At 53.6% G+C, this 140,892-nt stretch overlaps 17 protein-coding genes across 17 annotated transcripts; 9 read left to right on the forward strand and 8 right to left on the reverse strand.

Annotated features, from left to right (window-relative positions):
* Positions 1-34,540: 34,540 nt before the first annotated feature.
* IUM83_13202 (Testis-expressed sequence 10 protein) lies at positions 34,541-35,026 on the reverse strand (the record flags this gene model as incomplete). The annotated part of the gene is made up of 1 exon (XM_067937863.1): positions 34,541-35,026. One exon carries the CDS (start codon positions 35,024-35,026, stop codon positions 34,541-34,543), a length of 486 nt encoding a protein of 161 aa, XP_067786814.1.
* A 459-nt stretch (positions 35,027-35,485) lies between these two features.
* IUM83_13203 (putative secreted RxLR effector protein) lies at positions 35,486-36,499 on the reverse strand (the record flags this gene model as incomplete). Its single annotated transcript, XM_067937864.1, has 1 exon — positions 35,486-36,499. One exon carries the CDS (start codon positions 36,497-36,499, stop codon positions 35,486-35,488), a length of 1,014 nt encoding a protein of 337 aa, XP_067786815.1.
* Positions 36,500-36,640: 141 nt separating this feature from the next.
* IUM83_13204 (uncharacterized protein) lies at positions 36,641-37,554 on the forward strand (the record flags this gene model as incomplete). The annotated part of the gene is made up of 4 exons (XM_067937865.1): positions 36,641-37,043; positions 37,117-37,238; positions 37,320-37,436; positions 37,522-37,554. The coding sequence occupies 4 exons, from the start codon at positions 36,641-36,643 to the stop codon at positions 37,552-37,554; spliced, it is 675 nt and encodes a 224-aa protein (XP_067786816.1).
* Positions 37,555-37,655: 101 nt separating this feature from the next.
* On the reverse strand, positions 37,656-38,190 carry IUM83_13205 (D-2-hydroxyglutarate dehydrogenase, mitochondrial precursor; the record flags this gene model as incomplete). The annotated part of the gene is made up of 3 exons (XM_067937866.1): positions 37,656-37,733; positions 37,822-37,989; positions 38,104-38,190. The coding sequence occupies 3 exons, from the start codon at positions 38,188-38,190 to the stop codon at positions 37,656-37,658; spliced, it is 333 nt and encodes a 110-aa protein (XP_067786817.1).
* Positions 38,191-46,775: 8,585 nt separating this feature from the next.
* IUM83_13206 (putative lysosomal beta glucosidase) lies at positions 46,776-47,505 on the forward strand (the record flags this gene model as incomplete). Its single annotated transcript, XM_067937867.1, has 2 exons — positions 46,776-47,345; positions 47,422-47,505. 2 exons carry the CDS (start codon positions 46,776-46,778, stop codon positions 47,503-47,505), a joined length of 654 nt encoding a protein of 217 aa, XP_067786818.1.
* Positions 47,506-59,660: 12,155 nt separating this feature from the next.
* IUM83_13207 (GTP-dependent nucleic acid-binding protein engD) lies at positions 59,661-61,437 on the reverse strand (the record flags this gene model as incomplete). Its single annotated transcript, XM_067937868.1, has 4 exons — positions 59,661-60,064; positions 60,135-60,427; positions 60,506-61,012; positions 61,088-61,437. The coding sequence occupies 4 exons, from the start codon at positions 61,435-61,437 to the stop codon at positions 59,661-59,663; spliced, it is 1,554 nt and encodes a 517-aa protein (XP_067786819.1).
* Positions 61,438-67,459: 6,022 nt separating this feature from the next.
* On the forward strand, positions 67,460-68,938 carry IUM83_13208 (Dynein heavy chain 1; the record flags this gene model as incomplete). The annotated part of the gene is made up of 3 exons (XM_067937869.1): positions 67,460-68,020; positions 68,087-68,431; positions 68,507-68,938. 3 exons carry the CDS (start codon positions 67,460-67,462, stop codon positions 68,936-68,938), a joined length of 1,338 nt encoding a protein of 445 aa, XP_067786820.1.
* Positions 68,939-69,441: 503 nt separating this feature from the next.
* Positions 69,442-70,067, reverse strand: IUM83_13209 (Secreted RxLR effector peptide protein; the record flags this gene model as incomplete). Its single annotated transcript, XM_067937870.1, has 3 exons — positions 69,442-69,525; positions 69,606-69,743; positions 69,807-70,067. 3 exons carry the CDS (start codon positions 70,065-70,067, stop codon positions 69,442-69,444), a joined length of 483 nt encoding a protein of 160 aa, XP_067786821.1.
* Positions 70,068-74,768: 4,701 nt separating this feature from the next.
* Positions 74,769-75,668, forward strand: IUM83_13210 (ATP phosphoribosyltransferase; the record flags this gene model as incomplete). Its single annotated transcript, XM_067937871.1, has 1 exon — positions 74,769-75,668. One exon carries the CDS (start codon positions 74,769-74,771, stop codon positions 75,666-75,668), a length of 900 nt encoding a protein of 299 aa, XP_067786961.1.
* A 167-nt stretch (positions 75,669-75,835) lies between these two features.
* IUM83_13211 (uncharacterized protein) lies at positions 75,836-79,966 on the reverse strand (the record flags this gene model as incomplete). Its single annotated transcript, XM_067937872.1, has 2 exons — positions 75,836-77,404; positions 79,469-79,966. 2 exons carry the CDS (start codon positions 79,964-79,966, stop codon positions 75,836-75,838), a joined length of 2,067 nt encoding a protein of 688 aa, XP_067786900.1.
* Positions 79,967-81,117: 1,151 nt separating this feature from the next.
* IUM83_13212 (uncharacterized protein) lies at positions 81,118-81,702 on the forward strand (the record flags this gene model as incomplete). The annotated part of the gene is made up of 1 exon (XM_067937873.1): positions 81,118-81,702. One exon carries the CDS (start codon positions 81,118-81,120, stop codon positions 81,700-81,702), a length of 585 nt encoding a protein of 194 aa, XP_067786899.1.
* Positions 81,703-82,540: 838 nt separating this feature from the next.
* On the forward strand, positions 82,541-83,389 carry IUM83_13213 (GTP cyclohydrolase II; the record flags this gene model as incomplete). The annotated part of the gene is made up of 1 exon (XM_067937874.1): positions 82,541-83,389. One exon carries the CDS (start codon positions 82,541-82,543, stop codon positions 83,387-83,389), a length of 849 nt encoding a protein of 282 aa, XP_067786898.1.
* Positions 83,390-84,029: 640 nt separating this feature from the next.
* On the forward strand, positions 84,030-84,449 carry IUM83_13214 (Vesicle transporter GOT1B-like protein; the record flags this gene model as incomplete). The annotated part of the gene is made up of 1 exon (XM_067937875.1): positions 84,030-84,449. One exon carries the CDS (start codon positions 84,030-84,032, stop codon positions 84,447-84,449), a length of 420 nt encoding a protein of 139 aa, XP_067786904.1.
* A 9,956-nt stretch (positions 84,450-94,405) lies between these two features.
* IUM83_13215 (uncharacterized protein) lies at positions 94,406-94,987 on the forward strand (the record flags this gene model as incomplete). Its single annotated transcript, XM_067937876.1, has 1 exon — positions 94,406-94,987. The coding sequence occupies one exon, from the start codon at positions 94,406-94,408 to the stop codon at positions 94,985-94,987; it is 582 nt and encodes a 193-aa protein (XP_067786903.1).
* A 990-nt stretch (positions 94,988-95,977) lies between these two features.
* IUM83_13216 (Orotidine 5'-phosphate decarboxylase) lies at positions 95,978-97,619 on the reverse strand (the record flags this gene model as incomplete). Its single annotated transcript, XM_067937877.1, has 3 exons — positions 95,978-96,290; positions 96,364-96,548; positions 96,627-97,619. 3 exons carry the CDS (start codon positions 97,617-97,619, stop codon positions 95,978-95,980), a joined length of 1,491 nt encoding a protein of 496 aa, XP_067786902.1.
* A 1,923-nt stretch (positions 97,620-99,542) lies between these two features.
* IUM83_13217 (ATLS1-like light-inducible protein) lies at positions 99,543-99,972 on the reverse strand (the record flags this gene model as incomplete). The annotated part of the gene is made up of 2 exons (XM_067937878.1): positions 99,543-99,737; positions 99,805-99,972. The coding sequence occupies 2 exons, from the start codon at positions 99,970-99,972 to the stop codon at positions 99,543-99,545; spliced, it is 363 nt and encodes a 120-aa protein (XP_067786901.1).
* Positions 99,973-127,939: 27,967 nt separating this feature from the next.
* On the forward strand, positions 127,940-128,197 carry IUM83_13218 (uncharacterized protein; the record flags this gene model as incomplete). Its single annotated transcript, XM_067937879.1, has 1 exon — positions 127,940-128,197. One exon carries the CDS (start codon positions 127,940-127,942, stop codon positions 128,195-128,197), a length of 258 nt encoding a protein of 85 aa, XP_067787005.1.
* Positions 128,198-140,892: the final 12,695 nt, after the last annotated feature.

Consider the following 140,892-nt stretch of genomic DNA (forward strand, 5'->3'; position numbering starts at 1 on the left):
CTTGGGTGATGATTCGTCGAGCACGTATCCATCTTCGATAAAGAGCTTCAAGAAGGCCACAAGCTGCTTGGCGTCTGATTTTTTGTGCTTGTCGTTGCATCTCCAGCCGCGCGGATCTCCTGCATACCACGCAAACCAGGTGTCGGTTAGCGGTTGCAGCTTCGAACGGCGTCTGCGCTTCTGGGGTACGTTTGTTTCTTCTTCTCGCAGTCGCTTTGATCCTTGCTCACCTCGTCGTGCGATTATATCGTCTTTTTTACTGTCGTTTGCAGATTCTAACGAGTTTACGCGTGCTTCCAGTTGTCGATTTAGCTTGATTAATCGTTCAATCAAGGCCGTTTGATGATCGAATGCAGCTTTCGCTCCTTTACTTCCTTCGATCATGTCTTCAGTGACTCCGTTTGCTTGGTTTGATGATCTTGCGAGCTGTTGTGACCAAGTGAGTAGGTTGGTCGTCGTCACTCCGGATTCCTCGGCGCAGTGCTCAATCGTCGCGACTACTTTACCGCGTGGGTTAATCGTTAACAGCGACGGATAGTGAAGGATCAGCGTCGCAGTCAGCACTTCTCGCACAGCGGCGCTGATGTTGGAGGCCGGATTTCCAAGTGAGTGGCTTGCACTGAATATTTTATGGCTGACTTCATGGATCTGATCTTGCGTAGTCGAGTCGAAGGCTTCCAGCGACGGCAGTACAGAGGTTCCTTTGGTGCCACACCACTGAGCACCTTCGCAACTTGGTGATCCTCCTTCGGTGTATTGAAGACGTATGCAAATGCCTTGTTTGTCGTAGTCATGTTCCAGGCTCCGCGGTCGAAGATCCACTGCGCTGTCAAGTCCGAGCAAGCCTTTGCATGCTGAGCTCCTCCTCGGCGAAAGGAGTGCGAGCTCAGCGGTTCTTCCACTCCAGCTGGACCCGCAACTCGACCGAGGAGACGATTAACTTGAGCGTGGATCCCAAGAGGTGATGGTGCCCTGGATGAATTCGACTGAGCTGGTGCACTTGAAGGAGTTTGGTCGTCGCAGCCCTCAAGCATCTTCAGGAGGGGGACAGAGGCAGTCAGCTCAACTGTAACGGGGTTACACGCACAAGTGGCTACAAGTCACTTGTGATTTTAACAGATAAGATATCTGTTAAAAGGTTTTAGATACTTCCTCACCTTGGTGTAAGACACACCAATGGATACATTGGAGTGGGCCACCACAACGAGTGGTCCACACATACCCAAAGATCCTATTGGTAGAAAGCAGCATCTTTCTACCAATCAGAGACATGCATATTAGCGGGGCTCTGACAGCCAGCCGCTGTCAACCCCTTTCAGAGGTGATAAACAGATTTAGCAGATTTAGGAGGAAGATCAATTTACAAACAATACAGTTCTCATTTTACCTAATCTAAGTCACTTGGGATCCCTTCTTACTTAACTTATATTTGTGTATTCAAATATAATTAACCTAAGTAATTACTAAGTACTTACGCTTCCTCATACATGTGGCGCAACGTGTAAGCCAAAGCAGTGAGTCAAGTTAGACCCACTACATCTGGTAGCACTTTGTGGTCCGTCCAACGACCGACTGCTTGACGTTCGTACGAGGTGTACGAACGCGGAGCCGAGAACCACATGAGCACGGAGGTGCCCATGGAGCGCTCCAACACGCCTGCGACGCATGTTGCACGCGCTGACTGCCCCCACCTGTCTGGCCCAGAGTGGGAAGCCCTCCAACGACTGTCAACAGTCATTGGAGAAGCGGCGATAGCTACGATGCTGCGTACGCTATCGCCGACGGAGCAACATGGTGTTGCTCTAGGATTCATCATGAAGGGGCAACGTGATGCTGCTTCCTCAGTGACGGCGTCGTCAGGAACGACACCGCGTGCTCAATCATTGAAATTGAGCGTAAGCAATTACGTGGGAAGAGAGGGCGAGCCTCTCCTCCGATGGCTTGTCGAGCTCGACACAGCCATAGCGGCTCGACGCATCGTCGACCCGCTGTCGAAGGTTGCGTTCGCCATGTCCTGCCTTGGCGGACGCGCAAGGAGTTGGGCGCATGGACGCCGACTCTCCGATCCTACGTGCTTCAGCACGTACGAAGTGTTCAAAGAGGAGCTCAAACAAGCGTTTGAGTCCCCACAAAACGACTTCCGGTCGAGGGCGGAGTTCCTCGACCTTCAGCAGGGTAAGCATGACGTCCATGCTTACGCGCAGCGCGCACGATATTTGGTATCAAATATCGTGACTAACCCGATTGACGAGGCGACCAAGGTCGTCACGTTCATGAAGGGGCCTAGAGATGGGCCTGTGAAGACCTATCTCTTCCGAGAGTACCCGAGTACTCTCGAAGCTGCGATTACTCTTGCCATGCAAGAAGAGTTTAGCCTGCGGCAGGCTAAACTGCATGTGAACGTGCCGAGGCCGCAACCGCGCCCGGTAGCGAGGACGGGAGGTCCGGAACCAATGGACCTCTCGAACGCAACAACTGCTGGTTACCAGCAGCAGGGAGGTAACGTGCGATGCTTCCGTTGCGGAAGGATCGGTCACTTTGCACGGGAGTGTACAGCTCCCACGCCCCCTGGAGGTGGCCGTCGTGGCGATGCTAGGCATCGCCGCGGACCAACAAAAAACGCGAACATCCAGTAGGCGCGGGACGCCCTACTGGTAATGCAGTCGCGCGTGCCGACATTGGGCACGCGACACTGAGGACTGCAGCCCCCAGTGAGACTAGCTCTCGCTGCAAGAAGCAAGATGACAGGCCGAACCTAGTCATCTTGAAGGTTTACTCGAAGAGAGCGAGTGACTCTCTTCGAGCTTTGGTAGATTCAGGCGCGTCGAACGACTTTGTTCGACTACGGAGCCTGACGAGACTTGACTTCGAGGAGGTAAATGTACCTCGAAGTCTTCTGGAGGTACGACTGGCAACAGGTGCCATCGTGAAGACCGAGAAACGCGTCGTGAACGTGCGCTTCTCGTACAACCAACGAGTGTTTGTCGAACACTTTATCGTCCTGGACATGGACGATAAGTTCGACGTGGTAATGGGCATGCCTTGGCTTGCACGGCATGATGGTAATAGACTGGAAGAAGCGCACGCTCGTGCGCTTCGGACGCGACGGCGGAACAGAGAGCGATGGCCCTGTTACCGCAGCGCACGCACCAGCAGGTGCGCGCGGATCACCAGTCGAGACAGCGCTTAATGCTGCTGTCCCGGAGTGCCCAGGAAGTGCGCGAGGATGCGCACAAGTGAGATCCACGTCGGCAATGCTGCCGACGTCAGAAGAAAAGGATGTACTGGTCCCGGGAACCAACACCCACGTTCAAGCGTGTAAGGGACAGTCCCTGACCCGAAGCGGTCGGGTCGACAACGACGCGTCGACTCCGGGAGCCGACGCACCCTCGGTCATGAGGGGCTCCGCCAATGAATGGCGTCGAGGTGACGAAGGCGTGTCAACTCCGGGAGTTGACGCTGCAAACAGTGCGGGTGGTTGCAAACGTACCGCACTGACGCAATTTGCATGCTGTCGTGCAGCCGGGCTGCACGACGAAGGCAAATGCGGTCAAGCCGGGCTTGATACCGCGCGCCCGCGGACAGGGTGCGCCGGCGAACAACTGTCCACGGCCGGGCCTGGACCAGAAGAACAACTGTGCGAAGCCGGGCTCCGCACAACAAGAAGACGGCGCATGCGAAAAAACGCTGCGCAAGTCTCGGTCCGGGACCGAGACGCAACATGAGCAGTCAGCTGGGCAGACTGGGGCGGAAACGCCGGATGTCGAGACGCTAAGCGTCTTGACGCGCACCGATACTGGATTTCAGTATCGTGAGATGAAACTCGCTAGTCCTCCGACGACGGCGTCGGAGTTGACTTCGCTTCCAGCCATGAGCTGGAAGCGCTTCACGCGCGACTTGCACGATGGACGCATCGAGCAGGTCTGCGTTCTTTCGAACAGCGAAAGAACGGAGAGCGAGAGCGAAGACCTGAGACAGCTCTTCATGGGAAGTACCACTGAGAGTGAAGACACTCTCAGTGCGAAGACGAAGCGAGAGCTCTTCGAGGAACAAGGTTGGGACTCGTTAAAGTCGAGTCCCTATTACGAACTGTTGAGTGAGTACAACGACGTACTCCCGGAAGAGATTCCTGCGGAGCTTCCGCAGGATAAGGGCATTCAGCACGAGATTGATCTCGTACCGGGCACGAAGTACTGTGTCACGCGGCAGTGGCCACTGCCGCGAGAGCAAGTAAAAGCAATCGACGACTTCTTTGAAAGTCGTCGCAAAGCAGGACTAGTGCGGGAATCAAAGTCCCCGCACAGTGCTCCGACGTTCTGTGTCAAACGGCCACAGGGCGGATGGCGCATCGTTCATGCGTATAACAAGCTGAACGATGCGACGGTACCAGCGCAAACGCCGATACCACGAAAAGATGTTATCATCGATTCGATGGCCGGGAGCACCGTTTACAGTGCTCTCGACTTGCGAGATGGATTCTATCAGATCCTAATGCGCGAGAGCGATATCCCTCTCACGGCAGTGAGCACGCCAAGCGGCATGCTCTGGGAATGGCTAGTAATGCCACAGGGGCTTAAGAACGCCCCTGCGACTTTCAACAGGTGCGTGACGCACTTGTTGCGCTCGGTGCGCGACTTCGCACCGAGCTACTTCGATGATGTGTTCATCCACAACCGAGCTGTGGACGGGAAGACCGACGTAGAGATGCACAGGGTGCATCTCCGGAAGCTACTTGGGCTTATGCGAACGCATAAGCTCTACGCGAACCTGAAGAAGTGTATCTTCGGGGCGAGCGAGATACCCGTCCTCGGGTGTCTCGTAGGGAAGAATGGTGTTCGCCCTGACCCGGAAAAGGTCAGAGTGACAAATGAATGGCCAACGCCTTCAAGTGTCAAGGAACTGAGGCAGCTCCTTGGCTTGGCCACGTACTTGTGCAAGTACGTGGAGGATTACGCGGGCAAGATCCGCCCGCTGTCACAGCTTCTTAAGAAAGAAGCTGTGTGGATTTGGACAACCGATTGCCAAAAGGCATTCGATGCAGTCAAGCGGGGCTTGACTGAGGCGCCGATCTTGGCAGTGGCTGACCAAGATCGCCCATTTCACGTAGTGTGTGACGCATCCGATTTCGCGATCGGATGCGCGTTAATGCAGCACGATCACGAGGGCCGTGATCGTGTCGTCTACTACCAATCGCGTCAGCTGAAGCCAGCTGAGCGCAACTATCCGGTGCATGACAAGGAACTCCTTGCCATGAAGTATGCACTCGCAAAGTTCCGAGTGTACTTGCTTGGGAGTAGACCATTTGTGGTCTACACCGACCATGCTTCACTGCGCACCGCAGTGAAGTCGCCACACATTTCACAAAGAATGGCGAGATGGCTCTCATTCTTTGCGGAGTATAACTTCCGGTCGAATACAAACCCGGAAGATTGAACGTGGTGGCCGACGCGTTATCACGTCGGCCGGACTATGCAGAAGCTGTTGACGTCAATGCCATTGACGCCATACGATCGAGCAAACCCACATCATCTCTGTTGGATGATGTGAAGGCCGCGTACGCGCACGACGCGGACGCGAAGCTCTTGCTGGCCTATGGCACAGCGCCTTCTGACAAGTCCCGTCAGAAGCTGCCCAAGCACCTTCGAGCGCGTGCACACCGCTTTCGTGTACACGACGGACTCCTGCTTTACAATGCAGTCGACGACAACGCGGATCGCGTTGTCGAGCCGAATGACCATGACCTGCGACTCAGGATCATGTACGAATATCATGATGCCCCGACTGCGGGACATCTCGGACGTGAGAAGACATACGTCCTTCTCACGCGTGACTTCCACTGGCACCACCAGTACAAGTGGGTGCGCAAGTACAACCGTGCTTGCGAGGTATGCCAACGCGTAAAGCCTGCGCCATTCGCGCAGGCTCCTTTACAATCACTACTGACTCCGTCGGAGTGTTGGAAGTCCATGTCTTTGGACTTCATCTTTGGTCTTCCCCGGGAACACCGGCGTTGTGGTCTTCATCGACCGCTTCAGCAAGATGGTACATCTTGCTGCGGTGCTGGCAGAGGTGACCGCGAAGCAGACGGCCCGTGTGCTCGTCGACATGGTTTTCAAACACCATGGCATGCCGACCGACATCGTGTCGGACAGAGACCGGCGCTTCACAGCGCATCTGTGGCAAGAAGTGTTTACACTTCTTGGGAGCCAGCTTTCCATGTCGACTGCGGATCATCCGCAGACGGACGTCCAAACCGAGCGCGTGAATCGCGTGCTCGTCGACATTTTGAAGAGCTACGCTCACTCATTCCAATACTGGAGCGAGTGCTTATCGATGGCAGAGTTTGCCGTCAACAACTCAGTGCATGCCTCGACCGGGCATACACCGTTCTACGTGAATGCCATGCGGCATCCACGTCTACCGTGTTTACCCGGAGTGATGACCTCCACTTTAAGCGGGGGAGGATCTACGACTGCAATACAGCAGCCGCAAAAAACCGCTGCCACTTGCACAGTGTCAGCTGCAACAACGAACAAAACGCATGAGTCTGCCCAGGGCGCAGACTTCTCCAACAACAAGGACAAAGACCACGGGTCTGCGCAGGGCGCAGACACCGCAAAGAACCACGCAGAGGCCGGGCCTCTAGCGGAGAGCGAGCTGAATAGCTTCAGCTCGGATGCAATCAACTTCCTTACCAAAAGACGACCCGTAATCCGGTTTGTCCAGGATGCAATAGCAGCTTCTGTTGATCAACAGAAGCTGAACGCAGACAATGTGGGCAGAGGCAACACAAATGAATTCAAAGTTAGTTCATTGGTTTTGTTAGCTACTCAAACCCTGCCTAAACATGCAGTTTCGGACTTCGGAGCAAGTAAACTTGCTCCGCGCTTCATCGGGCCGTTCACTATGTTGGCACGGCACGGCAACGCTTACACGCTAGACATACCGTCTAGCATGCGCCTCCACCCGACATTTTACGTCGGACGGCTGAAGCCGTACCTGCAGCACGAGCCATCTAGCTCGGCTGACCCGAAGCCTCGGCAGAAGCGGAAGGCTTGGCCTCGGCGACGAGCAGCCTCTCCTCCAGCGCGCGGACGCGCTGGAGCAACCCCTTCATCTGGGTCCCCAACTCGACCTGGATATTCGAGGCGGTCTGCGAGACCGCCGCGACTTGGGCCTTCTGGTTCGCCAGCTCCTGTTTCAGGGCGGCGAACTCAGCGTCCTGCAGACGCTCCACGGCGGTCACCCGGTCGTGGAGAGACGCATACTGATCAGCCCGGGGCGTGTTCCCACCCCCGCCACCGCCGATCCGTGACGCCCGCGGCTCAACCCGCTGGATTGTTGAGCAGATTGTTGACCATAGTATCCCGAAAACGAACCCTCAAGGTGCTCATTTTCGTATTCGTTGGAGAGGATTTCCTCCCCTTCAAGATACATGGGAGCCGCGGAACGTCTTGCTGGAGGACGTTCCGGAAATGGTGAGGGCGTACGAAGAGCAGTACGCGCTGGCGCAGCGGAAGTAGTGCGAGCGCTGCGGTCATCGCTAGCGCCCGAACCCTCACGTGCTAAGAACTTAGCACGGAGCTCTTTGAGACTTTCGGGCACACGGAATCGCGTGTGCATGTTCAGGTCGTGGTCGCTCAAGCGGACCGCGCCTGGAAAGCACTTCGTGCACTGAAAGCCCTCGGGCACAGCGCACGGCACATTAGCCTCCTCCGCAGCAACGTGGAGTTGCTCCAACTTTCCACGCTTCGAGTACGTCTCGAAGCGATCACGCGCTTGCTTAATCCGATCACGGTAAGCACTCGGGTTCTTGTTGAAGTTCTCAACAATAGCATTCCAACTTTGACAAAGTGCCTGCCACTCGGGCACTTGCTGCGAGAAGACGTCTTCTTTCTTTGAAACCATCGGAGCTCATGGAAGAGTCAGATGTAATAATCGCGCCTTTGATGCGTCTCCGCATCAAAGTGCAGCTCGGCAGCCACGGCGTCATCTTTGATGGCGCATACGTACAGCGGCACCTCATTCGGAGGTACCGAGTTCCCGTACCGGTCCGAGGAATGTTCTTAGCGTGGGGTCGAGCGACTCGCTCGACACTGAGTCTCTGCGCTTTAAGGACGAGTCCTTCTCGTCCTCCATATCTTCATCGTCGTCGCCGAAGTCGACGACGTCGCCATACTTCGCGTTCTGGCGCTCGAAGTAGTCATCGATGGAGAGCTGACTCTCCACCGCCTTCGGGTTCCTCTTCTCTTGGGGCGCGCACATCGTTGAATAAGCGCGGGTTTCTTCTCCAAACGCGGAGAATTGACGAATGGTTAATTCGGAGATTGACGTGCGGGGACCCCGCGCGTCTAACCTTAAGGGGGGGATGGTGTAACGGGGTTACACGCACAAGTGGCTGCAAGCCACTTGAGAATTTAACAGATAGGTTATCTGTTAAAAGTTTTAGATACTTCCTCACCTTGGTGTAAGACACACCAATGGATACATTGGAGTGGGCCACCACAGTGAGTGGTCCACACATACCCAAAGATCCTATTGGTAGAAAGCAGCATCTTTCTACCAATCAGAGACATGCATATTAGCGGAGTGTGGTGTCGAGAAATGCAGCCGAGACAGGGTGCGCGGAAGACTCGAGGCGCCGACGCCGACTGGTAATTCACAACCCATCGCCAGTCATTGGACTAAACTCCCTGATCGCTGATTGGCCTAAATAGGCCGGTGACGATGCCTCGGCGACGGTCCCAAGTCAAGCGCTGGCGGTTACAGCCCGCTAAGTACAGTGTGAACCTACTGGCAAGATCCGAACTTATGAGTCATCGGCACCTGTCCCCAGTCGTCGGTGGCGTTTCAGCGGCCGTTTGAGTCGTCGGTAACGCCGCCACGTCGCAGAGAAAGCGCCGAAGAGTCGTGAGTTACAACTGGCGGTCCAAAACGGACGCGTTTATACTTGATATTTGTATTGATCGATAGGAAACTTAAGAGAAGACCAGATAAGCCTTCGGGCAACAATAACAGAACAGCTTTTCCTCCCAACCACGCAAAGGCGACACCGGTGCCTGCAGTGAACGACCTGCAGCTCAAGGTAAACCTGGTAGGTAGGATTATGACTGTCGGTGGGCACATCTACTAGTGTAGCGTGTGTTCATCCCTGGCAGGGCCAAGAGTTAGTGGCCGGTGTATTGGTAGCGACGAGTCGTCGCCAGGAACTGGAGGAGCGAGAGCGCACTCCATTTATTTCTTCCCGCCGGAGTATAGCTCCGGCACCCTCGTATCACGCCGTAAAATGCCGGGACCCTTCCTTCTGAGGGCCTGCGAGGTATATTTCGCGTGTGAGAGCGTGCTAGCCTTTGCTCGTGGCTAGTGACGCTGAGTCTTCCGTCGGTCGACTAGTGGAAGCTCGGTACACAGGGGAAACATCAACCCGGTGCGAGGGAAAGTTCTTGGGCCTTCAGGTCTAACCCTAACAAGCCCATTGAGTCTTCGGTGACTTGGTGGGTGTTGTTGGTGGGGAAAGTGTGCCATATATAATTTAGCGCGTGTTCCTACGCGACAACTGGTGCCGCGACCTGGGATTGGTGTGACCTTCTGTGTTTCGTGCAACGGCAGGTCGATCGACTTTACGAGCAGCAACCAAGAGAAGAAGCGAAGAAGAAGAAGAAAAAGAAGACGAGAAGAAGAATGGCGAAAGGATCACGTTCAGCGGTACCAGCAACCCCAATGAAGACTGGCGGAACGCGTGGCGACGACTCGACTGCGGCCCTGATTACGCCGCACCTCAACTCGATTGCTGAGCGGACCGTCAGCTTCGACGACTCGATGACTGGATCCGACGCCAAGGACGAAGAAATGGATGAAGATTACGAAAATTACCTGGAGGAGAAGGCGCCTGCGCCAGCGGTGGTGACACCCGAGACTCCGGAAGATGCAGTGCTGTCTGCGGGACGCAGTGCGGGCACGCGTTCGTTGTCGCGAAACCTCGCGGTTGAGCTTGACGATGACTCGCGCTCCGTGACGCGCAATCTCGCGGATGAACTGGATGATGTGGATGGCCCAGGGCCAGCGTATGACGACTTGGAAGACTTTGAAGACGCCACCGACGACTCGAGGTCACCGGTCCTGACGACTCAAGTGACCGAGCAAACCTCCGGTAACCGGCCGCCACTCAACGGTGACACGCCGGCGGTCAACAAGGTTCTCGGTCGACTTTATGAAGAGATGAAGAAGAGCGACTGGGGTGAGCTATTCGAGCCAACGATGACTCGCCGAGCGGTCTGGGCCGATTTGTGTCACGAGTTGGCTCGCCCAGTGAGTTCCGTGACAATCGAACAAGTGGTGAAGGAAACCGAGTGATTTCTGAAAGCATTGGGGCTTCGGTCTCTGGAGCACCCTTCGCCGTCGACTCTGGAGTGCTGGGTGCCGGCCGAAGCGGGCGCGGAGCTCTGGAAATGGACGAAGCGACTCCGCACAGCCTTTGGCGTGAACTCGTTCACTCTGGACGACTCGTGGAACACTTGTGCGACCCGCGAAGTGGTCAACCCGGCTAGCGTACCGCTGCCGACGACTCAAAAAAGGACAAAGCACGAAAACCCAAGCCAAAACCCCACTGGGAGGGTGTTTAGTGCGTCTGGGGAGCGATCCCCGTACGTTCAAGACCCCCACATGGTGACTCCACCACCTACGGGCAACTCGGACCGCGCTAGTGTGACGAGGTCCGAGCCAATTCTTGGCCAGGACCCATCAGTCAGAGGCCCAAACCCTACCACGTACCGGCCACATGTCACTTGGAACGTGGATATTTCTTGATCCAAGTCTGGTTTTTGTACATACTTCAAGTTGTGCTGGCTACATCTGGAAACTGAGCTCTGCGAACGTTGAGTTGCGGCGACCCCAGATCCCCAGGTCTGAGATTTGAATTCGGTCTGGAGTCTGAGGTCTGAGAATCGCTCTAGAGGCCACAGATCTGAGGTTCCAGGCCTTGGATCGGGATCTGGGTGACGAATTGAGCCCTGGCCTTCTGGGTCTGTGATTTGAAGTCCCATGGTTGCTTAAGTCTCAGACCTCAGGTCTCAGATTGGTGATCTCACAGTTTGGAATGCCCGGAGTTCTGAGACCTGAGAGTGGTGGCAAAAGTCTGAGACTTGGTGATTTGGAGTTCGGTCTGAGGTTTGCCTGTGGACCAGACCATGAGATGTGCAGTCTGGGGTCTGGGAAGAAGGCGTGGCGTGCGGCGTCTGATTTCATCTCGGCTTTGGGGTGCCACGACTGAGATATGGAGTCAACATCGTAATTTTGCCCCCAGCTCAGATTCCCAGACTCAGAGTCCCAGAAGTTGAACCAAAACTGAGACTCGTCAAATTGGTTGGACAGCCGGGGTATGGAATCAACATCGTAATTTTGCCCCAGCTCAGATTCCCGGCCTCAGAGTCCCAGAATTCGAGCCAGAATTGAGACATGTCAAATCGGTTGGACAGCCGGGGTATGGAATCAACATCGTATTTTGCCCCCAGCTCAGGTTTTCAGCCCGGCAGTCCCTCAACTTGTGCCAAAAACTGAGACACGGTGATTGTGGGCGCAAGTTGGTGTCTGGATGCACGATGTTCGTGAGGATAAGTGGCAACTGGTGAAAGACAGCTGACGCTCCAAGCCTAGGACGTGACTAAAAGCCTACGGCGTGCCTGCAGGGCCTGAAGTGCGACTTCGTGGTCTCGCCTATGAAGTGGGTACACAGCGATGGCTACATTGCCGGTCTGGGAGCTGCGGTAGTTGCTCTTTGGAGTTGGCGGTTGCCGCTTGGAAGGTCACTCTGAAGGGTCGCCCCGTTGTGGCTTTTCGGCCCCTGGTGTCGGGCACACAAGATTCGGCCTGACCAGTCGCCTATGGATTTGGGCCAACGGGAGCCGCAGAATCTTGGCGTCATCCTGATTACACACTGATTTGTACCCAGAGTAATCAGTGTAATCAGGTGATGACAGACCAAGTCCGCCCAATCCCGGCCACAAGATCCTGGCGTAATCAGGATATCACTGATTTGCACCCAGGTGTAATCAGTGTAATCAAGTGATGACTGACACAGACAGGCCAATGGAAGGGCCGACGCGCATTCACGGGCGCCGCCAAATAATAGCTTAGTGGGTGTCTCACCCTTGTTCAAGGTGTACCCAGGAGATGTTTGCACCCTTACTTGATAGGCCCTTTGTATGTGCATGTGCATGATAATAATCAGAGTTTGTTTTGCCCCGAAGACCGCAAGCTGCGGAGTTCGTCTTGCGCCGACGGGCGTGTTACTACACAGGGACCAAGTCCCTGCCCCCAGCGGCGCGCGCAAGGTCAAGTGGAGTCGCTACGAGTGTTCTACGGTCAAGCTCAGCTAACTCCAAATAAATTCAAGTTCAACAACCAAGCCTTTTTCGTGTTTCGGCCCGGTTTGCCTTCGTTGTTGTATTTCCACACGCGGGACATTGGTTTTGCTGGTTTTCGTGCTGGTTGGCTGGTTTCCTGGCGGTGCTTCATATTTTCGGGCGGAAGGTGCTCCGCTCTGAGGTTTCGGCAGAGCAACACCTGGGATAGTGGTTTCTGGGGTTGCTGGTGGTATCCGTGTGGCGCGAATAGTCTGGGATAGTGGTTCCCAGCTTCGCTGTGTCGCCTACATCAAGGCGTGGTGCGCGGAAGTCCCAGGGTGCAGAGCGAGAACCCTGGATCAAGGCAGGCTCAGACCGAGCCAACTCTCGGGGCCACTCTGGTCTGAGGGGCGAGTGAAGACCGTTGTGCGGCTCTCAGTCTGAGCCGCCGGAGGAAGTGTTGTGACTGGAAGCGACTCGAAGCCGGAGTCGCTGAGCAAGGAGGAGGCTGTTAAGGCCCAGAGTCCAAGGGCCTGAGAAGAGAAGTGGACTAAGTGTGTGTGGAGTGAACGTGTTTATATTCAAGAAAACGGGGCACAGCGGACTCAGCACGTGCGTACAAGGGCCTTCCAAGCAAGGAGCAAGCTTTCGTGGGAACTGTCGAGTTCGGAGGCAGCTGGTGTGGCCGACGCAAGTCTGGGCCCACAGCGTAGCCTTAGGAAGAACCAAGTCAAGGGATTGCAAGAGTGAGGAACACACGCCTCACCCAGCTTGGGATCTGAGATCTAATCTCAGATTCTGAGTTGAGTGGTCTGAGATCGAGGTCTAGCCGCGAGGCTATTCCCTGATTTTGGAGCCCGCATCGCCACAGCTGGTGCGCGTGCCCGGATCAGGAAACGACTTTGGTGACGGACGTGTGCAAGTCATGTCGACTGCTCCCGACTCGAAAGTTTCCAAGACAAGTGGTGAGATGCCTGAGTCTTCGCTTCGGCGAAGTCTCAGAGTTGCTGGTTTGCCGGCTGAAGTAATGACGGAAAATGCTGGGACGCCCAGATCCAGGAAGTCGGAAAGGGTCCCAGAAAGTGATGATCTGAGCGTATCTGCTGAGGAAGAAGCTGAGATGAGTGCTGAACCTGAAGCTGCGCCCAAAACTGAGGATGCCGAGCCGCCGCCCAGCTCGCCTGTGAAGAAGCAAGCTGAGACTGGTCGAGATTCGGATCCAAGACAAGATGTTCCGAGAAATGATGGTCCGAGTCTGGGATTACCACCAGCGAGTCACAGTTCGACACATCGAGGAAGTTTCTCAGCTGAGATGACCACTGCTCAAGCGCCGAGTCTCAGCCCAGAGCCAACTACTGAGAGTAATCCCAGTATCCAAGCCGAGGGTGGTGCGCTCAGCCTTTTGGGTAAGCGCGAGCTACATCTGAGAACGAAAAGTGTTTCTGGGGCTGGGACGACCCCTACAAGGCTGAGTTATGCGCCTGGTGTCACACTTCCTAGCTATGCAAGTGGTGGCGGCGCTTGGTCAAGTACTCTGTGGCCTGAGCAGAGAACCACTCGCAGATTGCAAGGTGTGCCTGAGGGAGAAGCTGAGACTTGGGCTCTAGCCCCACTCCCAGAGATGACCGACGAAGAAATGCTGAGCTATGCACGATCCCAGTTTGAAATGTGGATGGGAGTCCCAGCTGAGACTGTTCACCCGGTCGACATCGCGTACAACCCGTGTCACGGTGGTTACGACCTGTGGGGATTCATTAAAGCTGCTGAGTCGACCGGTCGACACTTGTTTTCTGTGACCCGGTCGCCTGCCGCTAGGTGGTTGAACGTGTTTCGAGCTGAGCGACGTCGACTCCCGGTCATCTCAGACCTGAGAGCTGTGAAAGTTTCGCTGAAATTGCTTCTACCGATTGCCTGCGTGGCGCTGTTGCAGACTATGCTCTGGGAAGCTGGGTATGAATTTGTGAACCGAGTCCCAGCTTGGTCCAGCTTGAATGAAGTGTCTGGGGTCCCAGATTCTCGGGTCCGAGTTGAGATCGAGCGAATCGCTCATTTCCTCGGCATTGAGCTGGCAACTTGGAAATCTGTGGTTGGTACTACAGCATACTATGTTCGACAAACCTCAGATTCTCTTCAGACCCAGTCTGCCGCTCAGAGATCTGAGACCCAACTCGGATTTCCAGTTGATCGAGATGGAGATGTGGCTATGGGTGAGGATGCCCAGCTTTTCCTTGGCCCAGAAGTGGTAATGCGTCTTCAGCTGACTGGTCTTCGGCCGAGAAGCCCAGCTTCGAGCTTGGATGAAGAACCAATTCGCAAGAAACCCCAGCTGAGCCATGAACCGGCTGAGATTCCGCTGCCCTCGTTACGCTCAGATCCTTCGATCCCCTCAACATCTCTGCTATCCTGGCACGGGTCTGGGAGTGATTCGGATGCTATGCGAAGTGCAAGATCGGGCACAGTTCCAAGTGTGGTTGGTGCAAAAGCTGGTTCTGATGCCTCCATGGCTGGGAATGACCAAGGGACGGACCTGTCTGGATTAAGTTCCTCGGGATCGTCTCTGATGTCTTTCTCAGATTATGGTGTTGGAGCTGGAACGTTTGGACCCACTTCAGGTGCAACGGTGATGATGGGATCTGTGACCTCAGCCGCGCGGAGTAATTTCCCAGCTGTAATGGTCTCAGTTACACCCCAGACTACTTCAGCCTCAGCTCGGTCTGAGACTGGGACGGCCAGGGACGTGAACCCCTCGCAAGTGCCATTGCCTGGCACACCAGAATCTGAGAAGGACGCTCTCAGCGGCATGAATGATGCGGAACCTCAGAGAACTGTGACCCCATCTGTGAAGCCGACCTGGGAAATTCGTCAGACCCCGCAATATGTTTTTCCGAAAATTTCTCAGCCTCCTGTGACTGACACTGAACTGGAGAGTGTGTATCAACGCGAGATAGCCCGAGTCCGAGCTGAGGCGGAAGCCAGAATTGCTGCGGCTCAGGCAAGACGAGCTGAGCTCGAGGCTGAGCTGAGAACTTTACTTGTGGAGCAAGGAGCCGAGACGATTGATCACCGCTCTCAGCAGTACATTCCCCAAACAAGTTTAAACTCAGCTCCCAGATCTCAGAAGTCAGAGCAACAACTTCAGTTGGAAGCACTCGAGCGGTTGGCCAAGCAGAGGGCTGAGGAGGAGTCTCAGAAACGCAAGGAAGACGAAACCCGAGCTCGGTATCTCTTGGGTGTGCAACAAAGTCTCAGAGAAGCTGAGGATCGAGCTCGGCAGGCTGAGCGGAAGAGAGCTGAGGAAGCTGAAGCGAGCCGCATTCGAGCCGAATACGAATCTGAGCTGAGAATGATGAATGAGAAATATGCCCAAGCTCAGATCGACCACAAGAAGGCAGTGGCGATCCAAGAAGAGAAAATCCGCCGCTTCCAAGCGGCTCAAGACCAACTTCGCCAAACTGCTGTTTCTCGATCTCAGCCTGAGACCCCAGCTCAGATTATCCCAGCCATCCCGGTTACATCTCAGACTCGTGGAGACTCTGTGACGGCCCAGCTTGCTCAGCTGACGAGTATTGTGCAACAATTGGTAAAAGCCAGTCAAAGCAAGCCAAGTTCAGCTGGGAAAGCCCAGGCTTCAACCAGGACCAAGACTTCTGAGACCAAATCTGAGACCAGGTCTGAGATGAAGTCAGGCTCAGCGTCTCGCCGAAGTCAGAAATCTCGGACGTCGCCGCCAGAAGGCCCAGATGATAGCGGATCTGAGTCAGACGATTCCAGCTCAAGTGACTCTTCTCAGGATGAGCTCGAAAATCAGTTTGGAGCTGTGGCCCAGTCCAAGAGTGCTGATCCCAGCTCTGGGACTCGAGTGGTAGTCCAAGCGATGATTCCCCATGATGCTCTGGAAAAGTTCAATGAATATGCACCCCTGGAGGACCGAGTCAACTGGTGGGAGCGTTTCATGTACTATGCTACCATGGCACCCTGGGATGAACGAACTCGGATTGTCCAGCTTCGTATGAGACTCTCAGGTTCTCTGAAAGACTGGTGTACTCAGCTCTCAGATGATGTCCGCTCAGACTGGAAACAGCTTTCACACGTTTTCAAGAAGGAATGGTGCCGAAGCATTGGTTCCAAGGCTGAGCGGTACTACGAGATGAGGATCCGAGACCGAGAGACCCCCAGAATGTTCTTCTACCGCCTCAACCGTGCTGCAAAGAAGGCCAACATCGCTTATCTGAAGCCAACCCCAGACCGTGAAGCGCATATTAGGCGCTTCATCAAAGCTGTGGGTGATTCTCGGCTGAGAACCACTCTGCAAGGTCAGAAGTTTGACACGCTGAGCGAGTTGGAGGAGACTTTGAAACGTATTGAAGCTCTGCAGCGAGATGAAAGCCGGGATGCTCAGCAAAAGCGAAGCCCATCCCAGACTGTGCAGTTTGGCAGGTTTAAGCCTCAGCAACGACGAGCTGAGGGCCGGGCGTTCTTGGCTGATGGAGGAAATTTCGACTCAGATCTGAGACGACATGTCCATTTCAAGGATGACTCGGAGATTCCCTCAGATAATAAAGCTGAGACCGAAACTGAGACCGGAGCTGAGAATCTAAGCCCCAAAGAGGCACAGATGTCCGGGAAGGAGATCACAGAACCATCTGAGCTAAGCTGTACAACAGCCCTGCTGGATGAGGAGATTTACCGAGTTGCTGAGAAATTGGCTTGGAAGCCCAGATCCCAGCCCAGAAGCGATGAGTACCAGCATGCTGAGACTTGTGGAGAATGCGGCAGCAGTCGCCATACTACGGAGAAATGCTGGAGCAAGCTCATCTGTGGACGTTGTCACGAAGAGGGTCACCCGACTCAGTTCTGTCGACGCCAACCATGTTCCAAGTGCGGCGAATACCATCGCCGGGGTTTATGCGACATGTGGTCGGCTCTAAAAGCAGTACAGGATGTCATCCGTGCTGGGGGTTCCATCGAGGGCCTCGCTCCTGAGGTAGTCCAAGCTCTATTGGATGGCCCGGAGTCTGGGATGCCGTTAAACCACTAGGCTCGCTGGTCTGGGAACCAGTGCGTGACGAGCCGAAGTCCCAGGCATGCTGCGCATATGCATATGTGGGCTCTGCCCTTCCATGTTGGCGCAGTAATAACCCCAAATGTATGTCTTCATCTGAGCAAGGATGTGTCTATTCCGTTGGAGCTGACCTCGAAGACCCAGACTCTGAGGCTGAGCTTGAGAACCATCTCGAGTTCGCCCTAGTCCCAGGTCAGAGATATGGCTGGTGGAGCAATCACACTTTACTTGGTGAAAAACGGGCGGTGGCAAAGGTGCATGGAGCGATTTTCGATCACAGATTACAGATTATGTTGGATTCTGGGGCTACTACGAGTTTTATGAGCTTAGACCTTGCACGCAGGTTAAGGCTCAAGCTCAGACGTGGTTACAGACTCAAAGTAACTGGGGTCGGGGACGTTCCCACCTATGTTTCAGCTCAAGCTAAGATCAAGTTGACGCTCGGAACTCGGGTTGTTTACATCATGGATATCTGGGTTGGTAATGTTGGAGAAGGTGTCAACTGTCTTCTGGGAATGGACTTCATGATTGCTGCTGGGGTTCGCCTCTGTGCACGCGAAGGCATGGTTCAACTCCCAGATGAGGAAAGTCTTTTCTTAGTTGGAGGACCTGAGGTGGATCATATTGGTTTGGAAATCGGAGTCAGAATGTTGGAGACCGCCTGGCTACAACCAGGAGAATCTGTGATTCGCCCTGTGAAGTATGACCGTGCCGACCCTCAGAAAGTCCAGGAATGGGCTGGGAGGGGCAAGCAATGGGTGACACAATTCATCTATGGAGCTGGGCGGAAACCGAAAGCAGTCAAGATTGTCAATATCTCAGACCGGTTGACCCCAGTATATCAACACACTGTGGTTGCTTGTTTGGTGGAGAAGGATTACCTGCCACATGGAGACTTTTTTGTGCGGCCGCGATCTCGGAAGTATCGAGAATGGGCACAGTTGATTTTTGAAGCTGAGCCCTCTGAGGATTTTCTGAGGCGAGAAGAGGAAGCTGAGAAACTTCGGGAGTTGAACGAACCCCCCTGCCGTTGAGAAGCATTCTTATCCTTGGCCTCAGAAGATCCTAACGAACCCGAGATTTGCGCGAAAATCTGAGCCAGAGACCTCTGAGAATGCTGATCAGGAACTGAAGAGAGTTTTTTCGAGACAATCGGAGACTTTTGTGAGCAACTCCAGATCTCAGTTGGACGAGACGTTTTCTCGATGTCTGAGAATGGAGGCTGAAATAGATGAAGAAGCTACGGTGTTTTATCACGAAGGAAGCGCGCTGCTGAGCGATCTCCGAGATCAACTAGCGGCTCTCCCTGAACTGAAGGACTTGAACCCCAAAGCGGACCTGAACTCAGCTGACATCGGCGAAGTTGGTGAAACTACACCTGAGATGGACTCCCAGATCCGGGAGATCTTGGAAAGACATCACGCAAGTTTTCTGGGAGATGGGAATGCAGTCCCAGCCCCTGCGCGAGGTGTTGTCTGTGACTTAGATGTTGGTGACGCCAAGCCTATAGCTCAGCGCTCGAGATCGATTCCTCCGCATCTGTTGCCGAAGGTGTACGATCTGCTCAAGAAGTTACTGGAAACTGGACTGATCGAGACTTCACACTCAGATTGGGCATCACCCATTGTCATTGTGATGAAGAAGAATGGAGTTGATATTCGACTTTGCATTGACTACAGACTGGTGAACCAGCTGATCAAGCTAATGCATTACCCTCTGCCTTTGATCGATGACTTATTGATCGGGTTTGAGAGTGCGATGTGGTTTCTCAGCTTGGACATGGCTAGTGGATTCTGGGCTGTGCCTATGACGATCAGAGCTAAGCTCATATCAGCTTTTATTTGCCCGTTAGGCCATTACCAGTGGACCCGCATGCCGTTTGGCTTGAAAAATGCCCCGCTGATCTACCAACAAATGTTGGACAATTGTCTGTGGGGATTTGTCCGCCTTCCAGCCTCGGAAGAGGCTCAGGTGGACCCAGATGTGCTGAGGTTTCTGGGGATTAAGCCAAAGGGCTCAGATGGAGTTGAGAATGAATTGCCGGTGTTGTGTGCAGAGCTGACGGTGTTTCGGAGAAACATACCAGCCCCTCCTCAGCTGAACCCAGTTCTGGGACGAAGTTCATACATCGATGACATCGCTTATGGAGCTGAGACCTGGGATCAACTGTGTGTCGACCTGAATCGATTGTTGTACCGACTGCGATACTGGGGAATTTCTGTGAGCCTACCCAAGAGTGAATTCGGTAAAAAGACGATCTCGTACTTGTCCCACGAAATTGGGGCCGAGGGGATCCGAGCTAAGCCGAAAATCGCCAAGGGAGTCCGAGATTTGCCGTTCCCGTCGACTTTGAAGGGAGTTCAGTCTTTTCTGGGAAGTCTCAATTACTACAACAAGTTTATTGAAGACCTCCCAGTTGTAGCCTCTGTCCTCTACGAGTTGACCGACGATCAAGTCCGGGAAGGCCGAGATCTCAGTCGAGCTAAGGAGGCGTTTGGGATCCTGAAAGAGAAAATTGTTTCGACGCCGTTGCTCAGACACCCAGACAGGGAAAAGCCGTTTGTGATCATAGTTCACGCTAATCCCTGGGCTGTCTGTGCCGTGCTGGGACAAGAGTACGATGGAGTAATTCATCCGGTGCGTTACACCGGAAGGGTGCTTCACGATCAGGAGCTCAGATACCACCCAGCTGAGAAAGAGGTCGTGGCCCTACTCAGGGTTCTCAGAGTTTTCTACACAATGCTGGTTGGATGCAAATTGCTGAAAGTCTACACCCGGTATTCAGTTCTGAAGTGGTTGTTCAGGTCTCAGTCCCTGGAAGGTCGCTGTGAGCAGTGGGCTGCTCGCTTGGCTCCATGGCCCTTGGAGGTTCACAGAGTACAGCGTGATGAAGACGGACTCGCTGCAATTCTAGGAGCTGGGATTACCCCCCGGGAGCAGCTTGATAAAATCGCTGAGAACCTGATCCCGGCTAAGGGACGTGTAGTCCGAGCTCCACCCATCAGTCTGGAGATGCTTGAAGCTGATTACGAGGGATGGCTGCTTAGTTTTGACGGAGCAGCTAAACTTTCAGATCGGCAAGGCAGTTCTGGGTGCATCCTGTGGAAGTTGCCGTCCTGGGACGTTGTAGAAGCTCGAGGTTTTCATTTCGAAGGTGTCACGGTGAATGAAGCCGAGTATCATGGTCTAATCGAGGGCACTCGCATGGCTTTGGAACGTGGAATCTCAGATTTGGTTGTAGTTGGAGATTCTCGAATTGCTATTCAGCAGGCACAGGGTTTGATTCAATGTTTGAACCCTGGGCTTCAATTATTGCTGGCTCAGTTCGAGTCTACCCGCCTCAAGTTTAAATCGCTGAGACTAGTACATGTCAAGCGAGAATTCAATGCTGCCGCAGATTATTTGACCTCAAAGACACTCCTTGCTAAGTGTCCAGTAGTGGTTGATGACCCGGTGGAGCTGAGTCAGCTCAGACAGATGAATCGGATCCCTGAGAAATTGGTGAAATCTGAGGCACCTGAACCTGCTAACACCTCGGCAGAACACTCAGTTGTCACAAAAACTGCGCCTGGACCCAAGACAGAACCAACTTCTCTCGAAGCTGCGGCTGAACCATTGACTCCCGACGCAAAGATTTTTGTGGTCACTCGTCATCAAGCCCGGCGCCAAGAAGCGGGCGCTGATGCAGACAAGGAACCCCCAACGGAGACTTCAGAAATCCAGGCTGAGGCAGAACCCAGGTATGTACCTGAGACGACGACACCCGCCGCATCAATAGCCGAAAGGTGGCGACGAATCCTCGTGCAGCAAGAAGCTGAGCCCTGGACAAAACAGCTCAGAGCTTATCTTAAAGGTGAACTTGAAGACATGTCCGCGGCCGAAGCTGAAGATGTGGCGAAGGTTGTGGATCGTTACGTGCTAGACTCTCGGGATATCCTGTATTATCTGAGCCGTCCTACCCCAGGTCGACCCAGGGACGCTGCTGGGAATCTGAGATTGGTAGTACCTTCCGCTCTCAGGGACGATCTGTTGCAGCTGAGCCATGAAGATTATCAAGGCGGCCATCAGGGAATTAGAGAGACTTCGCCAAGAATACTATTGGCCTGGGATGTATGCAGATGTGGAACGCTATGTCAAGGAATGTGTGGATTGTGTCACTGCTAAAGGAGCTCCGCCCAACCCAGGGCCTTCACCCGGAAATATTCTGGCGTCCCGGCCCTTTGAGGTGGTCTCAATGGACTTTGTGACACATCTTCCTAAGTCAGACCGTGGCAATGTATTTCTGCTGCTTTTCCAGTGTGCTTTCTCAGGGTATGTTATTGGGCGGCCTATGAGTTCTACTACAGCTCAGGATGTGGCTGAGGTTTACATGGAATATGTCTTTCAGAGGTTTGGAGCGAGTGAAATGCTGCGTCATGACCGAGATCCTCGGTTTATGAGTGAGGTTTTCACCAAGTTCCGGGAAATGCTGGGAAGTCGACAGCGTGCGACCCTAGCCTACCGCCCTCAGGCCAATGGCCAGCAAGAACGCTCTGTGCAAACCGTAGTCCGAGCTATCCGAGCTTACGTCTCCGAGCCTGACCAAAGCGACTGGGACGACCAAGTGGAGAAGTTGATGTGGGCTCTGAACACGTCCTTCGACGCTACTCGTCTCGACACTCCATTTTATTTGGTTCACGGTTGGGACCCGAAAAGCACAGTCTCAGCCATGCTGGGATCTCCCCCAACTGGGCTGGATCAAAGGACCGCTTATGAGTGGCGACGGAACGTGCAGAGGCAATATGAGTACGCCCAAGCTTGGGCTAAGGACCTCCAAGCTAAAGCCAAAGAGAAACGTTCGAAAGCTCAGACTAAGGTCTGGGCTGAACTCTCTGAGAGGCTGAAGTCAGGGTTTGCTGTCGGTGATGCTGTTTGGTTATACCTGGCCCGAGTGCAACCTGGACTGAGCAAGAAATTTGCTCATCTCTGGCATGGGCCGTTCCGGATCTTGGAAGTCTCAGATGACTATCGGTGCAAGCTGAAAATCGAGGGGACTGGGTACAAGCTCTACCCGTGGGTCCACGTGAGTCGACTCAAGCCACGAGCGCTGTTCCCAGACCGACCCACAGCTGAGATTGAAGTTTCTGAGGAAGATGATCTAGATTCAGCCTTACTGCCCGAGGATATTGACGAGCCCGATGAAACTCAGGATGTTTATGAGGTTGAGGCCATCCGAGATGTCCGCTGGGTCAAGAGAACCCGGACGGCGAGAAGAGTCCGAGAGTATTTGGTAAAGTGGAAGGGTTATTCGGAGTTGGAGTGGCTGCCGATGTCGCAGCTGAATTGTGGAGCTTTACTTTACGAATTCAACAAGAGCACGCGAGCGCAGGCACGGTTTAAAGCTATGCAGGCTGGCGATGAACCTCCTGAGCCTGAGGCTCAGTAGAGGTATTCAGCCTAAACCGTGCATGTGTTAGTGTTGCTTCGTGTTTGAAATTTGTTGAAGTTTTACATGTTTACCCTATTCTGAAGATGCCTGGAGTGAGCCGAAGCGGTTCCTAGCTGAGGAAGTGAAAACAAGCTGAGATGCATAAGAACTCAAGTGACACACGCAATGCAAAATTGTGAGGACGTCATATTAAGTTAAAAACGCTACATCTCTGTGAACTACTCATCCTCCTCTCCTCGGTGGCGCCGAAGGCTCTCCAAAACTCTCTCCAACTCAGCTTGATCGTAAATGATGCTTGGGTCGAGCGGATTCTGGGCTCGCTCTTCATCGTCCAGTAGGTCTCTTTGGAGCTCGGCCGGGGCCAGGTCCAGAAACGCGTCGTCCGAGCTGCGAGTGGCGAATTGTGTGCGAGCCGGCTCAGCATCGTCCAAAGTCTCGAGCTGATCCGGGAGCGAGATCTGGCGACTTGGGTCGCGAAGGATCCAATGACAAGGATCGTGAGGGACGACCCAGAGTCCAGGCTCGTACCAGATATCATCCGTGTAGCCTTTGACGCGTCCCAGATCATCCATGAGCTCCCGACGTCGAACCTCGAACTCGGCACTGCGCTCCTTGCGGTCACGGTAGAGATCCACAAGCTCAGGAATGCCCAAAAGTGCAGCCATGGCTTCATAATCAAAACGTGTATCCATCGTGACCCAGTGCAAGCGTTCCCAGTAAGCTCGCCGCCAGAGGCTCATGAAGTTGACCACGCGCTTCAGAGCGCGAACCATAACCGGGCCCAAGTCGCGACATCGAAAGAATACCAGAGTCTGGATTCGCTGATTCCACATGGCATCCCAGGGCTTTGTCTTGAGAAGTTCCAAGTACTCGACCGGTTCCCAGCGCTGGTGCAGGTGCTGAATATGGCTCTTGCACGGCGCGTATCTGGGGAAGCCAAACGTCTGCCGGGGAAGGTCTTGGACTCTGATGCCATAATGCAGCCAGCTACCTTGGCCCGGTTGCGGTTCTTCGATAACTCCATCATCTGGGCGCGCTGCGAGTCCTGCCTTAGAGCGTCCACTCGAGCGAGCTGAGATCTGCTGCGGAGCCAATGTACGAGCTGGGTCAATCGCTTGGTCAGACACTGGAACCTGCAGATCAACAGGACTGGACCTACCATGCGAAGTTGTACGGGACGAAGTCTTGCCGCGCTTGGAAGTTGAGCCACCGGCGGATGAAGTTGGGTCGCGTATCCTTTTGCCCCCACTGGAGCTTCTCCCTGAAGCGGCACCTGACTTGGAGCTCTTGACTTGGTAGTGCCCGCCACTGCCCAGCTCATCATCATCGTCATCGGCATCGTCGTCGACATCTGAGAAGTCAGTGTCGATTGAAGAGTCGTCGTCCTCGTCCTCCGGGCTGGGCTTCTCAGGCAAGGGATCCCAGTTGGGCGGCCGTTGACTCAAGTGCACGTCGCGGACCCGCTTGATCGCTGCCTCGTAGTACGCTGACGGCACGTACGCCAGCCAAGGCGTGGAGTCCAATTGCTCCCAGTAGATCGCCGAGACCAGCATGCTCACGAGGGCCTTCTTCCCAAATTGGTCATGCAGGAGTTGTGACTTCCCGGCTTGGTCCACGGCGTCCCAGAAGTCGACGCCGGCGCGCATCAACTCCCTGACGTCGCCACGGACATGCTCCCACGGCAGATGTCGGGGGAGTTTGAGCGCTGCCAGACGATCTGAGACCCGGGACGGAGATTCCTTGGAGGCGCGAACCTTCTGGGGCGAATGGGACGAAGGGTAGCCGGGCAGACTCATCCGATCGTTGATACGCTTGATCCTGAGGTGCTTGGATGGACTTGTGCTGGAAGCGGCGAGAAGACCTGAAGACTTGCTTGGCTGGGCTGGAGTTTTGGCTACCTTGCCACCAGCCTTTCGAGCGCTGCTCAGCGAAGGAGTCCGGGCGGAGCTTGGCTTCTTGTTCTTCTTCTTGCTCGGCTTTGCTGTCGACGTGGCCTTGGGCTGAGCTAACGTGCTGCTGGGCTGAGCTGAGGCTTGAGTTTGGATCGGGACCGAAGTGGTAACCTGAGCCGATGTCGCTGACGCCGCCGGAGGCACTGCCGAACCCAGGAGAGACGTCAACGTCGAAGCCGCAGCGCTGAGAACGATCGCGGACGCTGGGCTTGGAACTGGGTCGGCGGTGTTGAGCGGAACGTAGGGCCCACAGTCATCCGAAGTCTGGTCCCGCGCCGAGATTTGGAGCGTCGTCCTGAAGCTGGCTGGGACGTCTGTCTGGCTCTGGAAACGCTGAAGCAGCTCATACAGGCGCGCCCAGTGCCCCGAAGCGCTGCAGTTCGCCATCAGGAAGTTCATCAGCGCCTCAGCTGAGAACGGGACCGCGCTCAGTAGCTGGTGCTTGAGTTGCGTGGTGTAGACGTCGCTGGCGTGCAGGGTGCTCTGGCAGGCGGCGAGGTCGCTGCCGCACTTCTTCAGCTGCCCGCAAAGCGCTTGGTTCTCAGCCTGCACGTCGTCCAGCCTCTTGGTTAGCGCTTGAACTTCAGCTCGAAGTAGCCGATCCGGACTGCTGGCCGGAGGTGGGGCTGGTGACTGTGCCCTGAGCTGAGCCCGAAGCTTCTTGTTCTCGGACAGCTGGAAATTGAGCTGAGCCTCAGCGGCCTGGAGCTCACCACGGACCACCTGTTCTCGCCCGGCTGCGGCAGCGTCGTACTGGTGAGAGCCTTGATAGTCGCGCATCTCCTGAGCGTGGCGCTCGCGCTCGCGCTTCAGCTCCACGGTCAGCCGATTGATCTCGGCCGAGAGCTGCCCGACTTGAATGTGGGCCGCACCACCGGGACTGGGACGCTCGAGTGCTTGAGCGTAGTTCAGCACGCGCTGCAAGCACTGGGCCGTACCGACAACGCGGCGCGCGAAGTGCTCCACGCCGAAACATTGCACCAGAGGGACGGTCTCTCGCTCGAAGCGGATACGCGATCTTGGATCCGAGAAGTTCAGCGGCACGGAAGCGACTGGCTGGATCACGTCCTACGAAGCGGTGACGTGTGCCATCCTGCTCAACCACGCCAACTCGGTGCTCGAGAAGCGCGTAACATCTTCGATGCGCGCGACCCCATCCAACCCATCAACGAGGTTTGCGCGGTTCTCCACGTCGTCAAGCGTCGCGGGGACCCGAATGGTGGACGGCACGGGCGACGGGTGGCGTTGCGAGGGACTGAAGAGCGTGAACGACCGCCGTGGACCCGCCGGAGACGTCGCCGAAGGCGTTTGCAACGCTGGCGGTGGCGTCAAAGCTGCCGTGCTCACTGATGCGAGCGTCGTGGATGCGGATGGCGGTGTGATCGACGTGCAGGAGCTCGTGGTGCTGCCGGACGGTGGCTGCGAAGCCGGCAGTGCCGGTGCAGAGCGCGGGACCGTCGAGGCGGATACTGGAGTCACTGGAGACATGCTGGAAGCTGCCGAAGACGTCGTGGAGCCCGTGTGCGCCCTCGTGGAGGTCGCCGACGACGCAAACGCGCTTGTGGAGGTCGCCGTCGCCGTGAACACGGAGGCGGAAGCCGTGGGAGTGCTGCCAGAGGCCGTGAACGTGCTGCTTGTGGACGTGGACACGCTGCCGGAGGTTGTGGGAGCCGCAGGAGCGCCCCGCGACCCCGCGTCTTGTCCGCCGCCACCTTGCGATGGCACGGGGAGCCGCTGGTCGTCCGCGTGGTCGTCGGCCATCCGAAAAATGTGCTGCGCGTGCCAGCGCTGCAATATGAAGTTTTGTGACTCCGGACTGTTCACGAAATGGCTGGGCCCGAGACCCGGGAGCCGCGGCAAGAGATTTCGCGGCCGGGACGGGGCGAGTGTGGGCATCTTCCGGTTATGTGCGCCGGGGCCAACTCGAGAATGATCTCTTTGGACCCAGCGCACATAAGGGACGGTTGTGACGAGGTCCGAGCCAATTCTTGGCCAGGACCCATCAGTCAGAGGCCCAAACCCTACCACGTACCGGCCACATGTCACTTGGAACGTGGATATTTCTTGATCCAAGTCTGGTTTTTGTACATACTTCAAGTTGTGCTGGCTACATCTGGAAACTGAGCTCTGCGAACGTTGAGTTGCGGCGACCCCAGATCCCCAGGTCTGAGATTTGAATTCGGTCTGGAGTCTGAGGTCTGAGAATCGCTCTAGAGGCCACAGATCTGAGGTTCCAGGCCTTGGATCGGGATCTGGGTGACGAATTGAGCCCTGGCCTTCTGGGTCTGTGATTTGAAGTCCCATGGTTGCTTAAGTCTCAGACCTCAGGTCTCAGATTGGTGATCTCACAGTTTGGAATGCCCGGAGTTCTGAGACCTGAGAGTGGTGGCAAAAGTCTGAGACTTGGTGATTTGGAGTTCGGTCTGAGGTTTGCCTGTGGACCAGACCATGAGATGTGCAGTCTGGGGTCTGGGAAGAAGGCGTGGCGTGCGGCGTCTGATTTCATCTCGGCTTTGGGGTGCCACGACTGAGATATGGAGTCAACATCGTAATTTTGCCCCCAGCTCAGATTCCCAGACTCAGAGTCCCAGAAGTTGAACCAAAACTGAGACTCGTCAAATTGGTTGGACAGCCGGGGTATGGAATCAACATCGTAATTTTGCCCCCAGCTCAGATTCCCGGCCTCAGAGTCCCAGAATTCGAGCCAGAATTGAGACATGTCAAATCGGTTGGACAGCCGGGGTATGGAATCAACATCGTATTTTTGCCCCCAGCTCAGGTTTTCAGCCCGGCAGTCCCTCAACTTGTGCCAAAACTGAGACACGGTGATTGTGGGCGCAAGTTGGTGTCTGGATGCACGATGTTCGTGAGGATAAGTGGCAACTGGTGAAAGACAGCTGACGCTCCAAGCCTAGGACGTGACTAAAAGCCTACGGCGTGCCTGCAGGGCCTGAAGTGCGACTTCGTGGTCTCGCCTATGAAGTGGGTACACAGCGATGGCTACATTGCCGGTCTGGGAGCTGCGGTAGTTGCTCTTTGGAGTTGGCGGTTGCCGCTTGGAAGGTCACTCTGAAGGGTCGCCCCGTTGTGGCTTTTCGGCCCCTGGTGTCGGGCACACAAGATTCGGCCTGACCAGTCGCCTATGGATTTGGGCCAACGGGAGCCGCAGAATCTTGGCGTCATCCTGATTACACACTGATTTGTACCCAGAGTAATCAGTGTAATCAGGTGATGACAGACCAAGTCCGCCCAATCCCGGCCACAAGATCCTGGCGTAATCAGGATATCACTGATTTGCACCCAGGTGTAATCAGTGTAATCAAGTGATGACTGACACAGACAGGCCAATGGAAGGGCCGACGCGCATTCACGGGCGCCGCCAAGCCAATAGCTTAGTGGGTGTCTCACCCTTGTTCAAGGTGTACCCAGGAGATGTTTGCACCCTTACTTGATAGGCCCTTTGTATGTGCATGTGCATGATAATAATCAGAGTTTGTTTTGCCCCGAAGACCGCAAGCTGCGGAGTTCGTCTTGCGCCGACGGGCGTGTTGCTACACAGGGACCAAGTCCCTGCCCCCGGCGGCGCGCGCAAGGTCAAGTGGAGTTGCTACGAGTGTTCTACGGTCAAGCTCAGCTAACTCCAAATAAATTCAAGTTCAACAACCAAGCCTTTTTCGTGTTTCGGCCCGGTTTGCCTTCGTTGTTGTATTTCCACACGCGGGACATTGGTTTTGCTGGTTTTTCGTGCTGGTTGGCTGGTTTCCTGGCGGTGCTTCATATTTTCGGGCGGAAGGTGCTCCGCTCTGAGGTTTCGGCAGAGCAACACCTGGGATAGTGGTTTCTGGGGTTGCTGGTGGTATCCGTGTGGCGCGAATAGTCTGGGATAGTGGTTCCCAGCTTCGCTGTGTCGCCTACATCAAGGCGTGGTGCGCGGAAGTCCCAGGGTGCAGAGCGAGAACCCTGGATCAAGGCAGGCTCAGACCGAGCCAACTCTCGGGGCCACTCTGGTCTGAGGGGCGAGTGAAGACCGTTGTGCGGCTCTCAGTCTGAGCCGCCGGAGGAAGTGTTGTGACTGGAAGCGACTCGAAGCCGGAGTCGCTGAGCAAGGAGGAGGCTGTTAAGGCCCAGAGTCCAAGGGCCTGAGAAGAGAAGTGGACTAAGTGTGTGTGGAGTGAACGTGTTTATATTCAAGAAAACGGGGCACAGCGGACTCAGCACGTGCGTACAAGGGCCTTCCAAGCAAGGAGCAAGCTTCGTCTGGGGGCATCTGGGAACTGTCGAGTTCGGAGGCAGCTGGTGTGGCCGACGCAAGTCTGGGCCCACAGCGTAGCCTTAGGAAGAACCAAGTCAAGGGATTGCAAGAGTGAGGAACACACGCCTCACCCAGCTTGGGATCTGAGATCTAATCTCAGATTCTGAGTTGAGTGGTCTGAGATCGAGGTCTAGCCGCGAGGCTATTCCCTGATTTTGGAGCCCGCATCGCCACACTAGACGCACCACCGATGACTCAAAACCGTACAGAAGCACGCGAAGCAGTTCCGGACGGAGCAAGAGTCGTCGCTACCAGTCCACCGACGACTCGTCAGACGAAGAAGCAGTCTTCACCGGTGATGGAAGGGCGCAGACGAACGAATACCTGCGTCAAATCCGTGAGGTGACCGAATTCGAGTTGCTGAACGCAACCCCAAGGATCGAAGTGGCAACACATCGATCACTGGGGCAGATCAAAGCATTCTCGGGCACCAGGAACGAGAGCGACAAGTCGATGCAATGGCTTCGCGCCTTTGTCTACGAGATGAAAGGGACGCGAGCATCACCCAATGAATGGTGCCTGCCTTTCGAGCTGAGTCTTCGGGACGGCGCTCTACATTGGTACCGACAACTGCCCAAGAGGACCAAGCGAACGTGGAGCCTTCAAAGCGAAGCCTTCATCAAATACTATTGCTCCCAGTTCAGCCAGTCAGCGGAGACTCGCTACTACTCAGCCAAGCGCGAAGACAAGGAACATGTTTGCGACTACCTAAACCGGCTCAATGGCTATGCCAGGAACGCCGGAATCCGGTTTGAGAGCAACGGCCGCAAAGCACGCGACCACGTCAAGCGGTTCCTCGAGACCTGCGGCGACCGAGAACTCGAACGGCGTTTGTGCCATCTGCGTATCTCGGGTATCCATGAGTTGGAGGAAATGATCCAAGAGATATTGAAGATTGACGAGCGCAATTCGTCCCGCGAGTAGTCACTGCCACACTCCCGAGCTCGGGATTCCTCTCGACAACGTGATGACAGGCGTCGCGACGACTCGCGCCGCCACGAACGCTCGGAAGACACTCGCCGACGTGATGACCGCCGCCGCGACGACTCGCGAGATGCCTACAACCGTCGTGACCGACGCGAACGAGGTTATGAGCGTCGTCGCGAAGACTCACGCAATATGCCTCGGGTGAGCCTAGCTGAAGCATCTGTCGCCGACATAATCGCCGAACTTCATGGACGGAACATGCGGGACGCTCGGAGCGATCTGCAGCACCCGCGCCACCGATATAATGGCGTCAGCAACAGCGACGATGAAAGTGAACACGGCTCCGACGACTCACAGTGCTCTGGCGAAGACTGGGGTGACAGCTACTCGTCAGACGGCAGCGACGACTACCTCGCAGCAGCCAACGACAAGGGGCGGCGAGTCGCCGCTGAAGGTACCTGCGCGCGGTCAGACGACCGACAACTCAGGAGTGACCCAGCTGGCCGCAGCCAAGGCCGGGACAATCGGCTCCAGAGCCGTGGCTACCGTGACGAGAAATCTCGCCAGTACGGACCGTGTGCAGCCTGCGGAGGCTTACATCACTTAGCGCACTACTGCCGACACCGTTGCAAGCTGTGCAAGCAGGTCCACGATGTTGACTAGTGCGAGGTCTTTCAACAACGCACAAAAATCGTCAAGTCCAAGGTGGACAAGAAAGACCTCACACCCGAGCTCCAAGAACTCATGTTTTCGGACCATTTAAACTAGGCAGCCCGCCAACTACGACTTGGTTGGTCCCAATCGGGCTGCCACAGTTAGCCGAGCCTGCGATTGAAGCGGAGTGTATCTACGCTTTCGTGGGCAAGAGCGAATGGACGAAAAATGAGCAAGGCAACGATGTGATAACGACGGTGCTTGAAGAGGAGAGAGGCAGAAGCCTCGGTGAAGGTGTTACAGGTGGAGAAGATGACGATAAAGTGATTGGAGATACTGCCGATGACTCGCTGATAAGTGCAGTGCACGGAGACATGCCCCGACGACTCGCTACTGCAGTGCGATTATTACCCGGCGAGCGTATGGGATGGTGGTCGGTGCAGAAGTCGGACAAGAAAGCGCGTGATGAGACCCTGCTGAAGTGGGAGGCTGAACGCTATCAACAGTGGTTAGTCAAACCACAACCGATAGTGGATCGACCGAGCTACCCCACGCCCAGGGGCATCCTACAACGTCCAGAAGCGGTCGCTAAAGGGCAAGAAGGCGGAAATGTCGATGCTGACGGCGGAAGTGACAACCCCGATGACTCGCCGGTGGAAGACGACTCGAAATCAGCAGTGCAAGAGCACTACCGGAACCTCCTTGCCACCGCCGACGACTCAGCGGAGGTGACCGACGCCGAAAAAGATGTTGCCATATCTTCGGAAGCACTTGAGGAAGACTCGAGTACTAGTGAGTCGACGGCGCATGGTGGCGAGGAAGTACAGAAGGCAAACGGAGCGCCGGGACATGTCTCGAAGACTCAAACGATACCTGCCCGTGCCCCCGACGACTCATTGGCGGTACCCGAACAGACATTTATCGCGACGATGTGTGACAAGCCCAATGTTCCCGACTCTGTTTTTATGTATACGGAAGCTCTCGCCACCATGCCGACGACTCACGCACAAGCTGAGGTGAAAAAGAAGCAGACCAGACCTCGCAGCAAGCCACCGAAGGCAAAGCCACCGTGGCCGACGACTTAACACAACAAGTCGTCCGCCCACTGGTTGATTTACTCATACAAAGGACAAGAACACCGCGTTCCAGAAGCTCTCATTGTACCAGGCAACCGCATCTGGCAGTACATGGAGCGGGGCAAATCACTGCCCACCAAGAGACAGGAGCATCCACACAACCATATGTCCCCAGCCGTGACCAAGTTCGAATGCGAGCTCAAGTCATCAGGTCACGACTGTCAATTGAAGCGGACGTGCAATTATAGTATTCAACTAACGTCCCGAGCCGCTCCAAGCGTCGCCGAAGACTCGCGACTTGGATTTGATGTTGGGCGTGATGCAATTGATGACTCAAGCTCTCTTTCTCGAGTATGGGTGCCTAAAATCGTTTTGGACGACCGATCCTGGAGCCACTAGCAGTCAGCACCCGCAAATGGTCCTGGTTGTTGAAGCGGAATAGGTGCCGAAGACTCGTCGCCACCATGACTTGTACTTGGGGCAATGCAGCCCAAGCCACAGACGAAGATGACTACTGCAGTATTGCATGACTACATGGAGACCGAACGCGGCCAATTTGGATGGAAATCACAAAATCGATGGATTATTACAGACTACGACAGCCTGAAGACGACACTGATGGCAGCGATTACTTTTACAAGCTGCCCCGGGAGTGCGCAGGCGGCTCCCGACGACTCGGATGCCGGAACCAACACGATGTTCACGGGTTCAACAAACTCATCCGCGTAATCAGCAGGTGTCAATCAAGTGATCAGCATATGCTTCTGGATAACCAGCTGGGTGACCAGAGACAGTTCGTGCTGTCACTGGGTGTCACGTTGTCAGCGTCAGCTGGAGCTCGCGGCTCTGAACCTTCAAGACGTGCAATCGGCTAGTAGGGCACGTGCACCCTCAGATTCAACAAGCAGCAGAAGGAACTGAAGCTGCCGGAGTCGGTGCGGTGTTAGGTGCCATGGCGCTGTAGCAGAAAACCGCACCGATGACTCAGCTGCCGATGACTCAGCTGCCGCCGAAGACTCAGCAGCCGATGACCCAGGCTGCGGCGTGACTTTGCGAGTCGTCGGGAGTGATAGCTACAGCTTTAGTACGAGCTGCTGCACCGACAGCAGCGACTCTCGAAGACACACCTGCTTCGCGGATGCCTACTGTGGCATATTCCTGTGCTACCAAGTCAGAGACGGGTACATTCGTTGAGCCAAGGCAGGCAAAGCTCGCGAGACCTGTACGAGAGCGCTGGACACCACGAGCGTTGAAGCAGACACAAGGAGCACCACGACGCTCGCCAGACAATGGATCGCATAGTGGTGGGGGCAGTTGTGGTGTCGAGAAATGCAGCTGAGACAGGGTGCGCAGAAGACTCGAGGCGCCGGCGCCAACTGGCAAGTCACAACCCATCGCCAGTCATTGGACTAAACTCCCTGATCGCTGATTGGCCTAAATAGGCCGGTGACGATGCCTCGGCGACGGTCCCAAGTCAAGCGCTGGCGGTTGCAGCCCGCTAAGTACAGTGTGAACCTACTGGCAAGATCCGAACTTATGAGTCATCGGCACCTGTCCCCAGTCGTCGGTGGCGTTTCAGCGGCCGTTTGAGTCGTCGGTAACGCCGCCACGTCGCAGAGAAAGCGCCGAAGAGTCGTGAGTTACAACTGGCGGTCCAAAACGGACGCGTTTATACTTGATATTTGTATTGATCGATAGGAAACTTAAGAGAAGACCAGATAAGCCTTCGGGCAACAATAACAGAACAGCTTTTCCTCCCAACCACGCAAAGGCGACACCGGTGCCTGCAGTGAACGACCTGCAGCTCAAGGTAAACCTGGTAGGTAGGATTATGACTGTCGGTGGGCACATCTACTAGTGTAGCGTGTGTTCATCCCTGGCAGGGCCAAGAGTTAGTGGCCGGTGTATTGGTAGCGACGAGTCGTCGCCAGGAACTGGAGGAGCGAGAGCGCACTCCATTTATTTCTTCCCGCCGGAGTATAGCTCCGGCACCCTCGTATCACGCCGTAAAATGCCGGGACCCTTCCTTCTGAGGGCCTGCGAGGTATATTTCGCGTGTGAGAGCGTGCTAGCCTTTGCTCGTGGCTAGTGACGCTGAGTCTTCCGTCGGTCGACTAGTGGAAGCTCGGTACACAGGGGAAACATCAACCCGGTGCGAGGGAAAGTTCCTGGGCCTTCAGGTTCTAACCCTAACAAGCCCATTGAGTCTTCGGTGACTTGGTGGGTGTTGTTGGTGGGGAAAGTGTGCCATATATAATTTAGCGCGTGTTCCTACGGGACAGGGGTTCTGACAGCCAGCCGCTGTCAACCCCTTTCAGAGGTGATAAACAGATTTAGTAGATTTAGGAGGAAGATCAATTTACAAACAATACAGTTCTCATTTTACCTAATCTAAGTCACTTGGGATCCTTTCTTACTTAACTTATATTTGTGTATTCAAATATAATTAACCTAAGTAATTACTAAGTACTTACGCTTCCTCATACACGTGGCGCAACGAGTTAGCTAAAGTAGTGAGTCAAGTTAGACCCACTACACCAACTGGCACGTGGGCCGTTAGCGCTGGTAGATAGCTCAACAGCGCAGTCAATGGAGCTTTCTGAGATGCCAGAGCAAGCGCAAGAGCCAGCAGCGGACACGACCGGAAGTCAGCGTCGGGGAAAAGCGACAGCGCTTGCTCATCAGACGTCTTCATCCGAATGAAGCGGATGAAGAAAACCCCTCCAGCACCGATGGAGAGCTGCTGTTTGCGGACGAAGGTCAAATCCGAAGTGCGGCCAAACAGGTATCAGAGCAAGCATAGCAATGCAGCATCTTGGTAGTCCTCTGCGCAGCTAGCTGTTGAGTACAGGTATTCCACCATCTTTTGCAAGTCGGTCTTGGTGCATGCCACCGCCTTCTTCACGAAACCACCGCTTTCGCGCTTAATACAGTGCTGCTCCAGAGTGCGACCCATACTTAGCAGCTGCCTTGCAACAGCACCACCTGGGACGGGATATTCATCGAGCAGCCAGCACTTCACCTGTCGGTAGTACTGTGCCACGAAGTGCCGTGACAGATACTGCCCCTTCGAGCCAGCGTGGAAAGCAAGATAAACGCCAAACTTGTCCATTATCGCCAGGATGATGGCGCTTGCACGGCTCGGTTCGGCAAAGATCATGGCGCCAACGTGCTCGAGGCTGGTCCCTTCGCTCGAGAGGAAGCACTCGAACGCCTTTAGAGCGGTCGAGCGCGCGCGCTTGGTGTTGGCGGGCTTGAGATCGTTGAGGCTCATCGTAATGGGTCGGAGAGGGAGGTGATATCTAAATGATATGTGGCTGGGCGGCCTTCTCTATACAGATATACATATCTGAGGCTTGCTTCCGACCCGATACGTCGGAGTTAAGGGGGTTCCGACCTCTGTCTGATACTGAGCTTTTATTGGTAAAAAATACGTGCTATGTCTCGAGTGGATTGGTGGAAACAGAATCAATGCAAATCATTGGTCAATATTCACGATAAAACGCCATACAAAAGATCAGCGAGGTCGGAGAGATGATGTTATTCATCCTTATGGCGAAATACCGAACCGTGGCTGAACAGTGTATGTGCTCTTCAAATTGCATCATTCGGGCCGCTGGCTGTGGTGGCCAAGCGTAATTGCGAGATGCAAGCTCTATCAGCTTACTTTCGTGTTTCAGTTGTAGGTACATTAGCTCCGACACATCGCAGTTATCTCCCCCTTCTTTCTACTCTAAAGCTCGTCCTTCTGCGCCTGCAAGTCCAGTTTGTACTCCTTCACCTCCCTCAGCGTCTTCGCACTAGCCTGGGTGATGGGGTCGTTGTCCCCGTAAATCTTGACCGCAATCTTGTGCGCATGCTCCAGTAGGCCAATGGCGTCGTCCACCTTCTTCTGGCGCATCTTCACACCGGCCAACGCGTTCAAGCTGAACGCGTACGTCAAGGTGTCCTCGCCGTCTCTCTGCAAGAAAATGGCGCTGGCCATCTCCGCCGCCCTCAGCGCCTCGTCAATCTCATTCACCGCCACATGGGCAGTGGACAGCTCCATGTACAGCTCGGCGATGCCCGTCGTGAGCCCATTGATCTCGCCTCCCTGGGCCTTCACTGCGTCCTTGAGCACCTTGAGGTTCTTTTTCTTCTTGCCCAGCTTCTTGTACCCTTCCGCGATCCTCAACGAGGCCTCAATGTAGGCCTCGTGGGTCACGCCCAGGCCCTTTTTGACGTGTTTGCGCAGCGTCTTGTACTTGGAGATGGCCTTCTGGTACTTCTCCTTGGCCATGTAGGCGTCCGCCAGGCTGCGCAGCGACAGCCCCAGCGACGGATGGCTGTCCCCGTAGATGCGCTCCACCATGGCCACCGAGTCCTCCAGCACCTCGATGGCCTCGTCGTACTGCTTGGCGCGGATGAGCACGGCCCCGTAGTCGTTCAGGATCTGCGCGTACAGCGCCGCGTCCTGCGAGATGTCGGCGGGGTCGGTCACCGCGTGGCGGCCCTCGCCGAACACGCGCTCGTGCAGCAGCGTGATGGCCCCGCGCAGCTTGTCGATGGCGCCCTTGAAGTCCTTGGCGTCGTTGAGCTTCATGCCTGCGTTGCGCAGCCCGCGCACCTGCTGGATGGTGGGGTCGTTGTCGCGCGCGCTGGCGCTGGATGTGGGCTCCGGCGTCTTGGCGGCGCTGTCGCCGTCGTTCTGGGCGGCGCAGAGCAGCAGCGCCGCCAGCAGCAGCGCGCACAGGAAGAGCAGGCGCATGATGACGTCCAGAATTCCAGCTGAGCTCCTCGGGTGACACGTACGAGGGGCTTTCAGGTACAGTGTACCATGTCGAAAATGTCGAAAATGTCGAAAACAGCGGATGGGTTTTTGACAACAAAAGTGGCTACACTTTTTGTGATGGCCAAGAAGAAGAGCAAGAAGACGGCGAGTGCTGCGCGGGATGCCGGGCACAAGGAGGCGGTGGGTGTGAATGGCAATGCGGCGGATAGCGTTGCCAAGCTGTTCACTGCCTTGCAGGAGAAAGGGGCGGCCTGGTACGGCCGGGAGCGCGAGGGAATTGCGCTGATCGAAGGATTCCAGTCGGCGCTGCTGGCGGTTCGAGACGCTCAAGCTGCAGCGACAGTCGTTGCCGAGAGAGACGAGCAGAGTGGAGAGGTGGCGCTGGCTGGGCTGGCTGGCAATGCGGCGATGGACCCGTGGCTGGCGGAGGACCTGTATCAACAGGTGCAGGAGCTGTCGAGCGGCTTCGAGGAGCTCCTGGAGCACATGTACGCGCTGCTGGACCAGGCGAGGCAGATCGGTGCGTTGGACGTTGAACTGGATGGGATTTTGAGCTGGAGAGCTGATGTTGTCCTGGTAATTGATGGTGATAGTGTTGGGCGCTGCTGAGGATGGCCAGGAGCAGCAGGTCGAAGCTACGCAGCTGAGGCCGGTGGACTACCTGCAGATGATGAGTCAGGAGCTCGCGACGTTTGAAGCCGAGTACCAGCACATCGTACGTTGCGAGATGGTGGGGTGGCGTACTTGTGCCCAGCTAGTGATGGCTTTGCTGGTTGTGTTTGTTGCTGCTTGGAAGGAAGCATTGCTGCGACTTATTTCGTTCGAGACTTCGACGGACGAGCTGCGCACGCTGGTTATCTCCTGGAGCACGTCGCCCTTCCTGGACCCAGCTCAGTCTCGCAGCTTCCTCCAGGTACGCCATCCGTTTTCACATTGCAGTAACCCAGCCACGCACCTACACGTCGTCTAACTCTCAACTTCTTGTCCTTCCCGAGCAGCGTCACCAAATATCCCAGCAGCAGCACGCATAGGTGATCATCTCTACACAAGCCTCGTCAAAAAGAAGCGAACGTGCCTTGCCTACAGATAATATAGACTGTATTTCCCATCTGCAAGTAGTGCCTCCTTCGTGCTACTTGGTCGCCACGAACTGCGCGCACAGGTCGTTCACGTCCTCCAGATTCAAGCTCGAGACGAAATCCAGCTGAGCCTGCACCAATACCAAACAACAACAGCAATTGCAGCGTCTCCCATCAGCCAACAGCTCTGCAAGTCAACAGCAGCCAGGCACGCGGCACCTTCTCCAGCTGTCGCTGGATCTTGGCGGCCTCCTGCGACGAGAAGTAGGGCGTCAGGAACTTCTCCAGCGCATCCTCCGCCGAATCCGTGGGCTGAATGGCGCTCTCCTTCCCCGCAGGGATGAAGATGCCCGAGCTTGCGGTCTGCACCGCCGGCTCGTCGTCATACTAAAGGGCAATAACCACAGTGTTAAGTACTGTACTGCGAGGGGTGTATTGGCAGCTAGAGCGCCGCGGTGAAAGCGGTGAAAGCGGGAGGGTGGGGACAGGTCGCAGACGCACCATGTCGTTCCATTGCACGCGGCAGTGCGTCTTCTTGCGCACCACCGGGTAGCTCTCCAGCAGGCGGAGGAACTCGCCCTCGTCCATGATGTTTTGTAGTGCTCGCTTTGATTGGGCAGTCTGCATTGGAAAATTAGGCCACACATATTTTTTTACGTTTTTTTTCAACACGCGATAATTTTAGTCTAAACTGGAGCTAGGAACATCATATTTTAGAAGTCTAAAGAGATGGCAAAATGCATGCTAAGGAAAAATACAGAGTCTATAATGCATAATCTCCAACAAAAGCAACTTCACTATGGGAATTTCTAGGCCAGCGTAACCAGCTTGGTTTTCTAATTCTCAAAAAAAAATCATTGACTTTGAGGGAGCTCGAGCTTCTAATTCCGTGAGCACCACAAGCATAACTTTCGATCTCTCAAAACAAATGCGAGTCTCACGTTGACCCCCCCCCACCGCAATTGTAGCATCCGGATTCTAGCGATTTAACGCTTCATTTAGGTTTATAAACAGATTAAAGGTAGACATAGAATGAAACGGTACAAATGTATACGAGTATTACGAAGAGTCTGGTCCTTCAAGCGTACTTCTCTCAAGCGTACTTCTTCATGCCCTAGCTGTGTTGTGACTCTTCTCATAAACCAAGCTCCCGTCTGGCCTGATGAGTGAGCGATTAAATACACGCTCAACGTCGTCCAGATTTCCCAGAATCTCCAAGAGAGGCGCCAGTAGGTCGACATTGTTGTACAAGCTCACAACGCGACCGTTCTCGCTATCCCAGATTATGCGCACGGAACCACGCATAATAAGCTGCTTCCCGAGCAGTTTGGAACCCAGGGCAGCCCATAAATCCGGATCATTTACCAAGTGCGGGAACGCCAGTTGAAGCGTCTTCTCGAAAATCGTGGCTTTTACTTTGGTAGTGGCGACGAAGGTATCTCCAAAGCAGTTCTCCAAGTCCACGAGTTGGACATCGAGGTCTGGATGGTACAGGGAAACGCGTCTGTAGTCTTCCAGTAGTGTCTCCACGCCGCATCCTGACGCGGTGATCAGATCTGGGGCCATCATTGCCACCAAAAATGCCCGGTGCATTTGCAAGTGCTGGAAACGCAGTGCCGCCATGCTACTGGTGGGACCTTGGTTTATCGCTGGATCCTTGAGAGCGTAGCGGAAAAGACGGAAGTATTCCGACATAACATTCCAAGACGTTCTCGTTGTCGAGACCCCGAAGTCGAGAAGCTGTCGCTGTAGCTCAAGCTTGTAGGTTTCTTTTCGCAGCGACTGAATACTATCTGATCCGCCGGGATCCACCTCCCGGCTGTAGTTCAACGGTAGTTCAACCAGAAGGACGTTGACGAAACAAATACGCAGCCTAGCCTAGCCAGAGAGACCGCTAACCGAAAAAAGTTTAAGATTTGCTCTGCAGTGAGCAAGGGACTTCAGTGCACGGCGGCCCGGCAGAGGGCCACGTGCGAACAAAGTTAACTTTAGTACCGACTAGAGTTCCAAGAAAATCCGACTCCGCGCAAGCTCTAGCGCGTGATACGATGGAGTACGACGACGACAATCACGGCGGCGACGGCGCTGGAGACCGCGCCGGCGACGCAGCCGCGCCAGCAGAACGCCCTGGCGCACACGAGAACGGTGATGATACCGTTGAGGAGCTCGCGGCACGTACGGCCGCGATGCAACTTGAGAGTGCGGCGTCACCAGTCCCTGGGTCCCCGGGACTGACTATCCAGATCCCAAACCCTTTTGACACGGTTGGTGGCGGAGACGAGGACGTGGAGATGCCGACAGCGAGTCCCCAGGCCGAGACGAGACCGACATCGCAGCGCGTGGCTGCTGCGCCTGCGCTACCGCAGCCCCCAAGGTTTGCTGGTCGCACGATGCAGGATCGACGGGACTTCATGCAGAAGTACGAGACCTACTTAGCGGCGGTGAACGCCCTGCAGACGCCCTACAGCGGAGCATTCGCTATGCCTGTGGCGGCTTGTATTGAGTCGAAGACCAAGAGAATGATAGCACGCTACGAGTTCAACACGGCGTCGAACCTGATCTCGGAGCAGCAGTGGGTGGACTATTTCATGCAAGCCAAGGTCCCCTCTCTTGTTGACTATGCGGCGGTGGATGTCGCAATGAAAAAGTTGGAGATGAAGATAATCTGGCCGGAGCCGGAGAGCAGGATGATGAACCTTCAAGCTGACTTAGAAGGCATACTGGACAAGTTTAATCTGACCGACACCGCCTTTGAACATGAGCAGCGTCGGCTGGTCAAGTACCTCGCTGATGCACTGGCTCCTCCGCGCTTCAAAGCCGTGGTCGCAACGAAGCTCACGCTACATCAGAACAAGAAGTATAAGAACGAGGTAGTGCCATTTTGCTCGTGGGTGACCCAGCTGCTGCGCGAGTTTATGACGTGGGAGCATATTGCACCGTCTGGGGCTACAACTCAGACCCCTTCGACGGGGCGTGACAGCGGTGGCGACCGCGGAGGAGCTGGTGGCCGAGGTCAGCAGTCTGGTCGTCGAGGACGCGGTGGACGAGGGCGTGGATACGGAGGTGGCCGTGGCGGACAGGAAGGCGCCATGGCTCCAGCTGCGGCGACTGGCGACACTAGCGGGACGCCCTCGACATCGTCGGGTGACCGGCGACCAGCGAGAGGTTCTTGCCTGAAATGCCAGTCGACTGATCACCAAGTTCGCGAGTGTCCGCGCTGCACACCCGAAGAAGCCACCCGCCTGCTAAGAGAACTGCGCGAGCGTCGTGAAGCTCGACGATCGGAGAGTGTTCGCAAGTTTGATATTGTGGATACCAGTAAACGTCTCAAGTCGGACGATCACGGATCAGTCGCGGCGGCAATTGACGGAATCGCGGTTACAGCGCTAATGCTGGACACAGGAGCGGACACTTCGCTGGTAGCGCGGGGTGTTCTGGAAGCGCTGACGCAGATGGGAAAAGTGCTGCGCGTAAACCCGGTCGCGGGCATCACATTATCGCCTGTGGGCAAGGAGAAGATCAACGTGACCCGCATTGTCACTTTCGACGAGGTTGTTTTGACAACGTCAGCTGGGCCGTTGATGCTCCGGAACCTATCTTTCTATGTGGAAGAAGACAACGGCAGCATGGAGGTTATTGTCGGCCGACCCATCATGAGACTCCTCGGGTACTCCACCGACAAGCTATTAGTGGAGGCTAGGAAGGTACGCCCAGATTGGGAGCTCGGTGTAGCCCAGTCGGATAACCTCGAGCCTGGAGCGGCGCCAGCCGAGACGCCAGGGATGCGTCGCCTGTACGCAGAGCCGCCGATGCCCCCCGACGAAGAGGACGCGGTGGAGCGACATGAGACGCGGACAGCTACGCCAACGATGCATCCCACGAATTTGACCGAGGTCATCCAATATCTTGAGAAGAAAGTCGAGATCGCTAAGGAAATGGGCTTGACGCTCGACGGTCAAGCAAGACTAACCACGATTTTACACGTACGGGCCGACTCGTTTCGTGTGGATTTCGGCAATGACCCGCCAGTGCGAGTTGCACCGATGCAAGTCCATCTAAAAGCTGGTGCGAAGCCAGTCCGAGCTCAGCCTCGTCGCTATTCGCCCACGGATCGAGAGTTTCTCGACCGGCACACGCGTGCCTTGCTCGATCATGGCCTAGTGTACAAAAACCATCGAAGCCGGTGGGCCTCAGCGCCTAGGATCGTGCGAAAGAAAGAACAAGACAGTGACCCAACTGCTGATCCGCGCATGACCATCGACACGAGAAGTGTGAACGAGAAGACGGAGCCGATGCCCTGGCCGATGCCTGTGCTCGATGTAGTGATCGGCGAACTCGAGGGAGCAAGATTCTTCTTCGTGCTCGACTGGTTCAGGGGCTACTGGCAGTTGCCCCTGCACCCGGACTCCCAGGAACTGTACTCTTTTGTGACCCATCGTGGAATTTATACCCCGACACGGGTGCCGATGGGTGCCACGGACGCCGTCGCGTACTGCCAGGGTGTCGTCGAAGAGATTTTCGGAGATTTACTGGGGCATTGTATGCTAGCCTGGTTAGATGATATACTCGGCTTTGTTGAGACCGAAGAAGCCTTGTTGGATGTGCTCGACCAAGTGCTTGCGCGATGTGAGCAGTACGGGTTGAAGTTACATGCGAAGAAGTGCACATTTTTCTCTACGAAAGTGAAGTGGTGTGGCCGGATCATATCCGCCGATGGGGTCACGCATTGTCCGGAGCGTGTCCAAGGTCTGGTTGATATGCAGCGGCCACGTACTGCTGGAGAACTGCAGCAATTTGTCTGCGCCGCCAACTGGATGCGGCAAAGCCTTCCCGAGTATTCGCGCATTTCTGCGGCTCTGTATGAAGCATTGGACCGTGCCGCTCAAGTTGTTGGCTCTCGTAAGAAAAATCAGTTGTCGAAGGTGCGACTAGAAGACGTGAATTGGGGCGACGCAGAGGTCGCCAGCTTTGAAGCTGCTCGCACAGCACTGCTGAAAATGGTGCCTCTAGCACATCCCAATCCGACAATGGACGTGTGTCTTTACACCGACGCGAGCCAGGACTTCTGGGGCGCCGCTGTCACTCAACTCCCTGCTGGTGAAGCCCAACGACCGTTGGCCGAGCAGGACCATCGTCCTTTAGCGTTTCTAAGCGGACGGTTTGTTGGTGCGGCAAGTCGCTGGTCGACGATTGAGAAAGAAGCCTACGCAATTGTCGAGGCCACTAGACGTCTGGAATACCTGCTGCTTCGACCTCGGGGTTTCCGACTATATACCGACCACCGGAATCTCGTCTACATTTTCAACCCATACGCCACTGATGGAACCATGGCCCGATATCAAGCCGACAAATTACAGCGCTGGGCGCTCTCATTAATGTCCTTCCAGTACATTATTGAGCATGTCCCTGGCGAAGTCAACGTCTGGGGCGACTTGCTGAGTCGTTGGGGTGCGGGCCAAGTACGCGAAGATGAACACGAAGCGACTAGAGTCGCCCGGCTAGCTGTCGTAGAACGCGTATCCCCTCTCGAGGACCCCGAGTTTGTCTGGCCGTCGGAGACGGAAATTAAAGCAGTCCAGGACGCGGCACGTGAAGCTGGTCAAGACCTCGAAGGGGCCCAGCAGACTGGCGAACGCGAGCTCATGGTCATGCCGTCTGGACAAGTCTGGATCCCAGCCGACGCAGAAGATTTGCGGCAGCGCCTGTGCGTGATCGCACATGCCGGAGCAAGCGGACATCGGGGTGCACAGACCACTCAGCGCGCTCTCGAGGCTGTATTCTATTGGAAGACGCTTGCGGTCGACGTTGCCGCGTTTGTTGGTGAATGTCTACATTGTATGGCGACTGCGAGCGGCCGTATCCCTCGCCCGTTTGGTGAAACTCTGGTGGCTACGAAGCCCAATGAAATACTTCACTTCGATTACCTCAGTATGGTGGAGGGTGACGGTGGAGTAAAGTATGTGCTGGTGCTTAAAGATGGGATGAGCGGTTACGTGGAGCTAGTTGCCTGTCTCCAAGCCACGGCCGACACCGCCTACCAGGCTCTGATTGACTGGTTTAAACGGTTTGGCGTGGTTCACCAATGGGTGTCGGATCAAGGGGCGCACTTCAGAAATCAGATTGTGGAACGATTGCAGCGCGCTCTTGGCGCACAACACCACTTCGTGACGGCCTACACGCCTTGGGCTAATGGGACCGTCGAGGTCGTCAATCGGGAGGTTCTGAAGTGTATGAAGGCACTCCTCAGTGAACGCAGACTGGCCATTCGCGACTGGCCCGCTCTGCTGCCGGTCGTGCAAGCAGCACTCAACACCATGCCAGCTGACCGACTGGGAGGAAAATCCCCGCTCACCGCATTTACTGCACTGCCCGGGGGTACGCAGTTGACAAGCATCCTGCACCCCCGCGATCCGGAGGAGGCCACTATCCACTGGGTTGCACAGGAGATCCAAGAACATTTGGACAGTGTACGCGTGGCGTTGGACGGACTCCACGCGGAGATGGTGAATGCGAGTGAGAAGAGACGCCGTGCAGCACGCGAGCGGCACGCGCGTAGACAAGGTGTCAAGTTGCAGAAGTTCAGCGAGGGTGATTTTGTCCTCGCTGCGACAGCCACTGGTCGAAGCGGCAATAAGCTGGCGCTTGTGTGGCGAGGCCCCAAACGAATCGTTCGCGCGCTAAATGACTTCACGTTCGAGGTTCAGGATATTGTACAGCCGTTCGAAATGTCCGTTCGTCACGCCTCCCGGCTACAACTGTATCGCGACGCGCGTCGTGGACAGGTCGACGAATTACAAGAGCAGGCGATATATGGTGAAGGTGGTCACCTTGTTGAAGCGCTCCGTGAATGTCGGTTGAGTCCTGACTCACACCGCTATGAGATCTTTGTGAAATGGTATGGGCTGGACGACGTCGAGAGTTCATGGGAGCCCGCGGACAGTATCAAGCAGGACGTCCCCCAGCTTTTCCAAGCATTCCTCGACGCTGCGCCCCACGATAAGCTGCGCTCTGATATGGCGACCGCGCTTGCCAGGCCCACCTCCAGCTCAACTGATGTGCCACGACTGCCGCGCCGCAGGACTGCTGGTCGTCGCCAACATCAACGCGATACGACTAACTAAATCACTCCACAGTGGAGGGGGAAATGATCCGCCGGGATCCACCTCCCGGCTGTAGTTCAACGGTAGTTCAACCAGAAGGACGTTGACGAAACAAATACGCAGCCTAGCCTAGCCAGAGAGACCGCTAACCGAAAAAAGTTTAAGATTTGCTCTGCAGTGAGCAAGGGACTTCAGTGCACGGCGGCCCGGCAGAGGGCCACGTGCGAACACTATCTTCAAGACTAGATACTCGATTCATCATCTTCATCCGGTAACGCGCCATATTGTCACGGCTTTGCTGGCGCCGACGTAGTAGCAAGCGCTCAGCAACGCTCAGCGAACTCGGCGTGTTGGTGTCATTCTTGTAGGTAGTAAAATCCTGACGCTGACGTGAACAACTGAGATCTATCGCGACGGGTGCCAGTGGGCCGGTCGGCAAACCCGGCGTCACAGTAACCGCACCAGGTTGGGAGAAATCGGATCGATCTCGGCAGGAAGACTTGCCACGTTGGACGACATCTCCAATGACTTCGTCGCTAAACGACTGGTAGTTGGGAGGGTAGAGCACGCTAACGTTCATCGGGGTTGAAGAGGGGGGCGACGGTGTTGGTGTAGGACCGCTGAGATTTAAGAATGAGTTTAGTTGAACTGATGTGCAACGTATTCTGAATTCACCAATCAAGGCATTTATGCCGATCCATGCAATGTGTACATCATCGAAATGCTATCATCATCTTTTGCGGTAGCCTGTCAACACAAGAGCATATGCGTGATTGCGTTAGATTTGCAAATCTAACGCAATCACACATGTGCTCGATGTCGACAGAGCTAACGCAATCTGGGCTTGTTCTCTTACCGGTACCCTCAATGCATAGATGGGTAGTCGTGCCATTAAGTGCATGTAGGACTGCCCACCGTTGTTAACCCGTGCAAAGTAGACAGACAGGTGCGAAGATTCAAGTCAGGTCGAGTACCCCGGTTGGTGAGTCGATTGATCAACTCCTATTAAACTGAATCTTACTGAGGTGACCACAACCCTCCACATCGGGTTCGTACTGTTGAAGCACAACATGTACCGGTATGTATTGTATTATTTCAAAGCTTGTATCTGGTGAGCAAAGCGTGCTTCTCAAGCATCGGACATGCAAGAAGCTTCCACGCTGCTGTCGGTGGGAGCGTGCCGCCGGGAAGATTACTGTACTGGTGTACAGCTACTGCACCGCTCTAGCGTACTGTCGTCTGCAGTATACCAGCTGTATAGATCGCCAAACAAAGCGACGGAAGCGAGCAATCCTGCATTACGCGTTCAATCTTTTGACCGGAAGGTAGATATACTGTACTACTGCACAGGGTTTATAAACATCGTTCATAAAAGTCATATGATTATCGTACATGTACAGTAGCCGGAATTTTTTGGATGATCCTGACCGAGGAAGCATTTGCAGTCAGTTACGATGATTGTGCTACATCTACATGTAGCGTGTGGTTGTATAAGGTCCTTTCATACTAGAGCACTGACACCTGGACGACACGGCAGCATTTATCAGGCCAAGGCGAACTCACCGCGCACCACACAGACCGGATTGAACTACAAAAGATCTCCTCTCAGTCCGCATTAAGCAAAATGAAACTTTGAGTTAGGTGTGTAGACAAATAGAGGCATCCATCAATTAACACTTCATGTAGTCACAAGGCAGCGTAGATCTTACTAATTAAAGCATGGTAGTTGACTCATGTTCATTTTACCGCCATAATCACCCCGTAGACATAACGCTTCAGGGCTCCACCCACGTAAGCTTTAAGACAGAAAGTTCAGCGTTGCCGATGTCATAAGCCTGTTTCCAGATGGATTTTCTTGGGCTTTGCGCCATCTTTTGGCGCGTTAGATGAATCGAAGTGATGTGAGACACGATGTCCGCTGTGTACAGCCTGTGTAAATACCTTTGCACTACACATGGGTGTAGGCCTTACATGTGCAGAGAGGTCAGATTGGATACAAACTCCGTTCACTTGCGCACTCTCACTCGACAAGACACACCGCTCGACGAAACAATACACTCGACAGTAGGAAGCATGGCATTCGTCTACCAAGGTGAAGATGACGACGCTCGAGCGTTTGAGGCAGCATTGTCCTTCGTCGAGGAGTTTGCGTACGATGTCGACACCGAGTCTTTCTCCGCTGGAGGTGTCAGCTCCGAGGTCGACTCCTCCGATAGCCACGAGCACGCTCGACCGAAACGGCGTGGGAGGAAACAATCGCGCGAAGACCCGATCAAACGACGAGACGCGCTAAACGCGAAGAGGAAGCTGCTTCGAAAAGCTGGTGTGTACGGTGACCCGAACCGCGTGCGCAATCAACGCACGCGCGAAATCGCCTTCCTTCGCGAACAAATTGAGAAGCTAGAACTTCTCCGTCAGGGCCAAGGCCGGGTGGGTCTAGCAATCGCAAACGCACCCCAAAGCTTGCGGCTGTCGTTCACTAGCAACGTGCGAACCAGTGTCTGGAGGGAGTTCGCGAGACGGCAGAAACGGCGACGCGAGGAAGCCGAGGCCACAAATGTGCGCCTGAGGCTTGCGGTAGATCGCCACCAAAAGCTGGGTCAAGCTTTAACACGGTTGATGCGGAAGCGAGCAAGTCAGCTGGTAAGTCCCCCAAAGCATGTCATAGCCAGCTCGTGGTGCTACTTGTGGTTATGCTAACATGCCGGTTTTGCTGCAGGAAAACGAGTATGCGAGTTTTTCTGATGCACTTGGCTGCGGCCAAGGCGCCCAGGATTTAATGGCGCTCCTATCAGAAGCGTAAAATGCACTCAACTAAACATCTCGGACATGACCGCAATAGTAGGCTTGGTACCTTCATATGTGTTATTCGTTGCCTGCTGCGTGTAGCTCCAGACGATAGGCGAGTTGCATTCTTCGTAAATTAAACAGATGTTGACCACGTGGCAGTTCACCTCTCCACCCTTGTTCTCGGCCCGTGCGAAACATATCAGCAGGCTGATCGAATCGATGCTGAGCTCTGGCAGCAGAACAATGTCATTTCACTTTTATTAGTACGGCTGTCCGCCGACATCGACTACTACAGAGCAGACAAACGTAACTTGGGTCGAGACACCGCTACTACTGTGCAATGAGCAATTCGTTAGTGCATAATTAAGTGCCAACAATGAACCTCAATTCAAAAGCAAAGTGTAGGTGAACGGTGTTCCTGCCACGAGCAGCGTGTTTTAATCACCGAAGTCCCTCAGTACGCTTGCTGTCGATCTATCTGGACCACCGGAGGTTACGAAGTGAGTTGTTGTTAACCATCGACTCGTTGATGAGTCAATTGATCCGTAGATTCAAAACCGGCGAGACACACAATGTCTCTATCTCGTACTGTAGTGAGGTGACCCCAGTCCAGACCTCGAAAAACATATTATTGAATTGCAATTAATGTATTTTTTGTACCGATACTATTGGGCCCCAAGGTCTCCAGTACAATTATTACTGAGACAGGAAAAGCAGTAGATTCGATTTCTATACAATACATAAGTATAATACATTAAAATAATTGCAATAATATGTATCACTGATCATGAATGTATCGAATTGATTATTATTCAATTTCAAACATTGCAATTCAATACTATACTGTATTTTCCGAGGACTGGGCGTACAGCTACTGCACCGTTCTAGCGTACTGTCGTCTGCAGCGTACTTGTGTCTATACATGCATTGTCGTCCGAAGACGAAAGAACATTCCACTGCTCACAGCGACGGCGTTGCGTATCTAGACGCTAACGAAATCAGTGGGCGGCAGGCTGTTCTTCTACTTGTCGGATTTCCAGGCGGCCGGGGTTACTTATTGATTATTGGTGCGGAGGCGCTACATGGAAGCTACATACTCACGATGCTGTACAGTTGCCAGGGCATGAACCTACATCTCTACTTCTCCGGTCCGGGAAAGAATTAACAATTATCTAAGGTCCATTCATCACGCCCGGATACGATTGCCTAACGACTTCGACGAAAGATTGATAGAATGCGAGCAACGAGGATTGAATGTAGAGCACGATGTTTTACACACTTTTTACTGGGATAGGAAGCAAGCTTAAAAGCTCTTATCCCTCAAAAGGTAATTACAGCGTAGTAACTAGAAAAAAGCAAAATCTCGTGGTAGTGTACTCCTCCGAACAAAGCGCGTGTCATTTGGTGTGGAGGTCGGTCATTCAGTCATTAAGGCCGAAAGCTGCAGTACCGCTTCATAAAGTCTCCCAGGCCTGGCCGAATGCGTTGCTGCTGGTGTCCACCTGGGCTGAGATCAACGTGTCATAAGCCGACATATAGTTTTGGGTAGTCTTGAGTGACATGCCTCGTTCATATACCAATGTAACATACCTCGAAACTGTTGGTACATTCAAAGACCCTCGAACGAACCGATAATTGTGGTGCAGTTCTTCACACGTATCATCACCTGTCGCATACTGTGTCTAGAGGTGCGAAACGACTTGTTGTGGCCCATTTCGTGGCATATGCACTTGGATGTGTCGGAGAAAGCTCGGAGCAGCTCTCGCTCCCCGCTCTCCGTTGAGACTCTGCATACATCCGATTCATTGAGCAATTTCTTCACATGGCAAATGTCACCGCATCAGTTTCTGCTCTCATCATTCTCGTGTGGCAGGCAGGCCAGAGCTTCCTCGATCAGAAGTCTCAGCAAACGTGAGGTGCGCTGCTATGGCAAATCCAGGTGCTGCTTGTTGCTTTTGTGGCAAATTGAATTGTGTCTGCTATTGTCTTGCTTATCCTAATCGGTTCAATCCTCTCTGCTCGTCTTCTATATGTAGTGCCCCTGGGTGCGGCCCTGTACCCGAAGGAAGCCGCTCTGGGCTGCCAGAATGCATGTCGATTACGCTGTGCTGTTTACCCCAGCAGTTGGCTGCAGAGTGCTGGTGCGGTGCCACGGAGTGCTGGTCTCGATTGCTCGAGCTTGCCAACCTCTCCGGAATGCTGGTGGTGGTTGTTCTTGTTTGTTCTTGCAGCCAAGGAATGTAGGTAGTCGACGAAGTGTTGCATGCATGCGATGCAGGAGGAGCATGGAGGTGAGAATCCCCACAGCTGCTGAAACATCTTCGTACTTATGTTTCGTCACGTAACGCAGCGATCAAGTTCCTTTAGGGATCCGAGTCCGCAAAAGCTTCATCAACAAGGAACGTCCTGTGCTCGTCAGCTACCGGAATGACAGTTGGTCGCTGAATGGGATTTTCTCGATGGATGCTGGTGAGTTTGTTCCACGTTACAGTTGGAAACGAAATGGCAGGGTTTCAACTTGGCTAGAGGCTTCAATCGAATCCTGGTTGCGAGATATGTCGTTGTCCTCACTCAAGCCATAGCCTTGTTGCGTACTCAGCATTTCAACGGCACGTGGGCTGTGATCTGTATCGTCTAGTTCGCGCGGAACTTCCGGCGCCTGTGTTCTTGTTGTCAGGGGAAGGAAATTATAATTTTAGATTAATACAGCGACAATTTCTATCATAATTAATATCATATATAAGAATAAAATTATTTCATAGAATTGAAACCAATTTCTGAGTACCTAAAACAACTGAACTAATAGAAGAAAAAATGCTAATATGTGGTTACAAATCCCTTTAACAGGCTTTTTAAAGCCCGTTATAGGCAGCTCAACCCGTTTTACATGAAAATAACGAAATGAAATCGAATGTATTGAAAAAATACACCCGTAAAAACATCGGATATAAATCTAGAAAATAGACGGAACAATTTATCGGTAATTAATCATTAAATTAAAAAATCTCAATACATTTTTCAGTAAGCATTTTTTTCGCAGCGAAATTTGCTTTTGGATTTCTTGGCATTTGGATCGGCAAAATCGCGAGTAAGCATATCGGGACGATTCTTGTAAATGTTGTAATGCTGACGCTGAACTCCTTCGCTGGCGACGCTTGATGTTCTCCGCCATCAATCCGGGCGATAGCTTCTCGACGATCGCTATCCCACAAATACCTCGAAGTGCGTTTGAGCGGTCTTGCCTCGAATTGAACCGTAACCGTCACTGCAGCGGGGCTGCATTAGCTCCTTGCACAGAGGATAGTTTAACGACTCCGAGAGTTCAGCAGGGTCCTATCCGAGGACCCGCTATGAACAAGTCACAAAGTCTAGTGGGTCTAACGTTGCGCTACGTGTATGAGGAAGCGTAGGTACTTAGTAATGACTTGAGTTAATTATACTTGAGTACACAAGTATAATTTAAATCAAATAAAGACTCCAAGCGACTTAGGTTAGGTAAAATGAGAACTGTATTGTTTGTAAATTGGTCTTCCTCCTAAATCTGCTAAAACTGTTTATCATCTATGAAAGGGGTTGACAGCGGCTGGCTGTTAGAGCCCCGCTAATATTCACGTCTCTAATTGGTAGAAAGATGCTGCTTTCTACCAATAGGATCTTTGGGTAGGTGTGGACCACTCATTGTGGTGGCCCACTTCAATGTATCCATTGGTGTGTCTTACACCAAGGTGAGGAAGTATCTAAAACTTTTAACAGATAACCTATCTGTTAAATTCACAAGTGGCTTGCAGCCACCTGTGCGTGTAACCCCGTTACACCATCCCCCCCTTAAGGTTAGACGCGCGGGGTCTCCGCACGTCAATCATCGGAATTGACCATTCGCCAATTCTCCGCGTTTGGAGAAGAAATCCGCGCTCATTCAACGATGAGCGCGCCTCAAGAGACGAAGACTTCAAAGTCGGTGGGGAGTCATCTCTCCATCGACGACTACTTCGAACGCCAGAAGGCGAAGTACGGCGACGTCGTCGACTTCGACGACGACGATGAAGACATGGAGGACGAGAAGGACTCGTCCTCAAAGCGCAGAGACTCAGTGTCGAGCGAATTGCTCGACCCCACGCTAAGAACATTCCTCGGACCGGTATCGGAACTCGGTACCTCCGAATGAGGTGCCGCTGTACGTATGCAGCGCCATCAAAGATGACGCCGTGGCTGCCGAGCTGCACTTTGATGCGGAGACGCATCAAAGGCGCGATTATTACATCTGACTCTTCCATGAGCTCCGATGGTTTCAAAGACAGGAGACGTCTTCTCGCAGCAAAGTGCCTGAGTGGCAGGCACTTTGTCAAAGTTGGAATGCTTTTGTTGAGAACTTCAACAAGAAGCCGAGTGCTTACCGTGATCGGATTAAGCAAGCGCGTGATCGCTTCGAGACGTACTCGAAGCGTGGAAAGTTGGAGCAACTCCACGTTGCTGCTGAGGAGGCAAATGTGCCGTGCGCTTTGCCCGAGGGCTTTCAGTGCGCCAAGTGCTTTCCAGGCGCGGTCCGCTTGAGCGACCACGACCTGAACGGGTACACGCCATTCCGTGTGCCCGAAAGTCTCAAAGAGCTCCGTGCTAAGTTCTTAGCACGTGGGGCTCGGGCGCTAGCGATGACCGCAGCATTCGTATTATTTCCGCTGCGCCAGCGCGTACTGCTCCTCGTACGCCCTCACCATTTCCGGAACGTCCTCCAGCGAGACGTTCCGCGGCTCCCATGTATCTTGATGGGGAGGAACTCCGCTTCAACGGATACGAAAACGAGCCCCTTGAGGGTTCGTTTTCGTGATACTATGGTCAACAATCCGCTCAACAATCCAGCGGGTTGAGCCGCGGGCGTCACGGATCGGCGGTGGCGGGGGTGGAAACACGCCCCGGGTATGATCAGTCCCGGGCTGATCAGTACGCGTCTCTCCACGACCGGGTGACCGCCGTGGAGCGTCTGCAGGGCGCTGAGTTCGCCGCCCTGAAGCAGGAGCTGGCGAACCAGAAGGCTCAAGTCGCGGCGGTCTCGCAGACCGCCTCGAATATCAAGGTCGAGTTAGGTACCTGGATGAAGGCGTTGCTCCAGCGCGTCCGCGCGCTGGAGGAGAGGCTGCTCGTCGCCGAGGCCAAGGCTTCCGCTTCTGCCTCGGCTCCTGCCGAGGCTTCGGGTCAGCCGAGCTAGATGCTCGTGCTGCAGGTATGGCTTCAGCCGTCCGACGTAAAAGGTCGGATGGAGGTGCATGCTAGACGGTATGTCTAGCGTGTAAGCGTTGCCGTGCCGTGCCAACACAGTGGACGGCCCGATGAAGCGCGGAGCAAGCTTGCTTGCTCCGAAATCCGAAACGGCATGTTTAGGCAGGTTTTGAGTAGCTAACAAAACCAATGAACTAAAACTTTGAATTCATTTGTTTTGCCTCTGATCACATTGTCTGCGTTCAGCTTCTGTTGATCAACAGAAGCTGCTATTGCATCCTGGACTAACCGGATTACGGCTTGTCTTTTGGTAAGGAAGTTGATTGCATCCGAGTTGAAGTCATTCAGCTCTCTCTCCACTAGAGGCCCGGCCTCTGCGTGGTTCTGTGCGGTGTCTGCGCCCTGCGCAGACCCGTGGTCTTTGTCCTTGTTGTTGGAGGAGTTTGCGCCCTGCGCAGACTCATGCGTTTTGTTCGTTGTTGCAGCTGACACTGTGCAAGTGTCAGCGGTTTTCTGCGGCTGCTGTATTGCAGTCGTAGATCCTCCCCCACTTATGGTGGGAGCCATCACTCCGAGTAAACTCGGTAGACGAGGATGCCGCATGGCATTCACGTAGAACGGTGTATGCCCGGTCGAGGCATGCACTGAGTTGTTGATGGCAAACTCTGCCATCGATAAGCACTCGCTCCAGTATTGGAACGAGTGAGCGTAGCTCTTCAACATATCGACGAGCACGCGATTCACGCGCTCGGTTTGACCGTCCGTCTGCGGATGATCCGTAGTCGACATTGAAAGCTGGCTCCCAAGAAGTGTAAACACTTCTTGCCACAGGTGCGCTGTGAAGCGCGGGTCTCTGTCCGACACGATGTCGGTCGGCATGCCATGGTGTCTGAACGCCATGTCGACGAACAGACGGGCCGTCTGCTTCGCAGTCACTTCTGCCGGCACCGCAGCAAGATGTATCATCGTGCTGAAGCGGTCGACGAAGACCACAACACCGGTATTCCCTCCGCTATCCGGGGGAAGACCAAAGATGAAGTCCAAAGACATGGACTTCCAACACTCCGACGGAGTCGGTAGTGATTGTAAAGGAGCCAGCGCGAATGGCGCAGGCTTTACGCGTTGGCATACCTCGCAGGCACGGATGTACTTGCGCGTCCACTTATACTGGTGGTGCCAGTAGAAGTCGCGCGTGAGAAGGAGGTATGTCTTCTCACGTCCGAGATGCCCCGCAGTCGGGCATCATGGTATTCGTACATGATCCTGAGTCGCAGGTCATGGTCATTCGACACGACAACGCGATCCGCGTTGTCGTTGACTGCATTGTAAAGCAGTAATCCGTCGTGCACTCGAAAGCGGTGTGCACGCGCACGAAGGTGCTTGGGCAACTTCTGACGAGCCTTGTCAGATGGTGTTGTGCCATAGGCCAGCAAGAGTTTCGTGTCCGCGTCGTGCGCGTACGCGGTCTTCACATCGTCCAGCAGAGACAATGTGGGTTTGCTCGATCGCATGACGTCAATGGAATTGACGTCAGCAGCTTCTGCGTAGTCCGGCCGACGTGATAACGCGTCGGCCACCACATTCAATCTTCCGGGTTTGTATTCGACCCGGAAGTTATACTCCGCAAAGAATGAGTGCCATCTCGCCATTCTTTGTGATATGTGTGGCGACTTCACTGCGGTGCGCAGTGATGAATGGTCGGTGTAGACCACGAATGGTCTACTTCCAAGTAGATGCACTCGGAACTTCGTGAGTGCATATTTCATGGCAAGGAGTTCCTTGTCGTGCACCGGATAATTGCGCTCAGCTGACTTCAGCTGACGCGATTGGTAGTAGACGACACGACCACGGCCCTCGTGATCGTGCTGCATCAACGCACATCCGATCGCGAAATCGGATGCATCACACACTACGTGAAATGGGCGATCTTGGTCAGCCACTGCCAAGTTCGGCGCCTCAGTCAAGCCCCGCTTGACTGCATCGAATGCCTTTTGACAATCGGGTTTCCAATCCCACACAGCTTCTTTCTTAAGAAGCTGTGACAGCGGGCGGATCTTGCCCGCATAATCCTCCACGTACTTGCACAAGTACGTGGCCAAGCCAAGGAACTGCCTCAGTTCCTTGACGCTTTAAGGCGTTGGCCATTCATTAATCACTCAGACCTTTTCCGGGTCAGGGCGAACACCATTTTTCCCTACGAGACACCCGAGGACGGGTATCTCGCTCGCCCCGAAGATACACTTCTTCAGGTTCGCGTAGAGCTTATGCTTTCGCATAAGCTCAAGTAGCTTCCGGAGATGCACCCTGTGCATCTCTACGTCGGTCTTCCCGTCCACAGCCCGGCTATGGATGAACACATCATCGAAGTAGCTCGGTGCGAAGTCGCGCACTGAGCGCAACAAGTGCGTCACGCACCTGTTGAAGGTCGCAAGGGCGTTCTTAAGCCCCTGCGGCATTACTAGCCACTCCCAGAGCATGCCGCTTGGCTTGCTCACTGCCGTGAGAGGGATGTCGCTCTCACGCATTAGGATCTGATAGAATCCGTCTCGCAAGTCGAGAGCACTGTAAACGGTGCTCCCGGCCATCGAATCGATGATGACATCTTTTCGTGGTATCGGCGTCTGCACCGGTACCGTCGCATCGTTTAGCTTGTTATACGCATGAACGATGCGCCATCCGCCCTGTGGATTTTTGACACAGAACGTCGGAGCACTGTGCGGGGACTTTGATTCCCGCACTTGTCCTGCTTTGCGACGACTTTCAAAGAAGTCGTCGATCGCTTTTACTTGTTCTCGCGGTAGTGGCCACTGCCGCGTAACACAGTACTTCGTGCCCGGCACGAGATCAATCTCGTGCTGAATGCCCTTATCCTGCGGAAGCTCCGCAGGGATCTCTTCCGGGAGTACGTCTTTGTACTCCCTTAATAATTCGTAATAGGGACTCGACTTCAGCGAGTCCCAACCTTGTTCCTCGAAGCGCTCTCGCTTCGTCTTCGCACTGAGAGTGTCTTCACTCTCAGTGGTACTTCCCATGAAGAGCTGCCTCAGCTCTTCACTCTCGCTCTTCGTTCTTTCGCTGTCCGAAAGAACGCAGACTTGATCGATGCGTCCATCGTGCAAGTCGCGCGTGAAGCGCTTCCAGCTCATGGCTGGAAGCGAAGTCAACTCCGACGCCGTCGTCGGAGGATTAGCGAGTCCCATTTCGCGATACTGGAATCCAGTATCGGTGCGCGTCAAGACGCTTAGCGTCTCGACGTCCGGCGTCACCGCCCCAGTCTGCCCAGCAGACTGCTCTTGTTGCGTCTCGGTCCCGGACCGAGACTTGCGCAGCGTTCTCCGTATGCGCCGTCTTCTTGTTGTGCGGAGCCCAGATCCGCACAGTTGTTCTTCTGGTCCAGGCCCGGCCGTGGACAGTTGTTCGCCGGCGGACCCCGTCCGAGGACGCGCGGTTTCAAGCCCGGCTGGACCGCATGTTCCTTCGTGCAGCCCGGCTGCACGGAAATGTGTTCCTTCGCGGGCAGACCCTGTCTGCGGGCGCGCGATATCAAGCCCGGCTTGATCGCATGGCGCTTCGTCGTGCAGCCCGGCTGCACGACAGCATGCAAATTGCGTCAGTGCGGTACGTTTGCAACCGTCCGCACTGTTTGCAGCGTCAACGCCCGGAGTTGACACGCTGTTGTCACTTCGACGCCATCCATTGGCGGAGTCCCTCATGACCGAGGGTGCATCGGCTCCCGGAGCCGACGCGTCGTTGTCGACCTGACCTCTTCGGGTCAGGGACCGTCCCTTACACGCTTGAACGTGGGTGTTGGTTCCTGGAACCAACACATCTTTCTCTTCTGACGTCGGCAGCATTGCCGACGTTGGTTTCACTTGTGCGCACCCTCGCGCACTTCCTGGGTACTCCGGGACAGCAGCATTAAGCGCTGTCTCGACTGGTGAGCAGCGCGCACCTGTTGGTGCGTGCGCTGCGGTAACAGGGCCATCGCTCTCTGTTCCACTGTCGCGGCCGAAGCACACGAGCGTGCGTTTCTTCCAGTCTATTACCGGATCATGCCGTGCAAGCCACGGCATGCCCATTACCGCGTCGAACGTATCGTCCAGGTCCAGGACGATAAAGTGTTCGACAAACACTCGTTGTTTGTACGAGAAGCGCACGTTCACGACGCGCTTCTCAGTCTTCACGATGGCACCTGTTGCCAGTCGCACCTCCAGAAGACTTCGAGGTACATTTACCTCCTCGAAGTCAAGTCTCGGCAGGCTTCGTAGTCGAACAAAGTTGTTCGACGCGCCTGAATCTACCAACGCTCGAAGAGAGTCACTCGCTCTCTTCGTGTAAACCTTCAAGATGACTAGGTTCGGCCTGTCATCTTGTTTCTTGCAGCGAGAGCTAGTCTCACTGGGGGCTGCAGTCCTCAGTGTCGCGTGCCCGATGTCGGCACGCGTGACTGCATTACCAGTAGGGCGCCCCGCGCCTACTGGATGTTCGCGTTTTTTGTTGGTCCGCGGCGATGCCCGGCATCGCCACGACGGCCACCATTGTAGTGCACGGGAGCCGTGCACTCTCTGGCATAGTGACCGGTCCTTCCGCAAAGGAAACATCGCACATTACCTCCCTGCCGCTGGTAACCAGCAGTTGTTGCCTTCGAGAGGTCCATTGGTTCTGGACCTCCCGTCCTCACGGGCCCATCTCTAAGTCCTTTCATGAACGTGACGACCTTAGTCGCCTCGTCAATTGGGTTAATCACGATATTTGAGACCAAGTATCGTGCGCGCTGCGCGTCAGCATGAACGTCATGCTTACCCTGCTGAAGATCGAGAAACTCCGCCCTCGACCGGAACTCGCTTTGCGGGGGCTCAAACTCTTGTCTGAGCTCCTCTTTGAATACTTCGTACGTGCTGAAGCACGTAGGATCGGAGAGTCGGCGTCCATACGCCCAACTCCTTGCGCGTCCGCCAAGGCAGGACATGGCGAACGCGACCTTCGACAGCGGGTCAACGATGCGTCGAGCCGCTATGGCTGTGTCGAGCTCGACAAGCCACCGGAGGAGAGGCTCGCCCTCTCTTCCCACGTAATTGCTTACACTCAGTTTCAATGATTGATCACGCGGTGTCGTCCCTGACGACGCCGTCACTGAGGAAGCAGCATCACGCTGCTCCTTCATGATGAATCCTAGAGCAACACCATGTTGCTCCGTCGGCGATAGCGTACGCAGCATCGTAGCTATCGCCGCTTCTCCAATGACTGTTGACAGTCGTTGGAGGGCTTCCCACTCTGGGTCGGACAGGTGGGGGCAGTCAGCGCGTGCAACATGCGTTGCAGGCGTATTGGAGCTCTCCATGGGCGCCTCCGTGCTCATGTGGTTCTCGACTCCGCGTTCGTACTCCTCGTACGAACGTCAAGCAGTCGGTCGTTGGACGGGCTACAAAGTGCTACCAGGTGTAGTGGGTCTATCTTGACTCACTACTTTTGCTTGCACGTTGCGCTACGTGTATGAGGAAGCGTAGGTACTTAGTAATAATTGAGTTAATTATATTTGAGTACACAAGTATAATATAAATCAAATAAAGACTCCAAGTGACTTTGTTTAGGTAAAATGAGAACTGTATTGTTTGTAAATTGGTCTTCCTCCTAAATCTGCTAAAACTGTTTATCATCTATGAAAGGGGTTGACAGCGGCTGGCTGTCAGAGTCCCGCCAATATTCACGTCTCTAATTGGTAGAAAGATGGTGCTTTCTACCAATAGGATCTTTGGGTAGGTGTGGACCACTCATTGTGGTGGCCCACTTCAATGTATCCATTGGTGTGTCTTACACCAAGGTGAGGACGTATCTAAAAACTTTTATTGTGAAAAGCACTCAGAATGTCTAATCGGATAGTAAATCGGCTGATTTAGTGCCTTATTTAGAGACGGGAACCCTTATTTATTTCGTCCCATCCCTTATTTAGAATTGGGTACCCCTAATTATAATTGGTCTTATGCAGCATCACGTCAAAGCTATTTTAGAGTCGGAATCGATTTGGTCTCTAAATAGGCTGAAATGTCAGCTCCAACCTCGGCATTCCGAGGAAGTCCGCACAAATAAATCCATCGAGCAAGCGGCTATGCAAACACTAGCCAAGATACCAGTCAAAATAGGAGGAATCAACAGGACGAGCAGAACCAGCGTCCGTGTCGAGGACGCGGAGTTTCGCTTCGACCCAGAGGGCAGCTTTGATGACCTCACCGTCACGTTTGAACTGCTGATACCATCGAAGTACCGTCGTGAGTTGATGCCAAATATGTGGCCGACACGCTTATATGGCACACCATACGCGTAGTGCAGCACCACAGCTCTCCATCGAAATTCTGCAGCATACATCGTGTCTCCACTGTCTCTCTCCCTCACTACTCTGTTCTGACAAGATGGCTTTAGAGCCCAGTTCCCAACTCCTATTTAAGCCGACTTACTCAGATTAGTACCCACATTAACTTGCTATCCAGTACAAATTACCACGTATCGTTTTTGCTCACAGCCCTGATTTACAGAGCTATACGGAGTGACAAAATCACCGGTTTTCACAATAACAGATATTTTATCTGTTAAAATCACAAGTGGCTACAAGCCACTTGTGCGTGTAACCCCGTTACAAGTGTGGTCGGTCGCCTGGATTTGAAAGTGAGCAGCGCTCAGATACGTCGGAAGATATAATGCAGGCTATAAGTCAGCAGAGTGATGGTCATATTAAACAATACAAATATCAAGATAATCGTTTATGATGGCTTCACGGCATATACAGGGGCTCCGAATATGGCATTTTTATTTAGTAGGTTGTGCGGGGCTGAATAAATTATCCCATGACGCTCCTATCAACACAACAGTAAATTATGGCAGTGCCCCAACGTAACACAATAAATAATGCCATTATGGAAAGCATGTAGTCTATTAACAACACACCAGTTAGCTTATCATCTAGCTCAAGTTGTCCACAGTCGTTGCATCCCAATACGACCGATTCTGGCGGAGAAACAAAATCGTCTCAAGCGTGCGCGGCAGCAGTCCGTGTTGTTGATGACCAAACGTCACCCGAGCAATGCTGAAGAAGCGTTCCACCACGTTCGACGTGGGTGGAATGCTCTTCAGCTGCTCATACTTAACACGGTCCTGTGCATGCCGCCGGCGCTTACGAAGACGCTCCACGAACGACGCGGCTGCCTCCTCCGCTTCCTCACTTGCGTCTGCGTCGTCAGGCCTGACAGCTTCAAAAGGCTGCAGAGCGACCCTTTCAGCCCGTGTCAGTCGCTGCGCCTTCCCGCGAAGAACGCGAACACAGCCAGACTCAAAGTCTGGGCTGTGCACAATGTTGGCTCGAGGTCCTGCAGAATAAAAACATTATATAATTGTAAGTTAAATTAATAAACACAAATTCCACAATTATAAACTTACCAATGAAGCGCTCATATTGTGGCTTGACAGCAAGCAGCTCGTCAAACCACTCGCGGACATCCAGCAGGTCGACGTCATGGCCTTGAAGGGCCTTAGAGACCGACTCGATATCGCAAAGCTCTTGGTACAGGGCGCGCAGTCGCTTGTTCGCCGCCGGCGGCTGCAGCAGCTCCATGATGTCGTCGTCTTCGACGTCGAGGAACTCGAGGAGCTTGAGGTAGCGCCGTACCATCTCGAACGTAGAGCCCCAGCGCGTGTCCTGGCGAATTACAGGCCGAAGTGGAGTTTTCATCCTTTTTAGCAAAATTACAAAAGTACACAAATTGTGTTAGAAACATATTGACACACCACATATACACAACAGGGCTTACCGTAGTTTCGCAGATTGGGTCAGAGTACGTAGCTTGACCATGAGTGCCTGAACAGCAGCCAGGTCGTCCTCATACGCCGCCATGTCTGCCTGAACAGCAAGGTTCAGTCGGTGGCTTGCGCACCCAATAAGCGACACGCTCACAAGAGTCGCCAGCCGGCGGTTTACGGCGCAGTTGTCAGCTACAAGAAAGCGACACTGCGCCAGCTGTACGCCATAGTCGCGTGGCAGCATGGTGGCGAGGAACTCGAGGTGCCCTTGGGCGGAGAGGTCCTCGTCCAGCGCGTCGAGCAGCGGCGCCATGCTGAGCAGCGTTGTCTTTGCGCTGCCATTCACCTCGTAGCACGCAAACACGGCGATGTAGTGCTCGGATGCGTGGGTCCAGCCGTCGAGCATGATGCCGAAGCGTGATGGAAGCTCCGACGCAATCGAACGCTCGACGGCGACGACGACCCCGTCCATGCCAGCCCGCAGCGTTTCCTCCGAGATGGGGTCCAGGCTGGAGTAGCTAAATATCATACATAAAATAAAGCCGTTACTTTCGATAGTAAAGTAAGCACAGTAAAGTAATGTATACACGTACCGCCTTGCTTCGCGGCTCTCACAAAAGGATAGTGGCAGGTTGCACATGACAATCCATACCATCCAGCCGTGGAGGTTGAGCGCCGAGTGGCGTACGAAGTTGACGAGCGAGCCTGTTTCTGCCGTCGTAGCGTCGAGCATGACAGTCTCGTAGTCAGGGTGCTCCCGCCTGACATGTTGCATCAGGTTGGAGTACCCGTTCCGATGGGTCTGCTTCCGCACCGTGCCGCAACGGCAGCGGAAATACTCGAGAATCACCTCGTCATTCTCGTCACGGCACGGGCGGAAGTAGAACCCCGAGACCTGGGAGTTGGTGTACGTAGGAAGAGGGGGGCGGGTAGCGCGGGCCATGCTGGGAATGGGGACTTGGTGGCTTTGAGCGGTAAAAATTGAAATGTGAGTGCTGCCGGTGACTAGCAACGCGGACGACCAATGATCCCAGCGCTTCTGAACAACTGGAACCTAGTAGATGGCTGGTTAGCAGCAAAATAATTGTATAAAGATGTCTGTCATAAATTATGTAATCTCACAAGTCAACAAAATAAGTTATCGCGGTAAATGTCTTGACCCGCAGAAATGCGTAATTTATTGTTATTTTCGGAAATAATGTTATTGACAATGCTATTTTCGGAGGCCCTGGGCATATAGCTAGGGCTAGGGCAGTTTATCGAGACGAAATCTGCGTCTCACGAGATTTACGTCGGGCATATGACCCGACATATATGCAGCAGATAAGGCGGTGACATACTGTATTTTTGGAAGGCTTCCACTCGTACTCGAGCATAATACATGTGACAGGTAATTTATCTAATTACTCGAGCGACATCCGCGGATTTTTTCCACGTTCAGGCAACATGCAGTCTCGTGGAGGGGGGTGGTCGCCTCTGTTCATAAGACAAAGTCGTGCACACGAAGAGAAGCTCTGAAATTTCGTGGCTAAATTTCAAGAAACAGAAAAAACACAGCTACACCCTGTTTATTTCTCGTAGCGTACGCGGCGTGGACGCGGTCCATGCCTGCATAGTATGCATTTTATACTATACTAATATCTCTAATAAAGACTATGTTTCTATTATATATAATACTATTATAATTGACGTGTGATCAACGTATATCACTCCTTGCTGATTAGTTCTCTTAACCTTTCTACATGTACATATATACGTGAAGAGCAAATAAAAAAAACCGAATTCGTTTCCAATGATTGCGATATAGAGGATTCCCGCCTAACCATTGAAAATAACTTTTGGGGCTTCGTTTTTTTGTTTTTTGTTTTTTGTTTTTTTTTGGAGGGGGGGGGGGTAAACATCTAGAGCTGTTCCGGGCGAAGCACGGCTGTGTGAACGATTGAAAAAAAAAAGCCCAGCATTTGGTCAGATGTTATTGATCGTTCATCAGCATAGTTCGGTGATGAACGTGCACGCAATCAGATTCGGCGAACCCATGCTTTCGAAATGTTCCGTATCTTCAGCAGCTACGTACGCATGCATGCCATTTCTAAATTTGAATCGAGCCTGCTATCCAACAAACTACACCGTAACAAACTGTGGTCAAGATCTGGTTATGCGCTTCATCCTCGTCGTGATCCAAGTGCTGGTTGTTGTTGTCTCAAGCGGAGTGGGATCGACGGGTGCTGATGTCGCCCCAGTAAGTAGCGACAACATGGTCCATCGTTTCCGAGGAATCCAGGGAACGGAAAGTGAAGAGAGAGGTGCAGTGCCTGTGGGCGCATTCTGGGCTGCTGCGCATATGCACTCACGCCCAACTACTTCGGCAGCGTCGAGGCTCAACACCCAAACGTCACAAACTATTTTGCATGCTGTGCAGGAAAATAAGCCATTGCCCAAGTGGATAAAGACTGCATTAGTCCTACTTGGTCTCGGTGTGGTGTCGGGGGCTGTCGTTGGTGGTGCCAAAGTTTTGGGTGCATAAAGAGATTCTTCAAAGTAGTGTCGATGCAAGGACCCTCAAATGGACCCATGTGGTCGCACCGCATCGCACAGTTACCCGTATGATTATTAGAAGTCATTAGAGTAACTAAGTGACTACAATACAAACCAAAAATAAGTTACCCGTATGATCATGCGGCCGCAATTGGGTGAAATCCTTGTTCCCAGACAGATGGTGCCAGCTATTTGCACTCAAAAGCGTTCCAACAGGGGGATATGGGTGTTTGCCATCTCGGTAAATACAGACAACCTATAGCTGATAATACCAGTAATACGCGAAAGCTCGCTCGTGAAAAGCGCCGAGTGCATTTCATCGTTGACATCACCAGGCATCTCAAAATTAGGAAGTATGTGAAGAGCAAGTGCAAAATGCCTAAGCCTATTTTTTCAAAATACCTAATTCCGGACATGCCTGAAACCACCCTAGTTCGCAGTCTATTCGCGTCCACAGCCTAAAGTCACTGGCGCAAACCGCTGTGTCAACACTGCCCTTGTGCAAACTAAAATCACCCCTCTGCAGCAGCGACAAAAATGAATCGAGATTGACCAGGAAACTATTGGTCGCGTGCCAGAAACGCCAAAAGATGTGATGAATTGCAACGATCTCCAGTTTCGCTATCTCATTGAGACGCACATGGCTCGGTTGACCGCTGCGTATGGTCCGACAGCAAGTCATCACATTTGGAAGCAGAGACATGATATGATCGAGCGATACAAGGTCGACACTTCTTTTCATCACCGCGTTGACAGTGTTGATCGATCTTCGTTTCTTGATGAGTGGTCTGATGTGGACTGTGAGGGCAATTACAGGTTACTGTTCGCATTCGTCGCTGGAGTGGCGGCGATATCGCCCGGCACTCACTCAGTTGAAAGTGAGTTCAGCGTCTTGAAGCAAGTCAAGAACCCGCAGAGAACAGCTCTAACCAAATATGCAATGGAAGGCCAACTCCAGTCACTGCAGTACTTCTTTTTGCTCGATCTAGCTGAACGCGTCGCTAGGAGTGCACGTAATTCACTTGAATAAAGTATACCACCTGCATGCCTAATTTGGATTTTGAGCCATTTGTATCGAACTACTTAAGAACTACCTAATCAGACTTTTCCCAAAATGCCTAATCGAGGTCAAATTAGGTAGGTAGGTATTTCTGCCTAATTTTGAGAGGCCTGGACATCACTCTTGGTTCATCCCTGCTGATGTGCTGTGATTGGTGGGTCCTCATGCGTCCCCCACTCTCGCCGTCAGGCAACTTGGACGGATGCGACAGCGTGGCAAGTTAGCCAATCACACGCGTGTATTTCGACGCATGTGGCCGCATGAGCCGGTTGAGAATGGACCTGATATCTTCCATTCCACTGCCCCAACAGAGTTGTACTGTAGTTGGCCTCCATATAAAGCTCTTAGTACGCAGTAGCCTTTTTTTAGATGCATTTTCCCGACAATTGCGGTAGGTAGGGCAGTTTAAATACAAATGTAATCCGTTTTCGAGTGAGGTTTAAATTCGCTACGTCGTAAAAAAAATACGATTTGAAATTAGAAATACACTAGGAAAAGGACTTTTTCGTGTCATCTACTACAACTAACGGGTTGTGAAGAACGTTAAGCCAAGAAGTGGAGCGAGCTGGCACAGCGAGCGTAACGGGTTGGAACGAACAGTAGGCCAAGTAGTGAAGCGAGCTGGAACAGCGAGCGGAACGGGGTGAGACGAACGGTATGTTCAGTAGTGGAGCGAGCTGGCACAGCGAGCGTAACGGGTTGAGACGAGCGGTACGTCGAGTAGCGTAACGGGTTAGGACGAAGGGTATGATATGTAGTTGAGCAAGCTAGCACAGCGAGCGTAACCGGCTGCGACTAACCACACACCTACCGCCGCGAAGCGGCGGCGATCGGCTAGCTTACTACAACTAACAGAGTCTCCGCTGTGCTTGTCTGGTGTCCGTCGTATTCCGCCCCCTTAGGGCATCAGCCTGCCATAGCGCATCGTCCTACCGCCCTGCATTAGCGCATTAGTATCCTGCCCTATGGCATCTCATCTTCCCGACTGCCTTATCTTTGCCCGAAATTACAACGCGTAGCCATTCGTGATATCTATTCGTCCTGTGACTGGCCGATTTTGCCTCAGCGCCCACATTTCCGTTTTTTTAATTTCGCGCGCGGCGGAGCGAGGAAGCGCTCGGACGTCGGGCGCCGCTGCGAGTCCCACAGGACGAGCGCTGCACAGCGACAACGGTGCGCTGCGTGTGCGATATAGCAACCCGTATATGTGCTCTAAAGTTAATAGAGGACGACCTTCTGGGCCTGATCGTTGACTGGATAAATACATAATATATTATTACTGCACTGTGATTGGCCGAAACCCTCTCTGTTAGAATATATTGCTATTCGGGGTGCCACACACATTTCGCGATACAGAGCGATATAAATATGTGCGTTGGACAGGGGTGAACCCGGACCTTCAAGCACCTCCCACAGGACCTTCAAGCATACATTCATACTATACCTCCAAGCATGTCAGACAGGACATTCAAGCATACATTCATACTATACCTCCAAGCATGTCAGACAGGACCTTCAAGAACGCTGGACCTTCAAGCACGACGGACCTTCAAGCACGTCGGACCTTCAAGCCCGCAGGACCTTCGAGCACGCTGGACCTTCAAGCACCGAGCGCGATCGCGCAGTAGTGGAGTGAGCTTGCACAGCGAGCGTAACGGGTTGCAACGAACGGTATGTTCAGAAGTGGAGCGAGCTGGCACAGCGAGCGTAACGCGTTGGGACAAATGGTAGGCCAAGTAGTGAAGCGACCTGGAACAGCGAGCGGAACGGGGTGAGACGAACGGTATGTTCAGTAGTGGAGCGAGCTGGCACAGCGAGCGTAACGAGTTGAGACGAGCGGTACGTCGAGTAGCGTAACGGGTTAGGACGAAGGGTATGATAAGTAGTAGACCGAGCTGGAACAGCGAGCGTAACGGGTTGCAACGAACGGTAGGCCAAGTAGTAGAGCGAGCTGGAACAGCGAGCGTAACGAGTTGCAACGAACGGTATGGCAAGTAGTGGAGCGAGCTGGAACAGCGAGCGTAACGGGTTGCAACGAACTCTACACCCGCTGGAGCGAAGCGGAGGGGGATTTGACAAATAGTGGAGCGAGCTGGAACAGCGAGCGTAACCGTCTGGGACTAACCACACACCCACCGCCGCGAAGCGGCGGCGATTGGCTAGTAATATATGTATTATATTGTGAAAAGCACTCAGAATGTCTAATCGGATAGTAAATCGGCTGATTTAGTGCCTTATTTAGAGACGGGAACCCTTATTTATTTCGATCCGTCCCTTATTTAGAATTGGTAACCCCTAATTATAATTGGTCTTATGCAGCATCACGTCAAAGCTATTTTAGAGTCGGAATCGATTTGGTCTCTAAATAGGCTGAAATGTCAGCTCCAACCTCGGCATTCCGAGGAAGTCCGCACAAATAAATCCACCGAGCAAGCGGTTATGCAAACACTAGCCAAGATATCAGTCAAAATAGGTGGAATCAACAGAACGAGCAGAACCAGCGTCCGTGTCGAGGACGCGGAGTTTCGCTTTGACCCAGAGGGCAGCTTTGATGACCTCTACGCGAGAGCGGAAGAGCGCATCGTAGCTGCGCTAGCTGCTTTCGATATTAGAACGTTGCGCCCTGATACTAATCTCTACGCTAAGCCAAGTCAAGTTGCCACTCAGCAGGGCTGGGTGGCTTTAACTGAGTCAAATTGGACTGCCGTTGTGGCCACGGTCCGATCCAACTTCCAGCGGCATCGCAAGGACACAGGGCCGCTCTGCTTGGAGCTATTCTCATTTGCTGTCAGGGAAAATCAGGCAGGCGACACAACGTGGCGACGAAATTCTGCGGCATACATCGTGTTTCCGCTGTCTCTCTCCCTCACCACTCTGTTCTGACAAGATGGCTTTAGAGCCCAGTTCCCAACTCCTATTTAAGCTGACTTACTCAGATTAGCACCCACATTAACTTCCTATTCAGTACAAATTACCACGTATCGTTTTTGCTCACAGCCCTGATTTACAGAGCTATACGGAGTGACAAAATCACCGGTTTTCACAATAATATTGTTTGCTATATTATCGCAAACGACAACGCAAATCTTCTCGCTTGATAAACAGCCAATCAAGTTTTTCCTGTAGGTATTTTATCCAATAATATAATATATTTTAAGAGACGGTAATGTGGGGTACTTTGACCAATCAAACATCGAATTTTTTAAATGAAAAACTAACTGTCGATTCTTTTCCGGACCTGAGAAATATGCCCTTATTCCAGCTGATTTTCGTAGGGATAAGTAAGTGCGCCAGAGGCGAGTAGGGGTCCGTTCACTTGTGTTTTCCCACTGTCAGTCACTCAGTTGGAGCAGACTGTACCGCGACAAGCATGGCCTTCCTTCAGCAAGAAGATGCCGACTCGGCCTTCGAAGCTGCGCTCTCCTTCGTCGACTCTTTTGCCCTGGGTGAGGCAGACATCGAGGTACCATCCACCAGCGATGTCGACACCTCCCGCCGCGAGGAGGCCGAGAGTGAGTCGTCCCGTGAGGCCAAGAGAAGGCGACGAGCCGAGATGAATGAGAAGAAGAGGCACCTTCGTAAGGCTGGCGTCTACGGAGACCCCAATCGTGTGCGCAATGAGCGCACGCGCGAGATCGCTTTTCTCAGGGAACAGGTCGAGAAACTCCAGATCGACCTCCAAGTGTTGCGGCTCCAGGATGAACACAGTTCGACGCAGCCAGCGACGGCGACCACAGCATGTGAACCTGAAACGACATTGGTGACCGCGACTTCTTCTCAAATTACAACATGGCAGGATCTAGCGAAGAGGCAGAAGCGACGTCGAGAGGAAGCGGAAACTAAGAACGTCCGCTTGCGGCTCACGCTGGATCGCCACCGAAAGTTGGCGAGAGCTCTACGGAACTTGATGCAAAAGCGTGCAAGGCAACTTGTAAGAACTCGGAGGACTTATTGCAATGCGTGAGAATGCGCTAGCTAAACTGTGCTATGTGTGCAGGCAAACGAGTGCGCGTCTTTCGTGGATCTGGACTGCCTAAAGGACTACACGATCCGAGCGCTAGACTATCGCGAGGACAATTGCGAATTCATACGGCTGTTCCAGCATCTTGATGCGACGTATCGAGAAATCGACACGGTCTTTCAGGCAAACGGACTGGCGGGTATGGCGGTTGCGCCCAGCGACGTTCACATGCGTGAAGGCGCCAACGGCAAGTTCCTCGAGTTTTTCAGCTATAAAGATCTTCCATTCCGATTACGAGATACCTCTGAGGCCACGTGGGAGCACTTCAGAGGTGTGGAAAAACACCTCGGCTATGGTAACCTGTACGAGAAGGCAGCAAAGGTACGTCTAGAAAACGACGCTGTAACAATCACGAGCCGCGACTTGACTAACTGAGCATGTCCATTGGTGCAACAGGACCTTGACCAGCCGTTTACAATCGTAGAAGACTTCACGAAGGAGTTGTACTCCGACACTTCTCGGGCAGACATTCGAGTGAAACAAGTTCTCCGCCGTTATCAAGAATCCGACCGAGACGTCATAGTCTTTACCTATCGCGCTGTACCTGCTCAAATCAAGCACAAGATTTTAAGTGGGTTGACGTACCACTTGCGAGGTTATGCTGTTACGAAGAAGTCCCCAGTCTCAACACCCGGGCAAGAGCAGACTTTGTTGCAGCTCTGCACGCTCGTTTCTCTTGACCCGGACGGAGTTCTGTTCCGGCTCGACGCATGCAGCTTTCGCGCACTCACTAACTTTCTGATTGTGCACACAGCTCAAAATATGCAGGCGCACCGCGAGCTGATTGAAAACGCTCTTATTGACCAGGTAACTCGTCGCTTGCAATGAGATTATGAGAAAGCAAGCTTCAGAAACTACTACGTAGTAATCTGAAAGCTACAGTAGTGTTACTTGTGAGTTTTCGTTTTCAAATCAGAGCTGTGGGTGTTTATTGCTTGATCGCTTTAGACTGAAGCAGTCGATTACGGTATTGTAATCTCAGCAATCCTACAGACAAAAATTGCTACCTGTGCTCGATTTCATGCCTCTACATTTTTACGAGTTTTTGCTTGGTACCCACATACCTCCTAGTGGTCAGTATATCATCAGTTTAGTTTCAAGAACATCATGACACATGACACCTAGGAAGCAATGTCATCATTTATTCGCGCTCAGAAGCAACATGAAGCCTAAAAGCATTCTAGGTAATAACTGTAGTCCCTTCAGGGCAAGAGGAACATCGGTAGTTCTTGTGGGACTTCTGTTATCGCTATGAGATTGTTTGATTTAACGCTCAAAATGAGGCATCGGCATCTGGGCTTCGGGGGGGGCAAGCCGACAAACTTTGTGAGTTAATCCGCCGAGCGCGCAGCCTTCACAACATCGACCATTTCTGGACGTTTCCAAAGCAGTTTTTCCGCGTCGTCGTAGGAAACCTGCACAATAAATGAGCAGGTCGATGAGCTACTCCATGCATATGCATAGGCACAAATAAAAATAAACAGTCCGCACGTACCCAGATACGGTAGCGCATGCTCTCGGCCCACTGGTCAAACACAGTCGTGGCGTGCATCATGAAAGGATGGTAGACGTAACCATCGTCACCCTTCCAAAATTTAAATGGCTGCAACGGCGACACAATGCTTCCTTCAACCTGCAGAACCCCAGGTTAATACTAAACAATCAAATGATAAAAGGGACTGCAATAGCAACGCACCCCTCCCTCTTCCATGAGCTCGCGCCACGCAGCATACTCAATGGTTTCGTCGTTGTCCCAGCCTCCCTTTGGTAGCAGCCAGTCTTGCTTCTTCGGGTTTGAGCTGGAAATGAGAAGAACATCGCCACCACCTTCCTCGGGGGACCTCGAGGCCACGATGCACGACAACATACGGCTGCCGTCCTCATCGTAGCGTTGGTTCGCGCGACCCGTGTTGGACTCCAGCCTAGGAGCATATTTCATTCCATCGACATGTTCCATTTGCCTGAACATTCCACCGGCAATTCCCTTGTTTATTTGATCGATATCCGTCTCCCTCCTTCGCTCCACCTCCACGAGCTGTTTTAGCGTCTGCTTGCTCAAGCCGTGCGGGTACTTTTGGGCGACAGCTTTCATTCTTTCAACTCTTTCAGCTCTTTCAGCTCTTGCAGCTAATTTGCTCGCCTGCGCTACTGCTCTGGCATTGGAAACCTCTGAAAAGCCCAGATGCGCGAAGTTCTCCGCCAAACCATAGAAATTCTCACTTGTACCAGCCCTCTCTTCACCAGCAGGAGCCAAGTCGCCTTCGCCATACCGACGCAGGGATCGCTTGGTTTGGTGCTCGACAGTCAGAGCACGAGGCAAGAAAGCGATATCCGAATCGGTGGTCTTCGCCACGCTAGTCTTCTCCAAGATAGCTGCTTCACTACTTGAGACAAGAGCGATTGTAGCCAGTAGTGACAAGACACGCATAGTAAGTCGGTCGTGGAGTTTTCTGGTCGTTTGGGACGTCGTTGACAAATTGCAAAGTGAGAGTCGAATTGGATTCGTTGGAACTTTGCCTGGTTGGGGATGGCTGGCCCTAGTTTTTCCAGCTAAATGACACCCTTCGAGGTGAGTTTCGCAGTGTCGAGACCCAATGCAAGATTACTAGCTCCAGCATCAACAAGAAGTGAAGCGCTATCACGCTAACAGGCTCTAAAAACGACTACAGTATCGGGGGCTAAGTCACCATGCCCCGGCGTATCGCAGCATATTCGGTGTACCATCTCAATAAAGTACATTTCGTATTGACGGGATGAAGCCTGTACAATTAGAGGGGCGGCCTTGTGTTATTTTTGAGTCAAAATGAGTACGATGGTGATAATGTGATTTTGCCTGTTACATTATATTGTAACACGCTCCTGTGAACCGAGGGTTGAGGTTCGAGTCGAATTGATACGTTTGGATATCGCCGCCATCTCCTACGACAGTTCCTAGCACTACTGAACACTACCTGTGGATTAATGCTTCGACGCAACTAATAAAGCTGCAGAAATCAATCAATACTGAGCAACTACTGTACCGCAAACCTATCCCAAGATACCTGGGGTCATTGTCGTACCTATGTGTATGTACATCTATTATGTGTTTTGTTTTTCTCTGTCTCTTTGGTGTACACTCTGAGAATACCAATTATTAAGGCTCGCAAGCAATACCGTGCGTACCTACGGACGACTCGGCCTGCCGTGCCAAGCACGCATTGAATAAATAAATGAACGGTAAAAGGTGGGTATGCGCAGCGAATTCCATGAGGACAGGTTGCGATTGACGAAATAGAGCCTCGAGCAGCGCATTCGTCACCTAATTGGTGATTTGACTGGGTGGAAGCAAGAGTCCGCGAACATGTTTGCGAATTTTGCCATAACTAAAGTGCTGCTTGCAGACGAGTTTGTCTTTTTCTGCTTCCATAGAGGCCAACCAGATAATTCCTAGTGCACTCCACAGACATGTTAGTGAATTTTACTTACGCTAACTATTTGTAAGTGCTATTTGGTCGGGTGTGTGTAAGTTTGTACCTCCGACACCACTACTTCATCAATCGAAATCAGTTCTTAAGGAGGACGCTGGAGGCAATCATCGTAGCGAACTTGATGAAACATGCCTTTAACAGGCGATCCAGTTAAGAGGGGGACCATTTTGGGGGAAACTAAAAAAAAATTAAATGCGGATATTGTCCTATTTCAAAGAAATTTTAGTCGGAACATAACTAGAATTTCTAATGACGAATGAATCAAGCCCGGCTTTCGTAACTGCACTGGTTGTGCCATGGAAATGCATGCAAGCAGCAGGCCGATACTAGCGCTGTTTGAAGCATTTGTAGGGATTTGGAGGTATGAGACGTTTGATAGTGGTACAGACGGCTCGGCCACGTGCACGTCTCGATGTTTGACTCCAAGCAGTGTTGGATAAAGCCGCGGCTTTATTTGTGGGGCAAGAGGCCGGCCAATCTCCGGACATTACCGGACAAATCGTACCTAATTGGGCTGTCGGAGCTGGCCGTGGAAACTCCAGCCGTCGAAACACTACCACTGACGTCATCCCCCCGATATCGGGTCCTCGCCACATTGGGTCTGGGTATAGGCCGCAGGGCGCTGCGCATCAACGCTTCGTGAAGAGTAACACATTCAAAGGGAGGAGGGGCAACCTTGCGCAGTGTGACTGCCTCAAGGAAGTACTCACAACGCTTGAGGTGGCTCACATAGTTGGTATCTCGCCCTATGACGATCTTGGGCGCGGGTGCAGGATCAGATCTTTGTTCGTCGCCGTAAGCTGCATGACAATGCTTGCACCAAAGCTGGAGCCTGTCGCCCTTCTTCGGTAAGCCCGTCTCAATGAACTGCTGCCGCTCGTAGCCCCCATCGTGCCAGGGTAGGCTTGTTGTATGAGTAGGCTGGCTGTATACTGATTTGCACGGGAACTTGAGGGGGGGTTGTGTTGTGGTGCTCACCTGAGCAGGAACTTTCCGAAACACAAATCCCACACAAATTAGCCGAGTATACAAGTAGGTATAGCCTCTCGTATACCGTTGTATAGCCAATCTCGCGGAGTTATCTTCGGCTTTATAGGGCCGGCTCTATTCGGCTTTTTGAATTTGCTTGCGGCTTTATCTAGCAAATCGCGACAGAGCCCTGGACGAAATAAAGCCGCAATGGTGCGGCTTTATCCACACTGGTTGGAGGGGGGGGTCTCAGTGGCGCAGAATTCCAAATGGAGGGGGGACGAGAAGACTCTGGTGGCGGAATCTATCCGCTCATTACCTGAGCCACAGAGACCGAGTGCAAGGACCGAAGGCGGTGCTTACTACGCGCTCTCCCTGCCGAACTGCGCGATGGACAAATTGTTCTCACCCTCCCACGAGCCCACCGCCGTCTTGCCGTCCTTGTGGAGACGAAGCTACACATTGTGGAGAGATGGGGACACATTGTGGAGAGATGGGGCAATGCAGACCACTCTGCCTCCTCGTTTTCCGAATTTAGACATGCATCGCATTCACACCAAGGGTAATCAGGCGGAGGCGCTGTTTTCGAGCGCTCATGCTAAGATGTGAGCTGCGTTCAAGTGAATAAAAACAGCATATTTATAGGTTTGAAATATCGATCTATCTGATGATGCTAGTTTCACGACCTGAAAATAAAGACCGCAATTACTTGGCTCGCCGATTTTCCCCATTTTGGGCCCTTTTTTCCCTCTTCTTAACTGGATCGCCTGTTAATATACACTCAATCAACTACGTATCGTAGCCTAGAGAGAGTTGCCTCTTCAATAGCGTGATCGGCAGCACGAACGTGCTACCGACCTCTACTGCAACGTCGAGCACCAGGGCAAATCTGTCAAACTCAACCAACAGGTTAGTATTTTTTGCGACACACTAATAAACAGTTTGCTAGTGTTTGCAATATAGCCAGTGTTTGTACGAACACTAATAATTCCATATTTTATGGAGGTATCCGTGCAACGCGGCAACGCCATACCTCACAATACACTCGCTATCTCAGTCTATTGAATTGCTTCGAAGTACCTAAATTTTAGCAAATGAAAATCGGACTTGAATGCCACCGGCAAAATAACTGAAAAGCAACAATACGTCGTAGATCCGTTACTGAAAGGCACGTTTCATTGAAACTCGGCTGCACAGCATGTAATATGTCCACTTGTTTATTGTTGCCAGAGTAAACAACTGCGCATCGCACACCGTAAACATGTTAATACGATAAAGTAGTGATACATGTATTGTCATGGTGTGTACCGCACGTTGCTACAAAAGGGACTTCTGCGGTACAGGATATCTTCGTTTGCGATTGTTCTCCTTGAGAGCCTGCAGGACTTCGCTCGATCGTGCATCGTGTTGATGCTGGGACTAGTAATCTTGCATTGGGCTTGGCTCTGCGAAACCCGATCAGCCACAGTGTCGACGAGGACGGTTCGAATGTCACTGTTGTTTGCCAACCTAACCACGTTCCCACGCTGCTTGAAACCGAGGACTAAATGTAGAGACGGTCTCCATATGTGAAAGTGATGGGGACCTTGTGAATCCTCGAATCTCGACTTCCATGTTGCCTACGACGTCCGTTTAGGTTCGTAGTACGAACCTAGACGGCCATTCCATTGATAGTTGCAGGGGACATCGTTGTCCCGCCACGAGCGCTACGAAGGCGGGTGGTGGCACTAACTATTCGTCGTAGTTCGCCAGGTTGAAAAAGTGGTAGAATGTGCGTACACGAAAGGAAGTGTTTGGAGTTGGTCCCCCTTGGTTTTCAACCTCTAGCTCTGTTCACTAAAACGTGCTGACCCTCTAGGAAAATACTTGTGGTTCGAGCGGTTCCCACTTCAAAAGACCGCTCTTCTGATTGGTCGAGGCGCGTGACTGTACCCTTTCCACACCCTCAAATCTGGAATTTGTTCGTATTTAAATCATCAAAAGATTCCAGATCTCTCATTCCCGAGAGTTTGTGCAAACGCTCCATTTCTAAATGTACAACACTCCGTTCTAGATAATATAAACCAATCACAACCCATCACCACCCGCTATTCAACCAACCAGAACGCGCAGACAGCTCTTCTAAAAAAACCCACAACGTCGCCCATTCAACATCAACCAACAAGCGCCTGTTACTTTGGCTTTTCGACCACACAGACGCAGCCACCACGCACCCCGCCACCATGTCGGCCACGCCCCCCTTCCCGGTGCCCAAGGAGACGGACGGGCGGCTGCTGTTCGCCGTGCCGAAGAAGGGCCGGCTGCACGACAAGATCCTGCGGCTGCTCAAGGGCGCGGGGCTGGACTACCACCGCCCCAACCGCGTGGACATCGCGCTGTGCTCGAGCCTGCCCGTGACGCTGGTGTTCCTGCCCGCCGCCGACATCGCCACGTACGTGGGCGAGGGCAACCTGGACCTGGGCATCACGGGCCAGGACATCATCGCCGAGAGCCGCACCAGCGTGGACGAGCTGCTGCCGCTGGGCTTCGGCAAGTGCGCGCTGGGCGTGCAGACGCCCGTGAAGGACGCCGTCTCGGCCCCCGAGCTGCTGGCGGGCAAGCGCATCGTCACGTCCTTCCCGGAGGTCACGCGCGACTACTTCAAGCAGTTCGAGACGGAGGCCACGGGCCCCACCAAGATCAAGTACGTGTCCGGCTCGGTCGAGGCCGCGTGCGCGCTCGGCCTGGCCGACGGCATCGTGGACCTCGTGGAGACGGGCACCACCATGCACGCCGCGGGCCTCGAGATGATCTCCACCATCCTCACCACGCAGGCCGTGCTCATCGCCAACCCGCAGTCGGCGCACAAGGAACTGGCGCACAAGGTGCACCAGCGCATCCTGGGCTACCTCACGGCCACCAAGTACCGCATGATCACGTACAACGTGGACAAGGACAAGCTGGACGAGGCCACCACGATCACGCCGGGACGCCGCTCCCCCACGGTCAACACGCTCGTGGGCGGCGGCTACGCCGTGTCGGCCATGGTGGAGGAGAAGGACGTGTCCGAGGTCATGGACCAGCTGCACGCAATCGGCGCCACGGACATCATGACCTTCAACATTGAGAACTGCCGCGCGTAAGGAGCGCGCTCGCTCGAGTTTGTATGCTTCGGGTGCACGTCCGTGTTGCTAGCTAGTTGGTAGAGTCCCAGCGAGCCATGCCGCGCTGCAATCGTGCGCGCCGTGACGAGTCAATGCAGTCCAAAACCTTTTTTTTTTATTTCCAGGGTGGAGTTATGTGTGCTGATCTACAGGTTAACGCGTAGTGCCGGCTGGAATGTCCCAGGCGAGCGCAGTGACGGCGGCGGGGGTGGTTGACGTGATCCCGCGGCTGAATGCGAAACTGGGATGCCTGCCGGAGGTGTGTGAAAGCTAGTCGCAGGTACTGGAGTGGAACTTGACCGCTGTTGCTGGAGTGCTTTGGACGAGTCGACGCTCTGGCGAGGAATTGGTACGGATCCACCTTGAGTGCCAATATTGTTATCCTTCGTGGCACCGCTAACTTTGCTGGTTTTGTTGCTGTAGTTTGGCGTCTCAAGATCCGCGGTTTGAGTAGACCAGCTCATAGGTTTTGCATCGAAATCGTGGAATTCGAACTTGCGGCTCGAGCTTTGGCGATACTGGTTCACTTGCTGGTTGCGACGAAGCCAATTGGCCTCGACCTGCTTCCTCAATGCTGGTGGAAGTCCGGACGGGTCCTCTTCAATGGGCTGCTCAATTTCCCAAGAATGAGTTTTCAACCTACCTGCAGCAGGAGGTGCGAAATTGAAGTCGTTGTTGCTGCGGTGAGCTGTGGAGGCCACTTCACTTTGTCTCCAGAGCTTGTTATTGTCGACAACAACCTTCGTCTGCCTCTCCGCTGGATACTGTTTTCTAGTAGCTGCCATCAACTGCTGCTGCTCCCGGCGCTGCTGAGTGAGTCTCATGCGGGCACCGTCAAGCTGCCGGATGTGAGCATGCAGTCTTTGTTCGCGGATCTCAAGTTCATGCTTTACGCGCTCTAGCGTTCGTTCTCGATTGGAAAACGAAGTATCCGTGTCTTGGACTACCGCAGCCTGCTGTGCCACAAGCTGCTCGCGTGCCAATAACTCGCGCGTTCCGGCATCCAACTTCTCAGCTAGAGCAACAACCTCTTGAGTACGCTCCGCAAGTCGTGCTTCAGCTTGCTGCACCTCCTGCCGCGTGCTCTCAAGGGCTTGGAACTCGTCTTCGTGGCTTGCCAACTCCGCTTCGAGGTCTTCGCGATCAGCGCGTAGCTCACGCCAGCCGTCTTCAAGTGCCAACCGTGACCCACGAAGTTCCTCGTACTCGCGCTCAATCTCCAGCGAAGTCTGCTCTCGGAATGCTGCAAATTCAGCTCTTGCTTCGTAGAGCGCACGTTCGTCTCGTTCCAGCTGCGTCCGCCTGGTTGCAAGCCTCGCTTCATACACCCGGGCATCCTCACGAGTTTCTGCGAGTTGCTTCCCCATGTACGCAGCATGAGCTGCCTCCTGGTCTCGCAACGCAGCAGTTTGAGCTTGCAGGTGTGCGCTGAGTGCATCCAGGCGCTGCTGCTCTTGTCGGAGTCGCTCTTTGTCTTCAAGAGCTCCTTGGCGAGCATTCCGAGCTCCAGCCTCCAGTTCCCGGAGTAACTCCGCGAGTTTTGAGCGCTCTTGCTCGGCGTGTTGAGCAGCTCGCTTCGAACTGCCTTCCAGCGAGGCAATTACTCGAAGTCGGGCCTCATCTTCAGCAGCGACGCGAGCTGCAGAACTATCGTAGCCTGAGCCTTCCTCCTGTACTTGATGCGAAACGGTGAGTCTTGCCAGGGCGCGCTGCATCTGAGCGCTAAGAGCCTCGAGAGCACGCTTTTCGCGATGTCGCTCTAACTGATCAACTTCATTTTGTTCAGCGATTTTCCGTGCCAGGGCCAACTCTGCGTCCTGCACTGCTCTCTTCGAGCGTGACAACTCGTCGCGTATACCTCGCAATTCAGCTTCAAGTAGCTCCGCACGATGCTGAAAGCTCGCGGCGTCATTTCTGCTGGTAGCAGCAAGCTGGTCAGACTCGAGTTTGTCACGCTCCGCTGTTGCAAGGTGCTGCGCAAGCTGTGCGTTGGCAGCTCCACGTGCTTCTAGCTGTTGTGAGAGCCGGTCGACGGATGCCTCTCGTTCTTCGAGTTGCTGCGTAAATTGTTGTGTGAGTTGGCTGGTTGATTCAGCTTGTACCTCGAGTTGTTGCGTAAGCTCATCGATTTTCTGTTGCAGAGTAGATCGCTCGAAGTCGAAGGCAGCGGTAACCTTCGCTTGTCGCTCTACGCAGTTGCAAGCTGGTACAAGAACCACTTTCGCTTCCCTATCATGATTATCTGAAGTTTTGATCGGCTGAGGTTGCGGCGGATCCGGCGTTGGTACGCGAATTTTCGGGTCAACCGTAGGCTCCGCATGGAGTGGTGGCGTTTCTGAAGTTTTCACGGTGGGAGCAACAGTGACAGCTACATCAGGAACTGATGGATCTGCTGCCACCTGTGGCTTCTTATCTTCGACTATGTCTTCTACTTGTTGTTGACCATCAGCATCGAATGCGCCTTCTTCAGCTTCGAAAGACTGTGAATACGAGTTACGTCGATGTGGACTGCTTCGAGCAGAAACTGACGGCGACGACGGGAGAATCTCCTCCAGAAGACTGTCTTTCGACTGCTCAAAGTCACTCTCGCGAATCGCGAGTGCGCCTTTGTCCATTGTTAATGATCGTCTTCGCCCTGGTGACGGAGGAGTGACAGGTCTTTCGCTTGCTGCGACCACGGCTACTGAGGTCTTTGCTAGAACCTCTGGGACCGTTGCTAGAGGTTGCGATTGACTTGGCGATGGCGGCAGGGAGCTTTTGAACGGGTCTTCAGTGTTGCTGACCTCCTTATCAGGCGAACTGTTGTTGCTGCGGCTGCGGCGTCGTGACAACAGCGGTTCCTGTGGTTTAGGGGGTGATAGACCACCTAACAAGTCCATGAGCAAACTATCCCTAGCGCTTGCAAGGTCGGTGTTGCTGCTTTCAGTAGGCAACGGAGAAGCTGCACGTGCTTCGGCCTTTTCCTGCAGTAAAGGTGTTTCTTTTGGCGGAGTTGCCGATTTTGTGTCGACAACCGAAGGCTGCGACTTCGAGGCTTCTTCCTTCATTCTTGGTTTGTCGTATGCGGTGCTTTTGGAGGAGGAGGGAGAAGCGAATAACTCAGCCAAGAGATCATTCTGCTGCTTTGCAGGATCAGCCACAACTGGCAACACTGTCGGGGTTGGCTCGGGTGACTTCTCCACTTTCGTTGTCTTGTCGTAGACATCATCATCAACAACTTCATCGCGTTTTGAAAATGACGATTGCTCCTGACGACGATCGCTTCGAGCATTACTACGAGGTTCTGACGAAAACAGATCCGCGAGCAAATCGTCTTTTGCTGACGAGCGTTGGGCAGCTGGAGCTGTGCTGCGAGCTGAAGTAATGCTTGGTGGGGAATCATCAGGTATTGGTCCCGGTTTCCTCTTTTCGATGGGATCCTTTCGTCCTTGCTGCCTTGAATCAAAATCCTCACGCGGATCTTTGGTTGGTTTGGCGAATGGGTCATCCAGGTAACTTCTTCGACCAGTGGAATCTCCGAAGAGAGAATCAAATGTTGAAGATGATGGAGTAGCAGTCGATCCGAAGCCGAACGGGTCTGTGTCAGCTCCACCGGTTTGTCGTCGGCCTCCGCGACCTCCACCTCGACGGTCAGTCGTTGGTCCAAGCAACGACGACAGTGAGGATAAGTCATCGCCGTCGTCTTTGAAAAAGGATGCAGAAATCACCTCATTCCCCGCTTTGGAAGGATGTTCAACCTCGAGAGAAGTAGGGGTATCGAGTTTCTTCGACCCGCGCACCGTCGGTGTGTAGCCTGAGATCCCAAAAGTATCGTCGCCAATCTTCTCGTCGTCCCTGTTCAAACCCGTCACTGGTTCTGGTGACAGTGGTGGCGACTCAGCCGACCCAAGGTTTGCTCCAGAACCGACGTCTCCACTATCCAACCCCAACATTTTGGCAAACTCATCATCCAGCCCTCCCCCCGTCTTGCCCCCGCCGTTCTTCCTTCGCGCGGCCGCAGCTGCAGCCATCTCCAGCTCTGCAGCACTATCCCAGTTCTTCGCTGAGGAGGTCCAGTCATCAGCGCCGCCACCACTATCGTCGTTGCCAAAGTCATCGTCGTCGAACGCGCTTTTCTTTGACTTAGACTTGCTTTTCTTCTTGCCGCTGCTAGAGCTCTTGGATTTGTCCTTGTCTTTGGATTTCTTCTTCTTCTTGTCGTCGCTCTTGTCCCTGGCCTTCGACTTGCTTTTGCTCGAATCGTCTCCGAGCAGGTCACCAACGTCGAAGTCGGTCATGTCGACGTCCGCTTTGTCGCGAGCACCGGAGATTGAAATGAGACCGGTCGTGAGATCGCTCGACCCGCCTCGTTTTGAGCCAGCATTGGTCTTAGAGGTTCCACCGATTGGAATAAGGTCGTCTAGAGGCATGTCACCTTTGCCGTCGGCTAGCAAACCTCAATCGAGCGAATTCACTGCTGCAATCGCCGGCGAAAGTCTCCTGCAAGGCTCGGGCATTGGTTTCATGGTCATCTGCCTCCATGATGCAGATCGCATGCAGCGACATTCTTGGGCTTCAGAGGCAAAACCGACTGTGACGGTACAACGCCTTCGTCTCCGTATAAATACCTTGTTACGATCGAAGTGCTGCATTCGCTGTGAACAGAAGCAAAATAAAGCTGCACCAAGCTTGCAAGTCATGTCGATTTCTTCGCGTGGGGCACTTGCACAAGGAGTTTTAACGCGCTACTCTGCACATACTGCTCCACGGTGGCGATCGTCATAATTTGGCATCCATGCTCGACTTTCCGCCTCTCGACTGATCCAACTAAGCTCAGCGCCACGAGAGTATGCAGCACTTCGAAGTTGGAATTGTTCATGCTAGCGTTCCACTTGGCATTTGCTGCGCTAGCACTAGCGGGTGCACTTGTAGCGTACATCGGTCATATCATGCTGGTGCGTATCACGCGCGCGATGCTTATCGTCTTCGCTGCGATCTACACTGTGCTCGCGATTTACCAAGTATTAGCGGATCATTTGTCGACTCTACTTGGCCCGCTCGAGTTCATCGTCTCCATTGTCACTTTCGCTGTCGAAGTACCAAGCGGGGCTTTCTACGAGCGCGAGCTTCGCTGCGACCGCCGAGTGCTGCCCCGCGCGTTTAGCAGCGCGCTTCTATCCAGCTCATCTTTAATAACCAGTTGCCATCGGACCATTGAACCAACAACCACATCACCTGCCGTCCGCTTGATTTGATGATACTGGTTTTTTCACTCAGAATTCTCCCCTTGTTGCCCCAAAAGAAAAGCGTCGATATACTGGGTGATAGGAGTGCATGGATGAACTCTGACCTGGCGTATTCTAGTCTCGAAATAGTAGCCATCGTCGTTGTGTGCAAGTGGCAAAGGACCCAGCTACCACAGCAACCACCGTGAAGCCAAACCAAGCCCATGCCGATCTCGACACGCGGTGTGCTCGCGCAGTGGGTGCTCGTGGCTTTCAACGCGCTGCTCAGCGCCTACTCCATGGCGATTGTTGTCGCCATCATCTTGCGTCCGTGCTCGAGCTCCAGCATCTCGACTGACCCCGGGGAGCACACCGCTACGACGACTTGCAACATCACTCCGCTAGAATTGTTCATGCTGGCCTTCCACTTGGCGTTCGCAGCGCTTGCACTGGTGGGTGCGGGCGTGGCCTACGTCGGGCACATCGTGTTGGTGCACGTCACGCGTGGCATGCTCTTCATTTTTGCTGCGATCTACTTGGCGCTCGCAGTCTACGAGCTGGCGGCGGTGCGACCGGTGACGCTCATGGGTCCGCTGGAGATGATAGTTGCTCTATTGACTTTCGCTGTGGGGGTGCCTAGCGGTGCCGTCTACGAGCGCGAGCTGCGCTGCGACCGGCGCGTGATCCCGGACGCGTTCGACAGCGTGCTGCCCAGCAACCCGTGGTCGGCGTCGGGGCTCGAGCGGACAATTCGGAGATCGACAGCAGCGGCTGGGGCTGCTGCGTCCAGGCCGGCCTGGACGCGATAGAGTAATGATGACAAAGTGCAGGATTCGTACATGTGCAACAGCGGCAACTTGACCATCCGGTTTTGCTAGCGCGTCAGCATCTGCGATTACGGAACCGGTCCATCGTTTTAGCCAATCATAGAATTTGAATTTATGTTTGGGCCAATGGCATCGCGGCGTTGAAAAGTGTCGATCGTCAGCAAATAGCGATGCGTCATCATCATGCCCTCCGAATAGAAGACCCGTATATGAGGCCATCCGCGACACCCCGCCGAACCTGGCAAACATAATGCCCGCACATTTGATCGCAAACGCAATCGCTCGACGACGGGGTGGAGGGAGACAGCAACGCCTTCGTGGACATTGGACTCGGTCTTCATGTACTGCTCTGCTGGCTAGCGTCGAACGAGTGGTGGAGCGCGGCCGCCGAAAGGTCGCCGGTAACGGGCGAGTCAGCGCGCTATAGTCGCGCACCAGAAAGGCAATTCTTGGCAATTCGCTGCAGCGCAAAAGTGATTCTGCGTCTTAGTACAAGAGCCCGTTGTCGCGACGCAAATAGTACTGTCAGACCCAGCCGCAATCGCCTCGCTTTCGCTCTCCCTGCCCGCCGTAACTTTGGGCAATCGCAACCTCCGATCGCGTATCCACCCGCTATCCTCGATCGGGCTCAGCTCGATACTATCTATTTTCAGAGGATTTTGACCGGACCCAACGTGCGAGGTGGCGTCTTGTGATTGCGTTCACTCCCCAATCAGTCCGCCAGGCCCTAGACGCCCTAGTCAGCGAGGACGGCAGAGCTGGTTTTGTACTACCGGAGGAGCCGCCTTAGACCCATAGACGCCAGCCAGACAGCGAGTCCATGACGCAGTTAGAGACCTCCCACCACACCAGCGCGGCGGACGTCGTCGCTCCGGCCGCGTTCAAGCACCAGCCGGCGGTGGGCGCCGACGCCCCCGGCCTCACGTGTCTGGGCGAGCGCGTGACCACGACGTTCGTGGCGGAGACGGCGCTGCCCACGGACGGCGGCGTGTTCCGCGTGCGTGCCTACCGCTCCGTGGGCTCCCTGCGCGAGAGCGAGCCCGTGGCCATGATCACGGGCGACGTGCGTGGCCAACGCAACGTGCCCGTGCGCGTGCACGACCAGTGCTTCACGTCCGAGGTCTTCGGCTCGCTCAAGTGCGACTGCAGGGAGCAGCTGGACTACGCCAAGGCGTACACCAAGCAGCACGGCGGCGTGGTCATCTACATGCCCCAGGAGGGGCGCGGCATCGGCCTGGCCAACAAGATCATGGCCTACTCGATGCAGGAGCGCGGCCTCGACACGGTGGACGCCAACCGCGTGCTGGGCTTCAAGGACGACTACCGCTCGTACGAGCCCGTGCCCGCCATCCTCAAGGACCTGGGCGTGCAGTCCATCCGCCTGCTGACCAACAACCCGCGTAAGATCCGCCTGCTGAGCCAGCTGGGCGTCACCGTGGAGGGCCGCCTGCCCGTGGTGATCAAGGGCGGCGAGTTCAGCCAGGGCTACCTGACGGCCAAGGCCACGCGGATGTCGCACCTGCTACCCGGAGCCCCAGCGGACGGCAGCGGCGAGGACACGTCCACCGACGAGAGTCAGGACGAGGACGAGCAGCAGACCAACCCGCAGGAAGCTGTAGCAGCCGCCTCCCCCACGGCCTCGTCCGTCTCGTCCTCCGGAGGCTATTAGCCGTACTGCCATCTACAGCAAAGTACGCTGGAGAATGGAAGAGCAGCATCATATCAGCGGGGACGCGGCCGACCCGACGACGACGCTGACGGCGAGTGCTGGGGGACGGATGGATGGCCCCGCCACGAGGACATCGATGACCTTCGCGTGCAGCGCCCCTCCTGGCCCCCGTCACCCCAGTGTTTCCTCCTGTCATCCGCAAGGTCGGTCGGTTTGCTCGGTGCCGACCAGCTTCAACGTTGAGCAAACAGTGCTTGAAGCTGCCAACGACCATGCGGCATTTTTGAAGCGGGAGCGCCGCGCCCCCGAGCCCCGGAGACGACCCAGAAGCTGTAGACTATTTAGCACGCCCAGCAGCGCATTGAACAAACAAAACCCCATCATTATGCAAAACACGACACCACGCCAACTTATCCGCCACCATGACATGAGCGTCCAGCAGCGGAGGGACCTCAAGGTCCAGTACACATCACTGCCATCTCCAATTGGCTGAAACTCTTCTCCATATTTATCCAATCCAGTTCCCCTCAAATTTCCACCCAATCACAAACATCCACGGCGGTTCCTCCCTCCTCATCCGAAATTATCCAAGCCCAAGACTCCAAGAGCTCTTCGACGTACGTCGGTCGGCCGGTGCGCCATGCTGGACGACAACCGCAAGATCGGCACGCTGCTGCTGGGGCTGGGCTTCGCCTTCCTGCTGCTGGGCGTGCTCCTGTTCTTCGACGCGGCGCTGCTGGCGCTGGGCGACGTGCTGTTCCTGAGCGGCGTGGCGCTCACCATCGGCCTGTCGCGCACCGTGCGCTTCTTCACGCGCAAGGAGCGCTGGCGCGGCATCGTGTGCTTCCTGGGCGGCATCCTGCTGGTGATGCTGCGCTACCCGGTGCTGGGCATGCTCATCCAGAGCTTCGGCTTCCTCAACCTCTTCGGCTCCTTCTTCCCCGTGGCCGTGGCCTTCCTGCGCCAGACGCCCGTGGTGGGCAACGTGCTCAACCTGCCCGTGATCAGCGAGCTCGTGGACCGACTAGCGGGCGCGCAGAAGCGCGGCTACCAGGTGTGAGACGGACGTGTAGATCAAATCAGTGGGGGTATAGCAAGAGAAGATAGAACGGGGTGGGACAGGAACGGTAATTGACTGCGGGAATGAATTGTCCAGACTCTATGCTGCAAGGAGCAGCGTTTTCCACTTCTTCGGGCTACCGAACGACTTAACAGCCACCACGCGTGATAAGTGTGTGGTTAATAAGTGAGAACGTCTTGTCGAGGACTGTCGCCATCGTGGAGTTTGGTCTGAGACTTTGCCCGAAGAAGCTCAACTACCTAAATGGTTTTCATGCTGTATTCTCAGCAATATCTTTCAGAGCAAAGAGAGGGAGGTTTCCCGATAATTAACCCAACACATTTTTTCGATAAGGCGTGCACTAGTTCAAAACGGTTCTTCAGGTCCTGGTCTCAGCCATTCATCGAAACACGCTCGTGATGCAGTACATATTTTGAATTACATTCCATTGCAACGACTGTACCTGTAGAATCGTGTACATGTACTGGTACCAACTTTGCATAATAATAAATATTAACGGGAATACCACCAATGTTCATCTAAACACGCTCGTGATGACCAACATATTTTGAGTTACATTCCAATTACAACGACTGTACCTATGTGTAGAATCGTGTACATTACCCAGCCCTTGGGTTGCATATAATGCATGTCAAGTAGCGTTTCTCAGTCCTCTGCACTTTGAGTTGGAAGGGGTACTAGGAGTTCGGCGGGAGCCAGTAACACGATACACCTCAACAACATAAACAAAGAATCGTATACATGTACTGGCACCAACATTATATATAATAATAAACATTAACGAGAATACCACCAATGTTCATCTAAACACGCTCGTGATGAATTAGTGGAGCCACCCTCCAATCCAACGATTGTTCATCGAAGTACACGCCACTGTTGCATCTTGAGGTGTATCGTGTTACTGGCTCCCGCCGAACTCCTAGCATAACTGCACAAGCTAAACCTTTAATTCATTTGCGCTCAGTTCGAGCGCGTATCTCGTCAATCACGTCTGCGGCTCATTCTCTTGATCATTTCGCAATCCGCCCCAGTCTAGCCGCACCATAATGCGCGTGCACTGCTTCCTGTTGCTGGTGATAATCGTGCTGACCGCATGCTGCGATCACCTTGCTGACTCAATAGAGATTTTGGGTAGTGAGGCAAAACCTCAGGTCGCGCGCATCCACAAGACCCATCACTCTCAGGAGAGGGATCAGGACACCAAAGAAGCTGAAGACGAAGAGCGCGGTATGCCAGGACTCAGCAAAATAAAAGGCTATTTCCAGAAATTTCCAGTCCTCAACAAGATCAAGAGCCAAGTGGGGAAAACTTCTGATCTCAACCAATTAAAAGCTGTTGCACAAAACGACCCTGAAATCAAGAAGCTCAAGAGTGTGGTGGGAGAAAAGTCGATTAGGCTGACTAGTCGAGACGTCAAAGCTGTTGAAGCTTTGAAGGCGAAGGACCCTGCAAAAGGAGTAGACATACTACAAATCCTGGTAGCTTTGTGGTGTGCAGGTATGCTAGTTCTTGGAGGTGCATTTTTCATTTGGATGCTAACATCAAAGTTGAGTTGAGCATCATTACGGGCTCACCGATCGAAGAATTCGTCATAGCTTGCGAATTGAATGTCCACTACTGCACACGTTTAAAATTTGAGTTTTTCGTCGAGTGTTGGCGAGTATTCACATAATGATCCAACAGGACGTACTGACACAGTTGACAGGTACCACATTCAACACATTCCAACGGTCGCATGGGGGACAATGAATCCAGTAGCACCAGGGGTTCTATCGTTCCGCAGATATGTATGTGAATCGAACCACGCACTAACGAATTGGAAGTGCTGTTTGTACACGTGTTCACCATATCTAACGTCCAAATCAGCTACGAAATCATTGATCGAGGCAGCGTTCATGGACACTACTCAGCCACAAAAAGTATCCAGATAAGTGCAGCAAAATTAGTATCTAAACATGAATTCACGTACCCAAAAATTCGTCCGACAAACAAGTTGGGATTTTTGCTACTAACAATAGTTTTTATTCTAATGAAACAACCAAACTGCATTGACGACTTCTTGCTGACGCTGGAGCTACAACATAACGGTAGAAACTATGATTGAAACAAAGTCGTGCTTCACCCGGAACAGCTCTGGATTTTGCGGTGAGCGTGCGAAAATAAGTATATGATAATACAGTCAAGCGCTAATGCTAGATCGCTGTCACTTAAACCGGGAGAGTTGCTCGATCGAGCTATGAATTCGATGATTGCTGATAGAATTGGGTGAGAGGTACAATACTACGCAAGAGCGCAATGGTGCGTGACCCCCGGTGAATGCCTAGTTTGGCAAGATGAAACTTGTGCGTGACCGCCATGATGAGCTGTGGCAGAAGTGGTCGAGAATTTCGCAATATCCCTATTTTGAAGTTGTTGTGTGCTACTGTGTGTATTCCAGCCGAATTGATCGTCGAAACATTTTCCGGCGTCAAATGGAATCCAAGAGTTATGGCGGCACTGCACCGAGATGATGAATCACATGCTGAAGCAAATGAAGATATCGACGAGGTGGAGGACGAGAAATGCAGCAAGTTGGCCTCAACGACAAGAAATGTTGTTCTTCTTGATCGAAATATTATCTCGAGGTCGACCATGTCACGGCAATCTGTATCAATGTTGGCAGCTGCACTTCACAACACAGGTCTTCCCAGCCAAGTCATAGACGACCCAGTTCAGGCGTGCCGCCATAAGTAAGTTACCTTCCATGTCCACGGCATTAATCCGCTATTATTTCATCTCTTAATATTTTATTTACTTGACATCATTGGTTTGCTATCAACAACAAAAAGTTAGGAAAATCACAGCGTTTTGGGGCTGAGCAGGCTTTTTTCCCTGCTACAGGAATCCTGCAGTATGATACTGCCTGTTGATGTTCTTCTCGGCGTAATTGCCGTTCTGCAGCGGTGGTCGTTGTCGACCACGGCCAGGAGTGCACGGAGAGCTGGATGCTGGCCGCCTTGGACGCGGGCAGTACCTGGAGTCGAACAAGTGCTCCAACTGCAGAGATGACTTTGCTCGTCAAATGGCGTGGAGCTGAGGATGGAGGTGCGGGTGATCCTATCGTGGCCGCGGGTGCTACAGCAGTGCTCGGAAAAATATTAAATATAAATAGTGATATGTATTGTTTGGAATTATTAAATATGGATTAATATAAAGCTGGATTATTATTGCTACTTGAAAAATATATTACTACCAACTACTACTTGGCGTGCAACCGGTCTGGTCTTGCTGGACCGATCTCGATTCTCGATTTGGTGGCGTAGGGTTTCCATCAATGAAGCCCCAGCTAAAGGCGTCTGCTTCGATTGTACACTCCAGTATTTGAATCGACAGCGGTGAAGGGATAGTATTAAATCCTTGATGGATTAATATGATGTGTAATAATATCTTTTATGTATTAATACTACATGTAGGTTATTAATGGAGAGATGCGCGCGAGCGCACAGCCATCAAAGCGTTTGAAAAGCGGTATCGGTAACGGGCTCTAAGCGCAAGGAGCGGGACGATGATGAGAAAAACTAGTTGGAAGAAGACTTTGCCACGGCCATTTGCGAACCAAGAATACGGTCGTGGCGTCCCCGTCAGCGGCAGTTGACTCGGATCTTCTCACGAAGCTCCCGCCAACGAGTAACCGCGCTGAACACCTCTTCTCACAGGCAAAACTGGTACTGACGCCACAATGAGCGTCGCTGTTGCCCATTAACATGGAGATGTTAACGTTCTTGCGCTCACACCGCAGGTACTGGGACATGGAGAAGGTAAACGCGGTGTACCAGCAAATGTAGAGCTGCCGTGCCCGCTAGAGTAAGTTATTCTTTCATCTGACAATACATTTTGTATTTGACAATGATTAACTATTGCTTGTGGCGTTATTGTGTTAGCTATTACATTCTTTTGGTGCAGGCCTATTCAATACTATATGGTATTTTCCGAGCACTGTGCTACCGAGTCCAGCGACAGTTGACCCACCCTATCAGGAAAATAAAAAAAATATTTTTCCGAGGGTAACCTCCAGTTGGGGTCATATATGGTACAGATCGGTTATAGGATCAGACAAACTTACTCTAGCAGTGATCAGGCAGCTGATCCAGATAAACAAACGTGTATTAATCTCCTCGATTAGATCTACCTGCTTGCTATAGCACCTCCTCATTCAGCCCGCCAGGTACCTCATCGGGCTCGAAAGCGCAGTCAATTGGCAGCTCGACTGCTGCAGGCTCCTCATCCTCAGAGTCATCAGCAATGTCATTTGACATCTCAACCGGCACAGATAGCTCGATTCGTTCGCGTGGTAGGCGGCGGGTGCGCCCACGAGGAACGTCAGCAAGACGCTGTACATACTGTGCAGATAGCGTCTTAATGACACCCACAAAGCTCGCCATACTAGGGCGAGGCTTAGGAAAGTGACTATTGAGCTCCCTATTAAACCTCTCAAGAGGATTATTCGTTCGCGCAATGAGCTCGTTGTTTAGGCCGGCAATACCAGACACTCATGTCGTAATACTCCATCAACGTTCGCTGAAAATACCCCCAGAACCCTCGCCACGTAGCTTTCGAATAGGATATCCCAGCCTCACCGCAACGCTGGCGGATTTGACGCTTCACCCACTTGATAGCTTGCTCTATCAAACTATGCTCAACGATTGTCAGCATGTCGACGACGACATAGCGATGCAGCACTCCTCCTAAGGGAATCAGAAACCTTTTCACAGCGCATCTGAGCGCCTGCTTAAGGTGACATAGATAACCCAGCACAATTGCATTGGGAAATTGCGTCTGAATGGCTTCAATTAAGGCTCTCTCAAAGTCGCACACGACTTCGGCAGGCTCTAGGTGCTGATCTGTACTTTGCACTACAAAATGCACCAAGTCCCAAAACGAATCGCCACTACGAGAAGTACTCAAAACGTAGTAAACAGGTACAAAAAGTCCTGAAGCTATGTCGTGTACCATGAAAACTACGCACGGTTTGTACCCTGACGGTACATAGCGAAATGTACCGTCAACAAAAATCGTAGTTCCATTGTAGCGTGGGAATGTAACACATAATATGTGTTTGTCTGACACGTTCACAATGATGATTCACTGAGTAGTCGAGCGCATAGTTTGTATTATTTATGTTGAAAATAAACTCAAGTTGGTGGCTCCAACAAAGTATATACCTTGATTTGCTTTGCTTGTTCAGACGCACACTTGATATCTACTTCACAATTCACAGGGAGTTGATCGTGCAGCTCTGGACACATCAGAGTTGGCTGGACCACAGGCATCCACGTCGCAAGGCCTCACAAATATGGAACGCGGAACAACTTGTTCTCCCAGGCCCCGCGTGACAGAGCTGGGCACGGCAGCAGCGACGGCAGCGAGAATGACGATGTAGGACGGGAACTTCATGGTTTGGCTCTTTGGATGACGGGGCGGGTTAGGCTGACTCGAGAACTACATGCCCATGACATATGTCCTCCTCTGTCCTAATTCCTCTGTGAGGTCCATTACTCCAATAGAAAATACGTGGTACGACGCTCACATTCGGCGGCCACGGGAAGCGACACTTTTATCGTTGGGGCTGTGGATGTTTTTTTTGGTGAACTTGGGAGTATCGATGCCCAACTAGGTAAACTAAGGTGCGCAACATGAGTTTCAATCTGAGTGTCAGGTAAACTATAGCTATAGATATGTAAATGGATATTCTTCCACTAAAACAGAAAAATATACTAAAGCCGTAATCACAGGTACGGAGGATAGAGAAACACGATAAATGTGAATTGGAGTGCACCTTGAGCGCGAACAGCATTACCCGCGGAAAATAAAATTAAACATAAAGGAGAATGCATGCCATGATCAAGTAACCACGAGTGGATTGAACAACATAGGTGGTTTGAGGGCAATTTCTCAAGACTCATGGATTGCCAATATTTCTCGATCAAAATGTGCGACTTAGGCTGTGACCGCACCCACGCCGCGTAGGCTACGAGAAATAAACAAATCGAGGCAGGGCGTAACTTTGTTTCATCTGCTTCCTCAAATTTAGGCCACAAAAATTCAGAGCGGAGGTGACCACCCATCACACTGCACGTTGCCTGAACGCGGAAAAAATCCGCGGATGCCGCTCGAGTGATCAGATAAATTACCTGTCACAGGTATTATACTCGAGTACAAGTTATTTGAAACAATAGGTTTTTTAACTTGATAAATACTGGATAGGTCAACACACCAGCATAATTTGATTAGAGCACAGGTAATTCAACATCACAGTTCCGTCAACCGCCTGTTGAACCGGACCGAACGAATCATATTCAGCAGGTAATTGGATTGGAGAATAATGGCACCTGAGTGGCATCCGACTACGGACTCTGGATAAAATCCAGAGAACACAAGCTTCGAAATTTGTTCTCTGCAAACACATTTGTGAATTTTATCGTCACAAACTAACTGTAAGTGTTGATTGCACATGAGTTTGTTACCCTGTGGCAGAATTATTTGCTCGAGGTCTCTACAGCTCTTACAGTGATTAGTCTGGCCCAGACTAAAATTGAACATCGATTTTTTTCAATCACAACAATTGTAGTCTGTCTTCAAAAGAGATAGACTATTTTTGAACATAGACTAATTTTGAATACATCTACTTACCGAAATAGTCTGCTGGTGCAGAGCGACGCCTACACGCGCTACCAGCTGCTCTACTTGGTTCTAGTCAGCATGTCCTTGGGAGGGCTCTACCAGATGGTGGCCGCCCGCCTGGGGGCCACCACCGGCCGCCACTTGGTCCAGTTGTGCCGCTCCGTACCCTGTAGCCGTCACGTGCTCGACGCGATTCATTGCGCAACTGACCTCAAATTACTGTGTCGGCAAGGAGTTTAGCTTCACACCACTCATTATCTTTAACTTTCTGATTGGCTCTAAAATAATTCATTTAAGCATTTCATTGGATAAAAATGGGGTTAGATTTTGTATGGGGATCGAATGGGGATCTGTCTCACCCGGATTTTAGTGTCGCCCGGATTTATCCGTCGTTGTCTGTACCACCCGTCGAGAGGACGCTTAGGAGCATTCGGAGCGGCAACAGTCTGCACAGACGCGCAGAGTACGGCGAATGCAAGAGCTCGGTAGATCAACATGTCCCTTGAATCTTAGCACCACAGGCTTATCGGTTGCTGGAAAATCAAGAAATGTGGGACAGCATCGACCAAACTCGACTGTCACCCTCTTTTACACCTAGATACCTGAAAGTGAGTGGTTCTACCACGGGCCGTAATGTTGAGATTAGATTAATACCGGTAGTAACGATCAAGGCGCGAAGTTGTGATTGCACTCGTAACCGTGCCCAGCTCAGGATAAACGCTCTCTGTGCATCATTCTGTTCTTGTGATGAATCGTTCGTACGGACGATTCATATGGACAAGATGATGAACGTACCGTGTGATGAAAGGAAAAAGTGACTTCGATTCCGACTTATGTTTGTATCGTGCCGTTGAATACTGTAAGCCCTATTCAACCTCGAATCCTTATAGTAACGATCGAACTAATAGTTCATGTGGTTGATTGCCACCGATTCGTGGCGAAGTTTAGTTTTATTGGATGCCGTTCGCTCGCGACGCACCACTATTGGGCAAACCTGCTGTTCTGGCGGCTGCCAGATGATGCCCCCAGATGACGAGCATCAGGGGGCTGGATTCATGTAAACAAGGATGATCCACCCATGTCGATGGAGCTGAGATCTCACCGAGGCCGTAGGATATCACACCTGGGTCGTGGAGGCACGTGAGGGCGCTGTGAAAGCGCCTCGAGCCTCGTAGGGAACATTCACAGTCTCGGTTGCATTTTTCTAAGCAGGCTAATTCATTCACTTTGCAATTTCCTCTTTTGGCCACGAGTCCCCGGTCGCGAACGCCAGGGACACAGAACACCTGCCTACATTGATCAATATTATTGATCGCGTTAGATCTGTCGTTTTACCACACAAAAACTCTTGTTGCTCCGTGATCAATAATATTGATCGCGTTAGATCTGTCGTTTTACCACAAAAAAACTCTTGCTCCGTGCCAATCCTAAGGATGGAAGCCAAGTGGCTCCCATCACTGTGTCGCGGGACCGTTGGGACCGCCCTAGTCACTGTATTACTAACCAAACACTTCGAGTAGTTCAGCGAGTCCGCACGGCGAGCGGAACGGGGGCGCCACTGACGCAGCGAAGCGAAGGCAGGTTTGTCCAAGCAGTGGAGCGAGTGTCGAGAGCGACCGGGCTCCAATAAAACTAAACTTACCGCCACGAATCGGCGGTGGCAATCAACATCATGAACAATAATTACTATAAGGATTCGAGGTTGAATAGGGCTTACAGTATTCAACGGCACGATACAAACATAAGTCGGAATCGAAGTCACTTTTTCCTTTCATCACACGGTACCTTCATCATCTTGTCCATATGAATCGTCCGTACGAACGATTCATCACAAGAACAGAATGATGCACAGAGAGCGTTTATCCTGAGCTGGGCACGGTTACGAGTGCAATCACAACTTCGCGCCTTGATCGTTACTACCGGTATTAATCTAATCTCAACATTACGGCCCGTGGTAGAACCACTCACTTTCAGGTATCTAGGTGTAAAAGAGGGTGACAGTCGAGTTTGGTCGATGCTGTCCCACATTTCTTGATTTTCCAGCAACCGATAAGCCTGTGGTGCTAAGATTCAAGGGACATGTTGATCTACCGAGCTCTTGCATTCGCCGTACTCTGCGCGTCTGTGCAGACTATTGCCGAGGCGAATGCTCCTAAGCGTCCTCTCAACGGGTGGTACCCTTGCTCTGAGTTCACCTTCTCCAACGCAACTGGAGAGCGACTTGACACTGAAGATGCAGAGTGTGCGGTTTACTCCGCCCCGTTGTGTCACCCCGGTGTCTGCGTGGCTCCCGCAACAGTGGATCCGACAGTCGACATTTTTGTGAAGCGTGTACTTGCTACTGATGGCAATGTCGCTACAGCTTCGAATGCTTGGTTTTTCTCGGGTGGACCCGGTTTGTCCTCGGTCGATAGTAAGTATTATCCGCACTCCCATGTCTGAATCAGAATGCTAACGATGATACTGTTTTTTGTTTGCAGTGGAGAAAAGAATGAGGGGAGTTCACGAGCGACTGAAAGGCATGGTCAATGTGTACACCTTGGACCATCGTGGCACTGGCCGCAGCACCTTTTTCGATTGCGTGGCGTCGCAAACTACAACGTCTGGGTCCTATGGGTAGTGTTCTTGACTATTCGGAAATCCCTTACTGCGCGAAAGACTTGCACACCAAGTACGGAGATCTCGCCTCATTTTCTACCACCAGTGCTGCGTCAGATATCGCAGCTTTCATATCTGAATACTCGAACGGGGCGAGCACATTCGTGTATGGAGAAAGCTACGGCACTGCATTGATTGAGCGTCTCATGCATCTCAACCCAGTCACCGTGAAAGGCTACATTATTGACGGTGCTGCAACAACTTCCGGCGCATCGCCTGGCAAGTTTGAGTATTTTTCGAGGCGGGGTGCTGACTTGGGTGATGTAGGAGAATTCTTTATGGGGCTGTGCATGCCTGTAAAGCTTATTTCCCGTCCGGCAATCTGTCGACGGCAGTTCGTGATCTACTGTCAAAATTGGACAACGACGCCAACTCAACTTGCTCTACATTGATTTCCCGCAAGCACTGTACCTTCGGACACGCTCAAGCCAATTTTAGCTATGCTGCTGAGAGAGGCAGGTACATGGACGCTCATTCCGCCACTTGTTTACAGGCTGAACCGTTGCAACGCGAACGACGTCAACGTCCTCAACCAATTTTTCAGCTTTTACAGCTCATACACCGCGTACCCGTCAACGGAAGGCATGCCTTTCGCGAGTCTAATCAACAGCCTTATCATGTACTCCGAGATGTGGGAGACGCCTACACCCTCCGACGACGAGTTTGCCTCGCGCTTCAAGAATTCAACTATCGCTAGCGGGGGCATGAACGACCAAGCTGCGATGTATTGCGCTTTCTCGAAGGAAAAATCGGCGGTGTGTGATGAGATCAATCTCGGCAATTACAGCGGCGATGGGATCATTTACAAGCGAGACCGATACTGGAACAAGGCGGCAGTGCTTCCAAGTGGAGTCAGTGTGCTACTGATGAACGGAAAGCTAGACCAGCAAACCTCGTACAAATATGCACAATACTTGCTCGAAGCTCTTGGTACCAGCAAGAAAGAGTTGATCACTTTCGACTACGCGATCCACGATATCGTCCGTACGACCCAACTTGGAGACCCGAGCGATCCCAACCTGACCTGCGGTATGAAGTTGCTGGTGTCGTTCATCAGCAATAATGGTGACCTGCGGCGCCTCGACAGATCGTGCGTGAGCAAAACGCCTGCGTTTAATCTCACGGTGCCGCCAGCCTATCTCTACAATTTCTTCAAAACCAACGATGCGTATGACGGCATCTACCAAGTGACCAACTAGACATAACCGCTGGATGTGGCGGTACAGCACGTCGAGTACCTTGCTCGTTCACAGAGGAGTGAACTTCTACTACTCACAGTACTCGTACGATAGAAGTAGAGTTATCCCTCGTAGAAATAAAATCTCAGACTTATTCTGCACTCATTACTTATGATTTCGCATTCGACCCTTAAAAAACAAGCAATCGACCATCCCACCCACCCAAGTTTTGTTCAGCCTGCCTCCATCTTATCCCACTTCAAACGCAACGCAGTTGCCGCTGTAACAGCAGCACCATATCTTCTCCTGCCTAAATCGCCACTAAGCCGGACGTGCTGTAATTTCGTCGCTGACTGCGGTGAGCCAGAGTGACTAAAGACGGTTACCCCCCAGAAAGTTGACTTGAGTTCTGTCAGAGCTGTTGCAAGAGCGTAAGCGTGGCCGATGCAAGTCGTGTGTAAACTTGAACTTGCTATGATAGCGATCAATTTTCAGCTGATACACGATCTGTTCTTCCGCACTTTGAATCATCCACTGGTATTTTTATATGTATCGCGGATTATCATTTGTTGAAAAAGAAAATTTCAGAGCCGCAGGCACAATTATGTAATTATTAACTGGAGTAGCAAATTTTAAGTAATGCAATGCATTTAAGTACTCTGGAATTGAAGATCGGGCTTACACGTACAAGCAAAAATTATCAAAAATCATACTCTGCCCATCAAATGGCCAGACTCGCTCGTAACTATTTGTGGTGCTCAACACAACCTGCAAGGTGCTGTAGTTCATTTATGAACACTTCGTTTAGTGCTAGAAGTCAATGAAGCTAGTTGGTCAGGCATGGTCTAATTCCGGTAGATTAACTACAGTGTAGACCAGGATTCATTCCAATTGCTCCTTTTAACCCTGAAATAAATTTCAGAGAATAGATGAAAAAGTAATAAACGACTTCATGGAGGGTCAACACTCAACACCGCTTTATTATGACTGCGAGCTTAGGATCAGAGCATTCTACTGCTTGGAGACGCCGTAGTCGGCGCGGTAGGCGCGGATGACCGGCAGGTACGAGGCGTTGGCGTCCGAGGCTGCGTCCACGGTCTCGAGGTAGCCCACGAGGTTGTCGAGCGTTGCGATGCTGACCACGGGGATGCCGAAGGTCTCCTTCACCTGGTCGATGGCCGAGCGCGTGTCCTCGATCGACACCTTCTCCTGACGGTCCAGGGAGATACACACGCCCGAGACCTGCGCGTTGGTTTTCTCGAGGATGGCGAATGCCTCGCGGATGGCAGTGCCGGCGGTGATCACGTCGTCGATGATCAGCACCCTGCGCCGAACGCATCACAAAAGTATGTCAGCGGGTAAACTCAAGAGAAAGCACCAACCAAAGAGCCACTTACTTCTTGCCGGTCATGTCGGCGCCGACGAGCACGCCGCCCTCGCCGTGGTCCTTGGCCTCCTTGCGGTTGTAGGCGAAGGGGATGTCCACGCCGTACATATCAGCGTACGCGATGGCGACCGCGGCCGCCAGGGTGATGCCCTTGTAGGCCGGGCCAAACAGCACGTCGAACTCCACGCCGCTGTCCTGTAGCGTCGTAACAAATACAAAAGGAAGCACCATTAGTACCAACCTCATGACGTGCGTCTTCCCTCTACCACGTACGTGGATCGCCTGTGCGTAGAACTTGCCGAGCTGGCCGAGCGCGCGGCCCGTGCGGAAGAGCCCGGCGTTGAAGAAGTACGGGCTCTTGCGGCCGGACTTGAGCGTGAAGTCGCCGAACTTGAGCACGCCGAAGGACAGCGCGAACTGGATGAACTCGTTGGCGCTGGAGCTGCTCGGCAGCTGCGTCTGCTGCTCCACCTTGGCCTTGCGGACGGCGTTGATAGCGTCGCGCAGCTGCTCCGCCGCCTTCTTCGGGTCTTCGGCCTTGGAGATGCCGCGCGACACGGGCACGAGCAGGCCCAGGCCGTCCGCGGACAAACCGGCGCTCACGGCCTCCTCCAGGTTGCCGCCCTGGGCGCCGATGCCCGGCGCGAGGATCCACAGGTCGGGCGTGACGCGGCGCACGCGGCGCAGCGCGTCCACGTCCGTGGCGCCCACCACGAGGCCGACGTTGTCCTCTGCGTTCCACTGCTGGCACTTGGCCGCCACTTGCTCGAAGAGCGCGCGGCCGTCCGAGCCGACCGAGAGCGTCTGGAAGTCGCCGGCGCTCGGGTTGGACGTCTTGCACAGCACGAAGCAGCCGCGCTCCGGCCGGCCGCGCACGAACGGGTCGATGGAGTCCGCGCCCATGTACGGGGCCAGCGTCACGGCGTGCGCCTGCAGCACGTCGAAGGCCGCGACGGCGTAGGCGGCCGCCGTGGTGCTGATGTCGCCGCGCTTGGCGTCCAGCAGCACGGGGATGCCCTCGGGCACGGCCTGGATCACGGCCTGCAGCGCCTGCACGCCCTCGGCGCCGAAGGCCTCGAAGAAGGCCGAGTTGGGCTTGTAGGCCGCCGCCACGTGCTGCGTCTGCTCGATCAGGCGCAGGCAGAAGGCGCGCGCGGCCGCGGCCGACGGCTCCGGCAGCTCCGCCACGTGCGGGTCCAGCCCCACGCACAGCAGCGAGTCCGCGTGGGCCACGCGCGCGCGCAAAGAGGCGAAGAAGCTGGGCATGGCACTGGAAGGTGGTGGCGGTGTTCGGTCAATTGGGAAGTGAGCCATGAGACGGCTGGGCAGAGATTATCGAGACGGTGGGCGCCGTGATTGGCTGGGAAAGAGAGGATACAGCGATGGGATTGGAGGAAAAAAGAAGAGGTGGAAGTTGAGGTTTACCGCAGGTATCCGAGGATGCCGTGCTGGAATGAGCCACTGCAGGATGGTAAGTGTAGACAAGTCATCACAGTGGGCGTGACAGCGTGGATCACGGAGGTTTCGGCTGTCACTGACGGTGAGATTGGGTGGGAAATGTGAGTTTTTTTTAAGGCCATTGCCAGGCAGTTTGGGTATAAGTCATACATTCGGCGCTTCCTGGAAGCTGCACTCTGCTGTAGCTTGGCTCGCACGAGCATAGTGTACTCTACGACCATGTTTGTAAACCTTACTCCTTGTACACACTAATTGCAAGTGCTGTTCGCAGACGTGCCTGGCTGTTTGTGCCCTACTAACCATAACCTCTAAGTCAGCTACGAATTCGGGTGACTATTCCATACCCCACCCATTGGTATCCGTATCAAATGCAGAGAAATTGCACCCAAAAAGCTCCCGTGGCCTAGAGAGAACTACAGGATAAATCCGTCTATTATAATAACTCCATCAATACGTTAGTAATGTTTACTGCACACTAACGAACAGCTAGCGTTTGCTATAGGTATTAATACATCTAATGTTTATTCGAACACTACACGAGCACCGCATCGCCATTGTGAAATGGATTTGGCTGCAACGCCATAAATGCCATTTCTAGCACACGCTACCCCGCCCAAGGGCTCCAGGCAAGACACAGTTATGAATATGATTGCGGGGCGCAAGAAGGAAGAGAAATCCTGGTCAACGGGTACCCGGTCAACGAACTGTCAATGCGAAGGTACACAGGTTACTGCGAGTAGATGGGAATTTCACTCGGAGCCACCTTTCGAGAAGCCCTCGCCCTTTCAGCATAATTGACACAGCATTGAATACGTCGTAGGAAGTGGGAGGTTACGAAATGATTTCATTACGCTCATCATGTTTGGGGAACGCTGGTACTTGCACCCCGCATTGCCACCTCGGTGGCTGGCCGTAAGTGGTAATCCATTTACGGCGTGTTTGTACCATCATTCGGCTGACGCCTCTTCCACAACTTTGCTGCTATGACATATATATTTTCTTTCCATGACAGCTTTGGTTTTTCTTCAAAGTGAATTCGTCGGTTTCTCGCAACCTTGCTAGCTGGATTCACAGAGGGCATGAAGCCATTGACGCAGGCAAGAAGCAACGGTGCGAAGGACTCAGTCGTCTCTTTCCCCACGAGATTTGTTCGGATATTCCCAGTGCTAAGCCCCGCCTTGTGCCACTCCTTAAACTTCACGAGTCTGAACTCATTGTCTGTCCGTCATCATCCTGGAGAGGGCGTAGTAATCGAATAAGCCTGGAAGTCGTTCAGGAGCCTTTCCCAACACATTAAACGGATCATGAAGTTTTCCAATCACACCCAGGCCAAGTAGTTTTTGACTGTTAGGTGACACCAGCTCTTCGTGGTCTTCATTGCCTTGGTCATTGTTTGTTCTTGATACACTTCCACCCCTCAGCAACTGTCGCTATCGAGGGAGTCGAAGAAGGTGAACACGTCGGCCAATTCTGGGTCGGTCTCTTCAGTTGTCGACATGATGATCGAACTTGGTGGGTGTGCAGACGAATTGAAAGTGCCAATATGGGGAAGAGGGGGTATTTAAGGGGGCCCGGCGTCTGTCCCAGTGAGACTAGCAATGCTGGTGTTTACGATGAAAGTTTGATTATGCAGACAGCGAGTTGTAGAGTTATACATTCATTATGTGCGGCAAGCAGCATTGATGCTGCCCAAATGTCCTACATCGGTCTCCACAGCGAGGTCATATGAGTCTACTTCTTGGCAGGAGGGATTGCGGTGATGCCATTGGTGCCCCAGTTGCCGACCGTGACGTCCTCCAGGACAACATACACGCGCTCCGCTGGCACCTTCAGCTGCTCGGACACAGTATGGGTCAGCGCCGCAATGGTCTTCGGCTTCTGATCCGAAGTCAGTCCAATTCTGCGTGCGTGCACGTAGGCCGCCGGCTGCAACAGCGACAAGGTTAGCATTCACACACGCAACAAACGACAATGGACGGGTGTGCTGCAGTACCTCGTCGTTCAGCTGCACCAGCATCGGGACTTCCAGCTCCAGCTGCACCATCATGAAGGGGGCAGGGACGCCCCATTGCTCACTCAGCGTCTGGGCGATGGCGGTACTGACGGCGACAGTGTCGACACCGATCTTGGAGACATTGCTGGTGATACGTGCGGACGGCATGCTGGTGATGGGTAGAGTAAGTGTGAAGTTGGGTGTTGATCTTGTCGAGCAAAAGTGAAAATGCCCAACCGTTTACGCGCTTCCACGCATCCGACGCAGTGCATCGGCCCCATTGACGGCAAGCTCTCGATTACGATGCCAAGACACCGTTTTGCTTACGGAGCTGATCATGGTTACGGTGCACGGATTACTCTATCATATGCTAACATGCTGAGCGGCACCGCTTCGCGGTAGTGGGTTTGGGTTTGGTCAGAGTAGTGTGGGCCGCCCGCCTCCGCTTCGTTCCGGCGAGCTGGTTGGTTCGCTTAGACAACGCATTGGTGTTGGATTATGGGTATGCCCGCCTCCGCTTCGCTCCGGTATCGTTCCTCAAATGAATACCTTGTAAACTGAAACGTACTTCAAAAAGACACTAGAGGATTAGGCTGGTAGTGCCATGATAGGGACCACCGGCACAGCACATACAGCAACCAGAGCCGATCAGCGAAGACGAAAGTGAACCTAGATGCCGCATAGAGCGAGCAGGAACCCACATCCTCGACGAAGCCATCGTTTAATATTTACCTAGAACACTGAAAGCGACAATCGTAACTACATTAATACACGTTCGCTTGACCGGTACCGCAGGTCCGCCTCGAGATTCCCCGGGTCCAGGAAGGCCATGCTCAGCAGAGGTCGGCAAAAAATAGTGCAATACAATAAATAATCAGTTTTTTTCAATATACATTTTTATTACTGGCCTACACTGACCTCAATACAATATAAAATTGACCCAATTATTGGCAATAAATTTGTAAAAAGTGCCCCCACTGGCAAATACCGAAAGTCTAGCCAATAAACCTCCAGTCTATAGGCCAGGGTCACTTGAGTGCAGTATCACCACTGGCGCAACACTGTGTGCGCCCTGGCTGCCGGGCTATAGAGGCTGCTACGTATTGCTTCTTCGAGTGTGACCCCGTCCAGGTGTTGTGACAGAACCAGGGGCTCCAGATTTTCGATGCTCCCTGGGGTGGAAGCTGCTGATCTTCCCGTACGACCGCGATGTCCATGACGAATGGCGCCATTTTGGTGAGATCCTTCTATGGCGAATTTACACAGCCATGTGCCTCCGGAACGATATTTATTTCCACGTGTGCGTGCGATCAGCCCATACATTCCTCGTTTGAGCTGCTCATTTGACACCACTACCAGCACCTCTATCGCCGATCAACCGAGTTTAATCTTAATAGTCACGGGATCAGGACATCTTTGCGCCTGGGGTTCCCTGAACCTGTTGATGGCGCCGTTCAACTCCCAGCTAGCACCATTAGATTGAGCCTCCTCTCTTGAAAATTGCGATCTCAACTGCTATATCCCTCTGTAAAGTGATATAAGTTGTACCATTTCTGTACCAATACAATATAAATTGCGGCAATTTTTATTATTGTTTAGCTTAAAATTGCAGTTTTTATTAGTGGCAGCAGGTGGATCCAAATCAATATCATACTGTATTGGCGGACCTCTGATGCTCAGAACTGAGCCACCCAGTTCCCGTGTAGGACTAGAGAACGGACCAGCTGAAGCGCCTCCGTCTTGGGGACGTGGTGGGGGCATCTGGAGCATGCGGGGGTGGGGAGAGCGAGCAGCGCCGAGGTGTGGGAGGTCAGTATGACGCATATCTGGTTGCCACCGAACAGTTCGCCGTTGTGCCAACCGATTAGTGCTGGTGTCATGGGGCCACTCAAAAGCGAAGCTAAGAAATAGTGCTAAAGCTACTGGAGGCACGGCAAAAGAAAAACGCCTTCGTGCTATTCATGCCAGTATTGCTGTGTGGAACGCCATACCGACAAAGGCGATAATTCGCAGCATCAAAAAAACAATTCCTAGGTACTAAGGTAACTGTATAAAAAGGCGGATTGTTTTTGCTTTTCCATACGGTTTCAACTTCGTTTTCTGTACCATAGGTTAGTTTATCAACCAATCCAATCGCAGAATTTTTGCTCCCCGGATTTTTGTGTCGGGAGCGGCGATTGCCCTATAGTATGGAGGATGCCATTCAGTGAGTCCGGATTTATCCGTCGTTGTCTGTACCCTTGCTCTGAGTTCACCTTCTCCAACGCAACTGGAGAGCGACTTGACACTGAAGATGCAGAGTGTGCGGTTTACTCCGCCCCGTTGTGTCACCCCGGTGTCTGCGTGGCTCCCGCAACAGTGGATCCGACAGTCGACATTTTTGTGAAGCGTGTACCTGCTACTGATGGCAATGTCGCTACAGCTTCGAATGCTTGGTTTTTCTCGGGTGGACCCGGTTTGTCCTCGGTCGATAGTAAGTATTATCCGCACTCCCATGTCTGAATCAGAATGCTAACGACGATACTGTTTTTTGTTCGCAGTGGAGAAAAGAATGAGGGAAGTTCACGAGCGACTGAAAGGCATGGTAAATGTGTACACCTTGGACCATCGTGGCACTGGCCGCAGCACCTTTTTCGATTGCGTGGCGTCGCAAACTACAACGTCTGGGTCTCCTATGGGTAGTGTTCTGGACTATTCGGAAATCCCTTATTGCGCGAAAGACTTGCACACCAAGTACGGAGATCTCGCCTCATTTTCTACCACCAGTGCTGCGTCAGATATCGCAGCTTTCATATCTGAATACTCGAACGGAGCGAGCACATTCGTGTATGGAGAAAGCTTCGGCACTGCATTGATTGAGCGTCTCATGCATCTCAACCCAGTCACCGTGAAAGGTTACATTATTGACGGTGCTGCAACAACTTCCGGCGCATCGCCTGGCAAGTTTGAGTATTTTTCGATGTGGGATGCTGACTTGGGTGACGTAGGAGAATACTTTATGGGGCTGTGCACTCTGGATAGTGCGTGTAAAGCTCATTTCCCGTCCGGCGATCTGTCGATGGCAGTTCGTGATCTACTGTCAAAATTGGACAACGACGCCAACTCAACTTGCTCAACATTGATTTCCGTCGGGGAGGCAAGCACTGTACCTTCGGACACGCTCAAGCCAATTTTAGCTATGCTGCTGAGAGAGGCAGGTACATGGACGCTCATTCCGCCACTTGTTTACAGGCTGAACCGTTGCAACGCGAACGACGTCAACGTCCTCAACCAATTTTTCAGCTTTTACAGCTCATACACCGCGTACCCGTCAACGGAAGGCATGCCTTTCGCGAGTCTAATCAACAGCCTTATCATGTACTCCGAGATGTGGGAGACGCCTACACCCTCCGACGACGAGTTTGCCTCGCGCTTCAAGAATTCAACAATCGCTAGCGGGGGCATGAACGACTAAGCTGCGATGTATTGCGCTTTCTCGAAGGAAAAATCGGCGGTGTGTGATGAGATCAATCTCGGCAATTACAGCGGCGATGGGATCATTTACAAGCGAGACCGATACTGGAACAAGGCGGCAGTGCTTCCAAGTGGAGTCAGTGTACTACTGATGAACGGAAAGCTAGACCAGCAGACCCCTACAAGTATGCACAGTACTTGCTCGAGGCTCTTGGTACCAGCAAGAAAGAGTTGATCACTTTCGACTACGCGATCCACGATATCGTCCGTACGACCCAACTTGGAGACCCGAGCGATCCCAACCTGACCTGCGGTATGAAGTTGCTGGTGTCGTTCATCAGCAATAATGGTGACCTGCGGCGCCTCGACAGATCGTGCGTGAGCAAAATGCCCGCGTTTAATCTCACGGTGCCGCTGTGCCGGTCCTCTTATCTTGCCCGAACCGCTGGGCAGGTCGTATACTCACGCTGCGAGGTCGCTCGTGAGCTTCGTAGTCTCAACACAGTACTGGCCGTCAGAGATCCACTTGATCTCCCCCTGCCGGAACGCCCGCCTCGTGCGTTCGTTCCAATTTTATTAAGAGATTAGTCAATAACCTCAATAGAGCTAGCAAATGCCAACACTATACTCGTTCTCGTCCTCGTACAACCACTCGCACGCGTTCAAGTAGCACGCCGACTGTCCCCAGATCCCGCGCGTGACGCTCCTGAAACACCCCCGGACCTCAGTGTCCGCCGTTGCTTCCACCCACGTCGTACGCCGCCTGGAACCCACTCGTCGCACCGCTTGCTGCCGCACTCGTAGCCCACAGTGGCGTCTCCGCCACCACACTCGTTCTCAGTCACTCTCGACTCGGGGAGCTCTCTCTCCACCTCGTCCAATCCGTAAGGGGGCGCTCACTTCGCCGTCGCCCTCCCTTGTCCGATTCAGAAGTGAGCCTTCACCTCGACTCGTCCGATTTGTAAGCGAGGGTGCTCACTGGTGCTCACTTCGCCGTCGCCCGTCCAATTCGCAAGTGGGGCGCTCACTACGCCGTCACCCTCACTCGTCCGCACGTTTACTCAACCGACCGCATGGAGGTACTTCAACGCGCTCGGCTGCACGGCGGCCGCGCTCTCCACCAATGCGCGTCCTCCGATCGTGCCATTCGCACGTCTGATTCTCCTCAGCGTTCCCGCAACGCATCCCCAACAAACTCGCTCTCTGCTCGTCGTGCTCGCTGCACTCTTCGCGCACGTCGCGTTCGTCAAGCACGTCGCGTTCACCGCGCACATGACGTCCATCTCGTACATGTGCCTGCTGAAGGCCCACCCGTAGACCTCCACTGTTACACGCCTTCATCCACCCCAGAGTCTTCCACGACTCTGTCGGCTTGAAACAACGCGTCGTACTCCTCGACTGATACCCATCGACTTCGATCATTTGCACGCGGGTTTCGTCGTCGCTGCTCCGTTGTTCGCACAGGCCTGAGCTCATACTCGAGCACATATTGGCCTGCTCGATTCCTGCGTCGTCGTCTCCGAAGTTCCACCAAGAGCTCGTGCGATCTCCACCGCACCTTCGGACTCGCCATTGGTCGTTCACGTCGCTTCTTGCCGATTGCCGCAATCGCTGTCTGGACAGGAGCCGCCGCTGCTGTCTCTGGTGTCGCACCATCTGCCCGCCGTCCGACTGCATTCTCGTAGTTCAGCTGTATCTCGATATCTGCCGCCGTCCGCTGTAATGATACCACCGGGTAGTGGTAAGATACCAGGAACGACACGTGCACAATGTGCCGCTCCGGCTCACCCGTCACGTCCTCGCGCTCAACCAAGTAGTTGTCGTATCCCACTGGCTCGACCACACGCATCGGGCCTAACCATTGATGTACGAATTTAGACGCCTTAGGCCCACGTGGAGGCTTAAACATCCAAACACGATCTCCGGAACTGATCGTCCTCTATTCCGCACTTTCCTGTTGTAATACTTGGCTTGTCGCTCTTGCTCGTGCGTCCTAGCCACCTCTGCACACCGTCTGCCGCTTTCCATCGCCGCCAACAACTGTCGGTGGTATGCCATCACCTCACCGGCCTCGCTAACACTCGTACTTCTCATTAACTCGTTAGGGCTTCTCAATCTTCTGCCCATCATGAGCTCGTTCGGTGACAGTCTGACTGTCGAATGCTGTCCAGAATTATACTCATAGACCGCAAAGTCCACCCATACATCCCAGTCTCGCTGCGCGTCCTCATTCATGTATGTCGCAACGCAATCCTTCCATGTCCTATGGAACCGCTCAACTAATCCGATCATCTGGGGCCTGTACGGCACCGGGTTGATCTGCTGCGCCTGGAGCAGGATAACCAGCTCCTCGATCACCTTGCCCGTCAATTCTGGAGCTCCATCTGTCAACAACTCGATAAAAGGTCCGAACTTGAGGACCACGTGCTTCATCAGGAACTCGGTCACGTTCTCGGCCGTATGCTGCTTCACCGTCACGGCCACAGCGTAGCGCGTCACGTACTCCAGCGCCGCAATCACGTAGCGCTGACCGCCATCACTCATCGGCAAAGGCCCTGCAACATCCAGCGCCCACCGGTCGCCGACGTCGCCGCCTCTGATACTTCGGAGCGGAGGCACTATCTCACGTGGCCTCGCTTTCCTGCTTCCGCACTCCTGACAGCCGCGTACCCATTGTTTCACCTCTTGGAGTAGCCCTGGCCACCAATATACTTGGGCGATCCGTGCGTGGGTATGGGGAGCTCTCAAGTGCCTGCCCACACGGAATCGTGGCTCTCCTTAAAGACAATCGCCCATAGCTCCGGTGGTAACACCACACGTCGTCCATTCGCGGTGTTGATCAGCACCAAGCCGTGCCGTGTCTCAATCTTCATGCTCTTGTACTCGCCCGCGCTCACCAGTCGCTGCACTAGCCTACTCCTTTTCTGTCCTGTCACGATGTTCTCGTCCGTCAGCTGGAGTGTCTGCACGCCCACGCGCTGCTCGTTGTTCTCGTTCACTGACGTCGCCTGCCGTTCGTTGGCATGCATCGCCGCCGATGTCTTGGTTGCAACGCCGTCACCGCCAAGTATGGGTCCTACTCGTGGTGCTTCATCTCCTGTCAAATTCCGTGGCGTCGTCGTCATTTGCTGCCGTCGTCCGCTTCGTTGTACGGCACCACCGTCGTCCGTCTTGGCCATGTGCGGCCTTGTGCCGCTCGTCTTCGATATGCCGCTCGTCATCGTCGTGCCGCTCATCACCTCCGTGCCGTTCGTCGCATCCGTCGCTGCTCGTGGTGCCCGGATATCGCTGTCCGTGCCCCCCACGTCCTGCCGAACACCAGTCGTGGTCGTGTCTATGCTGCGTTCTGCGCGCCGCGGTATTCCGCGTGCTCCCTTCGTCGCCTCACTGCTCGGCGCGGCGTTCGCGTTCAAGACCGCCTTCTCGTCGGCCACCATGAACTGCACTTCCCGCGATTCCGCCGGCGTTCTCTTCAGTGCCTCTCGTCTCGACATGGGCGTCCTCGGAGTCCTCGCCGTCGTCAACGTTGCTGCCTCCACCGTCTCGCGTTTCGCGTGACTCGACGGAACCGTGCTTGCGCTGTTTCGTCGTCCCGGATGATGGTTGTGTTGCAGTCGCCACTGCGATGGCTCGTTCAGCGTCACCCCCACCAGTATGCCGTCCTTTGTCATCACGCCGTGTTGCTGCATCATAGTTCTGCTGCCCGTCGCTCTCGTTGCCACCGACCACATTGCTAGCCCACGTCACTCGCCTCCGTCGTGGTAACTGGTCACGCTCGTCGTCCGCGTCGCGCAGTTTGGAGTCGCCGCCGTACACGATCACCACTGCATCAGCTTCGTGTCGGTCGTCGTCTCCGCGCTGGCCGCTGTCTCCGCAGTGCTCCTCGTCGACACGCTGGTCATCGTCCTCGCGCTGGCCGTCGTCACCGCCGCCGCCTGCTTCAGATACAAGCCCTCGTGGCTGGGGTCGCCCGCGCACTGCACCTCCGTCGTGCACGTCGAGCAGGTCGCCGCGGCTGTTCTTCGTTCTCGCCGTCTTCTCACTGTCTCGCGGCTCCGCCGTTACTTGTTCAGTCTGGTGCTCGTCCCGGGCAGAGTCGACCGCCTTAGCCGTGCTTTTCGCTATTTTGTCCGCGGTGCCTGCTGATGCTGCGGCCGCTCGCCGCTTAGCCTTTCGCCGTCTTCCAATTGCTGCTAACACCGTAGCAGTTGTCGGTGCTCGCGACAATGCATCAGCGACCACGTTCGTCGCTCCCGGCCGATATTGCACATCGAAATCAAACTCCTGCATAGTCAACGCCCACCGGTGTAGCTTTCCCGTCAGGTCTGGACTCGTCATGAGCCATTTCAACGCCGAATGGTCCGTGATGATAGTAAATCGTCGACCGTACAAATATGGCCTGAACAATTTCATAGACCAGACCACTGCTAGACATTCTAGCTCAGTGATCCCATAATTCGCCTCTGTCACGCTATTCACCTTACTTGCGTACGCAACTGGTTGCCATCCAATCCCGCGATCTTGCATGAGGCATGCACCGAGCCCCACCTTGCTTGCGTCGGTTACTACTCGAAAGGGCAGAGAGAAATCGGGATAAATCAAAAGAGGCCGAGTCGTCAGTACCTCCTTCACGTGCTCGAACGCCGTCTGTTGTGCGCTTGTCCATTCCCATTGCACTCCCTTTCGTAACAGTTAGGTCATAGGCGTCATGATACCGCCAAACCCCTCAATGAAGCGGCGGTAATACCCCGCTAAGTGTACGAAGCGCTTCACTTCAGCAACTTCTCGTGGTTGTGGGAAATCTCGCACCGCACTTACGATCCTATCCAAGGGTCGTACGCCATCTGCGCTCAGTTCGTGAATAAGGTATTCCATCCGTCGTGCCGCAAACACACACTTTTTAAGCTTCAATGTAAGTCCTGCCGCCGCAAGTCTCTCAAGCACGCAAGCCAACTCAAAATTGTGTCTCTCAATTCCTCCACGTGTATAAACCACGATATCGTCCAGATAAACTAAACACGTAGTCCATGTCAGCCCTCGTAGTACATTGTTCATCATTCGCTGAAATGTAGACGGTGCATTAGTTAGTCCAAATGGCATTCGCACGAACTGATACAGCCCTTGCTTCGTTGTGAAGGCCGTCTTCGCTTTGTCTTTCTCAGCAACTCGAATCTGCCAATACCCAGCTTTTAGGTCCAAAGTGCTGAACAATAAGGCGCCACCCAGTGCCTCGAGAATCTCATCGATTCGCGGAAGTGGATACACATCTTTCTTCGTAATCTTGTTGAGCGCACGATAGTCTACACAAAACCGTACCTCGCCATCCTTCTTACGAACCAATACGACGGGAAAACCCCACGCTCCGTCGCCTTCTTCAATTACACCAGCAGCTAACATCTTTTTTACACTGGACTCGATCACCGAATCCTCCGCTTGCGCCTGACGCCGTCTCTTGAGCATAACGGGCGCTGCGTCACCCGTATCAATATGGTGTTCCGTGCCGAGCACCGTGGCAGGTGGACAATCGCCAGTGTCTGCCGTCAGCTGGCGGTACACACGCAACAGCCGCACTATTAACTTTCTGCTCGCGTCGTCCTTGGTGCCAATGTTCACGTTCGTCTCGTCCTCCAGCGGCTCGTCACTACCGCTTAATCCGTTCAACCACTCGTGGATCCGCTCACGCCGCAATTCTCCGTTCATTTGCAATAGCTCTATGCTGCTATCTAGCGGTACCCACTGACCCAACTCTTGCCTTGCTGGTAATCGCGCCAGCGCGTTCTTTGCGTTCACCGCCGGCACTATCGCTTTGCCGTTCTTGACCTTCGTGACGGTCGCCGCCAACATCACCGCGCCGGTGTACTTCGTAGGCAGGAAGACGCCTACCTCATCATCATTCGCCGCTACTGCCACCTCGACCGGTGTCACTGCACATGCATCAATTTCCGTTCTTCGCACTATTCGCACAGCAGCCACTCGTGCTCCATTACCGTCGCCGCTCGTCCTAAACGGGATGACCACTATCCGGCCCTCCGTAGTGTAGCGAATTTCATTCCTATCGAAATCCATTGTTGCCCCATGCTCACGCATGAAGTCAACGCCAAGGAGGAACTCGTCCGTGCATCCGGACACAATACATGCCTCTATACGAATGATTTCACCAAAGACACTGCGCATGTAGAACTCCCACACACCCACTATGTCCAACAAAAAGCCGCCAATGCCTTCTACATAGTCGACAGGGGCTACTCGCTCAACTCGATCGCCGTATTGCATCCAATCTGTGCCTGCCACCGTGTACCTCGCTCCACTGTCGAACTTCACGTGTCTCCTCGCGCCCGACACTTCCATGATCGCGGTGGGGAGCCCGTCATCCGCTCCAATGTACTCCACGATTTCGCCACGAACTGGCCGTCGCTCAACTTGGTCATCGCGATGCTGCACGAGGCTGACTCGTGCAGGCTTGACTTGCTGCCGCACTCGTCCCTCGGCTTCGTCATGCGCACGCTGTTGCTTGCGTTCGTCGAGCTCCTTCATGGCGTCGTCGGCCACACGCCGCCGCTCCGCCAGTCGCTCGGCACTCATGCGCTGCTGCTCCGCCACTCTCTCACGCTCCGCACTTCGTTTGCGGGCAATCCGAACCTTTGCAAGCTCCCGTTTCATTTGTTGGCGAGCCCCCCGTCGTGCAACACGTGCTTGCTCAACTTCGACACGCTCGTAGGCATTGCCGCCCGATTCACCGCTCGCCTCACTCGTCGCGCCGCCGTCCGTGGCCACGTCGCCGTTCGGATCGTTCACCGCGGTCTCGTGCATCGTCGCGGGCGCCGCCTCCACCGACTCCCCTGTTCTCATCGTTATCGTGGACGCTGGTGCACTCGCGCTGGTCACCACCAAGCACGCTTTTGCTGCGCGGCTTCTCGTCACCGGGACTGGCTCCGCCTTGTCCTTCTCCATCGAGGCGTCGTCTGCCATCATCTTCTCCCCGTTTGCATCTTCGGCGAGCTTCTCGTGCGCATCGTCCGCTACGCCAACGTTCTTCATTGACGCCGTACTCGCACTCGTTGCGGTGAGCGGACCCCTCGTCATACTCGCCCGCATCACTACGCACGAACTGTTCCTCCTGTTCGGGCGCATCTTGAGCACCGTGCTCGTCTTCCTCACGCCCGACTCCGTCGTGGCCACAGTCGCCGCCAGCGACTCGTTCGCCTGCACTGCCGTGTTCTCATTCGACGTCGCGTCCACGTCCGTCGTCACCGACACGTCCGTCTTCGTACTCGTGATCATCACCGCCACCATTGCGTGTGGCACCGATGTCAACATGCAAGGGCTGCTCATCGTCATCTCGTCCACGGTTGCCGCCGCCGACGCACTTGGCTGCGCGCCTTCTCCAGCACCAAGAGGGTCTACGCCTTCTCCAGGCAGACGTCCATCGTTCACCCTCCGTGTCACTTCATCCTTGTCTCGTTGCTCATGCTGGTGGTCAGCTCGCACGTATCGCGCAGTTGCCATCGCTGGACGTACGGTGGCTACGTAGATAGTAGCTCGCGCTGCATCCTTCGCCTCTGCCTCCTTCTTCATCATCTCCACGACCGAAGTCGCGCCGTCGTTGCACAGGCGTACCGCTCCCGTCATCGTGCGCACAGGGACACCTCTCCTCGCCCTGCGTTCCTCGATCTCGTCGGCATTTGCCGCCCTCGTCTCGCTCATCTCGCCAGAGTCGGCCGCGCGTGGCGCCTCTCTGTTCCGTACATCGTCTCTTCCGTTCACCGGCCGAACAGTCGTTGCCTGCTCAGTTCTCCTCGTCCTCATCGTGTCGGTCGCTGGAACAACCTTCACCTGCTTCCGTTCATCGTTACCATCCGCCGTCAGCTCTTCCAGCCGGGGTTTTTCACCTCTCACCGGACGCCATACCCCCTCAATCGCGCCCGCTACTCGTTTTCCGCCGCTGGACGTGGCTTACGCCCACGCTGCTCCAAATAGGCATCGTTCTGCGCCTTCGCATCAGCGTCGGTGCATGCTCGTGCGTAGTGACCAGGCTGGTGACACGCAAAACACTTCGGTTCGTTCGGGCATTGCGTTGCGCAGTGGCCTGACTGACCGCAGTGGAAACACACTCCGCTGTTCGGACGGCTCGTGCCGCTTGACCTGCCGTTCGGACGCTCCTCTTCCGTCGTCCTCGACGCCACTTGTCGCTTGTCTCCACCAGCCTGTTTGACTGCCGCTTTGAACTTCTTACGCGGTTTGACATCGGCCTCGTCGCCACTGGACTCGTCCATCTCGTTCTTAGTCCGATACTTGGCAGCTCTCTTGTCCGACGCTTTGGCGCTCGTCACCACCTTCGCAGCCGTTCGCTTCCTGTCCGACTTGCGAGGCTCGTACCAGTACTTCCCGTTCCAGACGTGTCCCGGAGGCGGATCCCACGTACCAGTGGCCTTGTTATAGACACCTTGAGGATTCGTAAAGAGCGCCACATGCTCCATGTCCCTCCTAGCCATTATTCCCTCATTCGAGCTCACGTTGCTCAGCATTTCGGCCGGCAGGCCCATACCTCCGATCCCAGGTATCGTTTGACCCGTCGTTCCAGCCATCGGTATCAAGTACGGCCTCGGTGCCATGGCCCATGGCAAGCCGCTGTTCAACATCCCTTGGGCGACGTTATCCATCGGGTCGTCGATCTCGGTGGCCTTGTCCACGGCCTCTTCCAGTGTCTTTGGCCTTGGTTCTTGCCGGACGAGCTTCCGCGTAGTCTTACCAAGACATCGATAAAATTGCGCGAGCAGGACGCGCTCATGCACATTGTTACGGCCGATGACATCGCGCAGGCCAGCCGCAAAATCTGCATACGTTTCTCCAGGCATCATCGGCCGCATGCTCACTCGCCACTCTGCCGCTGACTTGTCCTTGCGTTCGCCGTAGCGGCGTAGCAGAGCCTTCTTGAGGTTCGACCACTTCCTCTTCCTTGTAGGTAGCCTCCTGTTCATGTTGACCCACCACTTGGCGGCGTCCTCCATCAGTTTGTTGCCTAGGATATAGTAGAGTGCATTGTCCGACCACTTTCCTCGTCCCGACTCTTCAGCTCCTTGGAGGGCCAAATCTACACGGTCGATCCACGTCGAGACCGATACCTTCGGCGATGGCGTGTAGGTTGGAAGCTCCAGATCCTTGACATTCTTTCGTCGTGAGTGCCGCTCACGACGCGCTCGTTGTCCACGTCGCTCGTTACGTCGGCGCCGTTCGCTGACGTCGTCGTCCGAGCTATCACTCGAGTCGTCGCCACCGTCACTGTCACTGCTCGAACTGCTCTCGCTGGATCTGCTGCTCGACTCAGACGAGCTGCTCTCGTCTCCAGGCGCTCCTGGTGTCGCCCTCGTCTCGTTATCACGACGTTGCCGCCCACGCGTTGCAGATCGTCGCCCGTGTGTCTCATCGTTCGGCGTCGGTGGTTGCAGGCGCGCTACCATCGCTGCCAACTGCCGCATGGTCGTCGCCATAGACGCCAGCTCAGGCGTAGTCGCCGTCGTTGTCCCCGTCGTCGTTGAAGGTGTAACCGTCGCCGTACAGCTCACCGCCGTACGCTCCGTTGCCGTCGGGATTGCTGAGGTGCTGCTTGTAGTCACCGGTGCCACCTCCACGTGTCGTGCGCTGCCGCTCCTCGTCTCAGCGTCCGCCCGCAGCACTTCTTCACGTGCCGTTCGTTGTTGTGCACCCTGTTCGGCTCGTTCGTCCACACGCGCGTCCGCAGCACGCGCCTGCTCTCGACTGCGCGTGTTCTCGGCAACCTGGGCTTGGAGGCTGGATACGGCCGTCGTAAGTTGGTGCAGCGTGGTGGCAATGGCCGCTTCTTCTTTTGCAGGCGCTGATGCCGTTCCCTCGTTGCTTCGTTCATCATGTTCACTCGCCATGGCGCTGGTCGTCTCTCGTCTTGTCGGCCCCTCCGTCTCCGTGCTCCGCTCGTGCGTCGCTTCAGACGCTGGCGCAGGCTCTTGAATGCCGTGATCGGAAGCCTTCGTCTTTTCCGTCGCGCGCCACGTCGTCTGGGCCGGAATATCTTGGGTACCGTGCTCATCAGCTTCGCTCTGGCCCGCCTCGTCGTCATCGTCTGTCTGGACCAGCAAATCCTTGGTCTTGCGCCGAGTGATGCGCTTCGACTTGCCGGACCTGGAGGCCGTCTTCGTGCGCGTGGAAGTCAAAGTCGTCATGGGCGATGCCTTCGTCGCTGATACACTCTCCAAATCGCTCGTACCGCTCAATTGAGGCCCCTGTATAACCACCATGTGCCGGTCCTCTTATCTTGCCCGAACCGCTGGGCAGGTCGTATACTCACGCTGCGAGGTCGCTCGTGAGCTTCGTAGTCTCAACACAGTACTGGCCGTCAGAGATCCACTTGATCTCCCCCTGCCGGAACGCCCGCCTCGTGCGTTCGTTCCAATTTTATTAAGAGATTAGTCAATAACCTCAATAGAGCTAGCAAATGCCAACACTATACTCGTTCTCGTCCTCGTACAACCACTCGCACGCGTTCAAGTAGCACGCCGACTGTCCCCAGATCCCGCGCGTGACGCTCCTGAAACACCCCCGGACCTCAGTGTCCGCCGTTGCTTCCACCCACGTCGTACGCCGCCTGGAACCCACTCGTCGCACCGCTTGCTGCCGCACTCGTAGCCCACAGTGGCGTCTCCGCCACCACACTCGTTCTCAGTCACTCTCGACTCGGGGAGCTCTCTCTCCACCTCGTCCAATCCGTAAGAGGGGCGCTCACTTCGCCGTCGCCCTCCCTTGTCCGATTCAGAAGTGAGCCTTCACCTCGACTCGTCCGATTTGTAAGCGAGGGTGCTCACTGGTGCTCACTTCGCCGTCGCCCGTCCAATTCGCAAGTGGGGCGCTCACTACGCCGTCACCCTCACTCGTCCGCACGTTTACTCAACCGACCGCATGGAGGTACTTCAACGCGCTCGGCTGCACGGCGGCCGCGCTCTCCACCAATGCGCGTCCTCCGATCGTGCCATTCGCACGTCTGATTCTCCTCAGCGTTCCCGCAACGCATCCCCAACAAACTCGCTCTCTGCTCGTCGTGCTCGCTGCACTCTTCGCGCACGTCGCGTTCGTCAAGCACGTCGCGTTCACCGCGCACATGACGTCCATCTCGTACATGTGCCTGCTGAAGGCCCACCCGTAGACCTCCACTGTTACACCGCCATCGCACCTCCACAATTTCTTGAGGACGGATGACGCATACGATGGTATGGAAGAGCCCGATACAGGTCAATGACAGGTTAGGTCAATGTAGTTCAAGTCACAGCTGTTGCATCAGATGGTGTACGACTATTGGAATACACATCAATCCGTTAAAAGTACTACATGTATTATGCTTTGCAATGCGTTTGTCGTTTTCACCTAGTGTTTTGCCCGAGTTATAATATCTGGCGCCCGATATAAAAACAGATGGCTATTAAATCCTCCAAGTTATAATCGCCAGCCTCGATATCGATCTCGATTTACGCTATCTGTGGTCGAATTGCCGATCCAAAAACGAAATTCGGGCCGATTTAATTTAAATCGCGATGTCTGTGTACGGATTATAATGCCGCGCTTTTTATATATAAAATATGCAATTGGACACTTACATCTGGACACTTGACGAGTGGTCGGCAGATCGCGCTGCTGATCTGTCGAAGCACCGCAGTTTCCGAAAACCTTCACCTTGCACAAGTGCAGCATGTACTCTCTCGACTACCGTTGACGAGCTGTTTTTCTTATGCATGTGTATGGAATATGTATGCAGTATGTTAGCGATATATTTGGGCCTAACGTGCGAACACTGCAACGTTGGTACAAGTTGTTTTTGACCGATGGTGTGGTTGATGAAGGAGGTCGAACTAATCGCTCGTCGCGTTGGCCGAACGACGTGGTAACCCGTGTTCGAAAGTACGTGAAAGCCCACCCTACATTTTATTTAGAGGAGCTACAGCCGTTCATACGAAACGCTTTTCCTAAAGTAAAATGGTAGCGTAGTATCAACATGTGGTTTTACATGGCGGGGAGCTGCTCGCGCGACAGACAAGCGGAAAGCCCAGCGATACAGGAGCCGCTAGTGCACTCACAAACGAAGCTAACGAGCCATCAAACACGTTCAACAGATTAGTATTAGAGTCGCAAGGGCCGGAGACACACTAAGTTTCAGTATGGTAGCGTAGTATCAACATGTGGTCTTACATGGCGGAGAGCAGCTCGCGCGACAGACAAGCGGAAAGCCCAGCGATACAGGAGCCGCTAGTGCACTCACAAACGAAGCTAACGAGCCATCAAACACGTTCAACAGATTAGTATTAGAGTCGCAAGGGCCGGAGACACACTAAGTTTCAGTATGGTAGCGTAGTATCAACATGTGGTCTTACATGGCGGAGTGCAGCTCGCGCGACAGACAAGCGGAAAGCCCAGCGATACAGGAGCCGCTAGTGCACTCACAGACGAAGCTAACGAGCCGTTAAACACGTCCAACAGAGCCGTATCGGAGTAGCAGTGGCTGGCGACGTTACCGCGGTGTCCTGAGAACCAACGATGCGCCCGTTATATTTAGTAGGAAGAGGTGGTGCGACTTACCTACACCTGGAGGTCGATTTACTACCATGTCGCATGTTTATGTCTTCGAATTATTTTATCTCAGAGATCGATCTAAGCCCTAAATCCGAGCGACAAAATATCTGCAAACCACAATACTACTACTGTACATGTGGAACATGCACTAATGTAACCCCACAAAAGTGTGGAAGTGCACCGACGTACACAAGCTCTATTAGAGGCGAGTCCTCAGAATCAAGCCGTCATCCAGCTAGCAAACGCCTCGTTTCCAACAATTTAATCGTTGAAATTACCATCGTTGGCATGATTCTGCTGTTTCGTGATTATTGGGTGTTGAAGTGTAGATGTAGCACTTGAGAAATGGTACCCCGGTGCGAATATTGTTCGGTTGGCTTCTGTTTTTCACTGGGTCTGTATTTACGCTCTAATACAACAATTGTAATGGAGCTGGTCTCCAAATGGAAAAACTAAAATTTTGTATATGTCATATTGGTTATGAAACGGACACTAGCTTAAGAGGCGCTAGAGTGCATTCGTGGTTTCGCACATTAGCGACAGATGGAGCTGCGCTCCCGTAGGAATCGTGAGGTAGCCCGGCGTAACGGAGAAAATGGAAGGAGGGCGCGGCGCCGATCACCTGCCCGACCTCAAAATCGGAGAAACCGGCGGGTGGATTCAGGTAATGTGAATTGAGTTTAAGTGCCAATGTATTCATAGCTCATGTTCGCCGTGTGTGTTGATGTCGTGGATCTAGTGCAAGCACAAGATGGGTGCCAGTTACAGAGTGATATCGCTGTGAGGGCGAATGTCTTCGAAAATCTAGTGAATACAACTAGGAGTTTGGCTTGCACGATGCAGTTTATCTTGAACCCCCTCCCGTAAGAGATTTCTCAGACAAATGGAAATTTGGACGCGCACGCGCAGTCCGTATCGAGTACTCACTCGAATTTTGACGAGGACTTTGAATTCAAATTCGACGAAGGTGATGAGGAATTACGCGCTATGAATCCTCCAAACATAATCACGGATTTGGCGGCCCATTTTGCTCAGCGACCGGATACAGCCAACTCTGACAGCAACAGGCGAACCGGACGGACAAATGTGTGGGTTGGTGGATACAAATACACGATATCGAACAAGAATCGAAACAAAATATTCTTGCTCTGTAGTCATTACCGGGGTCGTCATGGTTGCAAGGGAAAATGTCAGTATGTGGTTAGTGTGGAGCGGTACATTAACTTCGAGCCGCACACATATGGTCGTGGTGCACTCCCAGATGGAAATGAATCTTCACCTCCCAACACACATGTTGATGTATCTGAAGAAATGGAACGGTACGTTGACCATCTGGCTGTGACTTCTACCGCAACCCGGAACGCAATCTGGGACGCAGTGCGAGCTAAGTTTTACGGAATTGCAGATACGAACGTATCTTTTACCGGCTTGCGTAGGGAAGAGGTCTTGCGCCGAGTAAACCGTGCCCGTACCGAGGAGTTTGGCGGGTCGGTCTACGGTCAAATTGAGACTTCATCGTGGTGTCAAGTTCTGGACGACTCGGGAGCAGCTACTGAAACAAACTTCATGATGTTCCACTACTCGTACTACGACAAGCAAAGCAAAAAACGTGAGCGGTTGTTAGGTTGGGGCCATCCCTCACTATTGAACATGCTTAAGCAGAAGAAGACAAATGTGTTTGTAGATGGTACGTTTCGAACAGTTCCCCCAAAGTTTAAAAAGTGCGTGATTTTTTCGGCGTATGATCGCCCCACGAAGGCATTCTTCCCGGCTGCTTTCGTTTTGTGTACATCCAAGAAATATGCGATGTATTTTCACGCAATGAGATTGGTGTTGGACGAGACTGACTACGCTATGGATCCGGAATTCATCTACTGTGATTTTGAAGCGGGATTGATTCGGGCGATCCGGGATCATTTCCCTGATACAAACATTGTTGGCTGCTTGTTTCACTTTAAACAGGCTTGCAGACGCAAAATGAAATCGTATGGCATTTCGGATCGTGAATGCAAGATCGCCATTAGAGCTGGCGTGCTGGATATGCTCACCGTGATTAAGCAGGAACCGGTCAAACCCAAGTGTATTGCGTGGGTTAAATCTACTATTGCCCGAGAATGTGCGGCGGGGGGTATTTCTCTTTCATCTTCTCCATGGGCAAAATTCTGGAGATACTTTGAAAAAAACCTGGATAGAAAGATTTCCACTAGTTCTCTGGATTATCGAACCGATTCGCCGGGACGCGGTGAGCCGTACAAACAACCCTGTAGAGAGATTCAATCGTGAAATGAATGCAGCATTTCCGGTACCGCATCCTAACTTTCCCGATTTCGTAGTTGGATTGGAGAAACTTGCGAGACGTTACGCACATTTGAAGTATGACATCGACATCGGAAGAGCTTTAGCCCCCAAGCGACTTCCGATTCATCTGCCAACACCGGTGGTGCTCCCTGATACAACTCCAAATGCAGATGTTGAGATTATTTCTGCGGCTGATTCTTACGAAGACTCAAGCGATGAGGAAGGTGACCACACTATTCGAGCAGATCATAGGAACGTCATATGGCGGCGTCTACAACGCGTGACGACTGGCGATTTAAGCCACATCCAGAATCTTCAAGGATACTACGACGAGATTGGATAGTTAAGATCAGCAGCGCTGGTGATCGATTCCAAGTTGAGGTGGATATATTTCTCGTAGGTAGATTTGCCGCATAGTCCTACCGTAAATGCATGAATATATTTCTTATCTTACACATTCGACGATGCTGAAAACTTTTAAAGAAGCGGTGGTTTGGCAGTAGTACAGGCGGATCTGGGCCCTCCACTGACAATTCATCACGCAGGTGTTGGCGTATGTCCTCGAGACTCTCCTGGTAGTTCCTCTTTGCTTGCATAATTCTGGCGGAAGCAAACTCAGGAGAAGGAGCATCGCTGCTGTAATCTGGTTCCGGTGATGACGTCGAAGCCGACAGAGCTCCAACAAGAACGTCAGAAACTCTTGTACACACGGCTTTGAAAACGGCTTCGGGGGTCTGGCAGTTATCCTTCGCGCGAGCATGCAGGATGGCGTTTTGAACGCCCGAAGCTAGAGCAGCGATCACCCCGGTCATTTTCCCGCGATTGTATGCCGTATCTACTCGCAGATTCTCTTCCTCACAAACTACTTGATGGTAGGTTGACCGATGTTTCTTCAAAAGCTGCATTTTTTGCTTGAGCACTTTGCTTCCTTGAGGCTCTGGAGCGACATCGGTCTGTCGTAGAGGTACATTCCGTGTACTGGTGTCTGCCCGAGACGGTTGATGGCTCTCTTCTTGATTTGCGGATTCAATTCGAGCAGCCCCTTCTGTTTTTTCCCTTGATTTCCTGTCATCTTGAATTCTGTTGCACTCTCTTTTGAAATCATGATCCGGATGAGCTGCGAACCAACGCTTTTTAGCAGCTTTCGAAAGCTTCAGCCATGCTTCTCGTAGTCGTTGACCGTCACGCCCACGAAGCCACTTGGAGTCTTGAATACGTTTTTGGTCAAAATCAAAGAACTTTCTTTTCTTGGCATAGGGACGGGCGTACGCGTTGCCCTTCGTTTCAGCATAAAACCAGACCGCTAGGTGGACCTTCATGCGAATGATGTGGCGGAAGATGCAAATTGAACCCAAAAAAGCTAAATCGACCGGGGTAATCCCGGGCCGCTATGTTTATACAATAACATCGAGGTCAGACACTTCCGAGGGTACTTACCTCGGAATAAGAGTATTTTTGACTAGCGCGAATCTTTAGTAACGTTAACAACAAACACAAAAGCCAACCGAACAATATTCGCACCGGGGTACCATTTCTCAAGTGCTACATCTACACTTTAACACCCAATAATCACGAAACAGCAGAATCATGCCACTGCCGGAAACTTTACACTTATATATTACGAATCGGCTCTGATAGAATTGTTGTATGAATGTGAACATTCTTATTATTTACAACAGAGCCCAATCATAGCAATATTGGCATATCTGTTGGAATAGCTTGTCGAACTCATATGACACTTCTGTAGCATTCAAATCACAAAGATCATCAGGATTATTTAGTAAAATTTAAAATCTTTATTTTTTAATAAATGTTATAGCATGAGCAATACTTAGCCTGTGCTTTTTCGATCTCTGTCCGGCGTGTGCGCCATCAGTGCTCTTCGCAAATTCTGGATTCTTGGCCATCACGTCTTCAGTAAAAGCCTTTACTTCATTCCTTAACATTCGTGAATTAAAGGCTCGTCCATCCATCGCGCAATAGGCCCCCCACCACTTGAGTCCATGAAGTGTCCGAATTTTTACGTCTACCCTTGTTCGCCTGAGTGGCGTATAGATAGGAAAATAATTTATCCTCTCGAAGAATAAATAAAAATCCGTCTATGATACCCCATTGCTTCGTGGGAGGTGTCCCAGGTGTGTAGCCAAGAAGTACAGAATGGTACACTAATGGACCGACATAAACCACATCTCCAGGACGCTGCACGATGATCACGGTGTTTGGATCTGAAGGCATTCTGTTGAAAGCCTCGTTATCACATCCAAACGAAAAAAAATCGCACTTTTAAAGTCCTTGAAAGCAATCCATATTTTAAATGTGTGTTGTAGAGTGGGTGGTATATAGGCCAAAACTCGTCCAGCATCCATGTGCCCAGGACTCTCACTATTACCAGCTTGTAGCCAACACTCTCTAGCGAAACCATATCCTTGGTTTAATTCCAAGCGAAATGCGTCTTTGTATGCACCGATGTGCCACGTACACTGATCGGGTGGCGCGCTTTGCACCTGCCGTCTGGTGACCATAGCGCGCTGGTGAATTAAAGTCGGTACGTCATGGTGCCCAAGGCTTCGTAAAGATGAACAGGTGTCTTAGGAATTGGCGTATGTTTTTCCGAAAGGGCAATCATGTAGTGAGCATCACAAAATACCAGTAATGGATTTTTGGTTGAGTTTAGTGTCGATAGGGTGAAATATTGTCGCAATAAAAGCTATTGGACTCGTCAAGTTTAGCTGCAATAAGCTCACGGTTGTAGTTTACACTACCAAGTTCTCCATCCAAAACAATCTGCTTTAATCTATGTAAATCATCCAACGACAACATTTGTTTGCGGACTAGATAGACAAATCTGCATAGCGATATATTAAAATGAGCAAAACAAAATTATTTGCCTCGCGTTATATTTCGTACCTTGCAAAAGCTGTACAGCTAGGTAGAAAGCGAGGCGACTCTGGGAATCACTGCCACGGTGGCACACTCACGTGAGTCCGACCACATGCGTGTGTTCATTCTATTTGCGCTTCAACATTTATTACACACTAAGCAAATGTATTTTCTTGGTTGACATATGATGTGAATGTGTAGGCCCAACCAAATGTTTATTGACCTATCCAACCAAATGTCTATTGACCTATCTAGACCCGACCTGGCATTGACCTCTTTCGGAGGCTATCGATGGTATTTACCAAGCCAGCTAAGCATCGGTTGATGTACACGCTTCTGGCGTGTACGCTCTGGCTGGTTCTATCGAAGCAGTCATTGGATGCTTTATAGTTCGAACCCATGCTTGATGTAACAGGTGTGAAGCAAACTTGAAGTAGACTCTTATAGCAGAACTACTTCATTCAACGAATGCAAAGCCTTGCAAGTGTTTTTTTGTTTATTGTTGTGGAGTCATTCCAACAAGACTATGACGATATGTTTCAACAGTGTATACCAGTGACAGCAAGAGGATGTCATGCCAAATAATCCAATTGTTCTAGCGCAACTCAAACACCATAATCTAACAGCATGCCTGAGCGCAAGTGATGGCTTGTCAAGCCGCTTGATAACATGGCTCACAGACTAGTGAAGGAGAATTACAGAAAGCAATTAACCCGACGGTATCTACAACTTACACGAGCAACACTCGTGCCAACACGCCTGGACGCGGTTATGAGATGTTCATCAACAGCGCTTGGTGTCATTTAGCTGGATCTTGGCACTCCATCAAGCATTCGTTTAAGTCCGTTCCACCGCAGACAACTCGCGTCAGCATTCCGCCTGATTCCTCGGTTGAGCTGTCGGACGACGAGGGCATTGCTGCCCCGCCAGCCAAGCGCCAGCAGCGTTCAGCTAAGGTCTCGGCGAAGCCATCGTTTCATTCCAAGCTCCCACCGACGCCTGCGGCTCCGAAGTCTCAGGTTCAAGCCAGGCGTACTTCCCGCCTTGGCAAGCCGTCGGTGAATTTGAGGGCTAAAGCAGCTGCGAAAGCAGCCAAGTCTCGACTGGGTTCCGGCGCTATTCCGCAACTCACGGTCCAGAACTCGTCGTCGCCACCGCACGGATGGTCTCCTCCAAGTGGAGGCGGGACTGGCAGCACGAAGACTCGGCCGACCAATGGGGCTTCGGTGGCGATTAGTGATTCCCGTCCTGAGTCACCGCAGGAAGTCCTGGAGGTCGGCGTCGACAGCTCAGTCCATGCGCTTCCCTCGCCCCATCCGTCTGACTCCTCGATGAACTCGCTGCCCGGCTCGCCAGCTAGGCCTGAGGATACCGAGGTTTGAACTTCACCTCCGGTCCAGTCGGGATCTCCGGACGATGAGTTGGAAGCTGGCCGAGACCTCGAAGAGAAGGCACCGGCCCCTGTCGACAGGAATTCTCCATTCAAGGAGTCGGTGGTGATCAAGCTTCGCTGTGAACGCCGCCTGGTTCGTCCTGCTTCTACTGTGGCCTCACTCCAGTCAAAATCCTCGGTCGAGCAGGATAATGCTCCCGATGACTTTGTCTTGGGCCTCGATGGAACGTCGGAGGCGGAACCCGAGGTTATGGACCTTACCGGACGTGATGCTGGAGATGGTTTTCGGTTTGGGGTGCCCTCCGAGAAATTCTGGAAGGAGAGTCTGTCAAAAAGGTTTCCCCTGCAGCAGAAGCTGATGTCTCAATCATTCCCGTAACTAGTTTGTTGTGAGCTTTGATATACAGTACCTGAACCAACTATTGAGCAGCGGACTCTCCAGGAGATTATCCGGGCTCCTCCAAATGATAACCAATTTCATCCCGCGTTCAAGCTCATCCAGAACATCATCGGGGGACGTCCGGACGATTAACCAAGCTGTAAGTAACGTCTCCAGTAGCCTGGTGGCGATGCGTCTGGTTCGTATAACGTCCTTGGCGATGTTGAATAGATCGGCACTATCGTCGTAAACTTTGTTTACGTCGGGTACCTTGCGTCGAAATCGTCCACGTACGTGGCCCAAACAGCGAATTCAGGGCTGTTAACAACACGATTATTTCGCTTCGGCTTGCCAAGCTTCATCAACTGGAATACATCGTCAGGGACTTTTGCTGTGGCTAACCAGCGCTGCATTTGTTCGGTCTGCAACTTTATGGCGACATCCTTTGTTTTCGGGGTTCGTTTGGCTTTCGATCATGGTGTACAGGTCCGCGTCGTCATAGAGCGTAAGTAGTATCGAGGTCGCGGATGTGCCTATCGTGGAGCTTTTCGCATTCTAATCGTCGACGCCTGTGAGCCACTGAACGAAGTTCTCGTATCCGTTCGTGAGGGAGAACAGTGAATCCTCAATCTTGTCGAGTTGCATCAGATGTTGACAGATGCTATGACGATTTATACATCACCTGTCCAGCAATCTGCAACCAAGCAACCTGCAACGAGCAACCTGCAACCAATACCAGCAGCATTCGTTTGGCAACGGACCGACAGGCACACGAAAACTCCGCCTGTAGCCTAGGTAACAGCCGTAGCTGCGAGCCTCCCTCATTTCGCTTCATTCAATCAATCAGTCTTCATTTTTCCTATTCAACCTCAAGTCCTCTCCAAGACTCCGTATCACGTGACAATTTCGAAATTAGGAGTGAAAACTCTGTACGACCGTGTTTCGAGGCACTACCGGGTACACCCGACTAAGTGCGACTATACTGCAAGACTCCCCGCGCTGCTGAAGACATCGCCGAACCTGAGACATGCCCAGCAGTCAAGTATCCACGACAACAATATGAATCAGTCCCCGACGCCAGTGCAGCCTTCTTCTACCTCGTCTCGTACGCCGGCACCGCAAGGTCCAGGTGCGTCATCAACGTCGCCACCCGGGGCGGTCACTAGTGACGCCGTTCTCGGCCAACTGCTTCATGTGATGGCCGTGCAGCAGCAAGCCATGCATCTGCAGCAGCAGCAATTTCAATCGTTAATGGAGCAACAGAGTAACTTCCAGCGCGAGATGTTTGAACAGCAGTCACGTGCCACTCGCCAGAAGCACAAGACTAACCCTCCGAAGTTATATGGGCGTGCCTAGAGCTATGGCGTTTCGGTATTGAAGAGCGCCTGAGTACCTTTGCTGTCGAGCGCGATAGCTGCGACTCACGATTTGTCGACATGGTCGTCCCGTTTTTGAGACCGGACGCCATGTCCTGGTACAGACAGTACCCTCACTTTCGACACATGGGTACACGCATAATTTTCAACAGTAAAATTTATTAAGGCAGGTGATCAGACTTGAGGGTCCTACAGGTGCACAGTTGAAAGTCGAAGAATGACCTCGCCTACGTTGACGTCGTGTCTGTAGCTGCAGCTCGCCCCGTTGTCTGGCTTGCCCTTGAGGCCAAAATAGCAGATTCCGGCATGACGAAAACAGTTCTTGATCGTCTCCTTGCCTGTGTCCTCACGCCAGGCATCACTGCACCAGCGCATAGCTCGGAGCCGGTCGATCGCGTACGCGTCTTTTTTGATAGTAACTGGCTCACCCAGCTTGTCGTAGACCCAACGGAGTTGCTGCGTCTTGTATGCCACTATAATACACGCGTCCATCAGTTGGAGGAACGCTGCCGTGTTGAGCGGGAGGTGCTTCACCAGAACCTGAAAGCGCTAGATGAACTGGACCCGGTGCCTACCATGTTCCCGCGCACAAATACCTCTATAATAACTTTTTTTGTTTCGTATAAAACAGACACGGGTTATAGGCAGACCTCCGTGTCGGAAGTGATCGTGGTGACTGTACCGGCAGTTCAAAAACAATTTCGGTGACCAGCCTGGGACATGGTTCGTCTTCAAACAGCAAATTCGTGTTCGCTTTCGCAAAAGCGACTTCGAGTTCAAACTACTCTCAAAATTGTACGATCTCCAGGTGACGCGCTCGCAGCATGAATATACATCGAAGTTCATGCTGCTGCTCTCCCAATCATCACTGGAACTGCCTGAAATGGTAAAGTGCTGGTTGTACCAGCAGGATCTGCGCCCAGATACCTCACGTCATATATCTCAAAACATCACTTTCACTCTGCAGGAAACTATCGCCCACGCGCAGCGCTTCGAAGACGCCCGCAAGCACTCCAAGTTCCGACAAAATCAGAATCAGGAGGGTTCGGGGTCAACTCCAACTTCGGCTTCAACTCGACCTGACGCGATAGGCTCGACTAAGCCCATTTCCGGAAGACCAAACCCGCTTCGGGATCTAGTCATCCTAAAGCGACAGGTTTTGTACCCACCTGTCTTCACTGCGGTGTGGATGGCCATATCGCCCCTGCTTGCCTAGATCGACAGCGGGGTGGTGGTGGCCGTTGTGGTGTAGTTCCACACCAAAATTCGGTCGCCGGTATGTGACCCGACACCGACTACCGGTGACAGCAGCCTGGGTGAGCGAAGGCGTAGCAGAGTAAGAGCGGTCAGGTGTCTCAGAATCATATCTGCTACGGTACTGTCCAGGTGTATCAGAGAGAGAGCGGTTCGGTGTCTTAGAGTGGGAGCTGTCACGGTAATTCCCGCCGAGTACTGAAGTCGGTGAAAGTGTTTGAAAGTCAGTGCGGTCCGGCGTTGCAAAGTGAGAGCGGAGTCGGTAATTCTCTCTGAGTCAAAAAGTCAGCGGGATCTCAAGATAGTTACATAAGGACTCAGTGTGGGGTCAGTTGAAATCCGAAACACCTTCATTTCACTAGGTATTTGTATAGGACACAGGGAAAAGTAGGTTAGAGCCTTAGCGGCTCTTCGGAGTGATAACAAACAAACAGATCAGAATTTTCCAAGTCCAAGACAAGCGTACACTATCCGGTAAGTCCCTGCGCGGGCTGGATTATGTCTGCCGTCAGCACCCGAGAGGCATAGCTTGTAGAGTGCTTACATGTAGCCCCAAGAGACAAGTCGGGTAGGGCAAGGAACTCGCCGAGCGCGCCAAGGACAAGTCCCGCCGAGTCTGCGGGCCGGTACGCCGGATAGCCCGGGTGTCATGATACGTCTAGCAGAGAAGCCTTTGCTCTCGGTGGCCCGTAAAAGCGCTCGCGCGCCGTCGTCCATCTTTTGGTGGAGGGCACGGTTTTGAGGAACGGGAGTCAATTGTGGTGTTGCAAAACACACAAATACCGTCAGATGTGGATCTCCAGCACAAACCGCAACAATCGCCGAATTCGGTCGGCGCTTGTTGGCCTGCGCAGGGGTTGTCCCCTCGCGGTTCGGCCCAACCGGGACAGCAGATGTCTCGCCTCTCGCTGACACCTGCCAACCAAGGTCCACTCTTCCGGAGATCCGCCGAGCTAGCGGACTCCGTTCACAAACCCCTGTGCCCTCCTCCAAAGGATGGACGGCGGCGTGCTAACGCTTTTACAGGCCGCCGGGGCAGAAGCAACCCGACTTGAAGAGTAACGGCACCCGGGCTGTCCGGCGTACCGGCTCGCTGAGTTAACGAGACTTTTCCTTCGCGGTTGGCGAGCACCCAACGCCCAACACGGACCGACCTAATCGCTTGGCACTGCCAGTCGAGTACCCTACAAGCTATGCCTCTCGGGTACCGACGGCAGGCATAATCCGACCCCGTGCAGGGCCTTACCGGAAAGTGTGCAGGTGTTGTGGGCCTAGAAATTTCTGCTCTGTTTGTTCTTAAGTCTTTTGGGCGCCCTGAAAGGGCGCCTCCACTATTCCTAAGGTCCTATACAAATATCAAGTGGAATGGAATGGTTTCGGATCTCGGCCGACCCTTCACCCCGCTACAACGGCTCGAACTCGGCGGAGCCGGATAAGCTGTCCGGATAACCCGGCGAGCTCGACGGGGAGGTCTCGCCGACTCGGCTGAGTGCTGCTGGGCTTGCCGGGCTCACGCTTGGTCCTCTTGTGCGCCTTCTGGCCGTGCCCCGCGTCGTCTGGGTGGCCGGCGGCTCTGTTTAGCCGAGCCCAGGGCCTGGAAACTGCCTCGGACTTGGCTGAGCGTCTCCTAGCGCTCCCCGCACACGGCCTGCCGTACGCGCGTCTTCCCCTTGCGTGGCACCACCCGTCCTTGGTCTCCGGTGCTGCCCCGGTCACGTCGTCCTTGGTCTCCGGTGCTGCCCCGGTCACGTTCTGAGCCGAGGTGGTGAGGGACTTGATCATCACTCTGGGTCAACCTTTCTCTTCGGCTCCAAACCCAACGGCATCGTCATTCTTCCATCGTCATGCCGAGTCGCGGCGAGGCTGCTGTCTCCTCGGTAAGTTGATTCCTCGCTTAGTACTTGGTGGGCTCCCACTTTGCTGCTTTTCCTTCAGGCTTCGTCACCAAGTGCTCCGAATCTGCAGCCGCCTCAAGTTGTGGTGAGGTCCGCCGAGTCGCTTGGTCAGCCGTCCCGGACTTCAGGGGTCAGCGATGGGCGAGATGGGTTGCTCATCGATCTGACCAACTTCCTGAAATTCGACCGGGTGTCCGGTCCAGCTTCTCGCACCTCTCCCCCTCGTCCGTCGAGTTCGCATGGCGACACCACTTCGGACGGCGCCGGTATTGACCGGTCGAACTCGGCGGAGCAAGCGAGCCTAAGCTCCCTTGAGGCGCTGGTGCGGGCCGAGTCGGCTAACCGTCAGGAGGAGAACGCAGCTCTCGCTCGGCTCCTGGCATTCATCTCGACTCGGCCTTCTCCTGCCATCGACCCGTCGGGGCGACGCGCTCTCCTCTCCGCTTCTTCCCTTGCTGAGGTCACGGACGTTCTTTAGGGCCAGCAGCCTACGCCGAGTTCCTCGAATGACGTGGCTGCTCTCTGGGTCGAGCTGAGAACCGCCGAGTCCGTCAACACCCACTTGTCTCTGTGTTTAGACTCACTGGCTGTGGAGAACGCCGAGCTCCGGGACAAGATGGAGGTCGCCGAGCGTGAGCGTGCTCTTTGGGAGCGGGAGGCCAAGAAGCTGGCTTTCTTTATGACTTCTTTCCGTAAGTCTCTGGCTGCGACCGAGGCCTCCCTCAAGACCGCCCGCGAGGATCAGTTAAAGAATGTGGCTGCTGCTTTTGCTCACGCCGAGGCCTTCCGGGCGCAAGTCAAGGAGCACGACGCCGAGATCGCGCGTCTCGTTAACGCCATCTCGACGCGGAACGCTGAGTACGCCACCTTGTAAGGGGTGGCGTCTAAGGACTTCGAGCAGCTCACCGAGTCAGCTCGGCTCCTCTCGTCCGGGGACTCCCAGCCTCTCCGTCACACTCAGGCCGCCATCGCTGACCAACGCCGGGTCATCCTCAACCAGAAGAGGAACATCGTCCGCCAGGGTTTTCTGCCAATGCATGACCCTCACATGGCTGCAGCTGCCAGTGCTGGTCTGGATGTGCCAGGGCTCAACCCCGCCGAGCTGCAGCTGAATGCGCGCTTGTGTATGGTGTTGGCGGCGAGGTTCCCGGAAGTGATGGACATCCCTGCTGGAGAGACTCGGTCGATCGAGTTGGTCATCCTTCCTCGCCAGGATGGGTCATCAGCGACTCCGCCGACTTCAGTGGTTTCGTCGAGATCGTCGTTTCTCGGCTTCTCGACTCGTCCGTCCTCTCCAGTGCGTCCGCCGAGTTCTCCCGTGGCGCCTGCATCTGCATCGGCCGCAGTGTCAACCCAGTCGACCCGCTCGTCAAGGCTCCGTCGGAGTAAGTCAGTGGGTCAGCTTCATCGAGCTCGGCTGGACATTTTGACGCCAGCTGAGCGGCTTCGCCGATTCGCGAATCCCAAGTCGCCCACTGCTGCGGGGCCCCGGCGGAAAGAGCACGTACCGACTCCTCAGCCTAATGCATGTCCCCTTCCCGGCGAGCCTGGGTATGAGGAGGCTGTTGCCTTGTTCGACGAAGTTGCCCAAGAAGAGCTTGGTCTGCCGAGTGTCTCGTCCTCGAACTCGGCGGACGTCCGGGTCGGCGACCTTGATAAAGCTGATTCATCCAACGACTCGGCTATCGACTTCGACGCGCCTGATCTCGCTGAACCACTGGTTCCTCTCGTTCCGTACTCGGGTTCTCCATCACCCTCACCGGCGGCTGGTTCAGATGCTGGTACTCCTTCGGCTGGGCACGTGGCTCCACCTGTTGCTTCTGCCCCAGGCTCCTCTTCTGGGCGGCTCCCGTATCGACGGTGGCTGCCTCGTCGGCGGGATCCGCTCCAGCTTCGAGCTCGGCGACACCACACACGTCGGCGTCTCGGCTCTGGTGGTCCTTGTGGCCGCTTCCAGCTCGGCTAGTTCTTCCGTGGTTGGGAGCGCGGTTCGCTCGGCTGCTGCTTCGGCCTTGGCCTCACGCGTCGGTTATTATCTTGCTCGGCCTCTCTGTCGTCGTCGCGACCTCGGGTGCGTGGGGCTGATCGATCCAGTTCGATTTCGTCGACCTTGCTGACCCAAGATCCAAGCTCTCCATCGAGTTCTACTCGTCCTGCCGTGCCTTCTGGCTCTGCCGCGTTGACCTCGCCCTCCAGCCGGCCAGCCCGAGTTAAGGCGGTCACTGCTCGGGCTTTCAGTGTTCACCTCCTGCACGAGCTGGACACTCCCGACAACGTCGTCCTCGATCGACTGCACTCCCAGGGCTTGTCTAGCGACAGCTCCGTCGACCCCACTGGGACATCGGCTCACCCACTGATTATCTCGGACGGATCTTCGGATTCAGGTGATGGTGGGGACGAGAGTACTGGACTCGGCGGAGTTGTTCCAGACTCTGCCTCCTCCTACTGGCAAAGATCGGTCGTATCGCGCAGCCCGTCGTACCCTACTGGGCACCTCCGCCGAGTCGGATGACTCGGACTCGGCTCACCCCAAGGGAAAAAACAAACGGCCCAAGAAGAAACGTGCCTACAAGCTCAAGCACAGACGCAGGCTCAACCACGAGCGCAAGTCCAAGTACGAGTCGAAGAACCGATCCAAGTCCAAGAAATCGAAACGCCGAGCTTCTCCTGACTCGGCGGGTTACTCTCGGTCGGCTAAGCGTAACAAGAAATCAGCTCCGCCGAGTTCTCCTAGGTTGGCTAGCTCGGCTAGTCATTCCCGTCCAGCTCCGCCGAGTTCTCCTGGCTCTGTTAGCTCGGCTAGTCGTCCCCGGCTGGCTCCAGCTCGCTCAGCAGGGACACGGATCACAGCGGGGGACCCGGTGTTGCCTCTGGCTCTGCGGATTTCGTGTGCCGTGTTGCAGACCCGCGCTACACAGGCGGTGTCGCGGGACTCCCGGATTTCTCCGCAATTAGCTCAACTCAAAGCGCAGCGGTTCCTGCACTTTGGATCTGATGTTGGAGCGCGATCGTCGGTCTCCAAACAGGGCGGATTGCCGTGGATACTTCGACTGGCAAACCCCGGGTGCCTCCCACCAAGTGCTCTCCAGCTAGTATCCGACGTCTTCGATCCGGGCCACCCCCGGCAAAGCCTTCGTCGCCTCCTTCCAGACACTCCTTTCGTCTTCTCTCCGCGAGTGTTTGAGAAGGCGCGATCTCGGCTCGCTAGCTACGCTAGGCCGAGCAACTTGATGGAGCGACTGGGTGACCTTTGGGTGAAGATTCGTGGTGAAATTCCGGTTCCGACTGACAGCAAGCGTTCGGTCGTCGACAATCCGACTCGGTACTTCGTGGCTCTGTACGAGCGGAATCACTGGATTGTTGGGTCGAGTGTCCTGATGGGTCTTCACCCCTCTCAGAATGTCGGATCGACCTACGAAGAGATCGCCGATTCGTACGGGCTCTAGCTCTTGTACAAAGCTGCTCGGAAGCGCCGTAGCGACGCCTTTCGGAGCTTGATGACGATCCTGCCCGATGAGCTACACTCGGCGGACTTGCAGCTCCGGAGGTGGACTCCGAGCTTTTCTTCGCCCCTTCCGTTGCGTTATACCCGCTGGTGAATCTCGCTTGGGTGCCCTCGGACACGGATTGATGTCAAGCAGCGAGATCGGTTGATTGCAGCGAGCCTTGGCGAGCTTGGTGGTTGACGGACCTGGCGGCCCATCCCATCAGCACGTGCTTCAGATTTCGGAACGTCGAGTTCCTGGTGTTCACGTCGAAGGGTGTTGACCCTCGCCTCGTGGAGGACTCGGTCGACGAAGACGTGGACACGGACGAAGCGGCCCCGCCCAGATGTCGTCGAGTGCCCCGGTTCCCTCGAACCGGTCGGGCATTCACATCTTCCAAGGGTGCGAAACTGGAGAACTCGGCTGGTCGGCGGAGGACCTTGACCCACCGTCTGGGTCCCTGCTCAGCTCACCTAACCTGTGTGGGCCGTTGCCGGTGTATTCTATCTTCGGACCGGCGTCGCTCGAGGGGCCTCTCGACTCGACGAGTCAGCCGGCGCTGCCTCCCAGCTCGGCTGGTGTCTCCGCTTCGGTCACTCCCGGTCCTGTCGGCCCAGTGAGCTCGGCCACAGCAGCAAGCTCGGCAGCGGCAGCAAGTCCAGTGATGGCGGCGAGCTCGGCGATGGCTGCCAGCTCGGCTGCTCCTGCTAGCTCCGCTACCACAGCAAGCTCGGCTAGTGGTTCCATGAATTTGTTGGCCGTGGCTGCTTCGCTTGCGGGATCGATCACTTTGTCAGCACACCATGATGTTCAACTTCGATGCGCCAGCTCGGCTCCTTGTGATTTCCTTTCTCCATAACTTCCATTTCGTAATTCATGCAATACATGTAGTTTGACGCAGTAGCTTTCCTCAACTCGTCTCGGCCTGTTGGTCTTCTCCGAGTCGGTGGATCATCATTTTGTTTTGGTGCAATAGCTTTTAAGCCTCATCTGCAACTTGCACCACTTGCAGACGGTTTTCACGTTTCTTTTGCTGCAGATAGTCAAAGAGAAGCCCTCCGCACGAGAGGTTTGACAGTGGTTCCCAAGTTGGCTCATCGTAGCCGACCCACTCCACTCTGAACATCCTCTGCGTCCGGGCCGTGCTAGTGGATAGCGGTAACTCGATTTCTAAAATGGCCTCGACTTCGAACATGCCAGTGTCCTCGTCCGGTACCCATCTGTCTTCTGGGAGCAGTTCTTCATCGAAGTCGAGTCGGTCCGACTCGGTGAGCTTAACTACCAGCCGAGTTGATGGTCTCTCGCCGGATCCAGTGACAGCTTTCAATCTGGGGACGTGAACGACAGGGTAGAATCTGTATCCGTTCTTGTCAGGGAGTTCTAGCTCGTAAGCAAACTCTTCAACCTTCGTTTTTACTCTGAACGGCCCATTCCATCGATGGGCGAGCTTCTTAGTCAGACCGGGCTTGACACTTTCCATGAACAACCACACTTGGTCACCTTCGTTGAACAAGGCCTTCCTGGGTTCTGCGGCCTCAGCGGGCTCGGCGGACTCGGCTGGACTCGAAGGATTCGATGTCTCCATCTATTTCTGTCCGTCCAGCTGAGTAGTCTTCTCCGCCGAGTTATTCTGACTCGGTTTCTGGATCGCACCGCTGGGTTTCACTTCGAGCACTAGCAGGGACAGCTCTCCTTTCGATTCGGCTAAGTGCTTCGTTGTGTTCCCTCGCTCGCCTGGCTTTCTCCTTTAGTTTGAACTCGGCGGCCAATCGCAGTGCCACTTCTCTCTGTCGGTTGGTGGTGCAATGAGCCTAACCTGATTCACTACTTTAGATTACACGTCGCGCTACGTGTATGAGGAAGCGTAGGAGTTTATTAATAATTTGAATTAATTATACTTGAGTCCACAAGTATAATATAAATCAAATAAAACACCAAATAGCTAGTTTAAGGTAAAGTGATAACTGTATTGTTTGTGAATTGATCTTCCTCCTAAATCTGCTAAAACTGTTTATCATCTATGAAAGGGATTGACAGCGGCTGGCGGACAGAGCCCCGCTAATATGCACGTCTCTAATTGGTAGAAAGATGCTGTTTTCTACCAATAGGATCTTTGGGTAGGTGTGGACCACTCAATGTGGTGGCCCACTTCAATGTATCCATTGGTGTGACTTACACCACGGTGAGGAAGTATCTAAAACTTTTAACAGATATCTTACACGCACAAGCTTGTAGCCACTTGTACGTGTAACCCCGTTACACCATCCCCCCCTTAAGGTTAGACGCGCGGGGTCCCCGCACGTCAATCTTCTGAATTGACCATTCGTCAATTCTCCGCGTTCGGAGAAGAAACCCGCGCTCATTCAACGATGAGCGCGCCTCAAGAGCAGAAGACTTCGAAGTCGGTGGAGAGTTATCTCTCCATCGGTGACTACTTCGAACGCCAGAAGGCGAAGTATGGCGATGTCGTCGACTTTGACGACGACGATGAAGACATGGAGGACGAGGAGGACTCGTCCTCAAAGCGCAGAGACTCAGTGTCGAGCGATTCGCTCGACCCCCACGCTAAGAACATTCACCCGCGTGAAGGGGACGAATCGGACGCTTCGAGTTCGAAACGTTCGCGAACTGAGAGTGATACCCCACTCGCTTCCGCTGGGGCTCTCAGTACTCCGCGCGTTGCAGCTGCAGCGCGTGATTCCAAAGCTCAAGGCTCTCCGTGGATACCGTCCGCGTCCGAGATCTCGGACCGGTATGGGAATTCTGTACCTCCGAATGAGGTGCCGCTGTACGTATGCAGCACCATCAAAGATGACGCCGTGGCTGCCGAGCTGCACTTGGATGCGGAGACGCATCAAAGGCGCGATTATTACATCGGACTCTTTCATGAGCTCCGATGGTTTCAAAGCAAGAAGACATCTTCTCGCAGCAAAGTGCCCGAGTGGCAGGCACTTTGTCAAAGTTGGAATGATTTTGTTGAGAACTTCAACAAAAAGCCGAATGCTTACCGTGATCGGATTAAGCAAGCGCGTGATCGCTTCGAGACGTACTCGAAGCGTGGAAAGTTGGAGCAACTCCACGTTGCTGCGGAGGAGGCAAATGTGCCGTGCGCTGTGCCCGACGGCTTTCAGTGCGCGAAGTGCTTCCCAGGCGCGGTCCGCTTGAGTGACCGCGACCTGAACGGGTGCACGTCATTCCGTGTGCCCGAGAGTCTCAAAGAGCTCCGTGCTAAGTTCTTAGCACGTGAGGGTTCGGGCGCTAGCGATGACCGCAGCGCTCGCATTATTTCCGCTGCGCCAGCGCGTACTGCTTCTCGTACGCCCTCACCATTTCCGGAACGTCCTCCAGCAAGACGTTCCGCGGCTCCCATGTATCTCGATGGGGAGGAAATCCTCTCCAACGAATACGAAAACGAGCCCCTTGAGGGTTCGTTTTCGGGATACTATGGTCAACAATCCGCTCAACAATCCAGCGGGTTGAGCCGCGGGCGTCACGGATCGGCGGTGGCGGGGGTGGGAACACGCCCCGGGTATGATCAGCCCCGGGCTGATCAGTACACGTCTCTCCACGACCGGGTGACTGCCGTGGAGCGTCTGCAGGGTGCTGAGTTCGCCGCCCTGAAACAGGAGCTGGCGAACCAGAAGGCTCAGGTAGCGGCGGTCTCGCAGACCGCCTCGAATATCCAGGTCGAGCTGGGGACCCAGATGAAGGGGTTGCTCCAGCGCGTCCGCGCGCTGGAGGAGAGGCTGCTCGTCGCCGAGGCCAAGGCTTCCGCTTCTGCCTCGGCTCCTGCCGAAGCTTCGGGTCAGCCGAGCTAGATGGCTCGTGCTGCAGGTATGGCTTCAGCCGTCCGACGTAAAAGGTTGGATGGACGCGCATGCTAGACGGTATGTCTAGCGTGTAAGCGTTGCCGTGCCGTGCCAACACAGTGAACGGCCCGTTGAAGCGCGGAGCAAGCTTGCTTGCTCCGAAGTCCGAAACTGCATGTTTAGGCAAGGTTTGCGTAGCTAACAAAACCAATGAACTAACTTTAAATTCATTTGTGTTGCCTCTGCCCACATTGTCTGCGTTCAGCTTCTGTTGGTCAACAGAAGCTGCTATTGCATCTTGGACAAACCGGATTACGGCTTGTCTTTTGGTGTGGACGTTGATTGCATCCGAGCTGAAGTCATTCAGCTCGCTCTCTGCTAAAAGCCCGACCTCTGCGTGGTTCTTCGCGGTGTCTGCGCCCTGCGCAGACCCGTGGTCTTTGTCCTTGTTGTTGGAGGAGTCTGGGCCCTGAGCAGACTCATGCGGTTTGTTCGTTGTTGCAGCTGACACTGTGCAAGTGTCAGCGGTTTTCTGCGGCTGCTGTATTGCAGTCGTAGATCCTCCCCCACTTAAAGTGGGAGCCATCACTCCGAGTAAACTCGTAGACGTGGATGCCGCATGGCATTCACGTAGACGGTGTATGCCCTGTCGAGGCATGCACTGAGTTGTTGATGGCAAACTCTGCCATCGATAAGCACTCGCTCCAGTATTGGAACGAGTGAGGGTAGCTCTTCAACATATCGACGAGCACGCGATTCACGCGCTCGGTTGGACCGTCCGTCTGCGGATGATCCGCAGTCGACATTGAAAGCTAGCTCCCAAGAAGTGTAAACACTGCTTGCCACAGGTGCGCTGTGAAGCGCGGGTCTCTGTCCGACACGATGTCGGTCGGCATGCCATGGTGTTTGAACACCATGTCGACGAACAGACGTGCCATCTGTTTCGCGGTCACTGCTGCCGGCACCGCAGCAAGATGTACCATCTTGCTGAAGCGGTCGACGAAGACCACAACACCGGTATTCCCTCCGCTGTCCGGGGGAAGACCAAAGATGAAGTCCAAAGACATGGACTTCCAACACTCCGACGGAGTCGGTAGTAATATTGCAAAGGAGACTGCGCGAATGGCGCAGGCTTTACGCGTTGGCATACCTCGCAAGCACGGATGTACTTGCGCACCCACTTATACTGGTGGTGCCAGTAGAAGTCGCGCGTGAGAAGGACGTATGTCTTCTCACGTCCGAGATGTCCCGCAGTCGGGGCATCGTGATATTCGTACATGATCCTGAGTCGCAGGTCATAGTCATTTGGCACGACAACGCGGTCCGCGTCACATCGTCCAACAGAGACGATGTGGGTTTGCTTGATCGCATGACGTCAATGGCATTGACGTCAGCTGCTTCTGCATAGTCTGGCCGACGTGATAACGCGTCGGCCACCACATTCAATCCTCCGGGTTTGTATTCGACCCGGAAGTTATACTCCGCAAAGAATGAGAGCCATCTCGCCTTTCTCTGTGAAATGTGTGGTGACTTCACTGCAGTGCGCAGTGATGCATGGTCGGTGTAGACCACAAACGGTCTACTTCCAAGCAAATACACTCGGAAATTTGCGAGTGCATATTTCATGGCAAGGAGTTCCTTGTCATGTACCGGATAATTACGCTCAGCTGGCTTCAGCTGACGCGATTGGTAGTAGACGACACGATCACGGCCCTCGCGGCCGTGCTGCATCAACGCACATCCGATCGTGAAGTCGGCCGCGTCACGCACTACGTGGAATGGGCGATCTTGGTTAGCCACTGCCAAGATCGGTGCCTCAGCCAAGCCCCGCTTGACTGCTTCGAATGCCTTTTGGCAATCGGCTGTCCAATTCCACACAGCTTCTTTCTTGCCCGCGTAATCCTCCACGTACTTGCACAAGTACGTGGCCAAGCCAAGGAACTGCCTCAGTTCCTTGACACTTCAAGGCGTTGGCCATTCATTAATCACTCTGACCTTTTCCGGGTCAGGGCGAACGCCATTCTTTCCGACGAGACACCCGAGGACGGGCATCTCGCTCGCCCCGAAGATACACTTCTTCAGGTTCGCGTAGAGTTTATGCTTTCGCATAAGCTCAAGTAGCTTCTGGAGATGCACCCGGTGCATCTCTACGTCGGTCTTCCCGTCCACAGCCGGGCTGTGGACGAACACATCATCGAAGTAGCTGGGTGCGAAGTCGCGCACCGAGCGCAACAAGTGCGTCACGCACCTGTTGAAAGTCGCAGGAGAGTTCTTAAGCCCCTGTGGCATTACTAGCTATTCCCAGAGCATGCCGCGTGGCGTTCTCACTGCCGTGAGAGGGATATCGCTCTCACGCATTAGGATCTGATAGAATCCATCTCGTAAGTCGAGAGCACTGTAAACGGTGCTCCCAACCATCGAATCGATGATGACATCTTTTCGTGGTATCGGCGTCTACGCCGGTACCGTCGCATCGTTCAGCTTGTTATACGCATGAACGATGCGCCATCCGCCCTGTGTGTGTGTGTGTGTTTTTTTTTTTGACACAGAACGTCGGAGCACTGTGCGGGGACTTTGATTCCCGCACTTGTCCTGCTTTGCGACGACTTTCAAAGAAGTCGTCGATCGCTTTTACTTGTTCTCGCGGCAGTGGCCACTGCCGTGTGACACAGTACTTTGTGCCCGGCACGAGATCAATCTCGTGCTGAATGCCCTTATCCTGCGGAAGCTCCGCAGGGATCTCTTCCGGGAGTACGTCTTTGTACTCCTTCAACAATTCGTAATAGGGACTCGACTTTAGCGAGTCCCAACCTTGTTCCTCGAAGCGCTCTCGCTTCGTCTTCGCACTGAGAGTGTCTTCACTCTCAGTGGTACTTCCCATGAAGAGCTGTCTCAGCTCTTCGCTCTCGCTCTCCGTTCTATCGCTGTTCGAAAGAACGCAGACCTGCTCGATGCGACCACCGTGCAAGTCGCGCGTGAAGCGCTTCCAGCTCATGACTGGAAGCGAAGTCAACTCCGACGCCGTCGTCGGAGGACTAGCGAGTTCCATTTCACGATACTGGAATCCAGTATCGGTGCGCGTCAAGACGCTTAGCGTCTCGACGTCCGGCGTCACCGCCTCAGTCTGCCCAGCAGACTGTTCTCGTGGCGTCTCGGTCCCGGACCGAGACTTGCGCAGCGTTCTCCGCATGCGCCGTCTTCTTGTTGTGCGGAGCCCGGCTCCGCACAGTTGTTCTTCTGATCCAGGCCCGGCCGTGGACAGTTGTTCGCCGGCAGACCCTGTCTGCGGGCGCGCGATATCAAGCCCGGCTTGACCGCATGGCGCTTCGTCGTGCAGCCCGGCCGCACGACAGCATGCAAATTGCGCCAGTGCGGTACGTTTGCAACCATCCGCACTGTTTGCAGCGTCAACTACCGGAGTTGACACGCCTTCGTCACCTCGACGCCATTTATTGACGGACCCTCTCATGACCGGGGGAGCGTCGGCTCCGGGAGCCGACGCGTCGTCATCGACCTGACCTCTTTGGGTCAGGGACTGTCCCTTGCACGCTTGAGCGTGGGTGTTGGTTCCCAGAACCAGCACATCTTTTTCTTCCAGAAGACTTCGAGGTACATTTACCTCCTCGAAGTCAAGACTCGGCAGGCTCCGTAGTCGAACAAAGTTGTTCGACGCGCCTGAATCTACCAAAGCTCGAAGAGAGTAACTTGCTCTCTTCGAGTAAACCTTCAAGATGACTAGGTTCGGCCTGTCATCTTGTTTCTTGCAGTGAGAGCTGGGCTCACTGGGGGCTGTAGTCCTCAGTGTCGCGTGCTCGATGTCGGCACGCGTGACTGCATTACCAGTAGGGCGCCCCACGCCTACTGGATGTTCGCGTTTTTTGTTGGTCCGCGGTGATGCCTAGCATCGCCACGACGGCCATCTCTAGGGGGCATGGGAGCTGTGCACTCCCGTGCAAAGTGACCGATCCTTCAGCAACTGAAGCATCGCACGTTACCTCCCTGCTGCTGGTAACCAGCAGTTGTTGCGTTCGAGAGGTCCATTGGTTCCGGACCTCCCGTCCTCGCTACCGGGCGCGGTAGCGGCCTCGGCACGTTTGCATGGAGTTTAGCCTGCCGCAGGCTAAACCCTTCTTGCATGGCAAGGGTGATTGCAGCTTCGAGAGTACTCGGGTACTCTCGGAAGAGATAGGCCATCTCTCAGTCCCTTCATGAACGTGACGACCGTAGTTGCCTCGTCAATTGGGTTAGTCACGATATTTGAGACCAAGTATCGTGCACGCTGCGCGTAAGCATGAACGTCATGCTTACCCTGCTGAAGGTCGAGGAACTCCGCCCTCAACCGGAACTCGTTTTGCGGGGGCTCAAACGCTTGTCTGAGCTCCTCCTTGAATACTTCGTACGTGCTGAAGCACGTAGGATCGGAGAGTCGGCGTCCATACGCCCAACTCCTTGCGCGTCCGCCAAGGCAGGACATGGCGAACGCGACTTTCGACAGCGGGTCGACGATGCGTCGAGACGCTATGGCTGTGTCGAGCTCGACAAGCCATCGGAGGAGAGGCTCGCCCTCTCTTCCCACGTAATTGCTTACACTCAATTTCAATGATTGAGCTCGCGGTGTCGTCCCTGACGACGCCGTAACTGAGGAAGCAGCATCACGCTGCTCCTTCATGAAGAACCTCAGAGCAACACCAAGTTGCTCCGTCGGCGATAGCGTACGCAGCATCGTAGCTATCGCCGCTTCTCCAATGACTGTTGACAGTCGTTGGAGGGCTTCCCACTCTGGGTCGGACAGTTGGGGGCAGTCCGCGCGTGCAACATGCGTTGTAGGCGTGTTGGAGCTCTCCATGGGCACCTCCGTGCTCATGTGGTTCTCGGCTCCGCGTTCGTATACCTCGTACGAACGTCAAGCAGTCGGTCGTTGGACGGACTACAACGTGCTACCAGGTGCAGTGGGTCTAACTTGATTCACTACTTTAGATTACACGTCGCGCTACGTGTATGAGGAAGCGTCAGTCTATTAATAATTTGAATTAATTATACTTGAGTCCACAAGTATAATATAAATCAAATAAAACACCAAATAGCTAGTTTAAGGTAAAATGATAACTGTATTGTTTGTGAATTGATCTTCCTCCTAAATCTGCTAAAACTGTTTATCATCTATGAAAGGGGTTGACAGTGGCTGGCTGTCAGAGCCCCGCCAATATGCACGTCTCTAATTGGTAGAAAGATGCTGTTTTCTACCAATAGGATCTTTGGGTAGGTGTGGACCACTCAATGTGGTGGCCCACTTCAATGTATCCATTGGTGTGACTTACACCACGGTGAGGAAGTATCCAAAACATTTAACAGATATCCTATCTGTTAAATTCACAAGTGGCTTGTAGCCACTTGTGCGTGTAACCCCGTTACAGTTGGCTTCTCGGCGCCACTCCACAGCTCCCGCCGAATTCGTAGAGTTGCCTCCACTCTGGCGAACGGACTCTCTCGTAGCCTTGAGTGTAGACCTATCGTCCCAGCCGTGTACCAAGTAGAACGGTGTTTCCCGCCGAGTCGAATCTCTTGCGTTGTTGATAGCATGGAACGGCTTCTCAGCTACGTCGTCCCAGTCGGCTTGGAATGGATCTTCCACATAGGCACGGACAGTCTGTAACAGGTACGGTGTGCCTCGCACTGTAGATGAAGAGACGAGTGAGAGGACGGACGAGTACTTCGTCGAGGGAGGCAATCATCTTGATGTACATGTACAACAACATGCACAACAGGAGGTTGATGAAATTGGCGAAGACGATGCACGAGGGCCGCATAATCGCGATCCTGGCGCTACCGGTCGCCTAGATTGTCATGAGGAGCCGCGATCCTGGAAGCCAAACGGCGCCAAGAACAGCGATTGGCAGGAGGCACCAGGCAGCAGCAAGCGAGCAGCGGCCGAGAGCACTTAAGAATTTGCCGCGGCGTGAGCACTTCCGAATTTGCCACGGGGTTGCGACTTGCCGTGAGCACGAGCTGACCTGCAGTAACCAGCGGGTTAGTGACGACGGAGCTGAACGAGTGTGGGGTGAGGTGGTGAGCGGCGTTGTGTCGTGGACTGCCAACAGACCAGTTTGAACGAGTGTGAGGTGCGGTGGGAGACGGCTTGTCCGTGGACTGCCAACAGCCTGTTTGACGAGCGAGCGCGACTGGGTACTGACCAGAGTCGAAGTTACCCAACATTCCGGTTGTACGAGTGCGGGTGAGGTTGGTGACGGCCAGTGTGTCGTAGCCATCCAGCAGTC

The sequence above is a fragment of the Phytophthora cinnamomi genome (assembly GCF_018691715.1).
Source record: "Phytophthora cinnamomi strain GKB4 chromosome Unknown Contig63, whole genome shotgun sequence".
NCBI classification, from domain to species: domain Eukaryota; phylum Oomycota; class Peronosporomycetes; order Peronosporales; family Peronosporaceae; genus Phytophthora; species Phytophthora cinnamomi.